Genomic DNA, 121,896 nt, shown 5'->3' on the forward strand with positions numbered 1-121,896 from the left:
GACTCACCTCATGTTTTCTTTCTTCACAGACTTGGTTTGTCGCGGCCACCTGGGGGGTGTCGGCGGGGTCCCTGGGTCCGAACTGCTGTGGCTCCGGACCGTTTGCGCTGTTGAGAGCGCGCCGTGTTTCCACCTCACCAGACCACGGACTTTTTAGTTGTTTAGCACTGCACACACTGTTATGTTTATTAAATTCTGTTATCTTTTGAACCGTGCTCTGCTTATTTTATGCTGGGTCCTTTCAAACGCTGGGTCGGTGCTCCGACCGCGTCCGAAACATAACACATTTATTGATGATGTAATGACAGCCATCTCCCCAGTGCCTTTACCTGACATGCAGCCCCATATCATCAATGAATGTGGAAATTTACATGTTCTCTTCAGGCAGTCATCTTTATAAATCTCATTGGAACGGCACCAAACAAAAGTTCCAGCATCATCACCTTGCCCAATGCAGATTCGAGATTCATCACTGAATATGACTTTCATCCAGTCATCCACAGTCCACGATTGCTTTTCCTTAGCCCATTGTAACCTTGTTTTTTCTGTTTAGGTGTTAATGATGGCTTTCGTTTAGCTTTTCTGTATGTAAATCCCATTTTCTTTAGGCGGTTTCTATTCGTTCCTCATTTGTTTTGTTGTGCATTTTCGATTTTTGCTTTAAGTTTTCTGTCTTGACGCTTTGATGTGTTCTTTGGTCTACCAGTATGTTTGCCTTTAACAACCTTCCCATGTTGTTTTTATTTGGTCCAGAGTTTAGACACAGCTGACTGTGAACAACCAACATCTTTTGCAACACTGCGTGATGATTTACTCTCTTTTAAGAGTTTGATAATCCTCTCCTTTGTTTCAACTGACATCTCATGTTGGAGCCATGATTCATGTCAGTCCACTTGGTGCAACAGCTCTCCAAGGTGTGATCACTCCTTTTTAGATGCAGACTAACGAGCAGATCTGATTTGATGCAGGTGTTAGTTTTGGGGATGAAAATTTACAGGGTGATTCCATAATTTTTTCCTCAGAATTGAGTGATTCCATATTTTTTTCCCTCTGCTTGGTCTAAAAAAGTAACCGTTACTGACTGCCACAATCTTTTTTTCCTGATTTCTTATAGTGTTTCTTAAAGCCAGAAAGTTGCCATTTGAAATGACTTTAGTTTTGTGTCATGTGTGTGATCTGCTTTTTTTCTACAAAATTAAACAACTGAATGAACATCCTTCAAGGCCGGTGATTCCATAATTTTTGCCAGGGGTTGTATTGTACCTGTAAAAAACAAAATTAATAAAACATATTTTGAATACTATTTATTGTGCTATGAAATTGTGTCCCTGAATGTGCATGCAACCCTGTTACCCATACCATTTTTGCCTGGCTGATGAAGGGTTAAAATATTATGTCATATTACAAACAAGAAATGACATCATCCACACGTTTTCAAAATCCATGGGTAGACCAAAGGTGAGTGCCCTCTTGCATCTTTGATATATTTTCAAATTTTTCTGGGTTAACTGAGTGCGTAAAGCTAAACCACTCAACCCTGTTACTTATACGAGGTCTATTAGATAATAAACCGACCCTTTAATTTTTTTTTTAATTATATGGATTTGAATGACGTGCGATTACACCAATCATGCTTGAACCCTCGTGCGCATGCGTGAGTTTTTTCACGCGTGTCGGTGACGTTATTTCCCTGTGGGCAGGCCTTGAGTGAGATGTGGTCCCGCCCTCTCGGCTGAATTCCTTTCTTTCACACGCTGCTCGAGACGGCGCGCGTTGCTTTATCAAAATTTTTTCTGGACTTGTGAGGAATATCCGAGTGGACACTATTCGAGAAATTAAGCTGGTTTTCGGTGAAAAGTTTAACGGCTGATGAGAGATTATGGGGTGTTTCTGTCGGTGTAAGGACTTCCCATGGAACGGGACGTCATGCAGCGCTTCCAGGCGCCGTCGTCGGCCTGTTTCGACCTGAAAACATCCTAATTTAAGGCTTAATTCACCCAGGACGTCGTGAGAGAACAGAGAAGATTCAGAAGAGGCCGGCATGAGGACTTTATGCGGACATTCCACTGTTTAAGGACATTTTTTAATGAAAGACGTGCGCGCAAATCTGTGTGCGCCGCGACAGGAAAAACACCTCCGTGTTGAAAACCATTTGTAAAATTCAGGCGGCTTTTGATGGCTTTCAACAAGTGAGTAACTGAGAAATTGTTTAACAGCTTGAGCATGTTCCAACTTGCCCGTTAAGGTTTCCAACGGAGGTGTTTTTCCTGTTGCAAACCCCCGCGGTCGGGTCCGGCCCAACATGCGACTCTGCCCGCACGTTCTTTCATTACAAAATGTCCGTTAACAATGGAATGTCCGAATAAACTCCTCATGCCGACTTCTGAAAGTTCTCTGTTCTCTGACGACTTACTGGGTCAACAGAGCCTGAAATGTGGAAGTTTTCAACTTGAAACGGCGAGACGCTGACGCCTTGAAGCGCAGATCGCCGTCAGGCACCGTGGGCCGTCCTTACGGCGACACTACCAGACCAAAATCTCTCATCAGCCGTTAAAATTTTTACCGAAAACCAGCTGAATTTATCGAATGGTGTCCACTCAGTTGTGCCTTACAGTTTTGAAAAAATTTTTATCAAACAAAGCAGCAGTCTCTGAGCCATTCCTAAACAATGAAAAAATGAAATATATATATATATATATATATATATATATACACACACTCAACAAAAATATAAACACAACACTTTTGGTTTTGCTCCCATTTTGTATGAGATGAACTCAAAGATCTAAAACTTTTTCCACATGCACAATATCACCATCACGATATCTGTGGCATTGTCCTGTGTGATAAAACTGCACCTTTCAGAGTGGCCTTTTATTGTGGGCAGTCTAAGGCACACCTGTGCACTTGGAGCGCCTTGGGGCAACTGTTTGTTGTGATTTGGCGCTATACAAGAAAAAAGTTGATTGATTGATTGATAATCATGGTGTCTAATCAGCATCTTGGTATGGCACACCTGTGAGGTGGGATGGATTATCTCAGCAAAGGAGAAGTGCTCACTATCACAGATTTAGACTGGTTTGTGAACAATATTTGAGGGAAATGGTGATATTGTGTATGTGGGAAAAGTTTTAGATCTTTGAGTTCATCTCATACAAAATGGGAGCAAAACCAAAAGTGTTGCGTTTATATTTTTGTTGAGTGTATATATATATATACACACACAGCAAATAAACACGTGGTGGAAAAAGTACCGTTCATGGCTGAGCTTGACAAATCATATAATCACATAATTTAGTAGTTTATGACCCATATTTCTTAAATATACAACATAAGATGCTAAAACTGAAGATTTATTTTTAAGACGTGTATATGCCAAAATGTCCTCTAATTATGGAATGTCCCAAAAATGAAGACTCTCTTCAAGTATGCAAAAAGCTTTCAAAGTTTAAGAAAAAAAGGAAATTGAAATACTAACAGCAAAACTCCTCAATTTTGACACATTTATGAAGTAATCTGCAATAAAAATAAATAATGATAATCATACAATATCCACTACATTACGCGGGATTAAGTGAAATATGAGAGCTTAAGTAAGATTACCTGCCTCCCCTCAAGCTGTCTAAACTCAAAATAAATAACTAGTCCTCATATCAAGTACGACCAGGCGGCAGCTACCGCGGAGCCAACCAGCAAATAAACACACAACAACGATTCAAAGAGCAGCGATAAGAAAATCAAGACAGACGTGAGGATAAGGAAAGAGAGAGACAGATGGCAGAGGGAAGGAAATATTCCTCTCAGATGGAGTGATATACGAGAAGGAGACTGAAAAAGAGGAAGGAACACTAACGGACGTAGATGTGTGTCTGTGTGTGTGGGGGGGGGGGGTCCAATGTAAAACTCTCAGTGAACAGTGAATATGTGTAAATGACAAAATGTACATCGGCCTTCTTTTTATAGATTTAATCTGAACTAGCATGTTGCCCTCGAGGATCCATGTTTTTAGAACCTTAGACCTCAAAAAAATTCACTGGAAGAACTCCACCTTTTTATTATCTGTTAATTACTTTTTAATGTTAATATACTGTCTTAATGTTTTTATAAATTGTTTAGGTTCTTGTTATCATATACACACTATTATTATTAATACTATTACTACTACCAGTACTGTTATTATTATTTTATTTTATTATTTGGTTGTTAAGCTCTGACGTAACGCATCACGTAATAAATCTGTTTCCGGGTCCAAAGACCTGTAAGTTTACAATTAAAGTTACGTCTGTATGATCCTTTTAAGGATCTACAGTTTAAGTTTTGTTTGTGTTTACAGTGTGCACAAACCTCCGTCCCGCCATTCTCTGCCTCCGTTAACTGCATTCGTCTGTTTCTAAGGTAAGAACACTTGATAAAACATTTTTTCTTTTACTTTATATATTTTATTATGCACAGTTAAATATACATGTCTGTTTGTTAATAAAAAAATATTATTTATTACAATAAATAGGACGTTAAAGTGCGAACTTCACTTTCCCCCAAACGACATGAACAGGAAGCGTTCGCAGCTCATAGCAACTCCTATTGAAAATAACAGAGTTTTTCGGCTGTAAACATGTTTATTTCTGCTCTAAAGTTGGACATTTTAACATGGAGTCCTATGGGAATGTTTTGGAGACAGCCTGAACGGCCAGCCAAGGAACTGCAATAAGTCCGAAATCCGGGAAGGTGTCAAAATATGCAATCAAAGGTTACTGCTTGCTCCACCTGTGCATCAAGGAGCCTTGACCCTGCCACGGGTTCACTGAGTTTCCTTCCTTGGACACCACTTTTGGAGGGTACTGACCACTACAGCCTGTGACATCCCACAAGAATTGCTGTAAAACTAATCCTCTTCAAACCCCCCCCATGTAAAACTAATCCCCTCCCAATCGGGCTTCAGTTTGTTCACTGAAACAGGTCAAACTCTTGGTTCACTGAGTACAAACACAGTGAACCAGAAATGAAATATCCCCTCACCAAAATCTGTTGTGTGACTTTGAGAATATTGCCAAGTTTTCCTTCCTTCGTTCCTTCCTTTGCTTTCTTTCTCTAGTGTATGTGATCCTTTTCTCCTTTAAACACAGTAAGTGAACAGAGTTTCTGAGTGTAGAACACAGTACAAGTTTTCCTCCAAGAATCCTGGCTTCCTCTCATCTTTCCTTTACTCTTTGCTTCCTTTGCTTCTTTCAGCCCTTCTTGCTTCCTTTCCCTAAAAAACTTTCCTTGGGTGCCTCAACCGCTCATTTCCCACTTCCGATGCAGCTGTGGCTTCTTGTTTTTGAGAGTCTGCACCCTCACAGCCAACGTGCATTCTTAATTAGACTCGTGTAAGAGGCTGGCATCTGCTGTGGCACACACAGGAACGCGTTCCCTTAGTGGACGTCCTGCATGTGTTAACGAGAGTGCTGTGGCTTTAGTAAAGCGTTTGGCTTTGAATCAGGTATTTCCACATACACACAGGAAGCAGCGAGAACAGCTCGATGGTGTCATGACGGCTTGTGTCACTCACGATGGCGGCCACGTTGTTGCTCTCCTCCATGACAGCAGCGGAATACTGGCTGGAAGGAATCGCCGTTGCAGTCAACTCGTCCAGTGTTTGTTCCAATTCCTTTTCAAACCTTCAGATGACACACACACACACACACACACACACACACACACACACACACACACACACACACACACACACACACACACACACACACACACACACAGAAAAACTCAGACAAGGCAAACTCTGTCTCATAAATTTAGCAGCTGGTTTCCAGTTTGTGCAAGATTTTTCTTATAATCGTTATTTATGTAACAATTTTTTTATAAGAAATGTGCAGAAATAGAGAAGGTTGCATAAAATATTTGTAATGGTACAGATTTGTGCAGCATGGGCTGTTTTCACTGTAACACCAGCTGGAGGTGCAAAAACGCTTTAACAATCAAAGTTTGCCAGCAGCTACATGTTAATCTGTCGTGGCTTATTTCTTTGGGGTATCTCCAGTTACTTGGGGGTCACCACATCTGCAAATATGATACAGAGCCGCATTGGGATTTAGCACAGGTTTTATGCCAGTTGACCTTCCTGACAGGTCCTAGTGTTCTCAAATGGTCTCCCACAGGGGTGCCAAAAGGGGAGAATAAGGAGAAGGAATCTCGGGGGCCATGACTGACAGGAGCCCAGAGAGGCCCCTTATACATTTATAATACTAACAAAATAATATGGGGGTGGCCCGGTGAGATTTCTTTTCACGGGGCCCAACATCCCTGGCGGCGCCCCTGGCATCCCAATCAAGTATTACTCAGGACCTACTCCGCTTCACTGCTGACATGTGGCGGCATCAGGTGTGCATAGAGGGGTGAGGCTGTCACACTAGTAAAAGTATAAGCCACATTTGTTTTTAATTCATATATTTTATTTAAACAGAAGAACAAGACAACAAACTAATGGATGAAGAACAACTCCAACCACAAACCAAAAATTACCAAAAAAAAAAAAAAACAACAACAAATGAAAAAACACACACAGAGGACCAATCAACAACTCCAGACAAAAAAAAAAAAAAAAAGAACCAATGGCTCCTCCAACTGTACGAGTGGCAGTCAGACAACGGCACAACCAAGACCCCAGAGCAGGTTCATCCCAATGTCACTCCCTTATTTCACGGGGAGACTTCACCAGGTGAGATTTGCCTCACATTGTTATTCAGAGGCTTCCAGTGGTGACAGAACCAGGGAGCCTCAGAGTGTGTACTTAATATTTTTCCAGTTACAAAAAAAACACAAGATATCATGCAACCAGGCCTTAATTGAAAGCGTCCTTCCATAGGAATTACATGGCAACCTGTCGCCGCTGTCTCTTGTGTCGCACCCAGTGTAAATGCGGCTATACAGCAGTGAATTCTGTGTTGTACTTTAAATTGTATCAAACTACATGTAGCACCTAAGCTCACATTTTTAAACATTAATTACATTAAAGCATTGTTAGCAATCAAGCATCTGATTGCTGTTTTCACCTTTGATGACTGCTTTATTTGTAACAAATGCTTTTACAAACAATTAGTTTTGGAACAAATCAATAAGAGTGAATGGGGAAGCCATACTGAGAGGTCGGGCTAGTGTTCATTTCGTCAAACGAAATGAGAAGAAATATCTTCCTCAACGACCATTTTTTTCATGATGAAAATGAGACAATGACGATGCTACATCAGTGTTCTAAAATGCTGACTAAGACAAAATTAACATGCATTATTGTTGATAAAAAAGACGATACTAAAATGTTTTGCATGAAATAAAAACTGAAATAAAATCTCCTTCCACTTTTTGTCAACAACCCTGTTGGGGAAAGTGTAGTGACACGGACCCACAACAGGGGGCGCAAATGAACGGTCAATAGATGAGCCAAAAGGTAACAATTTAATGTTGTGAATGTGCACAACGATTATACAGACAATCACAGAATCTGATAGCAGTCAATACACCAAGGTTACGTGTGGGCAGGCTCGAGGATAGAAGATGTCTGTCCTGAGAAGAGCCGGAACCACACGATTTCCGCCGCCACCGAACCCGGTGAATACTGGAGCCGCCAAGTCCCGAATTCCCAGGTGATCACCGTCCCCGACTGTCGGATCTGGTACTGCTGGCGAGGAGCACAAACAGTGAGATGTGGGTGTGTGCACACCCAGTAACAAAAACAGTCAGAAGGTGGAAAGTCACCTCCACCTCTAATCACACACTCATGCAGCTCCTGTTAAACCACTTATCTGGTTGGGGTGTGAAGCGAAGCCGTCGCTGATCACACCAAAACGCCAATCCCACAGATAACGCAACACCCACAGGAAAACGGCTGCAAAGAAGTTCAGACTAAAAAGTCAGTGTTAAGTTCAGACACAGCAGAGAATATTACCTTCACAGGTAGATGATATCTCGGCAATGAGGTGGAGATGACGTCCGGGTTTTATGCAGTAGTACGATGAAGTGTAGATGGGTGACAGCTGTCATGAGATAATGAGTGACAGCTGTCACCCCCGGATGTCCGTGGCGGCAGCGCCCTCTCGTGCCTGAAGCCCGCACTTCAGGCAGGGCGCCCTCTGGTGGTGGGGCAGCAGTACCTCCTCTTCTGGCGGCCCACACAACAAACCTCTTTGAAAATGTTTCCAAAATGTGTCGCATTCAACAGAGTTCATGCTGACACAAAATCATCAAGGCTGGACGCAACATATGAGATGTAAAGCTGCACATGTGAGTATGTGAAACGTTCAAAAATTGTTTTTTTGAAATAAAAAAGCATCCAATTGGCTCTCTGAGGCTCAGATTAAAGTTACCGTGTGTTAGTTCACATTTACACTCTGTCTCGCGGTGTTAAAGCGCCCGACTGGCTCTCTGAGGCTCAGATCATGGTTACCGTGTGTTAATTTACATTTACACTCTGTCTCACGGTGTTAAATGTCCAATTGGCTCTCTGAGGCTCAGATTAAAGTTACCATGTGTTAATTTACATTTACACTCTGTCTCACGGTGTTAAATGTCCGATCGGCTCTCTGAGGCTCAGATTATGGTTACCGTGTGTTAATTTACATTTACACTCTGTCTCGCGGTGTTAAAGCGCCCGACTGGCTCTCTGAGGCTCAGATCATGGTTACCGTGTGTTAATTTACATTTACACTCTGTCTCACGGTGTTAAATGTCCAATTGGCTCTCTGAGGCTCAGATTAAAGTTACCATGTGTTAATTTACATTTACACTCTGTCTCACGGTGTTAAATGTCCGATCGGCTCTCTGAGGCTCAGATTATGGTTACCGTGTGTTAATTTACATTTACACTCTGTCTCGCGGTGTTAAAGCGCCCGACTGGCTCTCTGAGGCTCAGATCATGGTTACCGTGTGTTAATTTACATTTACACTCTGTCTCACGGTGTTAAATGTCCAATTGGCTCTCTGAGGCTCAGATTAAAGTTACCGTGTGTTAGTTCACATTTACACTCTGTCTCGCGGTGTTAAAGCGCCCGACTGGCTCTGTGAGGCTCAGATCATGGTTACCGTGTGTTAATTTACATTTACACTCTGTCTCACGGTGTTAAATGTCCAATTGGCTCTCTGAGGCTCAGATTAAAGTTACCATGTGTTAATTTACATTTACACTCTGTCTCACGGTGTTAAATGTCCGATCGGCTCTCTGAGGCTCAGATTATGGTTACCGTGTGTTAATTTACATTTACACTCTGTCTCGCGGTGTTAAAGCGCCCGACTGGCTCTCTGAGGCTCAGATCATGGTTACCGTGTGTTAATTTACATTTACACTCTGTCTCACGGTGTTAAATGTCCAATTGGCTCTCTGAGGCTCAGATTAAAGTTACCATGTGTTAATTTACATTTACACTCTGTCTCACGGTGTTAAATGTCCGATCGGCTCTCTGAGGCTCAGATTATGGTTACCGTGTGTTAATTTACATTTACACTCTGTCTCACGGTGTTAAAGCGTCTGATCGGCTCTTGGAGGTTCAGATTAAAGTTACCGTGTGTTAATTTACATTTACTCTGTCTCGCGGTGTTAAAGCGTCCGATCGGCTCTTGGAGGCTCAGATTACAGTTATAGTCTGTTAATTTACATTTACACTCTGTCTTGCAGTGTTAAAGCTTCTGATCGGTTCTCTGAGGCTCAGATTAAAGTTACAGTGAGTTAATTTACATTTACTCTGTCTCGCAGTGTTAAAGCGTCTGATCGGCTCTTGGAGGTTCAGATTAAAGTTACCATGTGTTAATTTACATTTACACTCTGTCTCACGGTGTTAAATGTCCAATCGGCTCTCTGAGGCTCAGATTATGGTTACCGTGTGTTAATTTACATTTACACTCTGTCTCACGGTGTTAAAGCGTCTGATCGGCTCTTGGAGGCTCAGATTAAAGTTACCGTGTGTTAATTTACATTTACTCTGTCTCGCAGTGTTAAAGCGTCTGATCGGCTCTTGGAGGTTCAGATTAAAGTTACAGTGAGTTAATTTACATTTACTCTGTCTCGCAGTGTTAAAGCGTCTGATCGGCTCTTGGAGGTTCAGATTAAAGTTACAGTGAGTTAATTTACATTTACTCTGTCTCGCGGTGTTAAAGCGTCTGATCGGCTCTTGGAGGCTCAGATTACAGTTACAGTCTGTTAATTTACATTTACACTCTGTCTTGCAGTGTTAAAGCTTCTGATCGGTTCTCTGAGGCTCAGATTAAAGTTACAGTGAGTTAATTTACATTTACTCTGTCTCGCGGTGTTAAAGCGTCTGATTGGCTCTTGGAGGTTCAGATTACAGTTACAGTCTGCTAATTTACATTTACTCTGTCTCGCGGTGTTAAAGCGTCTGATTGGCTCTTGGAGGTTCAGATTACAGTTACAGTCTGCTAATTTACATTTACTCTGTCTCGCGGTGTTAAAGCGTCTGATCGGCTCTTGGAGGTTCAGATTACAGTTCCAGTCTGCTAATTTACATTTACACTCTGTCTCGCGGTGTTAAAGAGTCCGATCGACTCTCTGAGGCTCAGATTAAAGTTACCGTGTGTTAATTTACATTTATATTCTGTCTTGCAGTGTTAAAGCTTCTGATCGGTTCTCTGAGGCTCAGATTAAAGTTACAGTGAGTTAATTTACATTTACTCTGTCTCGCGGTGTTAAAGCGTCTGATCGGCTCTTGGAGGTTCAGATTAAAGTTACAGTGAGTTAATTTACATTTACTCTGTCTCGCGGTGTTAAAGCGTCTGATCGGCTCTTGGAGGTTCAGATTACAGTTACAGTGAGTTAATTTACATTTACTCTGTCTCACGGTGTTAAAGCGTCTGATCGGCTCTTGGAGGTTCAGATTAAAGTTACAGTGAGTTAATTTACATTTACTCTGTCTCGCGGTGTTAAAGCGTCTGATCGGCTCTTGGAGGTTCAGATTAAAGTTACAGTGAGTTAATTTACATTTACTCTGTCTCGCGGTGTTAAAGCGTCTGATCGGCTCTTGGAGGTTCAGATTACAGTTCCAGTCTGCTAATTTACATTTACACTCTGTCTCATGATGTTAAAGCTTCCGATTGGCTCTCCGAGGCTCACATTAAAGTTACCGTGTCTTAATTTACATTTACACTCTGTCTCATGATGTTAAAGCTTCCGATTGGCTCTCCGAGGCTCAGATTCAAGTTACCGTGTCTTAATTTACATTTACACTCTGTCTCATGGTGTTAAAGCTTCTGATTGGCTCTCCGAGGCTCAGATTAAAGTTACCGTGTGTTAACTTACATTTACACTCTGTCTCACGGTGTTAAAGCGTCCGATCGACTCTGAGGCTCAGATTAAAGTTACCGTGTGTTAATTTACATTTACACTCGGCTCCAGCTCAAACTGTGCGACAAAACCACAGGGTGTAAAAGTTCCGAGAGCACGATTTATGTTCTCACACTATATGACCCAGTGCTCTGATGCGATCTGACTGCTCACACTGTACGTTCAAAAACCACACGTGTTTCTGGAAGCAAAAGGTAAACAGAAGCTTTTTTCTTTTTTTTTTCAAACTTTAACTTCAAACTTTATTTACATTTCTTATTATTACATATTTTACATATCTTATTTTTGATGTCTCCCATCGAGAGAAGGGAGACATCAAAGTTAAAAAAAAAACAATACAAGACTTTACATGAGTTGAAGAAAGGGGGAAAAAGAAACAGAAGCTGCTCTCCCAAAGAGATGATAACTGTTTATGCTCTCGCCAGTGTTTGCACATGTGCAGTGCGAGAGGTTGGGGTAAATCAGCTCGTAGACGCTTGTAGCGCTGCTTCAGCAGCGCAATACCCTCCCGAGGACCGACCAGAATATCAAAGAGGTTTGATTTTCATCCGACCATACGACTGCCGATCGGGAGGTGGTCGTGAGAGGTTAAACTCTATGTATACTACACCATGCAGGACGCACGATTAAGCTGAAACTCGGCGCGATCCAAAAAATTCTTGCACGAGTGAAAAACTGGCTCAAAAAGGGCCAAAACTCGCACAGTATAAGCCCAGCTTTAATCCAACGTGCACCAGGAAAAAAAAATAACCTGGAAACGTTTGCTACAGAATCCGGTGTCACAGACTGAACAGTCCCCCCTAAAAATCGATCCGCCCTGCCTTCACTGCGCATGCATCATTAGCCGCATTTCACTGATTATCACCTTGTTTCTGCTTAAAACTGCACTCCAGTCATCCTCTATCTCAGCGACAGATATCTGTAGCTTTTGTACAACAATCATTTCCACATAAATTCAGCATAATTTCATCACAAAAGATGGGGGAAGCAATCAGAGCTGCCGCGGCTACATGAGCTGCTAGCTGATGTGCTCACTGAGCGTCGGTCATTTCAAAGCATCACCGAGTATCGCCTCGTTTCTGCTTAAAACTGACTTTAGAATGATTTAAGAGGTTCTGAAATGATGCATGCGCAGTGGAGGCAGGACAGACCAATTTTTAGGGGGGGACCATTTGGTCTGCAACACTGGATTTCTGGGAATTCCTGGAAAACTTTCATTACTGCATGAAGATTGCTTATATATCGTTGTTCTGTTACAGATTTGCTATTATTTAATCGCAGATAGCAAACAGACAGATTGACTTTTTTTATTTTGATTACAGCTCACCTTGTCAGGGTCTCGAGATCAAACATTTCCTGTCGAGGCAAAAAATGCGTGAAACCAACGATCCGCGGGACACTGGCATCTATGCATGTGATAATCTTATGAAGAACAGGTACCTCAGTGGACTAAGGGGTTGGTCCTGAACTTTGTGGGGACAAACACATGCATGTCTTGACGGGACACTGGGGGAAATTGTGTTTGATGACCTCTGCACTCTGTGTGAATGAGTCAAAGCAAGCGCGTGTCTGAATTCACGTGGTATCAGTCAGCGTGGGACTCCCCCGGCACCAGGCTGTGGGAGGTGAAGGAGGACCTCCTCCAACCCTTCAACAGGATGCCAAAACCCCCCTCAAAACGTTGACCTTTCACCCACAGACAATGCACACGCTACATCTGAATGTGTCTGCTTTTACTAAAACCATCAGCAGCAGGAAGACACCCGGGTCATGTTCTGATGAACTACTGACTACGGCTGCAGCTATAGAGTATTTTTGGAATCGAGTATTCTGTTGATTATTTTATCGATTAATAGAGTAATCGGACAAAACGTACTTTTGTGTTTTTAAAGAATATCAGTAGTGGCAGGGCTCTGCTTAAAAGCAATGACACAATGTCGCTGTGCCATCATGCAGATTTTTAAGTTTAGGATGTTCACTCTCTCTGCCAAACCATGAGCCCAGGCACTCTGTGAAATCTTCAGTCTGCAGACAGGACATTCTATTTTTTTCTGTTATTGCACATTTCATTTGCACATTTTATTAGTGTGATTTATTCTGTGTTTAGTGTATATTATACATGCCGTACAGAGAGAGCGCAGCTCAAACCAAAGTCAAATTCCTTGTTTTCTGTGGATACTTGGCAAATAACACAGCCGTTGAAAAACAGCTGTGGAGTGCAGCGTTTCCACAAAAGCTGCACTGATAAATCAACTGGACAGCCTGTTGATAAAAACTCTGATCAAATCTGAATCAAGGCATTTTGTTTTGAATAGTTAAACATGATCCACTTAAAGCGCGCGTGTGGAGGTGGAGAGCAGCCAGTGGACCAAACTGTGTTTAAAAAATATATACAAACACACTGCTTCACTTTAAATGCACATTAAGTCTGTTTCAGACGATCAATGTGGACCCTATTTCTCTTAAAAGGCTATATTTTACTCAGCATGGAGCTTTGTAAACTTGTAGCGATGCCTGCTACATTGATTAGCTCTTACATTAGTTATGGGCATGCTCTACGGTCTTCTTCTGTTTTTTGTGGGAGCATTACAGCGCCACATACAGGCCTGGCATATGTACTACAGCGTTAAACGAAGCCTCAAGGCAAAGAATTTGCCTCGAACATTTTTTGTAAATGAATTATTTGAGTTACTCGATTAATCATTTCAGCCCTACTACTGACTTCAGTCAAGATGATCCTGATATGGACTTTGGTATTTTTTTAAGTAGTTATTGGCCATTTTAAACATTTCTGACAAAATCTTTAACTCAGAATATATTTGGTTTTTTGTGATGATGTGAACAGGATTTGATACATGAAGAAGCATGTGTCAACTTGATGCATTTTTTATACAGGATTTCTTTTTTTCTCACTGTGAAATTACTTGATACTTTCGAAGCAAAGCATTTGTAATGATCCAAAATGAATTTACTCCCAACACATTCTTTAACAGCTCACCCATATATCCACCATTGATTCTAAATTCTACAAGAATGCCCCCGCTGTCCCCACTGGAAAATCCTGATTTGGTACAAGTGCTTGCTACATTCTGATAGCATTTCAAGGAATTGTATTGTTTCCTGAAATTCCTCCTAAAAATGTGAGAGGAGTTGATTTCAGAACGCAGACATCAACTCATGAAACTATAATACCGCCATCACACATAGCCAGAATCACGCAGAATGGCATCAGAATGATGAATCGGCACACATCCAAAAATTGTCGGGTTTCAGTTCCAAAACGTTCTGACAGCAATCTGAGAGAGTCCACACAGTTGGTCAAAATTGGCTGGCGGCCCCGAGTGTGATACACATGTTCAAAACCCTCCGGGCACCATCAAGATCGGACACCTATCTGACAGAGGTCCATGTGCAATCTGAGCACCATCTGACTGCAATTTACATATTCTGATGGCGGAAAAACAGGATCCGAAAGGATTTGAGGGCATACAAGGGAACCTCGAGATGGATTTGGCACGGCAAAGCCTGCCGGTATTGGTTGGTTGTAATCTTTGGTTGGGACTGGGAGCTGAAATGTGACATCACTTTCCTGCACCGTCTCTTGGAGATTTGTTTTCCAAGTTTTAATTTTGATCATTACTTGGCCGGGGTGGCATGAAAAAAAAAAAAAAAAGAAATGCCCTTTTCTTTTACTTTTACACTGTTTCATAGAATGTGCATACTTGAAGATGAAAATGAAAAAAATCAAATGGGATGATTGAATTTTAATTTTATTTTGTGAGTAAAACAGTGTGCCCATGTTCTGAAAATTAAAAACCATGCTTTTAATAGGGCACCACGGTCTCGTATGAACCCTGCGTGATATCGCGGGATTTGACCACTTATGGGGACAGCCGCTCTAGTGTACTGTTTTGTTTTCGGCTGCAATCACCAAAGCAGTTGTGAAAAGCTCAGATTTTTTTTATTCCCAGTGGAGAAGGGAAGGCGAGACACATGTCCACTTTCCACCGCATCGTCACTTTTTCTTTGTATTTTCACTTTGTTTGCATATAATTTGCCCAAAATCTCAGAGAAAGAGCCATGTTTCTGTGCTCGGAAGTAGAGAAATTACATCATATGCGTCATATTTTAACCCTTTCGTGCCCGCCCTCAAGCAAGACTGCTGTGCCCAATTTTCAAATTTGCTTTTCCCATTTGAATTATGATCACGAGATGGTTCCATACAGGAAAAGAGGGAGACCAAAGAGGAAGTTTGCTGAGGGAGGACATGCAGGTTACTGCTGTGACAGAAGAAGGCACAGATGACAGGGTGAGATGGAGACGGGTGATCCGCCGTGGCAACGGGAGCAGACGAAAGAAGAAGATGGTGAGATTCTACGACTCTGCCCTGTATGGGACCAATGCAAATGACCCATCCAGTTGAAGGACAAAGAAAAGGTGTGGTGGTAAAGAGGAAACAGGAACGTTGTTTTGAGCATTTAGAGGTCTACATGCCGGCACATCCAACAGCCTGTCTGCTTAACAACCCATAATGCATCGGTTTCCTGCTGAGAACCATGGCCTCAGATTTAGAGGTGCTTATCCTCATCCCAGTCACTTCACACTCGGCTGCAAACCGATCCAGTGAGTGTTAGAGGTCACTGGCCAATGAAGCCAACAGGACCACATCATCTGCAAATAGCAGTGATGAGACCCTGAGCCCACCAAACCGGAAACCCTCCTCCCCCCGACTACGCCTCGATATCCTGTCCATGAATATCACAAACAGGATTGGTGACAAGGTGCAGCCCTGGCAGAGGCCAACATTCTTGCTAATTGTGACGGGGGCGTAACAATGTCCAGGTTTGTTAATCAAGGGCCATAACTCTGTCAAATTGTGTCAGTCTTGTACAATATGACAATATGCATAGTATCAACCTATAACAAGGAGTTGTACAAAGTTACAAGAAATTCCCACTAAAAATGTGAGAGGAGTTGATTTCAGAATGCAGGGACCCAAGCATGAAACTGACGGAGTCTAGCTTTGTTAATCAAGGGCCATAACTCTACCTGAACCCTACGCCCTAACCCTAACCACCCTAACCCTAACATCTATTACCAACCAAATCAATGCAGACACAAAAATTTGGGATATAATTTCATCATCCAATCCTCTCACATAAGTTCCACCAACCCTGACCTACATTTTCTGGAACAGAACCGGGTCAACTTGTGAAAACTGCCCTTTGTTGAATACTTACTTGATACCAAATTATCGGAGGGCACCGACTTGACCTACTTTTTCAACCTAGTTGATCTAGTTTTGTACCTTCCAGGTTTGCACCGACTGAGTAGAAGCTACTGGTCCTTCAGGATATGCGCCCCCACCCCATCAAATTTGACCAAATTGTCATTTCTATATTTGGCTCACAATATGCTAAACTGTTATATGTTTTTATTGCAAACTAGTTTGAAATTGTAGTACACATATATTTCTTTCATAAACCACAAAGCTCAAGATAACTCATTAACTATTAACTTTAAAAATTTCACTTTTCCATAATGGAAAAGTGAAATTAATAAGAGTATGGACCCTTGCGGATGTTATTTTTGACGGATATATATATATATATATATATATATATATATATATATATACTTTAATTATAATTTCTTAATACGCGTATCTTTTATACAAATTGACGATGTATATCGGAGAATACATATTTCAAAGTAGAATGCCCATCTAAGGGTAAATGTTAGCTATAGTTTATGCGACTTTTAACCATCTATATATCCCACTTGGTTTTGACAGACGGCATAACGTCTGCAAGGGTCATTTTTAATTTAATTTTTTTGTACTTAAAATTGACTCAAGGGCCTTTTATTTACTTTTAATTTTTCATTTCATGGGTTTTCTATTGACTAACACACAATGCAATTGCCTTGAGGTTGGTTTGAAAAAAATATGACCGGTTGAAAAAGTGAGGTCCAATCGTGTTATAATATGTGATGAAAAAAGTGAATTTTCCGAACTTCTTTTCAATTTTTCTTTATTTTATGAGCAACGAAATACACTAAAATTATGCATACTATATATACATTAGTTACATTAGTGTTAACAATAACAAACATTTCTATTCAACAATCCATATTTAATAAACACATTCATGAAGTACCTCAGGTGTAATATAACGGTTTAGCATATTGTGAGCCACTTCATACTGAGCAATATCTCATAAAAATGTGAAAAAATGCAGGATAGATGTTTGGATTAAGGCAGTCCTTCTAAAACAGTGGGGGGCACCGATGCCTGGGGGACGCATGTGACCGTGGGGAACATGCTTTTTTTCCCTGTACTAGAAAAAAGTGTAATTGCACATTGACTACAGTAGGTGGCAGTGGCACGCTCATTGCCAGAGTGTGCACAGGGAGTATTGAGGACTCATAATAGAACGCAGCTCTATGTAGGGTTTTTTTCACACTATGGTGGGAAACAAGGAAATACCGTTTTTGCTGAGTTTATTTTTTTTTCAGCAAAAACGTGCCGAATATTGCCAGCAATCATCCCGCTTTGTGAATACTGCTTCAGTAAACCAGCGAGCACCGTTAACATCATAGCACCAAAGCAGAGGAGCTGAGCAGCAGTAGACATGGATGACGCAAGTGCTGCAAAAAAAACAAAAATAAAATAAAAATCACAAAAAAATGATCTTAAAAAAATCAGCACAAATTGTTTTATTTTTGTTTTGTCTGTTAAAGTGTTTTATATATTGTGCTCCTGAGTAAGTGTTCTGATCAATTTGAATTTATTATTATTTATTGATTTTATTTAATTTTGTTTTTCAGTATCAAATGGCAGTCGGTCAAAAAATGTTTATAGTTTAAGGATTGTTTTTTTTATTTCAAGCAAAATTATGCAATTTTTTTCAGTTACAGACTAAAAACAATGTTAATAAAGTTATTCTTTGCTGTAAGTTGATCTAAAATTCTTTCTTTTTTGTTTTCTTTAATGGTAATAAGGATACAATATTATGCAGAGATGTACTTATAACAATTTTAAGGACAAATGATACTATTTATAGTCACGTCGGGGAGTGGGGGAGCGCATTTTCTTCTTCCTGGAGGGCAGCGTAACAGAAAATAATTGAGAAGCAACGGTTTAGGGGAAGGATACAAAAAGCTATCTCAGAGATTTCAGATGTCAGTTTCCACTGTGAGGAACATAGTGAGGAAATGGAAAACCACAGGCACAGTACGAGTTAAGGCCCGAAGTGGCAGGCCAAGAAAATCTCAGATAAGCTGAAGTGAAGGATGGTGAGAACAGTTATAGTCAACCCACACACGTACTCCAAAGACCTACAACACGATCTTGCTGCAGATAGTGTCTCTGCGCATCATTCAACTATGCAGCACACTTTGCACAAAGAGATGCTGTATGATGCTGTAATGGAAAGGAAGCCTTTTCTGCGTACACACCACAAACAGAGTCACTTGAGGTATGCTAAAGCACATTTGGACAAGCCAGTTTCATTTTGGAATAAGGTGCTGTGTACTGATGAAACTAAAATTGAGTTATTTGGACATAACAAGAGGCAGTATGCATGGGAGAAAAAGAACACAGCATTCCAAGAAAAACACTTGCTACCTACAGTAAAATTTGGCGGTGTTTCCATCATGCTGTGTGGCTGTGTTGGCTTTTGTGGCCAGTGCAGGTACTGGGAATCTTGTTAAAGTTGAAGGTCACATGGATTCCAGTCAATATCAGAAGATTATTGAAAACAATATTCAAGAATCAGGGACAAAGTGAAGTTGCGTCAGGGCGGGGAATCTTTCAACAGACGACGACCCTAAACACTGCTCAAATCTACTAAGGCATTCATGCAGAGGAACAAGTATAACGTTCTGGAATGGCCATCTCAGTCCCCAGACCTGAATATTATTGAAAATCTGTGGTGTGATTTTAAATGGGCTGTCCGTGCTCGAAAACCAACAAACCTGCGATGTTTTGTGAAGAAGAATGGTCCAAAATACCTTCAGCCAGAATCCAGGACTCTCACTGGAAGCTATAGGAAGCATTTAGAGGCTTGTTATTTCTGCAAAAGGAGGATCTCCTCAATATTGATGTATTTTTTTCTGTTGGGGTGCCCAAATTTATGCACCTGCCTAATTTTGTTTAAAGAATTATTAACTGCTTTTTGTAAATCCATATAACTTCATTTCACTCTCAAGTATCAGTGTGTTTTGTCTGCTATATGATATATTTAACTGAAATTTCTGATCCAGACATCCAGTGACTTATAAAGGAACACTATGAAACTTATCAGGGGTGCCCAAACTTTTGCATATAACTGTAGGCTTTGCAGGATTACGTTAAAAAAAAAAAAAAAAAAAAAAAAAAAAAAAAAAAAGTACTTCATGGATTCTCACCAAATTTGTATCACATATACATATTTGGGCGTGGAAGACTCCATTAAATTTTGGAGGTGATTCGGACCCGTATTCTGGATCAGGATTTCAATTTGTATGCTTCACTTTGTCGGATTTTGAGGATTACGTCAAACTGCTCATGGATTTTCACCAAATTTTCACCACACATTGATGTTAGGCCTTGGAAGACTCCATTAAATTGGGAGGTGATCTGAATTTGGACTATTAATCAATCAATCAATCAATCAATTTTTTATATAGCGTCCAAATCACAACAAACAGTTTGCCCCAAGGCGCTTTATATTGTAAGGGCAAAGCCATACAATAATTATGTAAACCCCAACGGTCAAAAACGACCCCCTGTGAGCAAGCACTTGGCTACAGTGGGAAGGAAAAAACTCCCTTTTAACAGGAAGAAACCTCCAGCAGAACCAGGCTCAGGGAGGGGCATTCTTCTGCTGGGACTGGTTGGGGCTGAGGGAGAGAACCAGGAAAAAGACATGCTGTGGAGGGGAGGCAGAGATCGATCACTAATGATTAAATGCAGAGTGGTGCATACAGAGCAAAAAGAGAAAGAAACAGTGCATCAGGGAACCCCCCAGCAGGTTACGTCTATAGCAGCATAACTAAGGGATGGTTCAGGGTCACCTGATCCAGCCCTAACTATAAGCTTTAGCAAAAAGGAAAGTTTTAAGCCTAATCTTAAAAGTAGAGAGGGTGTCTGTCTCCCTGATCTGAATTGGGAGCTGGTTCCACAGGAGAGGAGCCTGAAAGCTGAAGGCTCTGCCTCCCATTCTACTCTTAAAAACCCTAGGAACTACAAGTAAGCCTGCAGTCTGAGAGCGAAGCGCTCTGTGGGGTGATATGGTACTATGAGGTCCCTAAATAAAGATGGGACCTGATTAGTTCAAACCTATAAGTAAGAAGAAGAATTTAAATTCTATTCTAGATTAACAGGAAGCCAATGAAGAGAGGCCAATAGGGTGAGATATGCTCTCTCTTCTAGTCCCCGTCAGTACTCTAGCTGCAGCATTTGAATTAACTGAAGGCTTTTTAGGGAACTTTTAGGACAACCTGATAATAATGAATTACAATAGTCCAGCCTAGAGGAAATAAATGCATGAATTAGTTTTTCAGCATCACTCTGAGACAAGACCTTTCTGATTTTAGAGATATTGCGTAAATGCAAAAAAGCAGTCCTACATATTTGTTTAATATGCGCTTTGAATGACATATCCTGATCAAAAATGACTCCAAGATTTCTCACAGTATTACTAGAGGTCAGGGTAATGCCATCCAGAGTAAGGATCTGGTTAGACACCATGTTTCTAAGATTTGTGGGGCCAAGTACAATAACTTCAGTTTTATCTGAGTTTAAAAGCAGGAAATTAGAGGTCATCCATGTCTTTATGTCTGTAAGACAATCCTGCAGTTTAGCTAATTGGTGTGTGTCCTCTGGCTTCATGGATAGATAAAGCTGGGTATCATCTGCGTAACAATGAAAATTTAAGCAATACCGTCTAATAATACTGCCTAAGGGAAGCATGTATAAAGTGAATAAAATTGGTCCTAGCACAGAACCTTGTGGAACTCCATAATTAACTTTAGTCTGTGAAGAAGATTCCCCATTTACAAGAACAAATTGTAATCTATTAGACAAATATGATTCAAACCACCGCAGCGCAGTGCCTTTAATACCTATGGCATGCTCTAATCTCTGTAATAAAATTTTATGGTCAACAGTATCAAAAGCAGCACTGAGGTCCAACAGAACAAGCACAGAGACGAGTCCGCTGTCCGAGGCCATAAGAAGATCATTTGTAACCTTCACTAATACTGTTTCTGTACTATGATGAATTCTAAAACCTGACTGAAACTCTTCAAATAGACCATTCCTCTGCAGATGATCAGTTAGCTGTTTTACAACTACCCTTTCAAGAATTTTTGAGAGAAAAGGAAGGTTGGAGATTGGCCTATAATTAGCTAAGATAGCTGGGTCAAGTGATGGCTTTTTAAGTAATGGTTTAATTAGTGCCACCTTAAAAGCCTGTGGTACATAGCCAACTAACAAAGATAGATTGATCATATTTAAGATCGAAGTATTAAATAATGGTAGGGCTTCCTTGAGCAGCCTGGTAGGAATGGGGTCTAATAAACATGTTGATGGTTTGGATGAAGTAACTAATGAAAATAACTCAGACAGAACAATCGGAGAGAAAGAGTCTAACCAAATACCGGCATCACTGAAAGCAGCCAAAGATAACGATACGTCTTTGGGATGGTTATGAGTAATTTTTTCTCTAATAGTTAAAATTTTGTTAGCAAAGAAAGTCATGAAGTCATTACTAGTTAAAGTTAATGGAATACTCAGCTCAATAGAGCTCTGACTCTTTGTCAGCCTGGCTACAGTGCTGAAAAGAAACCTGGGGTTGTTCTTATTTTCTTCAATTAGTGATGAGTAGAAAGATGTCCTAGCTTTACGGAGGGCTCCTTTATAGAGCAACAGACTCTTTTTCCAGGCTAAGTGAAGATCTTCTAAACCAGTGAGACGCCATTTCCTCTCCAACTTACGGGTTATCTGCTTTAAGCTGCGAGTTTGTGAGTTATACCACGGAGTCAGGCACTTCTGATTTAAAGCTCTCTTTTCAGAGGAGCTACAGCAGCCAAAGTTGTCTTCAATGAGGATGTAAAACTATGGACGAGATACTCTATCTCCCTTACAGAGTTTAGGTAGCTACTCTGCACTGTGTTGGTATATGGCATTAGAGAACATAAAGAAGGAATCATATCCTTAAACCTAGTTACAGCGCTTTCTGAAAGACTTCTAGTGTAATGAAACTTATTCCCCACTGCTGGGTAGTCCATCAGAGTAAATGTAAATGTTATTAAGAAATGATCAGACAGAAGGGAGTTTTCAGGGAACACTGTTAAGTCTTCAATTTCCATACCATAAGTCAGAACAAGATCTAAGATATGATTAAAGTGGTGGGTGGACTCATTTACTTTTTGAGCAAAGCCAATAGAGTCTAATAATAGATTAAATGCAGTGTTGAGGCTGTCATTCTCAGCATCTGTGTGGATGTTAAAATCGCCCACTATAATTATCTTATCTGAGCTAAGCACTAAGTCAGACAAAAGGTCTGAAAATTCACAGAGAAACTCACAGTAACGACCAGGTGGACGATAGATAATAACAAATAAAACTGTTTTTTGGGACTTCCAATTTGGATGGACAAGACTAAGAGACAAGCTTTCAAATGAATTAAAGCTCTGTCTGGGTTTTTGATTAATTAATAAGCTGGAATGGAACATTGCTGCTAATCCTCCTCCTCGGCCCGTGCTACGAGCATTCTGACAGTTAGTGTGACTCGGGGGTGTTGACTCTTTTAAACTAACATATTCATCCTGCTGTAACCAGGTTTCTGTTAGGCAGAATAAATCAATATGTTGATCAATTATTATATCATTTACCAACAGGGACTTAGAAGAGAGAGACCTAATGTTTAATAGACCACATTTAACTGTTTAGTCTGTGGTGCAGTTGAAGGTGCTATATTATTTTTTCTTTTTGAATTTTTATGCTTAAATAGATTTTTGCTGGTTGTTGGTGGTCTGGGAGCAGGCACCGTCTCTACGGGGATGGGGTAATGAGGGGATGGCAGGGGGAGAGAAGCTGCAGAGAGGTGTGTAAGACTACAACTCTGCTTCCTGGTCCCAACCCTGGATAGTCACGGTTTGGAGGATTTAAGAAAGTTGGCCAGATTTCTAGAAATGAGAGCTGCTCCATCCAAAGTGGGATGGATGCCGTCTATCCTAACAAGACCAGGTTTTCCCCAGAAGCTTTGGCCAATTATCTATGAAGCCCACCTCATTTTTTGGACACCACTCAGACAGCCAGCAATTCAAGGAGAACAGGCGGCTAAACATGTCACTCCCGGTCCGATTGGGGAGGGGCCCAGAGAAAACTACAGAGTCCGACATTGTTTTTGCAAAGTTACACACCGATTTAATGTTAATTTTAGTGACCTCCGATTGGCGTAACTGGGTGTCATTACTGCCGACGTGAATTACAATCTTACCAAATTTACGCTTAGCCTTAGCCAGCAGTTTCAAATTTCCTTCAATGTCGCCTGCTCTGGCCCCCGGAAGACAATTGACTATGGTTGCTGGTGTCGCTAACTTCACATTTCTCAAAATAGAGTCGCCAATAACCCAGAGTTTGATCCTCGGCGGGTGTGTCGTCGAGTGGGGAAAAACGGTTAGAAATGTGAACGGGTTGGCGGTGTACACGGGGCTTCTGTTTAGGACTACGCTTCCTCCTCACAGTCACCCAGTTAGCCTGCTTGGGATCTGCCAGGGGGGAACTAACGGCGGCTAAGCTACCTTGGTCCGCACCGACTACAGGGGCCTGGCTAGCTGTAGAATTTTCCACGGTGCGGAGCCGAGTCTCCAATTCGCCCAGCCTGGCCTCCAAAGCTACGAATAAGCTACACTTATTACAAGTACCATTACTGCTAAAGGAGGCCGAGGAATAACTAAACATTTCACACCCAGAGCAGAAAAGTGTGGGAGAGACAGGAGAAGCCACCATGCTAAACCGGCTAAGAGCTAGTAGCTACGCTAACCTAGCGGATTCCTAAAAACACGCAAAGTGAATAATTTAGAGGTGATTCAGCAGAAGGAGTGCTCCAGTTAAGGCACGCAAAGACTACACTGGGAAACAAATTGTAATCTAGATAACTAGATCAATCTAACTGCGCAGATTAAACAGCTAACAGATACAGAAAAACACCCGCTGTGCTCCGGAACAGGAAGTGATAAGGATTACATCAAAACTACTTCATGGATACAACATCACTATGTAAAAAAAAAAGATCAGGAAGACACTATTTTGTTTCAGCTTGTGAATTAAATATCACATTGCAACATCTTGATCAGTCAGACTATTCTGGATCAGTATACAATTATTGCATTGTGTGTGGAATCCGGATCCAGGTAAAGTCCGGGTCACGATGTAAATCACATATCTGTTATTTTGAGTCCTTGTCAACCCTTGGCGGACGTCAGCAATCTCAGATTACGCTTGTGTTAATGCATGTGTTTTCTTGGAATTGATATATTTTTAATTACTTTTTGAAAGGTTTGGTACATGTCACTCATATATCATTGTTTTCGGAACACAGGAGCACAATGCACATTTTTTTTAATGCGTGTACATTCAAGTGTTTCAGTTGTTAGAAGCAGTGCGATGAAGGAGGGGACCAAAGAAATAAGAACAATAAGGAATGATGGAAGGCAGTGAGTGAGGGGCCGCAAAAAGGGGACATAAAGGCTGGGGGGGTGCCGGGGGGGGGGGGGGGGGGGGCATCAAAGTCGTGAGTGGTGAGTAGAGATTAGGGACCACATTGCAAGAGGGGATTTTTCACTCCTCAAAAGGGTGTGTGTCTATGTGTGTGTGTGTGTGTGTGTGTTGGGGGGGATCGGCTCTTCTGGGGGCTACATTCTTTGTCTGTCAGGTACTTTATGGCCTCTTGTCCCTCGGCCCTGTCCCTGCAGCCTACACACTGTATACTTTGTTGGTCATTGTATAAGACTAAAGTCTTCTGGCATGCAGGATGATGTATCACACACTCAGCAGACATCAACTCACTCTATCAACGGCAACATGAAAACCACAAACAAAACTGATTTAGTGTTTAAAGACAAGCTAACAATGCCACAGTGTAAAGCTGTCGACAAAATAACAAACACCACCCCAACGGAATCTACTGTATCTATAGTTGTGCTTCTTTCTATAGTCTGTGTAATCAATCAGTTCAGCGTGCAGGTTGGACCGGAGCACTTACTGTCCTACACATCACCACATCCATAAAAGCACAGAACCACCCTGAGTCCTGGATACACTCAAAAAACTCACTCATTGGATTGGATTTCTATCTAATAAATATACAACGAAATTAAATTAAGTTACCTTGCATGGATTTGCTTTATTCGAGTTGGGGCTACATATCCTCCTGACTACCAAGATATATATATATATATATATATACATACGAGGTCTGTCCAAAAAGTATCGGACCTTTTTATTTTTTGCAAAAACCATATGGATTTGAATCACGTGTGATTGCATCAGCCAAGCTTGAACCTTCGTGCGCATGCGTGAGTTTTTTCACGCCTGTCAGTTGCGTCATTCGCCTGTGAGCAGGCTTTGTGTGAGCAGTGGTCCACCCCTCTCGTCAGATTTTTATTGCGAATAAATGTCTGAACGATTTGCTGCATCAAATTTTTCCAGAAACTGTGAGAGACCTCCAGGTGGACACCATGTGGAAAATTCTGTTGGCTTTCAGCGACGATTTTATGGGGATTACACAGATTAAGGAGTGATCCAGTCGGTTTAAAGACCGCCCACAGCGTCTGAGAGCGCGGCGCACTCCGAGCGCCGATCGACAGGCTGAAACCCCACTGAAACAACCAGATCATTTCCAACTTGAAGGCTTTGTTGATCTGGGACGTCGTCCTAACTTTCACAAAAAGGCAGGAGATGTGGACATCAGCACTTTTTCGGCACATTCCACTGTTACAGGAGTTTTTTCATGGAAAGAGAAGCAGAGGATTGCACCACGGTGCCGCTCATGGCGCGGGACAAAACCACCTCCGTGTTGGTCTCACAGGACGGCTTTCAGGTGGATTTCAGACAGCTTCCGGTTGCTTTTCAGTCGTGTGAGTATCCGAGAAATTGTGCATGAGCTGGACATGCCCCAACATATCCTGTGAGGCTTCATCACGGAGCCGCATGACGCAAAGCAACACCGTGATGAAGCCTCACAGGACATGTTGGGGCATGTCCAGCTCATGCACATTTCTCGGATACTCACACGACAATTATAACGGCAATTATCAGCCGGGGAGTGTCTATATTGCGCTCAGTGGTGGGCACAGCTAACCAAAAAGTTAGCTTTGATAACTGTTAATCCGCTAACTGAAAAGTTAACTTTACAACGCTAAAACCACAAATCACTTAAAAAAATTTAACGGATGTTACAGATAAAAGCTAACCGATGACTTTCAGCCATCACAACCGAAATGGTGTTTTATTACAAAGCAATAAAGAAAAAGCATGAACAGGTTTAGGAGCAGTGCGTGTGAGATGTTTATCCAAATCCCTGTTGATGGCACAGCAGCATTAACACTTGACACAGAGATTACACTCCAGAAAACACTGTGCACTAATTAACCACGTGCAGAAGGAAAATCAGTGATGACTGAGCCCATTTTAACCACATTCTGTGTTGGCTGGCAGTCTGAGAGAAGAATGTTGGCAAATGTAAGTGGCACTTCATCTGTCAATCTTATTAAAAACACAGATGCTATTATCCAAGAATAACAATAAGATGTTCCAGATGCAGTCTGACATTCTGTGAAGCTGATGGGACATTAAGAATAGATGGACTTATTTAGGGTCCATCCCGGTTCAAGGTATTCTTAAAACACCAATATAAGATGTCCAGTACACGTCAACACATTGTCGATATATCAGCGCTGGATGTGGCAAGCTGTTAATCTGCTGTTTTTGCAGCAGCTCAGAGCGATTTATGTTGAAAAAACAGTGTGCGCCGACTCGGTGTCTCCAAGTGTGGATGCAACGCGGCAAAAAAAAGAAAAACACAGCAGCACCCCTAGGGGTGAGACTTAGTAACATATTCATGATTTGTTCTTTCAAATACGTACAAAGTCTATGCCCGTCTTCTCGCCGTCTTTCAGTACAGTACGGACGTAGCAGCTAAATCAACAGCACGCTTGCGGTGAGTTTTCAAAACATTGTCGCTCTGCTCTTTCAAATACGCTCAGTCTGTTACTCATAAATTCTCCTGATTATTCTTCATCCACAGGCAGGGGCGTAGCCAGAGGGGTGAAAGGACTGAATGCTTCCCCCTTACAGGAAAGGTCCATTTTTGAAGATATTTAAGAGATTTCTAAATATACTACAACATAATAATAATAAGTAAGCTGCCCATGAGGGCAAGAGACACTGTAAGTTTTTTGTTTGTTTGTTTTTTGTCTGTCAGCCCATCAACCAGCCCAAATTTTGTAAATCACTCAACAAAAATATAAACGCAACACTTTGGTTTTGCTCCCATTTTGTATGAGATGAACTCAAAGATCTAAAACTTTTTCCACATACACAATATCACCATTTCTCTCAAATATTGTTCACAAACCAGACTAAATCTGTGATAGTGAGCACTTCTCCTTTGCTGAGATAATCCATCCCACCTCACAGGTGTGCCATATCAAGATGCTGATTAGACACCATGAGTAGTGCACAGGTGTGCCTTAGACTGCCCACAATAAAAGGCCACTCTGAAAGGTGCAGTTTTATCACACAGCACAATGCCACAGATGTCGCAAGATTTGAGGGAGCGTGCAATTGGCATGCTGACAGCAGGAATGTCAACCAGAGCTGTTGCTCGTGTATTGAATGTTCATTTCGCTACCATAAGCCGTCTCCAAAGGCGTTTCAGAGAATTTGGCAGTACATCCAACCAGCCTCACAACCGCAGACCACGTGTAACTACACCAGCCCAGGACCTCCACATCCAGCATGTTCACCTCCAAGATCATCTTAGACCATCCACTCGGACAGCTGCTGGAACAATCGGTTTGCATAACCAAAGAATTTCTGCACAAACTGTCAGAAACTGTCTCAGGGAAGCTCATCTGCATGCTCGTCATCCTCATCGGGGTCTCGACCTGACTCCAGTTCGTCGTTGTAACCGATTTGAGTGGGCAAATGCTCACATTTGCTGCCGTTTGGCACGTTGGAGAGGTGTTCTCTTCACGGATGATGCGAAGGAGATGTGTTGCACTGCATGAGGCAAATGGTGGTCACACAGATACTGACTGGTATCCCCTCCCAATAAAACAAAACTGCACCTTTCAGAGTGGCCTTTATTGTGGGCAGTCTAAGGCACACCTGTGCACTAATCATGGTGTCTAATCAGCATCTTGATATGGCACACCTGTGAGGTGGGATGGATTATCTCAGCAAAGGAGAAGTGCTCAATATCACAGATTTAGACTGGTTTGTGCACAGTATTTGAGGGAAATGGTGATATTGTGTATGTGGAAAAAGTTTTAGATCGTTGGTTAATCTCATACAAAATGGGAGCAAAACCAAAGTGTTGCGTTATATTTTTGTTGAGTATATGATGACATTTAACTTCTAAGGTTAAGAGGTTTAAGAGCATACAGTGAGGAAAATAAGTATTTGAACACCCTGTGATTTTGCAAGTGCTCCCACTTAGAAATCATGGAGGGGTCTGAAATTTTCATCTTAGGTGCATGTCCACTGTGAGAGACATAATCTAAAAAAAATAAAAAAATAAAAAAAATCCGGAAATCACAATGTATGATTTTTTTTTATAATTTATTTGTATGTTACTGCTGCAAATAAGTATTTGAACACCTACCAACCAGCAAGAATTCTGGCTCACACAGACCTGTTAATTTTTCTTTAAGAAGCCCTCTTATTCTGCACTCTTTACCTGTATTAACTGCACCTGTTTGAACTTGTTACCTGTATAAAAGACACCTGTTCACACACTCAATCAATCACACTCCAACCTGTCCACCACAGCCAGGACAGGATTTCTCCTGACAAGCACAACTTACAGTTGTGAATAATAATAATAGATATATTTTTAACAACTTAGTCAGTATTACTCTGCACCTTATTTTTACTACAATTCTACAGTAAGTGAAACTTATGAGCCATATAAAAATATGTTTACCTTAACTTTTCTGCATAGCTAATTTTAATTAGTTATGCAGAAACGTTAGTTATGCAGTTATGTAAACTTTTTTGAGTGATGCCTACGTGAGGGCATAACTAGGACTGCATGGGTTCTAGCTTTCAAATCAGGCTAGTTAGAATTAGGGAAAACCATAAATATGAAAATGATTAAGGGTTAGTAATCTTTTCAAACAGACAGGTAGGTTTGGAACTCAATTTGGGGTGCAGGCAAAGAAAAGAATAAAATGTGCAAAAGAAAACATGAATAGAACACACATAGCAGTATAAATAAAGTACCAAATAGCTGGGCCACATTACAATTTATGCATGTATTTAAATAAAATTTATAGAAGCAGTATTAAGCACATAAATGTATCTATATCATGATATAAAACAGAGTATCAGAGGTTCAATGATAGGTATCGTATCAGATTTTGAGAATCTATATAGACCCCTAGGTACAATTACCATAGAAAGATAGAAGAAAAAGATGTAGACTTTATTAGATGGTGATGCAAGGCACCTGGTCATCATAGCTGGTGGTGATAATGTGTGATAACTATACCTGCATAAGGGAGTGCTGCAGCTACAGCTGCAGGCATGCTGTCGAGTGTCATGGTGATATGACCTTTGCACCACTGTCTGTGGATACATGTGATCACACATCTCCTTTTGCACTTCCATGAAACTTAAAGCTGTATGTGCTTAAGTTGCAATACCTGTGTCAGCCACAGAGGAAGCATAATTATGGGAGTTGCACATACAGTTGTACGCAAAAGTTTGGGCACCCCTGATAATTTTCATGATTTTCCTTTATAAATCATTGGTTGTCTGGATCAGAAATTTCAGTTAAATATATCATATAGCAGATGAACACACTATTTGAGAAGTGAAATGAAGTTTCTAGTATTTACAGAAAGTGTGCAATAATTATTGAAACAAAATTGGGAAGGTGCATAAATTTGGGCACCCTTGTCATTTTATTGATTTGAATAATTTAGCACTGATTATTGGAACACAAAATGGGTTTGGTAAGCTCATTGACCCTTGACCTCCTTACACAAGTGAATCCAATCATGAGGAAGGGTATTTAAGGTGACCATTTGCAAATGTTTCTCCTCTTTGCATCGCTTCTGAGTGGCAACATGGGAGCCGCTAAACAACTCTCAAATGACCTGAAAACCAATATTATTCAACATCATGGTTTAGGGGAAGGATACAAAAAGCATTATCTCAGAGATTTCAGCTGTCAGTTTCCACTGTGAGGAACATGGTGAGGAAATGGAAGACCACAGGCACAGTACCAGTTAAGGCCCGAAGTGGCAGTCCAAGAAAAATCTCAGATAAGCTGAAGTAAAGGATGGTGAGAACAATCATAGTCAACCCACAGACCTGCTCCAAAGACCTACAACATGATCTTGTTGCATATAGTATCTATCTATAGTATCTAGTATATGCATATAGTATATGAAAGGCTCATTAAAAGTCTTCTAACGCGTCTTTCATTGGATTCAGGTTGTTGGAGCAGGGACATAACTAAGAGTGTCAGTAAGGTGGCTCTCGAGGACTGAACTTGGCCACCCCTGATGTAGATGAACAAGTCCAATGCTCTGGAATTGCCATCTCAGTCCCCAGACCTGAATATTATTGAAACTCTGTGGTGTGATTTTAAGCAGGCTGTCCATGCTCAGAAACCAACAAACCTGAGATGTTTTGTAAAGAAGAGTGGTCAAAAATACCTTCAACCAGAATCCAGACCCTCATTAGAAGCAATATGAAGCGTTTAGAGGCTGTTATTTCTGCAAAAAGAGGATCTACTAAATATTGATGTATATTTACTGTTGGGGTGCCCAAATTTATGCACCTGCCTAATTTTGTTTAAAGAATTATTGCACACTTTCTGTAAATCCTACAAACTTCATTTCACTTCTCAAATATCACTGTTTGTGTGCTATATGATATATTTAACTGAAATTGCTGATCCAAACAACCAATGATTTATAAAGGAAAATCATGAAAATTATCAGGAGTGCCCAAATTTTTACAAACAACTGTATATATCTGCCAGGAACAACAACAAATACAAATCAAATAAAGTTGCCAAAAAAATCTTTGCCTGCAATTATGTACCAGTGTGGCCCCTTAAATGACATATATGACAAAAGATCTAGTGGAAGCTTGTGAACAAGACAAAATTAGAGCTGAAACGATTGGTCGAGTAACTCGAATAATTTGATGACCAAAATGATCGAGGCAAATTCTGTGCCTCAAAGCTTTGTTTAATGTTGTAGTACACATGCCAGGCCTGTGTGTGGCGCTATAACATCCGCAGAAAAAAAAACAGAACAAGACTAGAGCATGCACATAAGCTGTGTAAGCGCTAATCAATTTAGCACAAAAGCTACATCCTTCCAATGCGACATACAGAGTAAAATAAAGCCTTTTAGGAGAAAGAGGGTCCACACTGATCACTGAAATAGCTTACTGTACATTTAAAGCGAAGCAGTGTGTTCTGTTTTTACAAAAACACTGTTTCGTCCGCTGGCTGCTCTCTGCTCTACGTGGGGAATGACTATTAGCGCGGCGGCCGGCTGCCATCTCTCTCTGCCCGGTGTGAGCGGCTCAGCACTCCGCTCACACCGGGGGAGTCACAGCTCCGTCTCCGGCCACACAGACAAACAGTCTCTGATAGAAGATCCTGTCTTTCTTCTGTGTTTGGCACAGACTCGCACTGAGTGTTTCACTTTTTAATTTTCGCCTTTGTGGGCAACACACAACGCTTCACAAACACAGTTCTTAAATAAAATAATAATATAAAAAAACTGACTATATTCAAGGCGTGTTCAACCTCCAGGTGAAATGCATCTGCTGAATCGCAGAGAAAGAGGGATAAAAAAAAAAAAAAAAAATCACACAGTGACCCAGTCCACCAACCTTAAAAAAAAAACATGGTTAAATTTTACGAGTTGGGAAAACAAAAAACAAAGCCACATCCCATCACCATTTCAACAAAATGTCAAGACTTTGGCCGAGCTCCTGACACCAGGAAAGAGCCAAAACTTGTAAAGATGTGAAAAAATAAATAATTACCCAGGAAAACAGAAAGGGATCACACAATATGACCATCTGTGTGATGGCGTAGCAACATTGTGCCATTGCTTAGGAAGAGCCCTGGACGGTTGATGTTGTTTAAAAACGCCAAAGTAGTTTTTATCCAATTAGGCCTACTCAATTAATCGCCAGAATAATCAATAGAAAACATGAGTTCTAAAATAATCGATAGCTGCAGCCCTAGACAAAATATTAAGATATTAAGCTGTCAAAAACACACAAATGGTCCTGATGTGAGGCTTTGTGTCCACACTGCATTTGGAACACATGTAATTATCAGAGTTTGATTTAGAGTCCCCATTTCATGACATTTGACTCCATCAAATCCATTTATATTTTATAGAAAATTTATATTCAAAATGTAAAATAAAGCTTCAGCATCATAAAAATCACTTCTGTTTAATTTGCTAAACAGTAACTGAACTTGAACTTATTTATTTTGTCACACAAACTTGACAATAACAAAAACTGATACACAAGACAATTCCACAGTGACATGTGTGACCAAAAAGGGGGTGAGCAGAAGCAAAGCTGAATTCCTTTGTTTCACACGCTGCTCGAGACAGCGTGTGTTGCTTTATCAAAATTTTTTCTGGACCTGTGAGGAATATCCGAGTGGACACTATTCGAGAAATTAAGCTGGTTGTCGGTGAAAAGTTTAAAATCTGATGAGAGATTATGGGGTGTTTCTGTCGGTGTAAGGACTTCCCACGGAGGCAGACGTCGTGCAGCGCTTCCAGGCGCCGTCGTCAGCCTGTTTCAACCTGGAAAACATCCTAATTTAAGGCTTAATTCACCCAGGACGTCATGAGAGAACAGAGAAGATTCAGAAGAGGCCGGCATGAGGACTTTATGCGGACATTCCACTGTTAAGGACATTTTTTAATGAAAAGACGTGCGCGCAAATTCGCAGAGTCCTTTCCATGACGACTCGGCAAATCTGTGTGCGCCGCGACAGGAGAAACACCTCCGTGTTGAAAACCATTTGTAAAATTCAGGTGGCTTTTGATGGCTTTCAACAAGTGAGTAACTGAGAAATTGTTTAACAGCTTGGGCATGTTCCAACTTGCCCGTTAAGATTTCCAACGGAGGTGTTTTTCCTGTCGTGCCCGCACGTTCTTTCATTACAAAATGTCCGTTAACAATGGAATGTCCGAATAAACTCCTCATGCCGACTTCTTCTGAAAGTTCTCTGTTCTCTGACGACTTACTGCGTCAACAGAGCCTGAAATGTGGAAGTTTTCAACTTGAAACGGCGAGACGCTGCCGCCTCGAAGCGCAGATCGCCGTCAGGCACCGTGGGCCGTCCTTACGGTGACACTACCAGACCAAAATCTCTCATCAGCCGTTAAAATTTTTACCGAAAACCAGCTGAATTTATCGAACGGTGTCCACTCAGTTGTGCCTTACAGTTTTGAAAAAATATTGATCAAACAAAGCAGCAGTCTCTGAGCCATTCCTAAACAATGAAAAAAATCGACGAGCGGGTGGACGACTCCTCACTCAAAGACTGCCCACAGGCGAATGACGTAACCGACAGGCGTGAAAAAACTCTCGCATGCCCACGAGGGTTCAAGCATGTCTGATGTAATCACACGTGATTCAAATCCATATGGTTTTTGAAAAAAATAATAAGGTCGGATACTTTTCTAATAGACCTCGTATATACACATTACCAACCCCCAGAGTAAGCACACAGGTGAGTGGTAAGGAAAAACTCCCTGTGATGTACTGAGGAAGAAACCTCAAGCAGACCAGACTCTTAAGGGGTGACCCTCTGCTTGGGCCATGCTAATTAATTAGAGAGCTAGCCAATTGCCAAGGCAAACCCAAACAAAGGCTAGTTGGGCCACATGTGGCCTGCGGGCCGCACATTCGGCAGCGCTGCACACGCTCTTAAGCAACCACAGAAAAACAGAAGGAAGAAGCATTTGCCGCAGTACATACATGTTTGTGGTTTACAGCTTTATCACTGTGAAACAATCACAAAATAATGTTCTGTTTGCCTGATGAACAGTTTTGTTTAAGTTAGGACATCATATTCTCTGACTGCTATGCTTTCTGTCATCACTTTTTCTCTCGCTCTGACTGAAACATACTTTCTCCAGCCTCAACAAAAATTAATAAATACATGTCACACTCCCGTGATGAAGCTGATCTCCAGGTGGTGCTCTTGGCGTGACGACTGTGCTCTAAACAGAATCCCTACCGGCGGACTTTGTGGACTTCATTCTGCATCCCCAGGATACTATGTGTATGTAAAATCTGCTTCCTTTCTCCATTCATTGTGTTTTTCTATAGAGGGACGGTGATAAACGAAACCCTGATTATCACATTTGAGTTGGATTATATTTCATGCAGGTGTGGACATAGATGTCTCTCCTCTGGGATAACTATGGCTAATGTGGCGAGCACGACTGTATTTGGATACTGTATTTCTGTATTTCTATACAAATGGCGCAGCTGCAGGTGAAGTCGACACCACTAATCACACCAGGGCAACGAAGCTACGTTGGACCTGCGGGATCACTTCCTATGATTTTGTTTTAAATGTTTAGATTATACGATGAGCAATATATGGACAGGAACTGACAAAGAATACGGCTGTGAGGAAATACAGCGTGAATTAAATCCTGATCAAATCTGTGCATAAACATGTAATAAAACTGTTATTTTGTCAGGACAGTGATGTTGCCATGTGGAAATATTTTCTTTTTTTTTTGTTATTCAGAACTAACTTCACTACAGATGTGGGAGCTAAGCAGAGCAAAGAACATTGTTTAACTTCAACCCCAATTCCAGTGAAGTTGGGACATTGTGTAAAATGTAAATAAAAACAGAATACAATGATTTGTAAATCCTCTTCAACCTATATTCAATTGAATACACCACAAAGACAAGATATTTAATGTTCAAACTGATAAACTTTATTGTTTTTGTGCAAATATTTGCTGGACTGCAGGCAGGCCAGTCTAGTACCCGCACTTTTACTATGAAGCCACGCTGTTGTAACACGTGCAGAATGTGTCTTGGCATTGTCTTGCTGAAATAAGCAGGGACGTCCCTGAAAAAGACGTTGCTTGGATGGCAGCATGTGTTGCTCCAAAACCTGGATGTACCTTTCAGCATTGATGGTGCCATCACAGATGTGTAAGTTGTCCCATGCCACGGGCACTAACACACCCCCATACCATCACAGATGCTGGCTTTTGAACTTTGCGCTGGTAACAATCTGGATGGTCTTTTTCCTCTTTTGTCCAGAGGACACGACGTCCATGATTTCCAAAAGCAATTTGAAATGTGGACTCATCAGACCACAGCACACTTTTCCACTTTGCTTCTGTCCATTTCTAATGAGTTCGGGCCCAGAGAAGGCGGTAGTGTTTCTGGATGTTGTTGATGTATGACCTTTGCTTTGCATGGTAGAGTTTAACTTGCACTTGTAGATGTAGCGACAAACTATGTTAACTGATAATGGTTTTCTGAAGTGTTCCTGAGCCCACGCGGTAAGATCCTTTACACAATGATGTTGGTTTTTAATGCAGTGCTGCATGAGGGATCGAAGGGCATTCAGTGTTGGTTTCGGCCTTGCCGCTTACGTGTAGAAAGTTCTCCAGATTCTCCAAATCTTCTGATTATATTATGGACTGTAGATGATGGAATCCACAAATTCCTTGCAATTGAACATTGAGAAACATTGTTCTTAAACTGCTGGACTATTTTTTTTTCACACAGTTGTTCACAAAGTGGTGATCCTCGCCCCATCTTTGCTTGTGAACAGCTGAGCCATTTGGGGATGTTCCTTTTATATCCAATCATGACGCTCTTGGCGTCATGATTGGATATAAACAGGAACATGGATATAACAGGCATCCATTTCAAAATGAGCAAATGTTTGCACAAAAACAAAAAAGTCTATCAGTTTGAACATTAAATATCTTGTCTTTGTGGTGTATTCAATTGAATATAGGTTGGAGAGGATTTGCAAATCATTGTATTCTGTTTTTATTTACATTTTACACAACGTCCAAACTTCATTGGAATTGGGATTGTAATTACAGCATACCCCCCGACCCCACCCCAAATAAAATGATAATCAGAAATGACACCATCCAGTGGTGAGCCAAGCAGCTCTCCACCTCCTGTCTGATGTAAGAAAAAAACACATTTGCTTGGTGTGACATTTGACCACGTCCACCATATGCTCATCCATCCAGTCCAAAGTCTGAAACCTAAACCCTCGAACCACCAGATGGAAACGCACCTGGTGAAAACTTTGACAAAAGTGTTTCAACTGTGCTGCAGATGAAATAAGAGACCTTAAAGAATTGACACAGCCAAGAAGAACATGTGGCAAAAGAAGCAAACCCGTCTCTAGACTAAGGGCCTGAAGGATGAACAGATGAAATTCTGAGATATTGATAAAGTCTTTGTTCTACAACATCTTTGTGGTCACTGACACAAAAGAACACACACACACAAATGCAGACACAAATTCAAGGCCCTGCTTCGAAATGATGCCCCCCACCCACCATCATGAAAATAAAATAATTCTGGGGCCGCCACTGCACTATCAAGATACACTGTAACGAGTCTACAATCAACACAAATGAATTACTGCAAACCACCGACTGAACATGAGGTTTATGTGAATATTAAACTGCAGATAGATTAACTGATGTTTGGTAAAGTTAAAGTAATTCAACTTCAGACGGGAAAGAAAAGAAACAATTTGCCCTTAAACTACTTTTGCGCACAAATCTGTGGTTTGAATCGGTTTGCAGCCTGCAGCTCCTGCACATGTTCTACTGACCTGCAAACCTGCAAAACCAAAAAAAAAAAAATCTAAATACCCCAAAACCCTCCATGAAAAAATGAAACAAAGCGTATAATGGCAAAGCTACGTGCGTCAAAACCGCGCGTCACGCGACGTGAAACCGTGAAACATGTGCAAAGTGCGCAAAGTGCAGCGCGCCAGGTCGGTGCAAAACTTACATAACCATCCACGCTCCGTGCACTTATCCACGGCAAGAGGAACAGATCGGAGGAACGAAAAGAACCCAAAAAGTTCAAAACCGCCTGCGCTGGATTTGAACACAGGAGCAGAAAGGACTCAGGGTGGAAGCATGCTGCCGCAAAGTCTGAGAGAGAGAGAGAGAGAGAGAGAGAGAGAGAGAGAGAGAGAGAGAGAGAGAGAGAGAGAGAGAGTGTCAGGGTTTTCCCAGGTGAAAGTATCAACTCGCCTTTTGTGTCTCCTGAGTTTGAGGTTACAAAAGTAAAACCAAGAAGCGGAAGTCATTTTTTGCACCTCTCTAAGAAAACAGGCAGCAGGTTTGGAGGAGTAACAGGCACATCAGCAGGGCCAGTGGCGGCTCCACAGATTTTTTTTTTCCACTTTTTTTGCCCCTTTGTTTGTTTGTTTGTGAACAGCTTGGAACCCACAATTTTTCATATATAACTGATTCAGTTTTCAAAGTCATAGGTCAACAGTCAAATTCTGGAAAAATCTATCCTTTAACATTGAATGAATTTTAAAAAATTCATAACTGTCAAAAAAAAGATCAAATTTCTTTCATATTTGAGAGCATTATGTAGGATGGTACCCTTTATCAACTGACAAAGTTTGATCCGGATCTGATCCAGAGTACAGATTTTGTGGCCATTGAAATCCCCATTTAATGTATATTTTACATTATATCTTGACCACATGTGCCCCAATCATGCTCATATTCGAAACTGAGGTGCAGACTGGCACTCACTATCACCTGATAAAGATTGATCCAGATCTGATCCAGATTGTGGATTTTGTGGACATTTGATTTTAATATTGAAAAGCCCATTTGGTGTATATTTTGCATTATACCTCAATCAGAAGTGTCTCCATCACTCTCATTTTTCTGTTGAGGATTTACCTACACCACCAAAATTGGATGAAGGTTCCAATTTTATGCCTGTTTTTCTATCTTCCAGTTATCAGTCAGAAACCTATAGTGCCAAAAAGCAACTGTAAATTGGGCATAGCAGATATAACAGTGTTCTGTGAAAATGATCTGAAAATTCAGAAACCAAAAAATTTGAAAAAATAAGCAACCCGTACTCTCGACATTTGATCACATCTAATTCATCTTATGAAAAGCCACATCTAACTGGACTGTGACCTTAAACATTTTTTCCAAGGTAAACATTTGTGGAATCAGAGGTGGGACGAAGTCACCAGCAAGTCACTCTCAAGTCATGAATCGACAAGTCTCAAGTGAAGTCCCAAGTGAAGTCTCAAGCCATAATGACCACCAGTTGTTTGCAAGCTGACTTGAGACTTGACTTGAGACTTGGGACTTGAGACTTGTCGATTCATGACTTGAGAGTGACTTCATCCCACCTCTGTGTGGAACTGGAAACTAGCAGTGGAGATTTGCGCTCTATGAGTGTGGTGCTCTAGTTATTATTATTTTATTTCTGGGAGTAGAACACCTGACTTTGGCACTATAAAGGCCTTTTTATGCTTCTAGTACTCCATAACTCTGTGGTCACACAGTTGGTTGGTGTTGCAATGCAATTCACAGCCAAATTCACTGCCAGAACAGTAGGGGGCATAACGTTTTTCATGAAGACTGACCTACTATCCCATGACATCTATGATCCTGAAAGTTGTTGATTGTCAAACTGGAAAAGTGACATTCAGGAAATGAAGTAGTTAGCGGACCAATCACAACCCGTATGGTCTCTGTTGTCCCAACATCTAGTAAAGATTAATTTATGTTACTCTGAGCATTCTGCCAGGCAGTTTTCTTCTGAGCCCCTCTCCGCAGCCTGATGTGCACCTCCCAAAAATTGTAACTATACGTCGAAACAAGGGAGACCACATGGAGACTGCACGGGCTGTGATTGGTCTGCTATCTAGTAATTTTCAGAATCTTACTTTTCTGGTTTTACAATCAATGACTTTCACGACCACATGGGATAGTAGGCCAGGCTTCACAAAAAAACAGCATGACCCCTACTGTTTTGGCAGTGAATTGCACTGTGACACTCACCAGTGCCTTAACCCTGATGGACAACGTCAAAAGGTTCATGACCACGTCAAAGCAATTACATGACCACAGAGTTATGGTGTAGCAAAAGCATAAAAAGCCCTATACAGTTTTTGGAAGGTGCAGGTCAGGCTAGAGAGGGGGGCTCAGAGGTGGTTTGTGATGACGCACAGGGCCCCGCATGGCTACAGGGCTTTACTCAGTGCACCTTGGCTGGTTTGCCAAAGCAGCTCTCGTCTGGCCACATTCAGCGCCAAGTCTTCCCAGAACAGCACACCGGAATACAAAAGTTACCTAAGTCATCGGCCTCAGTTGTCTCAGTGAGTGATGTTCCTCCAGCTTTGTTTGCCTGTTGTTTCCATCACTGATAGAGAGAGCGTGTCTTCTGGCCTTAATGGTCTTGGCCCCACCATTAGTGAGCACCACTCCATGAGCCTTACAGACAAACAGTTCCTCAGGCCCATTCTGGGTTGGAGGACCACCACCTTCTCCTTGTCTAGGGAAATAGATGCCTTGGGCTTATTGAGACTGGTCGCTCAGATACTCAACAGGTCCAGGCTGATGATGAACAGGTCTGGAATGTTAGTGAGCCAGAACTCAGCTATCATCTTCTTGCTCCTCACCTGGATGCTGGGTGTCAGATGGTGACCAGACTGCTGAGGGTGGACCAATACGGGCAGACATGTTGCTAACCCCCCCACACACACCCCACCCCTCACTTTTGTTCCGTACTGTTTACTCCCCAATTAATATGGGTGAGTCCAAGTTGACTGACTACCTGGTTTGTGAGATCACACTCAGTCTCTTTGCATAGACAACACACAATAGACACAGTTAACAACTGCAGCTGTTGTTTGAAAATCACATAGCTGAGGTAGCGGCTTGCTCTGCCTTGTCTTGTGTTTTTGAGTCCTCCCACTTGCTCCCCTCAGGACGCGAACTCACGACTTCTGACAGCATGAATTTTGGAAAAATTTACAGCCAAAACAATAATTTTTCAGAATGATACAGCAAACAACAAAAGACACAGTCAGCACTATATTTCTTAACTTTTAATCATGGAGTGATTAGCTTAGTAGGTAAGGAGCTGGACTGCCAATATGTAGACGTGGGTTTGAATCCTGCTTATGCTACGTCCTTATGCTATGTCCTTCAGCAATAAACTGAATCTGTATTGTTTCACTCCACTCAGCTGTAAAAATGGGTATTGTCCTTGGCTGGTGAATGTTTCTGTGTAGGCTCTCAGTTGTCCAGGTGGTTTCCATAGTAGAGAAGCTTGAATCTTCGACTGGACTGGGTTGCTTGACGTGAGGACGTTTCGCTTCAAATCACAGAAGCTTCCTCAGCTAAAATTCTTGCTCTGGTAGTCTGACTTCTGTCTTGACTCTTGTAGAGAAGAATAAACCAGAAGCCAACAAAAGCTGGAGTTTTTAACCTAACCAGACCCCTCCTACCGAGAGGCCGACTGCTATAGGCTAGTGACTAAACAATAGCTCTAATTAGCACCTATTATGCGCTAGTTAGCACTCTCCTAATGATGGGATGGAAGCCTCCCCTGATGGCTCCCTTGACGACTCTCCTGATGACGTGAATGACTCATTACCATGAACAAAAGACTGAAACTGCAAATAGCTCTTTATCATTTATTTCAGAAAAACACCACATTTTTACTTGCCAGCTTCACAAATATGAAGTCTTGCTGCTGTAAATTTAATATATTTTGTGATTTGGCGTGTTGGTTGGACAAAACAACAAAATTAGTGGCATATACTTGGGCTGTTGGAAAGTGTAATGAGCATTATACATACAAAACTAATAATGAATTAGAATTCAATTAAAATAACGATGATAGTTAAAGTAAAAAGTAACATGAAACAGATAATTACAAAGTTTTTATTTTTCATTATTTTCTATGATGTGTTATTTATAACATACTCATATATACATACACAAATGTTTTATGTACTATATGTAATAATTATTACAGGCCTTACATTAGATAGATAGGTTATTAAACTGACAATATTTATTTTTTATTTTATTGACGTACAGATTATTTTCATAATAAAGCTAATTTTTCTTAGCATAGATGGCTCAGTGCGCGTGCCTATTAGAAAAGCCGGAAGTGGTGACCCGGAAGTGAAATGCTCAAACGATCTGTGAAACGGTGCAAAAATATACAAAATGATGCAGCTTCATTTCACCAAAGATGTTCTTCCCGATTCTGTCAGCTCGGATTTCCAGAATCTGAATAAATTCAGCGAACAGGTAAATCATTTTTACTTAGTAACATGAAGGATTTAGCCGTTTATAGAAGATTAAACGCGATGATTTTGACACTTTTAGTTTTACATGGTTCACACACTCTGTACATCATCCGTGTGTGGCTAAATGTAATTAACAGCTGAACAGTAATACTTTTCATCGAACCTGTACGTTTTCCTTTTGTTTACAGTTATTTAGTTTATAAAAAGTGGCACTTTGGTGCTTTAGGTGATTTACTTTCAATACAAAAGAAACGTTTCAGCTGATTTACTTACTACTGCTAATAATAAAAGTACTGTATAATTATTGGACATCAGAACCTCACAAGTTAAAACCATTGCAAATGAAATAAAAATATAAATAAAAACAAATTTGCTTTCTAACACCTCAAACACACAAGTCTACACCAGCTAATGAATAAAGTGGGAAATATGATAAAATGTTTGATTTAATTTAGAAACTAAAACGATTATTAACAATTGTATAAACTTTATTATTTTAATATGCATATGTCGCGGACATGAATGCGTGAATCTTGTCATCATCTCACCATGTCATTTAGGTTCTTCAGACTTTATTTTAGTAAATGCTTCAGGGGAGCATTAGCATGGCAAAAACCTTTCAGCTTTCAGAACCCCCGCCTTTTTAAGCATTTTTCTTTATTTGCCTCTCACATACTTGGAAAAGCTCCTCGCCATCTAACCATGTCCTTTAGGGCCTTCAGACTTTTTTCAGTAAAATGGTTTTTGGGAGTCCATCTGCTCAAAGTGATTAATATCACTTTGAGCAGATGGACTCAGTTAATCAGTGAAATCACCTTGTGGAATCAGTGGCTGCAAAGAAAACCTGCACCCTCTTGCCCCTTTTTGGAACAAGTTGCCCACCCCTGGTCTAAATTAAAGGATGATCCAATCATATATTAAATTACACCACATTATTTGCCTGACCATAAAGATTTCAAAAAAGGTATAGTTTGGACAATCTGTGACTGAATGTTGTGGAGTTATGAGGTAAAAGCAGCAAGAATGGTGACAAAGGTGAGTTTCAGTTTGTTCAGGGGTCAAAAGTTAAAGTTGCTCCATTAATTTTGCTCCAGCTGTATTTGTGCTGAATTTGATGCTTGTATCAACATTTGAAGGATTGTTTCAGTTATCTGCTGCACTAATAAGCCAACAACAATAAACCACCTGAATTAACGGAGAAATTCTGCTTTTAACAACCTGGACCTCATTTCTGGCATAAAATACAGTTGTTTACTCACCAATATAAGTTTGGTGTGATTAGAAGGCCATAGTTCAAATGACTTATTCAGTTCAAATCTGGAGCAAACATTTTTCTTCTTCTTCTTCTAAGGTGGATTAGACCTTTTTGTGGTACACAGCACAAACTACTGGACAGGAGGAACCTAACAGTCAATGTGACTCACTGATTTGAAAATGCAGGTCTTTCAACCAGATGTATGGTTCTGTGACATGTCAGTCATCTGTGGCCAATCAGATTTCAGGAAAGTCCAGTGAAACCCCAGCCTTTGCTCTAGCTCCACCCATGCCAGGAAGTGTTTACTGTTTCACTGTGACTGATAAATTGGCACTTCCTGTTTGAGTGTGAGCTTGCCACTTTGTTCCCGCAAGATTCCATGGGATATCGTCTGTCAATCCAGGAAGTGTTTGACATTTGAACATTTCCTGTATTACTGTGGATTTGAAAATTGGCACTTCCGGACCATGAGTGAGGTTCGCGCCACTTTGCTCATATATTTTGATTATTTGTTAATCTATTGATTTTTTTTTTTTTTAAATGTTTACTTAACACATTTTTAATTTAGGATATAAAATAGCCAAAAGTCAGTAATTATATCTGCAGAGTCTGTAGTTTTCAATCTTGTATAATCTTGTATAAGATCCTCTAGAATTTAATGCCTTAAAACCAGTGTAGTTCAAGGGTTTGCCCAGCATCCAGATGTACTCTTTGGAATGTTTTATAATAGCTGTTTGGGAGAAAAATGGCAATATATAACTATCAGCAGCAAACCTAACCATCTTTTGAATACTGAGCCCAAGCACAACATTTAATGATGATGCGTTCCAGAGCTAGAGCCCACAAATACCACTTTTGGGAAGTCAGGTCTGGGAGAATAACCTGGTGGCACATGTTGCTATATCCTCCACACCACAGAAATCTGTATACAGAAATACTGCTTTATAGTGCAACTCTGGGTGTTACCATGTTGGCACTGCTCCGCCTAAGTCTTGACCAACCCATAAATGGGTAAAGAGGTGGAGCTTGGGCCCTGCATGACCTAGGCAGTATGAATGAAGCCCAAAACCCCATCTCGAAGTTTCTTAACAAGATAAAGCTAACGGGCTAACCTTGGTTTTCCTATTTTTGGTGGCTGGGTGCTTGTTTCCATGATGGGTAGCTTGGGTGCAGGCATGAAAAATTATGACCTGCTTAGTGCCTCAGTAACTCTGAAGTAACAGTGGAGAAAATGTCACCAAACTATCAATACTTGCTAACAGTGCTGATGTACAAATTAAATAACACGAAAATTTCACTAAACGGAAATATTGTAGCACATACTTATTTGGTTAATTATCGTAATTAATGGCACAATAAACTATCATTACAGCTATTTGTAATACAAACAAAAAAATACAAATTTGGTCCTCAACAGCTTGAAGCCACTGCTAGCAGGGCTCTGGACATGGCTCATTGAATACACTAGCAATCCCAACTCCCTAATTATTCATAATTTTATGGTGTAAAATACAGTGCATCCAGAAATTATTCACAGCACTTCACTTTTTCCACATTATGTTACAGCCAGTGATAATCGGTGAATCACTGTAGACGCTCCGAAATGACGCATGTGCAGTGAAGGCAGGGGGGGCAGTTTTTAGAGGGGACCATTCGGTTGGCAACACCAGACTCCATCGCAGTTTGTGAAAGGTAATGGAAATGCGGGACTGTCTTGCAAAAAATGGGACATCTGATCACCCCTAGTCAGTGCACAGTCATTTTTAGATCTCCAGAGATGTTCAATCGGATTCAGGTCTAGACTCTGGCTGGGCCACTCAAGGACATTCAAGTTGTCCTGAAGCCACTCCTTTGATATCTTGACTGTGTTCTTAGGGTCATTGTCCTGCAGAAAGATGAACCGTCGCCCCAGTATGAGGTCAAGAGTACTCTGGAGCAGGTTTTCATCCAGGATGTCTCTGTACATTTCTGCGTTCATCTTTCCCTCAATCTTGACTAGACTCCCAGTTCCTGCTGCTGAAAAACATCCCCATAGCATGATGCTGCCACCACCATGCTTCACTATGGGGACTGGTGCTGAACTGGTGCCTGGTTTCCTTAAAAATTGACACCTGGCGTTCTCACCATCGACTTCAGTCTTTGTGTCATCAGACCAGAGAATTTTGTTTCTCATGGTCTGAGAGTCCTTCAGGTGCCTTTTGGCAAGCTTCAGGTGGGCTGCCGTGTGCCTTTTTTACTAAGGAGTGGCTTCTGTCTGGCCACTTTACCATACAGGCCAAATTGGTGGATTGCTGCAGAGATGTTGTCCTTCTGGAAGGTTCTGCTCTCTCCACAGAGGAATGCTGGAGCTCTGACAGAGTGACCAACAGGTTCTTGGTCACCTCCCTGACTAAGGTCCTCCTCTCCTGATCGCTCAGTTTAGATGGCCGGCCAGCTCTAGGAAGAGTCTTTGTGGATCCAGACGTCTTCCATTTATGGATAATGGAGGTGAATATGCTCACCAGGTCCTTCAAAGTAGCAGAAATGTTTCTGTACCCTTCCCCGGATTTGTGCCTTGAGACAATCCTGTCTCGGAGATTTACAGACAATTCCTTTGAATACTTATGTGCATGTGATTTCTTGTTTTTTTTTTTTTTTTTTTATATATATGTAATTTAGCAAAAATCTTAAAGTTTTTTCACATTGTCATTACGGGCTATTGTGTGTAGAATTGTAAGGGGAAAAAAGAATTTCATCAAGGAGTTATAAAATAAAAATCAACCCCATACAGTTCTCATGAAGGTGGAAGGTAGCTATGGAGACCAAAACCATTTTTTCACCACGTTTTAATGTGTTCATTTCTGTTTTTCTTTTTAACATGGGCTTCTATGGGAAGTAACTCCCTTTTGGAGCTAACCTTGAGTAGCCAATTCAAGCAACTAAGATTTTTAGATTTTCACCTGATTTTGGGGGGGGGGGGTTAATAACTTATGAAAATAAACTAGTAATGTGAATGTTTCACAGCAGGTACAAACACAGCCACTTTTGCAAACATATGTAGAGCTATTTTTAATCAGTGTTGTTGAAGCTCATACAAACGATTGATTAGGGTCTGAAAACTCAATACTCTGATATTAATTGATACAAAAAATGTGTTGGATTAGATACTCATTTGCAACAGTATCATTACCAACAGTGACATCTTCACCTCCTCCACTGGTAATAAAAATGAAAGTTGGCCGAAAGAGGAAAAGAAAAAAGTCTGAGTTGCGTTGGATATGATGTATTGCACTGCTTGTCGCTTGGTATGAAGCCGTGACTTTCTGCTAACATCTTCATATTAATGCTGTGTTCAAGGCAACTCAGAAATCACAAGTTGGAAACTTCCAAAAACTGGGTTCACTTGATGAACTTGAAAAACATTAAGGACGCACGCCGTATCATATTTGAGCTTTATTGTTTTTTACAAGGAAAACATGAATTGGGAGATTTTGTTCTGTATTTTTGCTTTGCACGATGTCAGACAACTTAATACGGTTGTGATTGAAGTTATTGCTTGTGTTGTTGTTATCCCCCAGGGCTCCAAAAACATAAAAACACATTGATGTGGGCTCACCAGTGAGTCCGTGTACCCCTGAGGGTTAAAACATAAATGCCTCCCCTGTGGTACTGAAAATGGTATCAAGTACTTTCCTGAGTAGAGAATTTGAAAATGTAGTATTGCAGCAACCCTAGAAATGATTGACATTTTTCTGTTGTCATATGATACAAAGTGTCATGTCACACAGCCCTTGGTGATGCTAAAGTTTTGAAAATTATGTGCGTTCCTGAAAAATGCTTGGATTTTTCAGTCATGGCCTTGTCCTCACACCTACACTCCCATCCCCCTTTTTTGTTGTCGGCTTCTGATCATAGCTTTCTTGTTCATAATTCAGATTTAATTGTTTTGTTTATGACAAAACAGACACACATTTTTATATATATATATATATATAATTATTATTATTTTTTTTCCCCCCCACTTTCAAACCTGGTTAAATCCAGATTTTCATTGACTTGGAGCTGGCAACTCTATTTTGATGTAGTGGACATCTTTGAACTGTGATAATTCTGTTTATAGCATTTTACAACCACTTTTAAGGCAGCTCGCTATACAACTAGTTACACAAATGCTAAAACCAAGTTTTTTTTCTGTTTAGCCAGAAAGTTGGACCAGTTAAAAACCATTTTACCATTGGTTTAGATTTGCTGAAATCCCATTCAAATAAGTTACTATCGGGTGTAAAGATGTTTGTATCATGTCTTTATACCAGTCTGTTCAACATTTTTCTTTCTTTCTTTTCTTTTTCTTTTCCAGCAGTTTTTGTGCCTCATTGAAATTCTGTTCCAGTTTCTGCTGGAACCTAAAGAGGTTTGTACACAGAGCACATCATTCCACAGAATTTAGATGTTAATGGGACTTTGGACTTTGATAACTGAAGCAGTGCAAATCATTGCCTCTCCTATTGTGTGCATGTGCAAATTTGTGTGTGTGTGTGCATGCAGGCGGAGAGGTTCGTGCAGCAGCTCAGCGAGTTTGCAGGGAAAAATGGGATGAGTGGTGGTCCTCTGAAGAACCTAATGAAAAGTATTCTCTTAGTGCCACAAGGTGGATTTTACAGACACATACATCCAAACACATCGTCCTGTTTTTAGGGTTAATCATTTACTTTATCAAATGTCAGAATACAGTCAGAACAGTGTTTATCACATTTTCTCAGAGCCCAAATAAATGTTTCTACTGACATGTTTGACCAAATAAAAGTCAAAGTTGAAAGACACACTTGATTTGTGACAACCAAAGACAATTTATCTAAATGGTAAAGATCTACTGTACTTTACATGATCCCATATTCCCAAACATTTCCCACATCCAAAGAAGGGAACCAGTGTCCTCACCAGAACTACAGGACTATAAACCTGACCAGTCACCCCAGTTTCACTTCCCTTTTGTGAAATTATTTGGTGGAAAATTCAATAATCGAGATCTTGCTAAAGCTTATACTTAGTAGATTGTATAAACTTCTTGGTGAAGCACACTTTGGGTTTGGACCAGGCCTAGGGGCAATCCAGATGATTTTTTTTAACCTTTTGAGAAATTTTACCTGCTTGCATTTGTGCGAGTGTGTGATGACATTTGTTTTGGTGCCCTTCTGGTCCAGGTGCTGCTTTTGTGGTTGAAAGTATCCTACACTTTAAGGGCCTTTCACACCAGGGAGCGGTGACCTGTGAATGGTAAATGGACTGCATTTCCATCTGCATCAGACGCTCAGGCGCTTTACAATCATGCCTCACATTCACCCCGATGTCAGGGTGCCATACAAGATGCTCACTACACACCGGGAGCAATAGGGGATTAAAGGCCTTGCCCAAGGGCCCTTAGTGATTTTCCAGTCAGGTGGGGATTTGAACCCATGATCTTCTGGACTCAAGCCCAACACCTTAACCACTAGACCATCACCTCCCCTGACCTGTGCTGTCTAGACATCTAACCAGAGGAAGGCTAAATTTCTAAATGTCTTGAGAAACATAGCTGCATGGTGTTCTTATGTTTTGCATCTATTTAATAGCATTTTTATGTTTTATTTTAAATTTATATTGGAATAGGATGAGAAAAGAAAGTTCAGATGAAAATATATTTGTCAAATATCAAGTTTCAAGTCACTGCCAATCTTTAGGGTGCATTCACACTCTGACAGTTCTGCTATTTGCCAACGGAAAGTGAAAATTAGATTAACGTCGACCAGTGCAGAGGTCCGCCAGACTCTGCAGGCACTACATTGACAGTTGGGCAATGCTAATGTCTGTTGTGGTCCTGGAGAAAATTTCAACATGCTTAAACTCGGCAAGAGTTGAGCTCTACTGCCACTATGTCACCCTCACTAGTACACTGTTACTGCTCTACTGCTCTGTTTACCTCCGCTGGCCTCCACTGGCCAACCTCTGAGACATTAGTGGACACACTATCTCCTCTGGATCCCTGGAACATGAAGAAATATGAAGAACTGTAAAGGAATATAAAGACATGAAGGAATATGTAGAACTTGTCTTGGCAAAGCACCAGTAGCAAGTGCTAAACTTGCAGATATTGAGTTTATATAGGCTACTTCATTTGACATCTCAACTGTTCAGTTGGTGATCAGCTACACTAGTGCTCCCTGGAGTGTGCTAATAATGCACCTGAGTTGAGCTCCATCCTATAATGAGTCAACCGACCATCGTCAAATGGTGAGCTCCTCCAGTACTACATCGCCCTGCGTTGGAAACAGGAAATTTGGACCCCTGGAGCAAGCCTTCTCCGGGATTTCACAGATTTTTGGGAAAATGCTACGCTGGCCAGTGTCAGCCATTTCATGCCATATGCGCCTTTACATCACTGCAGAACTATGTCATACAAATTGGACAGCTGTTTATCAACATGCAGGGTCCTTGATTCATACCATGTTGCACCCCCAAAAAAACAGTGGAAAAGTTAGTCTGGAGTACTGGTTTGGGAGATTCTCTGTTATCAAACCTCCGTAGAGCTTCAGGAAATGTCTCATATTCTATAATATCAACAGTAACTTGCCAGTACACCACAAGATGCAGTTTAATTGCATTCGTCAGATGTTTGCTTTTTCAGTATTCGTCATAAACTGTGCAGCCCTGCTGTTTACACATGACACATACAGCATCCCTCTGTGTGTGTGTGTGTTTAGTGTGTAATTTTCCACTGTATCCAAATTGATGCATGTGAATGTTTAAATGATTAACTTTGAGGGGAAATACAGGAATGTTTCTGTGCTAATGATGGTGATTTGTTTTCTCGACAGGAGCCTTGAAGAAGAATCTGACACCTGAGCAGCTCAAAGATGACCTCGTAATACTGGGTAACAAATCATCACTGAGCCAGTCATTACCTCAGCTTCTTTTAAAACAGGTGTTCAGTGTAGCTCTGGAACATTCTGGATCAGTTTGTCTAATCACTGCCACTTTAGAAACCTGCTGGTACCATCGTTACTCATTTTAACAGTGATTTCTTAAATCCTCAGGATTGAATGAGGACAAGGCAGCTCATTTTGCACAACAGGTACATTTCCTTACATTTCTTAATACCTGTTTTGATTTAAATGTCTGTTAGGAAATGTTAAGTGGGCCCTATTAGTTAAAGTCATTAAAATCAATGCCCTGCACACACACAAGCACACATTAGTAGCTGCAGAGATGCTGTGCATTGGTAGGAGTTTTCATTTCAGCATGTTTTAATGTGCAAGAACCAAAGGATCGAACCCACAACCGTCATCAACAACATCTTTAATTAAAATCCAGTTAAGTATTTTAATTGTTGCAGATGGTGAAATCACTACTCCAAAATGTAGGAAGTCAATTTTGTAGTTATAAATAAAATTTAGAAAATCATCCTTGCACGTTTAAATCAGAGGGAGACCAGATGAACACGTTGTTGCAGACCACACACTAGTTTTAAAATTATTTAATGCTAAGTGTTTTATGATGAATGTTCGATGTGTTTTTCACATCTTGGGGCTTCTGCAGTTTATGTAAGTCGATTTTCCGTTTTACACGGTTCCACAGGAGGCTCCTCTCCTGTGGAACCAGCTCCCAATTCAGATCAGGGAGACAGACGCCCTCTCTACTTTTAAGATTAGGCTTAAAACTTTCCTTTTTGCTAAAGCTTATAGTTAGGGCTGGATCAGGTAACCCTGAACCACCCTGAACCTTTGTTATGCTGCTATAGACTTAGACTGCTGGGGGGTTCCCTTGATGCACTGTTTCTTTCTCTTTTTGCTCTGTATGCACCACTCTGCATTTAATCATTAGTGATTGATCTCTGCTCCCCTCCACAGCATGTCTTTTTCCTGGTTCTCTCCCTCAGCCCCAACCAGTCCCAGCAGAAGACTGCCCCTCCCTGAGCCTGGTTCTGCTGGAGGTTTCTTCCTGTTAAGAGGGAGTTTTTCCTTCCCACTGTCGCCAAGTGCTTGCTCACAGGGGGTTGTTTTGACCGTTGGGGTTTTTCCGTAATTATTGTATGGCTTTGCCTTACAATATAAAGCGCCTTGGGGCAACTGTTTGTTGTGATTTGGCGCTATATAAATAAAATTGATTTGATTTGAAATTGATTTATCCTTGAAAATTCATCAGCTTCTGTCTGTAAAACAAATATTCATTTCCCCAAATAAAAGGAGAAGCATGACTTTTTTTTTTAAACCTGGGGTCCATATTTAGATTGTTGTGGGTTGAACTTTTTACTCGAATTTCAAATGTTAGAATTGGTCCAGTATTTACCAGTCGTATTGTTAAAACATCATAGGCTAAACGGCTAAATATAGCTACCATATTTTCTGTTGTATAACTCGTGATTTTATACTAGTTTGGGAGGTCCTGCTACTTTGAGTCTAATGTGACTTATACACCCCCCCAAAATGTACACATTTGTTATTAATATTCTTATTTATAATGGCTATTTATATATGGCTTTCACAGAAATCAAAGCAGTGAACAAAATAAACTCAAATAATAAAATAATGACAATAAAAAGTATTCTGTAACAATACACCCAAATTAAAGAGCTGATAATAAAGAAAAAAGCAACTTATACTCCAGTGTGACATGTTTTTTTTTTACTCTTCAAGGGGCTTTTTTGAACAAGTGCATACTTTGGTAAATGTGGTATGTATCGGAAGGGTACAGTGCAAACAGAACACACTGCAGTAAAATGCTTCTCCTGGTCACTAAATAGGCTAAAATATCATTTGACGTGTTGGGAAGTGTGTGTTGTTTCCCTGTGGAGGTACACATGTCCATAATTACCTCAGTATATTGAAAGCAAAGATTTAAAGTGTCCATAAGAAGATAGCTCCTTACCTGTACATCATTTAATTTAATTACATTTTTTTTAAATGAGCAGTTATTTTGGGCAATTTTAAACATTAAGAATTTCAAAACCAAAGATGTTTTTATGACATCACCAGGTCATAAAAATGTGTACATGTTTCCCAAAGTGTGGGCCGCATCCACCCACACTTTGGGAAACATGTACACATTTATCAGAGTTTACATTGTAGAACATTGTTTAAAAGTCTCTAAATGCGTTAATGTTAAGGCACCTTGACACTTGCCCGGATTTAACCCCCGCACTGCAGCACAATTCATCGTCCCAGTGCAGTCTGCTGTATTCTGCTGGATGCTGCCATTTGTGCCGCTGAATGCTTTGTTATATAAAATAATTATTTTGTAGCGGATTAATCATTTTGCTCTCAGAACTTGGCTAATGAAACCACCTCGAATCGCACTGTAATTATAGAGGAATTTTCTACAGCTGCTGCTTGTCTTGTGGGCTTCATGACGTGCAGAATGCATTTGGAATCATCTCAAAGGTAATTATTTGTAATATTTATATTGTAACGGTTTGGTAAAACTGTTTCATTTTCATTCATTCCTTATGAATATATGTAAAATTATGTTTATGATAGCTTTAACATCTCGTCATAATTTTTCAGTTGAGCTGCGCTGACTCATTGACTTGCAGTGACACACAGTGTTTTTGAATTGTTTGCGCAATGTTCACATGTAGTTCACAAAATTAATGCGTGCAAGAAATTTTGAACATTTTAGAATTTTGTTTGCGCACTTGCACGCAGCCGCGCACTGTTTACGAGTTTATAATGAGTTTACTCTCTGGCACGGCAGATTGCGTGCCAGTGCACTGATCAAATTTGTGCAAGTGTCAAGGCATCTAAACACATGGCCTCAGATCAGGAGCCTTATGTTTTTGTCACTGTATTTTGCAGTGGGCGGTGCACTGTGTGGCTCTGTCCAGACGCGCTGTCAGACAGACACTGATGGTCAACCAGCTGCTTGACTTGGAGTGGAAGTTTGGAGGTAAGACCAGTCAGAGCTGAGGAAGAAGTCATTGTTGGCCTTTAGCTAAATTCTGAAAGAACATGCAACTGTTTTACCAAGCCATGACAATGTAAACATGCCAAATAATTACCTTTTTAGATGGCTCCAAGTGCTTTCTCCAGCTTGTTCAGCACGTGCATGCGCGAACAGCTCCGGCTGGAGCAGTACTCTGTGATTCAGATTTGAGCCGTTTTCAGCAGCCAACTTGCAGAGAAAATGATTAATCCACTATGAAATAATTATTTTGTATACGCAGCATCCAGCGCACAGCGCGTGGCAGCCAGTGGAATAAAACACGGCGTCCAGCTGGGAACACAGTGGGTGGGATCATCACGACGATGTGCGTGCAAGTGCGCGGATCAAGCATGCAAGTGTCAGGGCACCTTTAGTGGTTAGCACTGATGCCTCACAGCAAGAAGATTGTGGGATCACTTCCTGGCCTTTCTGTGTGGAGTTTGCATGTTCTCCCCGTGTCTGTGTGGGTTTCTTCCGGGCACTCCGGTTTACTCCCACTATCAAAAACATGCATATTTAGGGTCTGCTCCTTTCTTTGCCCCTGACCAAGGCAGAGTTTCTACATCTGGAGTTGGTCTCCGGGCGCCGGACTGTGGCTGCCCACTGCCCCTAGTGGTTGGATTGTGTCTAACTGTAATTGTAATGGTTAAATGCAGAGGACAAATATTGTTGTATAAACGTACAATGACATTAAAGACTCTATTATATATTACAACTTTAACAGAGTTTGTGAGCATCGTTGAAGGTCTACAGTTCACAATTTTAAGGTGCCCTGATGCTTGCACGACTTTGAGCCGCGTACTTGCATGCACATTGTTGTGACAATCCCACCCGCTGTGTTCCCAGCTGGATGCTGCACTTTGTTCCATTGGCTGCCGCACATTGTGCGCTGGACGCTCTGTATATAAAACAATTATTTTGTAGCAGATTAATCATTTTCTCTCCAAGTTGGCTGTTGAAAACACCTCTAATCGCTTCCGGAATCACAGAGGACCGCTCCAGCTGCTGCTTTCTCCCACGCGCTTCATGAGGTGGAGAATGTATTTGGAGCCGTCTAAAAAGGTAATTATTTGTCATGTTTATATTGTAATGGCTTGGTAAAACAGTTGTGTGTGTGCAGCTGTGAAAGTATGTTTATGATAGATTTAACATCATCTGCTTATAATCATTCAAATGAGCTGCACTCTGATGCAGTGCAATGACGTAATCACTCGCACTCACATGCAGTGTTTTTGACTTTTTTGCGTAATGTTCACATGAAGTTCACGCAATTAATACGTGATGGAGATTTTGAACATTTCAAAATTTTCTTTGCACACGTGCACGAAGCCACGCACAGTTTACAACAATTTACAATGAGTTTGAGATGAGTTTGCTCTTGTGCACGGATCAAAGTTGTGCAAGTGTAAGGTGGCCTTTAGGCTTCAGCATTTTCTGCTCCCAAACTCCTACCATCATTTGTGTTTCTTTTAACCTTCCTGCTTTTCTGATGAGTGTGTTTACACACTGAACGTAATGACGTCCAGAGGCCGGCAGAGAATTGAAATGCTAACGCTCAGCACTTTTTGAAGCAGTCAGTGGGCAGGAGAGTCGTTAGTGTCGTCTTCAGCTATTGTTCATCACATCTTCATATTAAAGCCCACAGTGCTTCAGGCTCTAATGAGGGCGCCTCCTTCTGGAGTGTGTTATTGGCATGCTAAACCTCAGTCGGGTTCTGGCTCTTTGTCTCTGTGTCCAGCTGTGTGTTTGTCATGAAGAAAATCACATGACTGCTGAATGTAGCTGAGCCCCCCCACCCCTCCTGTAACACTTCTGACATATTAAAAATATCAAATCTGAATACCTGCAGATTAATATAATTGCTGTTTTTTCTTTGATTCTCTTCCTTCATACCACAACTCATAAAAGAAGAAAGAAAGCATATATTGTACAAGAATAATAATCATGATTGTAAATTGTGTTGCACTCCTGACGATTTTGGCCTTTTTAAAAAAAAAAAAAAAAAAAAACCTTTTAAAGCATCAAGATAAAATGCTGTCATTTACCATAATTCTGGACCTCTTTATTGGACATTATCTGAAAAGGTTACCTTCTCCTTATCTAAACAAATGCGTAAAATATGAAGGGAATAATTAAATGAGGTGTTTAAAAAAAAATGACACTTGTCTAATTTGACACATAGGATCTTTTTTCTTATTAAAAATCAACAGCAAATACTTTTGGAAATTCATAAATATAGGCTCCAAAGTAAAAACCTGATGCAACAAAGTCAGTAAAGTCCATATACTGTTTAAGAAAATACGTCTAAATCATCACTTTTACAGCCATTTAATACTTTATACTTTTAATACTGTTTCGTACTAAGTAACTTGGAACTGTTCTTGGATCCATCCCTTGACTTGTCTAAAAAAAAAAAAAACCCTCTTGTATGGTTTATTTGAACTTATTTTATGTATATACGTATTTGTGTCCACAGTGACCGTTGGCTCAAGTGAAATTCAGAAAGTGGGCAACATCTTTCTGCAGGTATGATGGCTGTTGTTCTTGTAAATTATGCTTTTTCCTCAATTCTTTGTGTCCTGTGGATGATCAGACTGATGCATTATGGGTTGTTAAGCAGACAGGCTCTTGGATGTGCCGGCATGCAGACCTCTAAATTTTCAAAACACGTTCTTGTTTCCTCTTTACCACCACACCTTTTCCTTGTCCTTCTACTGGACGCATCATTTTTATTGTCCCATCCAGGGCAGTCGTAGAATCTCACCATCTTCTTCTTTTGTCTGCTCCCGTTGCCACGGCGGATCGCCCGTCTCCATCTCACCCTGTCATCTGTGCCTTCTGTCATACCAGTAACCTGCATGTCCTCCCTCAGTAAACTTCTTCTTTGGTCTCCCTCTTTTCCTGTATGGAAGCATCTCGTGATCATAATTCAAATGGGAAAAGCAAATTTGAAAATTGGGCACAGCAGTCTCATTTGAGGGCGGGCACGAAAGGGTTAAAATATGACGCATATGACATAATTTCTCTACTTCCGGGGACAGAAACACGGCTCTTTCTGAGATTTTGGGCAAATTACACATAAACAAAGTGAAAATACAAAGAAAAAGTGACGATGCAGCAGGAAAGTGGACATGTGTTGCGGTTTGTTTATGACCCGGAGCTCAAACGTGTCGATGCGGTTGTGCAGGTGAGAGAACGTAGCTAATCTGGTTAGCTGTGTAGGCTAACACTTACCGACACAACGTCTCCCATTTGCCTCGTCTTCCCCTCTCCACTGGGAACCGAAAAAATCTGAACTTTTCGCAATTGCTTCGGTGATTGCAGCCAAAAACAAAACAGTACACCAGAGCGGCTGTCCCCATAAGTGGTCAAATCCCACTATATCATGCAGGGTTCAAATGAGACTGCGGTGCCTTATTAAAAGCATTAGCAGAAAGGGTTTTTAATTTTCAGAACATGGGCACACTGTTTGACTCACAAAATAAAATTAAAGTTCAAACATCCCATTTGATTTTTCATCTTCAAGTATGCACATTCTATGAAACAATGTAAAAGAAAAGGGAATTTTTTTTTTTTTGTTTTCATATCACCCCGGCCAAGTAATGATCAAAATTAAAACTCGGAAAACAAATCGCAAAGAGGACGGCGCAGGAAAGTGATGTCACATTTCAGCTCCCAGTCCGAACCAAAGACTGACAACTGGCTGGTCCCCACCTCCTCTGAGTCAGAGGGAAAAGAAGGCGAGCACACACTCACATATATCCTCTGGAAACCTGTGCCTCTAACGCCAGTGGAAATGGCATAATACCTGTATATTTGGGCTCTTCAAATAAATTTCAAATATACAATATTTGCGGTGATTAAAAATGGGTGATATATATATAAAGAAATTTGACAGGAAAGTTCAATACGTTACATTTGGTATTTAAATTAGTATACATATTCAAACTAGTATACAAAATTCAACCATATGTACATGTGAATAATTTCTATGTGAAGTGAACTAGAAATAATTCCAATATGCATTATGTACCATATGCTTGTAAGAAATGGACAGAAACTGAAATAATTCATGTTGGTGCAAGATGATTTTTGTTAGCTGCTGGTGAAGTGTGGGCCCAGTTACCTTCTCATTGAAGTGTTTTGCGAGATGGTGCATGCGTATTTTGATAGAACATGATGCAATACACTTAATGAGAATGAACACCTGCAGGGTTCTCGCCAGAGCAGTTGAGCATCGGGGGCCCCTGTGCTGTGAATTAACCAGCTTAGGGGGCTTTTGCCAGCGTGTTCTGAATCAGCTTCAGCATATGGCAGATGTCTAGGAGGACATGCACACGTTGGTTAGATTCTGCAGGCTGGGGGAAGCTAGGATCCAATTTTGGTACATCCACTGTTGCTCCCAGCTCTTCCATCATTTTGAGATGACATGACGGACCATCGCATGTCAGTGAAATGCAGGCGACACCAATAATCATAAAGCCGTGTCAGGCACTGCTGGACAAGGTTGGCCTCTTCTTAACCTGACATACCATTAACAAGAAAATATCTAACCGGTACCTTGCAATTACTCTGCAAGGGCACTGCCATCAGAACCAGTGCATCAAGCGCATGTGGTGTTGTATCATCCTCAGTACTAACACAGATGTCTACATACCCGTGGAACTTGGTGCCATCCCACTCAATATGTTGTGTGGGCCGCTGAAGAGGAGGTACTGCTGGCCCACCACCACCAGAGGGCGCCCTGCCTGGAGTGCGGGCTCCAGGCACCAGAGGGCGCTGCCGCCGACGAAGGCTGCCAGGGTGACAGCTGTCACCCATTACTGGACACAGCTGACTGCACTCAGGACGGAGGTATATCAGCAGGACAGCGTCTCCACCTCAGTGCCGAGATATCGCCTTGAGCCTAAGGTAATCTTCTCTGCAGCTTCTTTAAGTATAATCCTATAATACTTGTTAAACCTTTCAGGACAGCTGACTACCGAAAGCCGAGTGATCGGATAAGTACTCACCTTCCTGCTTATTGTGACAAGAGGTGGAGGCGGCTTGCCCCTCTCATCTACTGGGTGCGGTCGCATCCCAACCTGTGTGTTTGTGTTCTTTCCCGCCAGCAGTACCGGATCCGACGAGCGAAGGCAGTGGCCACCTGGGAATTCGGGACTTGGCGGTTCCAGTACTTCTGGGTTTCGGTGGCAGAGGAAATCTGGGTGGTTCCGGTTCGACTAGGACGGACGTCTCCTACCTTCGGGCCTGCCCACAAGACACCAGCAGATTTCGGCTTACACCTCCAAATTGTGAATTATTGTATCAGTTGTGCTAATTTCACAACAGTAAAACTTGTTCTTACCTTTTTCCATTGTCCGTTCATTGCGCCCCCTGTTGTGGGTCCGTGTACCTACACTTTCACAACACAATATGTTTTTTAATGGCCACCTCATCCATCATGAGGACACAGACAACTTCACCTCTTTTTTTTTTTTTTTTTTTTTCCTTGGCTTGTTCTGCTTTCAGCTTCTGAGCTGAAAATGACTCTTCTGTGAATCCTGGTTCTCCATTCACTCCACTTTTTGATGACTGATGGATGGAGTAGAGCAAAGTCGAAGCACTACACTGAACAAAACTATAAATGCATTTTTTTTTACTCCCATTTTTCATGAGCTGAACTCAAAGATCTAAAACATTTTCTATACGAGGTCTGTTAGAAAAGTATCAGACCTTTTTATTTTTTCAAAAACCTGGTGGATTTGAATCACGTGTGATTGCATGAGCCAACCTTGAACCTTTGTGCACATGCGTGTCGACTGCGTCATTTGCTGGTTAGCAGCCTTTGTGTGAGGATGGGTGGAGTCTCTCTGCGTTTTTTCTTTGCAAGGAAATGGCCGAACAACTGGAGCAGCGCTACTGCATCAAATTTTGCCAGAAACTGGGCGACAGCCAGGTGGAAACCATTCGGAAGATTCAGACGGCTTTCGGTGGCTTTTCAGTCGTGTGACTATCCGAGAAATTGTGGACGAGGTGGGCATGTCACAACATGTCCTGTGAGGCTTCAACACGAAAGTGCTTTTGCTGCGCCATCAGCTTTGTGCCGATGAATTTCGCTGCAACTCTTTTCATGGCAAAATCTGTCACAGTGGAATGTGCCGAAAAAGTGTTGATGTCCACCTCTTCCACAATTTCTCGGATAGTCACACGATGGTCCCGCATCACCACAGCGTTCACTTTGGAAATGATCTGGTCGTTTCAGCATGTTGATGGCCGACCGGAGCGCGGCTCGCTCTCCACCGTTGTGCGGCCGTCTTTAAATCAGTTGTACTGCTCCTTAATCTGTGTGATGCCCAGAGGATCGTCACTGAAAGCTGTCTGAATAATCCGAATGGTTTCCACCTGACTGTCGCCCAGTTTCTGGCAAAATTTGATGCAGTTGTGCTGCTCCAGTCGTTCCGCCATTTCCTTGCAAAGAAAAAAATGACAAGAGATTACACACGTCCTCACACAAAGGCTGCTTGCAAGCAAATTACGTAATCGACAGGCGTGAAAAAATTCACGCATGCGCATGAAGGTTCAAGGTTTGCTCATGCAAGCACACATGATTCAAATCCATCAGGTTTCTGAAAAAAAATAAAAAGGTCCGATACTTTTCTAACAGACCTCGTATATACAGTAGTGTTCAGAATAATAGTAGTGCTATGTGACTAAAAAGATTAATCCAGGTTTTGAGTATATTTCTTATTGTTACATGGGAAACAAGGTACCAGTAGATTCAGTAGATTCTCACAAATCCAACAAGACCAAGCATTCATGATATGGACACTCTTAAGGCTATGAAATTGGGCTATTAGTAAAAAAAAAAAAAAAAAGTAGAAAAGGGGGTGTTCACAATAATAGTAGTGTAGTATTCAGTCAGTGAGTTCATCAGTTTTGTGGAACAAACAGGTGTGAATCAGGTGTCCCCTATTTAAGGATGAAGTCAGCACCTGTTGAACATGCTTTTCTCTTTGAAAGCCTGAGGAAAATGGGACGTTCAAGACATTGTTCAGAAGAACAGCGTAGTTTGATTAAAAAGTTGATTGGAGAGGGGAAATCTTATATGCAGGTGCAAAAAATTATAGGCTGTTCATCTACAATGATCTCCAATGCTTTTAAAATGGACAAAAAAAAACCAGAGATGCGTGGAAGAAAACGGAAAACAACCATCAAAATAGATAGAAGAATAACCAGAATGGCAAAGGCTCACCCATTGATCAGCTGCAGGATGATCAAAGACAGTCTGGAGTTACCTGTAAGTGCTGTGACAGTTAGAAGACGCCTGTGTGAAGCTAATTTATTTTCAAGAATCCCTTGCAAAGTCCCTCTCTTAAATAAAAGACGTGCAGAAGTTACAATTTGCCAAAGAACACATCAACTGGCCTAAAGAGAAATGGAGGAATATTTTGTGGACTGATGAGAGTAAAATTGTTCTTTTTGGGTCCAAGGGCCACAGACAGTTTGTGAGACGACCCCCAAACTCTGAATTCAAGCTACAGTTCACAGTGAAGACAGTGAAGCATGGTGGTGCAAGCATCATGATATGGGCATGTTTCTCCTACTATGGTGTTGGGCCTATATATCGCATACCAGGTATCATGGATCAAGTTTGGATATGTCAAAATACTTGAAGAGGTCATGTTGTCTTATGCTGAAGAGGACATGCCCTTGAAATGGGTGTTTCAACAAGAGAATGACCCCAAGCACTAGCACTAGTAAACCAGCAAAATCTTGTTTCCAAACCAACAAAATTAATGCCGTGCAGATATGAAGAAATCATGAACAACTGTGGTTATACAACTAAATACTAGTTTAGTGATTCACAGGATTGCTAAAAAAGCAGTTTGAACATAATAGTTATTGTGAACACCCCCTTTTCTACTTCTTCTTTTTTTTTTTTTTTTACTAATAGCCCAATTTCATAGCCTTAAGAGTGTGCATATCATGAATGCTTGGTCTTGTTGGATTTGTGAGAATCTACTGAATCTACTGGTACCTTGTTTCCTATGTAACAATAAGAAATATACTCAAAACCTGGATTAATCTTTTTAGTCACATAGCACTACTATTATTCTGAACACTACGGTATATTGCTGTGCACAGTCGAGATGACAAACTACTACTACTACACCTATACGCTGGAATAAGGGATAGAACTCTTCGAAATATTGCTAATTACTTTCCATTTCAATCATACTTACAGGTGAAATGTTCGTCGACAGTCTTTGAACTGGCGATTTATGCAGTTTATAGCTGTGTATGCGGGCATTTGACGGCAAAACCACAACAAATAAAATTGCGTACACCAGGGAGTTTTCTGAGTAGAATAGATCGTTCGAGGAGTGGTACATGTGAGAATATAGCACCTCAAAAATATTAACCAATGAGATATCCAGATGTTTTTACATACAGATCAGTAGTAGTGATGTCACACACAGGAAGTGGGGACATTTTTAAAAAAATGGTATTTATTTATTTTCTTCTGCTTTAATTTTGCATGACAGTGAGGGGAAAAAAACCTTATCACTTGGGCTAAAATCTTTATGAATAGAATTATAAACAGTGCAAAATAAACATGCACAAAAATGAGGACAGAAGCAAATAGGAGGAGGAAAGCAGCCAGTGTTATAGAGGCTATGCACTGACATCATCAACCATGCCCTAAGATGGTATACCATCATGCTGGATGGGAAATGACTGAAAGAAATCAATTTTTTTTTACAGCAGCCGCATGTTCCAAAATGCCACAACCTAAGAGCAAAATCCATTTTTTGTGATGACGTCAGCGAAGGATTAGGTATATGATGAACGTTGTGTGGACTGGCCTTCAGGACCTGTATTTTTTTGCGGATGTTTTCAGAGCTGCTGGCATGTGAATACAGGTGAGCTTGCGTATGCGTTAATTCACATTTCGGCTTAACTTGTGGTAGATTTGTGGACCCCGAAAATTTAGGCTACTGTATAAAAGTCAGTATTTTTGTCAAATTTGACTATTTTTGGAGGGGCGGATGCAAGAATAAATTCCGGCACAGTCCGAACTGAATCAGATCATTCTTTCATTGTTGTAGTGTCCATGTCGTCTCCAGCAAATTCTATGAAGATTTTCAAGCAGGCAAGTAAGTTCTGGTTGTTAAAGCAAGCAAATTTTCAGTTGCCAAGTGGCCATCGTGTCCGGCCGCAGGAATGATCTCAAGTGGAAGGTCATATCCAGATCCATAAAGAATAAACTCCGAATGGTCTCAAGTTGTCCTCACTGACAAAGCTCTCATCGCAACAGCCCAAGGAGGAAGAACAGCCCGAGCCCACTGCAGATGAAGAAGTCTGACGTCACTTTCCTGCGCCATCCTCTGTTTTTAATTTTAAATTTTGATCATTACTTGGTAGGGCTGGCTTGAAAATGACAAAGCAATGTCCTTGTTGTTTTTGTTTTAGTTGTGTTGTAGAATGTGCGCACTAAAAGATGAAATGCACATTAGATGAGTTTTAATTTTATTTATGAGTCATATAATGTGCCCATAGCCCTGTGACAGACTGGCGTCCTGTCATCGGTGTACCCCGCCTCGCGCTCTATGACTGCTGTGATAGGCTCCAGCCCCCGCCACCCTTAATTGGACTACGTATTAGGAGATGAGTGAGTGAGTGATAATGTGCCCATATTCTGAAAATTTAAAAGGACTTTCTATTAATGCTTTTTAAATTTCCAATTTTCTTCATCTGGGCTACCACTGTTGCACTGTTCTTTTGGGAGTCGACGGGCAAATGCCCATATGGACTGACACTCTGTTGTTGAACTTGACTCTGGAAACGTGAAACATTACCTCTCTGGTGAGGAAGGAGCCTGAGCTTGTGCGGGAGGTTGAGTGATACCAACTAGAAATAGTTGGACTCACCTCCACGCACAGCATGGGCTCTGGAACCATAATCCTGGAGACGGGCTGGACGGGCTGGATTCTTTTTACGGAGTTGTCCAGGGTGAGAGGCAATGAGTAGGTGTGGGGATACTCACAGGTCCCTGGCTAGTGCTGTTATTTTGGCTTTTTCCCCAGTGAGCGAGAGGGCTGTCTCTGTACGACTTCATATTGCAGAAAAGAATCTGACTGTTGTTTGTACATATGCACCAAACAACAGTTCAGAATATCCAGCCTTATTAGAGACTCTGAGAGGGATCCTGGAAAAGGTTCCTGCTGGAGACTCCTTAGTTCTACTTGGGGACTTCAGTGCTCAAGTGGGTGTGACTGAGGCCAGCAGGAGTCGCTGTGCAGTCAGTAGGCCTCACTCCCCTGATAGTTAAAGGATTCTTTGGCCACTTAGGCCAGAGCCCGGGTTTTTGGAGACGGATCAGAGCATCTGCCTTCCATGCCGGAGTTCGCGTCCCGAGGGGAGCGAGTGGGAGGAGTCGAAATCATAACACAACGCAGAGCAAAACCACTACATGGGCAACAATGGAAAAACCTGGAGGGGAATGATTGGGAGGAATGGCCCCCCGATCTGAACCCGAGTGGTGTTTTGTTGGACTTTTGTGCTGTGCATGGATTGTCCGTAATAAACACTGTGTTTGAGCACAAGGGTGTTCAAAAGTACACATGGTACCAGAACACCCCAGGTCAAAGGTCGATCGATTTTGTGTCATCAGACCTGCAACCATGTGTCTTGGACACTCGTGTGAAGAGAGGGGTGGAGCTGTCACCTGATCACCACCTGGTGATGAGTAGTCTCAGATGGCGGGGTAAGCCACCAAACCAACCTGGAAGACCTAAACGTGTTGTGAGGGTTTTCTGAGAACGTTTGATGGAAGAGCCTGTTCCGATGGCTTTCAACTCGCACCTCTGAAGAAACTTCTCTCAGATCCCGAGGGAGGTGGCGGACATGGAAACAGAGTGGTTCATTAATCTATTACTGAGGCGGCTGCTTTGAGCTGTGGCCACAAGGTTGTCGGTACTTGCCATGGCGACAACCCGAGAACCCGCTGGTGGACTCCAGCAGTAAGAGAAGCCATCAGACTGAAGAACGAGGCCTTTCATGTTTGGTTGGCACAGAGGTCTCCGAAATCAATGTTGCACAAGCCAGGAAGTAGGGGGCAGTACCTGTAGATTGGCAAACTGGGGTGGTGGTCCCCATCTTTAAAAAAGGGGACTGGAGAGTGTGCTCCAGCCTCAGTGGTGCCTGAGGTAAAAACTATGGCATGGGAGGAGTTTTTGAGAGGCCATGGAAAATGGGTTTCAGTTTCAAAGCAGTTCTGGTAAACTGTCAGGTGCCTCAGGAAAGGGAGGCAGTTCTTAACCCAGGCTGTGTTCAGCAGCAGAGAGGAGAGCTGCTAAACTGGACTGAGGATATTGTCAGACAGTGGAAAGGACAATTTGAGGATCTCTTCAACCCTACTGACATACCCTCAGTCAAGGAGGCATGGATGGAAAAATCGGACGGCTCTGGTACCATCACCCTAGTGGAAGTCACAGAGGTAGTAAAAAAAACTCTTCTCTGGCAAGTTGCAGGGGGTGGATGAGATTCATCCCGAGTTGCTGAAGACTCTGGATGATGTTGGGCTGTCATGGCTGGCACGCTTATGCAATGTTGCATAAGCCAGGAAGTAGGGGACAGTACCTCTAGATTGGCAAACTGGGATGGTGGTCCCCATCTATAAAAAAGGGGACCAGAGGGTGTGCTCCAATTATAGAGGAATCACACTTCTTAGCCTCCCTGGGAAAGTTTATTCCAGGATCCTAGAGAGGAGACTTAAGGTGCCCTGACACTTGGACGACTTTGATCCACGCACTTGCACGCACATCGTCGTGACAATCCCACTTGCTGTGTTCCCAACTGGACGCCCTGCTTTGTTCCACTGGATGCCACGCGTTGTGCGCTGGATGCTGCGTATATAAAATTATTATTTCGTAGTGCTGTAATCATTTTCTGTCAGAGTTGGCTGTGCAAAAGGCTCTAATCGCTTCTGGAATCACAGAGGACCGCTCCACCAACAGCAGCTTTTTTCCTCTCTCTCGTGCTCTGAATGAGAAGAACACATTTTGAACCATCTAAACACCATCTTATTTGTCATGTTTATATTGTAATAGCTTGGTAAAACAGTTGCATGTTCATTTTTTATTGTGAGCAGCTGTAAAGCTATGTTTATGATAGATTTAAGATCTCATTATAATCATTCAGACAAGCTGCGCTGTGATGCAGTGTGCTGACACAGACACTCACATGCAGTGTTTTTAATTGTTTGCGTGCTGTTCATGTAATTAATGTGTGATGGAGCTTTTGAACATTTCAAAATTTTCTTTGCACACTTGCTCGAAGCTGTGCAGAGTTTACGAGTTTGAGACAAGTTTACTCTCCTGCACGGCAGAGTGCATGAAAGTGCATGGATCAAAGTCGTGAAAGTGTCAGGGGGCCTTTAGACCGTTCATTGAACCTCTGATTCAGAAGGAGCAACGCGGGGTCACTTTATTGTTGATTTTGATTTGCAGAGCATTGAGCTGAACCGACAGGCACACAGCTGAGAATATTAGCCAAGTTTATGAAGATGTACTTGAGAATTTTAAAATTCAGAACAAGGTCTCTTTCGTTGTAACTGACAATGCTTCAAATATGATAAAGGCATTCACACCGTTTCCACAAATTCATGTTGAGTGAAGAAGATGAGGAGGATGACACCACTGATCTAGAAGTGGTCAATATAGAGGAGGAAATTGCATACCTTCCCCCAGAAAGAACATGCTGCTTTGCCCATAGCCTACAACTATTGGTCCATGATACTGTGGAGGAGCTTGATTACCCCCCCCCCCCCCCCAGCTAAAGTTCAGAAACTTGTATCTTTTTGTCATGTATCCACACATGCTACAGATGTCCTAGAGGGAATGTGTAATCTTCAGCCTGCTAATATCACCCAATGGAATAGCCAACTCAGGATGTTGTGATCAGTCCTTTCAGTTCCCAGCGATGTCCTTGCTGAGCTCAACTGTCCTACCCAGCTGTCTGTATATGAATTCAAAATCATCCAGGAGCTTTGTGAAGTGTTAGAACCTTGTGAGGAAGCTACAGATGGCTGGCTGGCAGACAGAGTAATCAGTGATATCAAGATCAATCAATCAATTTTATTTATATAGCGCCAAATCACAACAAACAGTTGCCCCAAGGCACTTTATATTGTAAGGCAAGGCCATACAATAATTACGTAAAAACCCAAACGGTCAAAACGACCCCCTGTGAGCAAGCACTTGGTGACAGTGGGAAGGAAAAACTCCCTTTTAACAAGAAGAAACCTCCAGCAGAACCAGGCTCAGGGAGGGGCAGTCTTCTGCTGGGACTGGTTGGGGCTGAGGGAGAGAACCAGGAAAAAGACATGCTGTGGAGGGGAGCAGAGATCAATCACTAATGATTAAATGCAGAGTGGTGCATACAGAGCAAAAAGAGAAAGAAACAGTGCATCATGGGAACCCCCCAGCAGTCTACATCTATAGCAGCATAACTAAGGGATGGTTCAGGGTCACCTGATCCAGCCCTAACTATAAGCTTTAGCAAAAAGTAAAGTTTTAAGCCTAATCTTAAAAGTAGAGAGGGTGTCTGTCTCCCTGATCTGAATTGGGAGCTGGTTCCACAGGAGAGGGGCCCGAAAGCTGAAGGCTCTGCCTCCCATTCTACTCTTACAAACCCTAGGAACTACAAGTAAGCCTGCAGTCTGAGAGCGCAGCGCTCTATTGGGGTGATATGGTACTATGAGGTCCCTAAGATAAGATGGGACCTGATTATTCAAAACCTTATAAGTAAGAAGAAGAATTTTAAATTCTATTCTAGAATTAACAGGAAGCCAATGAAGAGAGGCCAATATGGGTGAGATATGCTCTCTCCTTCTAGTCCCCGTTAGTACCCTAGCTGCAGCATTTTGAATTAACTGAAGGCTTTTCAGGGAACTTTTAGGACAACCTGATAATAATGAATTACAATAATCCAGCCTAGAGGAAATAAATGCATGAATTAGTTTTTCAGCATCACTCTGAGACAAGACCTTTCTAATTTTAGAGATATTGCGTAAATGCAAAAAAGCAGTCCTACATATTTGTTTAATATGCACTTTGAATGACATATCCTGATCAAAAATGACTCCAAGATTTCTCACAGTATTACTAGAGGTCAGGGTAATGCCATCCAGAGTAAGGATCTGGTTAGACACCATGTTTCTAAGATTTGTGGGGCCAAGTACAATAACTTCAGTTTTATCTGAGTTTAAAAGCAGGAAATTAGAGGTCATCCATGTCTTTATGTCTTTAAGACAATCCTGCAGTTTAGCTAATTGGTGTGTGTCCTCTGGCTTCATGGATAGATAAAGCTGGGTATCAGCTGCGTAACAATGAAAATTTAAGCAATGCCGTCTAATAATACTGCCTAAGGGAAGCATGTATAAAGTGAATAAAATTGGTCCTAGCACAGAACCTTGTGGAACTCCATAATTAACCTTTGTCTGTGAAGAAGATTCCCCATTTACATGAACAAATTGTAATCTATTAGATAAATATGATTCAAACCACCGCAGCGCAGTGTCTTTAATACCTTTGGCATGCTCTAATCTCTGTAATAAAATTTTATGGTCAACAGTATCAAAAGCAGCACTGAGGTCTAACAGAACAAGCACAGAGATGAGTCCACTGTCTGAGGCCATAAGATCATTTGTAACCTTCACTAATGCTGTTTCTGTACTATGATGAATTCTAAAACCTGACTGAAACTCTTAAAATAGACCATTCCTCTGCAGATGATCAGTTAGCTGTTTTACAACTACCCTTTCAAGAATTTTTGAGAGAAAAGGAAGGTTGGAGATTGGCCTATAATTAGCTAAGATAGCTGGGTCAAGTGATGGCTTTTTAAGTAATGGTTTAATTACTGCCACCTTAAAAGCCTGTGGTACATAGCCAACTAATAAAGATAGATTGATCATATTTAAGATCGAAGCATTAAATAATGGTAGGGCTTCCTTGAGCAGCCTGGTAGGAATGGGGTCTAATAGACATGTTGATGGCTTGGATGAAGTAACTAATGAAAATAACTCAGACAGAACAATCAGAGAGAAAGAGTCTAACCAAATACCGGCATCACTGAAAGCAGCCAAAGATAACGATACGTCTTTGGGATGGTTATGAGTAATTTTTTCTCTAATAGTTAAAATTTTATTAGCAAAGAAAGTCATGAAGTCATTACTAGTTAAAGTTAAAGGAATACTCGGCTCAATAGAGCTCTGACTCTTTGTCAGCCTGGCTACAGTGCTGAAAAGAAACCTGGGGTTGTTCTTATTTTCTTCAATTAGTGATGAGTAGTAAGATGTCCTAGCTTTACGGAGGGCTTTTTTATAGAGCAACAGACTCTTTTTCCAGGCTAAGTGAAGATCTTCTAAATTAGTGAGATGCCATTTCCTCTCCAACTTACGGGTTATCTGCTTTAAGCTGCGAGTTTGTGAGTTATACCACGGAGTCAGGCACTTCTGATTTAAAGCTCTCTTTTTCAGAGGAGCTACAGCATCCAAAGTTGTCTTCAATGAGGATGTAAAACTATTGACGAGATACTCTATCTCACTTACAGAGTTTAGGTAGCTACTCTGCACTGTGTTGGTATATGGCATTAGAGAACATAAAGAAGGAATCATATCCTTAAACCTGGTTACAGCGCTTTCTGAAAGACTTCTAGTGTAATGAAACTTATTCCCCACTGCTGGGTAGTCCATCAGAGTAAATGTAAATGTTTTTAAGAAATGATCAGACAGAAGGGAGTTTTCAGGGAATACTGTTAAGTCTTCAATTTCCATACCATAAGTCAGAACAAGATTTAAGATATGATTAAAGTGGTGGGTGGACTCATTTACATTTTGAGCAAAGCCAATTGAGTCTAATAATAGATTAAATGCAGTGTTGAGGCTGTCATTCTCAGCATCTGTGTGGATGTTAAAATCGCCCACTATAATTATCTTATCTGAGCTAAGCACTAAGTCAGACAAAAGGTCTGAAAATTCACAGAGAAACTCACAGTAACGACCAGGTGGACGATAGATAATAACAAATAAAACTGGTTTTTGGGACTTCCAATTTGGATGGACAAGACTAAGAGTCAAGCTTTCAAATGAATTAAAGCTCTGTCTGGGTTTTTGATTAATTAATAAGATGGAATGGAAGATTGCTGCTAATCCTCCGCCACGGCCCGTGCTACGAGCGTTCTGGCAGTTAGTGTGACTCGGGGGTGTTGACTCATTTAAACTAACATATTCATCCTGCTGTAACCAGGTTTCTGTAAGGCAGAATAAATCAATATGTTGATCAATTATTATATCATTTACTAACAGGGACTTAGAAGAGAGAGACCTAATGTTTAATAGACCACATTTAACTGTTTTAGTCTGTGGTGCAGTTGAAGGTGCTATATTATTTTTTCTTTTTGAATTTTTATGCTTAAATAGATTTTTTCTGGTTATTGGTGGTCTGGGAGCAGGCACCGTCTCTACGGGGATGGGGTAATGAGGGGATGGCAGGGGGAGAGAAGCTGCAGAGAGGTGTGTAAGACTACAACTCTGCTTCCTGGTCCCAACCCTGGATAGTCACGGTTTGGAGGATTTAAGAAAATTGGCCAGATTTCTAGAAATGAGAGCTGCTCCATCCAAAGTGGGATGGATGCCGTCTCTCCTAACAATACCAGGTTTTCCCCAGAAGCTTTGCCAATTATCTATGCAGCCCACCTCATTTTTTGGACACCACTCAGACAGCCAGCAATTCAAGGAGAACATGCGGCTAAACATGTCACTCCCGGTCCGATTGGGGAGGGGCCCAGAGAAAACTACAGAGTCCGACATTGTTTTTGCAAAGTTACACACCGATTCAATGTTGATTTTAGTGACCTCCGATTGGCGTAACCGGGTGTCATTACTGCCGACGTGAATTACAATCTTACCAAATTTACGCTTAGCCTTAGCCAGCAGTTTCAAATTTCCTTCAATGTCACCTGCTCTGGCCCCCGGAAGACAATTGACTATGGTTGCTGGTGTCGCCAACTTCACATTTCTCAAAACAGAGTCGCCAATAACCAGAGTTTGATCCTCGGCGGGTGTGTCGCCGAGTGGGGGAAAAACCGTTAGAAATGTGAACGGGTTGGCGGTGTACACGGGGCTTCTGTTTAGAACTACGCTTCCTCCTCACAGTCACCCAGTCGGCCTGCTTTCCCGGCTGCTCGGGATCTGCCAGAGGGAAACTAACGGCGGCTGAGCTACCTTGGTCCGCACCGACTACAGGGGCCTGGCTAGCTGTAGAATTTTCCACGGTGCGGAGCCGAGTCTCCAATTTGCCCAGCCTGGCCTCCAAAGCTACGAATAAGCTACACTTATTACAAGTACCATTACTGCTAAAGGAGGCCGAGGAATAACTAAACATTTCACACCCAGAGCAGAAAAGTGCAGGAGAGACAGGAGAACTGCCATGCTAAACCGGCTAAGAGCTAGTAGCTGCGCTAAGCTAGTGGATTCCTAAAAACACACAAAGTGAATAATGTGTAAATAATTAATTTAGAGGTGATTCAGCAGAGGGAGTGCTTTAGTTAAGGCACGTGAAGATTACACTGTGAAACAAATCGTTATCTAGGTAACTAGATCAATCTAACTGCGCAGATTAAACAGCTAACAGATACAGAAAAACACCGCTGTGCTCCGGAACAGGAAGTGATACAATACCGCAGTGAGAGCCAACCACCAGTAGAGGCAAGCAAGCAAGATCTATGATTCCCTTGTGTCAGAGGCTTATGACATACAATTACAGCTGTCACGATGACGAGGAACAAAAAGTTTGTGTCCACGTTACAAACCTGACTTGACAAATGTCTTCAAATATTTGAGGACATGGAGTGCTTCCAGTTGGCTGCCATGCTTGATCCCAGATTCAAACTGGACTGTTGTATTGATGAAGAGCACATCCTAATTAAAATCTCCTTTCTGCAAGAATCAAATCCACGCTCGTGTTCGTGCGCATGAACACAGTACGAGTCGCGTACGCTGTCGCCTTCAATAATTTTTTCATAGATTCAGTCAAATCTATAGCCCAAGGGTTTTCCCCTAATGTCACACAGAGCTCTCCAGTTGTAACCGTGGAGCCAGCTTTCACTTTTAAGTGTGTCTCAGAAACTCAGGTGTCACAAATTATCTCTACCCTAAAATCTTCAAGAACAAAAGATAGTTTTGGTATGTATGCTCTAATGCTAAAAGACTTGGCTGCATTTTTAATTAACCCAATTGCAACCATTATTAATCAATCATTTGCACAGGCTCTGTTTCCTAAAATATGGAAGTCTGCTGCTGTAATTCCAGTGTTCAAATCTGGTGATAAGTTTTCAGTTCAAAATTATTGTCCAATTAATATTTTGTCTACGGTGTCAAAGGTCTTGGAGAACATTGTAGCTGAACAAATGACTCAACACCTCAACGATTTAATTTTTCTCCTGGGGCGTTAAAATGGGTTGAGTCGTATCTGTCAAGTAGGTCACAATCTGTAAGAATTGGTAATTATCACTCACCTTCTCTCTGTCTTAATACAGGAGTGCCCCAGGGCTCAATTTTAGGGCCACTATTATTTTCATTATATATAAATAATCTCCTGTTGGTCTGCCCAAATTTGTTCACTCAAATGTATGCTGATGATTCTGTTCTTTATGTACATGGAAATAATGTACAGCAGGTCTGTGACAAATTAATACAGTCCATGGCTGATGTCACAACATGGCTTGAGGAAAATTGTTTACAACTTCATGTATCAAAAACTGTTACAATGTTTTTTACATGATCTAAAAGTCTAGTCACTGAACCAAATGTCTATGTGGCAGGGGAAAGGATCAAAGTGGTGTCTGAATATAAATATTTAAGGGTCTGGCTCGATGACACATTCACATTTAAAACACAGGTTAAAAAAGTGTGTCACAAAGTTAAATTTAGCCTCTCTAATTTTCGTTATATACGGCCTCAACTATCTGTACAGGCAGCTAAAGTTTTTATGCATGCAATGATTTTATCACATATTGAATACTGCCTGACTACATGGTCCAATGCAAATGTAACAGCGCTCAAGCCACTAGAGACCCTTTATAAACAAACTATCAAAGTATTGGATAGGAAGCCTCAGCGCTATTCATTAATGTACATTGTCCCTGTCAAATAAACAAATAAATAAATATCAGCATTTCATGCAAGTCTGCCTCTCTCTCTCTCTCACACTCACACATGCCACATGTGTTGAGGGGGGAGCCGACACTCTGGCACACCATGTGTGTTGCTAGGTTACGCCACACTCATTTAGCACTTAGACACTTTTCACAGACAGCTCAAATGTGGTCACCTGCTGTCTACTATCATGCCGGGAGCGTGAATAGCCAGGCCTTTTATAAGTCCTCAGTGAGCCGTGTTAGATGATTGTGTGTAGCATTTGGAATTTGGCCGACACCTGTCGCGAGAGGGATCGAATGGGCACTCGCTGTCTTTCTGCCACTTGTGTGTGCAAATGGTTGTTGCGACAGCTGTATGAAGCAGCTCTGATTTTGCACAAGTGGCATGTAATTCCTCCTTCGTGCGCCAGTCGGCTTCAATCGTGTTATCTGTGAAGGGGCCCTAAGGTGTGCCTGAGGATGAGGATGAGGATCCTTTGGTGTTTTGGAAAGAAAACCAGAGCAGTTTTTCAAACCTTCCTGAATTTGCCTGGCCATACCTGCATCCTCTGCAGCTGCTGAGTGGATCTTTAGTGTTGCAGGAAAGATATTCCAACCAGAAAGATGTCTCAGTGATAAAACCTTTGAGGAACCTATGACAGTTAGGTGCAACAATGTTACCCTATCTGTAATAAATGATTATGGCATTTTCTACAATTTTTTTTGTTTGTTTGTAATTTACTCATTTTAAAATAAAAATAATATTACACAATGTTCAAATTGGAGGGAATTTGTAAATTCTTCCTGTTACTTGGCTATAAGGAATTTCTCTGAATTGCAGTGAATTTAATTACAGTTCCTGTAATTCCAATTCAACATCCTGTGGGGTAGAGCCAGTTCAGTTCAAATGAATTGAATTGAAATTCCAGATATGGAATTTTTTATAAGCCTGCTGTACATACCATATGGATAAATTAGACTCTGATCCACTTCATATTACAGTATCCTGGTGATAATCATCGGCCCGATCTTAGTACGTGTGATAGAATTTACTTCTAACATTATAGAAGTTTCTCTGCGGATGAATGATTGGATGATTATAAAACATTATAGTTTGCTTTACCTTTGCCTAGCCACTTGTTGTTGTCCTCAGGCTGTCCCACAGAGTGCAGACGGGTTAGGTGCTAAGTAGTATGAAGGTACAAAGGTCCTTCTCTTTGGTCATGCTCTTCATGTTCAAGAGCATGGTCTTTCAGTTTGAGGGCATGATTTATTAAATTTCACCTGTTCTCTTCCTCATTCAGATTTCTTTCTTCTTCTTGTTTTACAGTGGTCGTTATAAATCTTAATGGTGTATTACAATCACATTCTCCGGAGTGTGGCTCAGACAATACCTCATTCAGATCATGATACAAGCACATGTCACGTGTAGACTGCCATCTTGTGGCTATAGATGATAGTGCAGTATTTTTTGACAAGGAAGTTGCTTTGACATATGTTACAGAACCACCCAGTCAACTTAAAAAAGCAATATGTTTGGAAATATGTTAAATTCCATCACACTTTTTATTGTTAAAATCCCAATAAATTTTTTTGATGTAAGTAATTTTCAGTGTTGGGGGGGGTCACCGAACCTAATTGACCTGTTGTCCTAACTGATATAAGACAAACAGGTTTAACACACATCTGTGCACAGACAGACACAGCTTGTGAAAGAAGCATGCCTTCAATCACATTTCTTCAACACACCCATCCCACTTACGCACAATATATGTTGTTCAGTTTTAATGACGGCAAACTTTGTCCTCTTTCAGCTAAAACTGGTGATCAGAAAGGGGAATGCCACAGAAAATGTCTACATGGGTGAGTGATTCAGTGCTGTTACTAACACGAGTACTCAAAACATTTTCTGTCTTCACATTGTGTTCCATTCAGCACAAAATGCAGCTAAGTGCAACTCAGTAAAGGAAGAACAGAGTATGAATTTAGCCTAACTGGATCTCAGCATCTGTTAGTAGAGATGTTCCAGACCAAATGTCCTTCTAATGAAAAGGGGGCTTTGGTGTCACAAGAATGTTTTCAGGAGCTCTTATCATGAGGAACCATTTTGGTTACTGTACTATTTGATACCTGACTACAGGGTGTTTTCTCTCCAAAGTTGGAGGAACTACTGGATTTTAATTTTAAAGACTGTGCAACAGGCCAGGCCTGGTTAAGAACCCACCTCCATATGTCTGCCAAGCTTGGTCCAACTAAGATTACCAGACCTTGACCTCAGTCAATTTGAAATTTGCCAAAATTAACCTTTTAAGGGGAATTCTGGGGACAACTGTCATCCACATACCAAGTGTGGTGGAGTGGACAAAAACAAACAAACAGAAACGTATATGATCTTAACTCCAGCAGTTGACTTTTGGCAAATTTGACCTTTCTTGAATGTTTAAGAAACCCACCTATGTACGAGTATGTTTACCAATTTTGGTAAAAACAACACCACCAAAAAAACAAGTATATGTATATGTGTATATATGTATATGTGTATATATATATATATATGTATATGTATATATATATATAGTAGTGCTATGTGACTAAAAAGATTAATCCAGGTTTTGAGTATATTTCTTATTGTTACATGGGAAACAAGGTACCAGTAGATTCAGTAGATTCTCACAAATCCAACAAGACCAAGCATTCATGATATGCACACTCTTAAGGCTATGAAATTGGGCTATTATTTAAAAAAAAGTAGAAAAGGGGGTGTTCACAATAATAGTAGTGTGGCATTCAGTCAGTGAGTTCGTCAATTTTGTGGAACAAACAGGTGTGAATCAGGTGTCCCCTATGTAAGGATGAAGCCAGCACCTGCTGAACATGCTTTTCTCTTTGAAAGCCTGTGGAAAATGGGACGTTCAAGTCATTGTGAGAGGGGAAAACATATAAGCAAGTGCAAAAAATTATAGGTTGTTCATCTACAATGATCTCTAATGCTTTAAAATGAACAAAAAAAAAACAGACACGCTTGGGGAAAAAAAGGAAAAGAGAATAGAAAAAGAAAATAGAAAACAACCATCAAAATGGATAGAAGAATAACCAGAATGACAAAGGTCACCCATTGATCATTAACAGGATGATCAAAGACAGTCTGGAGTTACCTGTAAGTGCTGTGACAGTTAGAAGATGCCTGTGTGAAGCTAATTTATTTTCAAGAATCCCCCGCAAAGTCCCTCTGTTAAATAAAATACATGTGCAGAAGAGGTTACAATTTGCCAAAGTACACATCAACTGGCCTAAAGAGAAATGGAGCAATATTTTGTGGACTGATGAGAGTAAAATTGTTCTTTTTGGGTCCAAGGGCCACAGACAGTTTGTGAGACGACCCCCAAACTCTGAATTCAAGCCACAGTTCACAGTGAAGACAGTGAAGCATGGTGGTGCAAGCATCATGGACCAGGAGGCAGAGCTGTGGTCTTACACACCTCTCTGCAGCTTCTCTCCCCCTGCCATCCCCTCATTACCCCATCCCCGTAGAGACGGTGCCTGCTCCCAGACTACCAATAACCAGCAAAAATCTATTTAAGCATAAAAATTCAAAAAGAAAAAATAATATAGCACCTTCAATTGCACCACAGACTAAAACAGTTAAATGTGGTCTATTAAACATTAGGTCTCTCTCTTCTAAGTCCCTGTTAGTAAATGATATAATAATTGATCAACGTATTGATTTATTCTGCCTAACAGAAACCTGGTTACAGCAGGATGAATGTGTTAGTTTAAATGAGTCAACACCCCCGAGTCACACTAACTGTCAGAATGCTCGTAGCACGGGCCGTGGCGGAGGATTAGCAGCAATCTTCCATTTCAGCTTATTAATTAATCAAAAACCTAGACAGAGCTTTAATTCATTTGAAAGCTTGTCTCTTAGTCTTGTCCATCCAAATTGGAAGTCCCAAAAAACAGTTTTATTTATTATCTATCGTCCACCTGGTTGTTACTGTGAGTTTCTCTGTGAATTTTCAGACCTTTTGTCTGACTTAGTGCTTAGTTCAGATAAGATAATTATAGTGGGCGATTTTAATATCCACACAGATGCTGAGAATGACAGCCTCAACACTGCATTTAATCTATTATTGGACTCTATCGGCTTTGCTCAAAAAGTAAATGAGTCCACCCACCACTTTAATCATATCTTAGATCTTGTTCTGACTTATGGTATGGAAATAGAAGACTTAACAGTATTCCCTGAAAACTCCCTTCTGTCTGATCATTTTTTAATAACATTTACATTTACCCTGATGGACTACCCTGCAGTGGGGAATAAGTTTCATTACACTAGAAGTCTTTCAGAAAGCGCTGTAACTAGGTTTAAGGATATGATTCCTTCGTTATGTTCTCTAATGTCATATACCAGCACAGAGCAGAGTAGCTACCTAAACTCTGTAAGGGAGTTAGAGTATCTCGTCAATAGTTTTACATCCTCTTTGAAGACAACTTTGGATGCTGTAGCTCCTCTGAAAAAGAGAGCTTTAAATCAGAAGTGTCTGACTCCGTGGTATAACTCACAAACTCGTAGCTTAAAGCAGATAACCCGTAAGTTGGAGAGGAAATGGCGTCTCACTAATTTAGAAGATCTTCACTTAGCCTGGAAAAAGAGTTTGTTGCTCTATAAAAAAGCCCTCCGTAAAGCTAGGACATCTTTCTACTCATCACTAATTGAAGAAAATAAGAATAACCTCAGGTATCTTTTCAGCACTGTAGCTAGGCTGACAAAGAGTCAGAGCTCTATTGAGCTGAGTATTCCATTAACTTTAACTAGTAATGACTTCATGACTTTCTTTGCTAACAAAATTTTGACTATTAGAGAAAAAATTACTCATAACCATCCCAAAGATGTATCGTTATCTTTGGCTGCTTTCAGTGATGCCGGTATTTGGTTAGACTCTTTCTCTCCGGTTGTTCTGTCTGAGTTATTTTCATTGGTTGCTTCGTCCAAACCATCGGCATGTTTATTGGACCCCATTCCTGCCAGGCTGCTCAAGGAAGTCCTACCATTATTTAATGCTTCAATCTTAAATATGATCAATCTATCTTTGTTAGTTGGTTATGTACCACAGGCCTTTAAGGTGGCAGTAATTAAACCATTACTTAAAAAGCCATCACTTGACCCAGCTATCTTAGCTAATTATAGGCCAATTTCCAACCTTCCTTTTCTCTCAAAGATTCTTGAGAGGGTAGTTGTAAAACAGCTAACTGATCACCTGCAGAGGAATGGTCTATTTGAAGAGTTTCAGTCAGGTTTTAGAATTCATCATAGTACAGAAACAGCATTAGTGAAGGTTACAAATGATCTTCTTATGGCTTCGGACAGTGGACTTATCTCTGTGCTTGTTCTGTTGGACCTCAGTGCTGCTTTTGATACTGTTGACCATAAAATTTTATTACAGAGATTAGAGCATGTCATTGGTATTAAAGGCACTGCGCTGCGGTGGTTTGAATCATATTTGTCTAATAGATTACAGTTTGTTCATGTAAATGGGGAATCTTCTTCACAGACTAAAGTTAATTATGGAGTTCCACAAGGTTCTGTGCTAGGACCAATTTTATTCACTTTATACATGCTTCCCTTAGGCAGTATTATTAGACGGTAGTGCTTAAATTTTCATTGTTACGCAGATGATACCCAGCTTTATCTATCCATGAAGCCAGAGGATACACACCAATTAGCTAAACTGCAGGATTGTCTTATAGACATAAAGACATGGATGACCTCTAATTTCCTGCTTTTAAACTCAGATAAAACTGAAGTTATTGTACTTGGCCCCACAAATCTTAGAAGCATGGTGTCTAACCAGATCGTTACTCTGGATGGCATTTCCCTGATCTCTAGTAATACTGTGAGAAATCTTGGAGTCATTTTTGATCAGGATATGTCATTCAAAGCGCATATTAAACAAATATGTAGGACTGCCTTTTTGCATTTACGCAATATCTCTAAAATCAGAAAGGTCTTGTCTCAGAGTGATGCTGAAAAACTAATTCATGCATTTATTTCCTCTAGGCTGGACTATTGTAATTCATTATTATCAGGTTGTCCTAAAAGTTCCCTAAAAAGCCTTCAGTTGGTTCAGAATGCTGCAGCTAGAGTACTGACGGGGACTAGCAGGAGAGAGCATATCTCACCCGTGTTGGCCTCTCTTCATTGGCTTCCTGTTAATTCTAGAATAGAATTTAAAATTCTTCTTCTTACTTATAAGGTTTTGAATAATCAGGTCCCATCTTATCTTAGGGACCTCGTAGTACCATATTACCCCATTAGAGCGCTTCGTTCTCAGACTGCGGGCTTACTTGTAGTTCCTAGGGTTTGTAAGAGTAGAATGGGAGGCAGAGCCTTCAGCTTTCAGGCTCCTCTCCTGTGGAACCAGCTCCCAATTCAGATCAGGGAGACAGATACCCTCTCTACTTTTAAGATTAGGCTTAAAACTTTCCTTTTCGCTAAGGCTTATAGTTAGGGCTGGATCGGGTGACCCTGGACCATCCCTTGGTTATGCTGCTTTAGACGTAGATTGTGGGGGGGTTCCCATGATGCACTGTTTCTTTCTCTTTTTGCTCCGTATGCATCACTCTGCATTTAATCATTAGTGATCGATCTCTGCCCCCCTTCACGGCATGTCTTTTTCCTGTTTTTTTCCCTCAGCCCCAACCAGTCTCAGCAGAAGACTGCCCCTCCCTGAGCCTGGTTCTGCTGGAGGTTTCTTCCTGTTAAAAGGGAGTTTTTCCTTCCCACTGTTGCCAAGTGCTTGCTCACAGGGGGTCGTTTTGACCGTTGGGGTTTTTCATAATTATTGTATGGCCTTGCCTTACAATATGGAGCGCCTTGGGGCAACTGTTTATTGTGATTTGGCGCTATATAAGAAAAAAGTTGATTGATTGATTGATCATGATATGGGCATGTTTCTCCTACTATGGTGTTGGGCCTATATATCGCATACCAGGTATACTTGAAGAGGTCATGTTGCCTTATGCTGAAGAGGACATGCCCTTGAAATGGGTGTTTCAACAACACAATGACCCCAAGCACACTAGTAAATGAGCAAAATCTTGGTTCCAAACCAACAAAATTAATGCCTCGCAGATGTGAAGAAATCATGAAAAACTGTGGTTATACAACTAAATACTAGTTTAGTGATTCACAGGATTGCTAAAAAAGCAGTTTGAACCCCAAATACACAGCCAGGGCAACTAAGGAGGGACTCTGTAAGAATCATTTTAAGGTCCTGGAGTGGCTGAGCCAGTCTCCAGACCTGAACTCAATAGAAAATCTTTGGAGGGAGCTGAAACATCTGGAGAAGATCTGTGTGGAGGAGTGGACCAAAATCCCTGCTGCAGTGAGCAAACTTGGTCAAGAACTACAGGAAAGGTCTGACCTCTGTAATCGCAAACAAATGTTTTATACCAAATATTAAGGTCTGTTTTTCTATTGTATCATATACTTATTTCAGGCAATAAAATGCAAATTAATTATTTAAAAAAAAAATCATTCAATGTCACTCACTCACTCATCTACAACCACTTATCTTGGATCGGGTCGTGGGTCACACAATGTGATTTTCTGTTTTTTTTTTTTTTTTTTTGAAAGGTTCTGTTTCTCACAGTTGAAGTGTACCTATGATTAAAAATGACCTCTCCATTCTTTGTAGGTGGGAAAACTTGCAAAATCGACAGTGGATCAAATACTTATTTGCCTCACTGTGTGTGTGTGTATATAATATGGACCTTTGACTCCAGTGGCATTGACCTTTATGAAAATAGTCTTAAACAGCAGTTATGGGGTTGACTTTAACCTGAGTACAGTTTGGTGGAAGTCGGCCAAAGAATGTGTGAGAAAGAACAAAGAAATGTTTCACAAATTGTAGTCAATTTATAATTTATTCGTCAATTTTTTTATATCGCACCACATACGTTGCCCCAAGGCACTTCACGTGGGCAAGGTCTAACCTCACCATCCCCCCTGAGCAACCACGTTGGCTACAGTGGTAAGGAAAAACTCCTTCTGGTGTTTTTTGAGGAAGAAACCTCAAGCAGACCAGACTTAGAGTGGTGACCCACTGCTTTGGCCATCCTAACAAATAACAGATTGAACAAGAAGAGTACACACAAATACTCATCAAATATCACCCATGCAAAACCAAAATAAGTTCACAGTCTCGTAAAAGTGGACTTTTAGATTCTTTCAAGGGTCCCAGCCCGTGTCTGTTTCCATGTTTCTGGACCATCAGCCTTGGGGTCCAGTAGGCAGCGTGGTACTTGGGCCTCAGTAGCAGCAGCGAGAGAGAGAGAGAAGAATTGTCAGAATTGATTTAGCGTAAAGCACTTGTTCCCAGCAGCCACCCAACAGAGTAGTTTGTTGTTTAATTGAGCTTCGATTATTAGTGAAGACTCGAATGGTCACAGTAGACCAGTCAACTGTTGGCTTAGGTTCGTAGTTTTCCTGGCTGGCGTCTGGTGGCACGACAGTATGCGTCTTTCTTCATTGTTAGCTTTTTGTGATGACATTACAAACCCAGTTTAAACCATGAGTTTAATCTGTGAACAAGTTGAAGAGCGAGCAGCGGCTGAAGCACGGAGGCGGTTTGCCACGGTGTGAAACGTAGCAGTACACCTGACATTTCTTTGGGAACTTGTTTGTCAGGTTCTGCTTTATCTGCTAACAGTTTCCTGTTTTCTTCCCTCATGTCTGACAGAGTTGACGCTCCCTCAGTTTTACAGCTTCCTGCATGAGATGGAGCGAGCCAAAGCCAGCATGGAGTGTTTCAGCTGAGCACAAGCTCAAACTTCACACATTCTGCTGTGTGGAGGTGCTTCAGAAAACACACGTTTCCATCAACACTTTAAAAGCTTGACATTCTTGTCTTAAATGCAGCTTTCACTGGATTTATGAGATCTTGGACTTTAAAATGACACAGAACATTAAACATTTACACATTTTATTGGATCTGTCAGAAAAGAGTAGGAGGCTGGAGATCAGGCTTGTTTCTCAGTGTCAAATGATTTTTTAAATTTTTTTTTTTTTTTATGTTTCGGTGTGGTGGTGTGGAAGACCCGGAATAGTGGAGTCATGTGACGAACCCAAACAGGACGAGACATGTTGTGTACCGTGATCTTTAAAGGTAGAACAATGAGGAAACAAAGCAGTGGAATCTCATGGAATGCTAAAAGACAAAAAAAAAGAACCTTCATCAGACACCCGGGATGTCTCAGTTCTGTGTCGTACTCGCCGCCACCTCAGCAGTACACCAGAGTTCCTGCTCCATCACAGACACCAGCATCAGCACTAAACTCATCACTAAATCAAATGTTGTCAAAGTGATGGACAGATGAATTAAATTCACTGCAGTCACATTTGGACATTAAGGCAGCAGCACCCAGAACCACACAGTGAGACCAGCTTGTGCACAGTAGGCCATTCTTTGAAATGCATCACATTGACAACTTTGTAATTGTTGGAAATGTTTATTTGTATCAGCAGTTTAATCTTTGTTTGATTAAATAAAAAACTGTCTGTGGATTGTATAAGCATTCTGTGTCCTTGGTCTTTTTTTTTCACGGTCAGAAATATAGACTTTAAAATTTCTTCAAAAATTTATACAAATGAACAAATTTTCTATATTCAGATTAATTAGCATCCTAATGATTTTTGTCATTATACATCTGTGATGAAATTACTGAAGGCTTCGCTCAACATGTGGAAAAACTGAATAAGTTCAAAAACAACCAACAGAATCCATCAGAAACAAAAACAAAAAAGTCAGAGAGCAGTAACCATAAATATACTACATAATATGGCATATACACACAAATAATGCAAAGTGGGTTCAGTCCCTGAGGGTGGGGTGTAGGTTAAGTCTCTTAATGGGGCATGTGAGTGTTGTGAAAAAAGAGATGCTTTTATAAAGTGAAATCCAAAATGAGCGTGAGAACCAGAGTCTACCATCCACAAATCTCAGATTTTTAGAAAAATGGTTTCAAATTTCCTGCTTTTTGTAAAATCAGGTGTTTGCCAGATTGTTTTAACATTTATACTTAAAAGTAACCTAGATTGATGTTAAATATATACAGTGGCTAAAACAAGTCTTCAACACTTCACCATTTTTTTTCAGTATCTATATATTTAAAGGTGCTATTGACATGAAATTTTCACCAGATGTCTGTAACAACCCACGCAGTCCACATACAAAGAAATCAAACCATAGATGTCTAGAAATTAAGTTATGTGTAATAATATGAAATGACACAGGAAAAAGTGTGGAACACCTGAAGAAAGGGAAGTATAAAAAAGCATGAAAGCCAAGACATCAGCTGAAATCTATCAGTAATTAGAAAGCAGTCCTGCCCCCGTCAGCACAAATTAATCAAAGCAGCTTGTGACAAATGAAATTCAAAAAAGACTAAATCTCTGAATTTTAAAGCATATAAAATAAAACAAGGAAATCAGCAACTTCCACTCCCCTTGTGTGGTTAGTAGAGTCTGCTTCCTCCTGTTCTGAGTTCCACATGGAAATAACAGTGAGCGAGTGATGTAATCGTATCATAACAGTTCTGGCACAAAAGCACTCTGTCTGGGACATGCACTTGATTCTCACCCACTCAGACACTGACATAAAATGTGCACAGCACAGTTATTTGCGCCATTTGATGTTTTTACCGTGAATCATTTTATCAGCCAGTTTTCCTTGGGGAAGTTGTGATGAACACATGAACATGTCCAATTACAAACAGTACGGGGTTGTGTGGTAAATCTGTCTGGAGGAAGCGGTTCTCAAAAACTGAATGTGCCAGAAGGAGACTATTGAAGGAACTCTGAAGGTGTTACAGGCTTCTGTGGTTGTGACTGAAGAAACTGCATAGTGCAACGTCTGTCTGCGGCTGACGTGGGGCAGAAGAATTTTGTTTCGCTCGTCCGGCTTCATGGTAACTCATGAAAGAAAACTGGCTATAAAAGTGCTTATTTACTGTAAATTCATCAAAGGATGCCAATAACTGTCATGTGCATTTTATGTCTATCTTATTGTGTCTGTGTGGGTTTCCTCCCACACTAAAATAAAAAAAAAAACATGCTTATTTAGGGTTTCTCTTCCCCTGTCTAAAGCAGCATCTATACATCCGGATTTTGTCTCCGGGCGCCGGACTGTGGCTGCTCACTGCTGCTAGTGGTTGGATTGTGTCGTACTGTAATTAGGAGGGTTAAATCCAGAGAACAAATATCATTGTAGGCTTTATTATTATTATTATTAAATTCTACTCACAACACCCCATAATGACAACATGAAAAAAGCTTATCTGAGATGTTTGTTAATTTATTAAAAATAAGAAGCTAAGAAATCACATGTACATAAGTTTGCTCAGTACTTTGTTGATGCACCTTTGGCAGCAATTGCAGCCTCACGTCTTCTTGAATATGATGTCACAAGCTTGGTGCTCCTTATCTTTGGGCAGTTTGGTCCATTCCTCTTTGCAGCACCTCTCAAGCTCCATCAGGTTGGATGGTGAGCGTCAGTGCACAGCCATTTTCAGATCTCTCCACAGATGTTCAATCAGATTCAAGTCTTGGGCTCTGGCTGGACCACTCGTGGACATTCACAGAGTTGTCCTGAAGCCACTCTTTTGATATCTTGGCTGTGTGCTTAGAGTTACTGCCCTGCTGAAAAGAGAACCGTCACCCCAGTCTGAGGTCAAGAGCGCTCTGGAGCAGGTTTTCATCCAGGATGTCTCTGTACATGTGCTGCAATCATCTTTCCCTCAATCCTGACTAGTCTCCCAGTTCCTGCTGCTGAAAAACATCCCCACAGCATGATGCTGCCACCACCATGCTTCACTGTAGGGATGGTGCCTGGTTTCCTCCAAACATGATGCCTGGCATTCACACCAAAGAATTCAGTCTTTGATTCATCAGACCAAAAATGTTGTTTCTCATGGTCTGAGAGTCCTTCAGGTGCCTTTAGACAAACTCCAGGCAGGCTGCCATCTGCCTTTTACTAAGGAGTGGCTTCTGTCTGGCCACTCTAACATACAGACCTGATTGGTGGATTGCTGCAGAGATGGTTGTCCTTCTCAAAGGTTCTCCTCTTTCCACATAGGAATGCTGGAGCTCTGACAGAGTGACCATCGGGTTCTTGGTCACCTCCCTGACTAAGGTCTTTCTGCCCCATTCACTCAGTTTAGACGGGTGACCAGCTGTAGGAAGAGTCCTGGTGGATCTAAACTTCTTCCATTTTATGAATGATGGAGTTCACTGTGCTGATTGGGACATTCAAAGCAGTAGAAATGTTTCTGTGCCCCTCCCCAGATTTTTGCCTCGAGACAATCCTGTCTCAGAGGTCTAAAGACAATTCCTTTGACTTCATGCTTGGTTTGTGCTCTGACTGTCAACTGTGTGACCTTATATGTAGACAGGTGTGTGTCTTTCCAAATCATGTCCAATCAACTGAATTCACCCCAAGTGGACTTCAATTAAACTGTCAAAACATCTCAAGGATGATCAGTGGAAACAGGAAGCACCTGAGCTCAATTTTAAGTTTCATGTCAAAGACTGTGAATACTTATGTACGTGTGATTTCTTAGGCGTTTTGTTTGTTTGTTTTTTAATAAATTTGCAAAAATCTAAGAAAAAATATTTTTTTTACATTGTCATTATGGGGTGTTGTGAGTAGAATTTTGAGGAAAAAAATGTATTTTATGCATTTTGGAATAAGGCTGTAACATAACAAAATGTGAAAAAAGTGAAGCACTGAACACTTTCTTTGTGGCGTTATGAAGTTTTTAAAGGTCCAGACTGGAAATTCCCTGTGAGTCTTTAACTGATCATTTCTCTTTTTCTGTCTTTCAATGAAACGTCATTTGGGGGAAATTCTGTAAAATATGGTGACAGTTAGTCTCACTCACACCGTTTTTTTTTTTTTTTTGCATGAGTAATTATCTGATGAATTGTTGCGGAAACAGAAGAATAAAGATCACAGACGTATTTGCATCTACTGTCAACTTATACTGCTTGAAAGAACGTAAGGTATTTGTCCTAAAATGTTCAGGGATAACACAAAACTTCAATTAGCTGTAATTTAAAATGAAATGAACTTTATCAGGATGAGTGCCATGTTAGTAAATGTTAAGCTTGAGGCGGAATTATGAAAACTATTCTTTTTTAATATATTCTAGTAATTAACCTCGCAGTTAGAGTAATGGTTCCTCCAGGGTGTCCTTCAGGATGTACTGTATCTGTGGCTGATGGCAAAGCGAGTCTACCTGGACGGCCAACTTCTAAACATCTATAGAAAGTTCATATCTGCCTAATTTATCGTGACATGTTTGTCCTTCAGGGTAAACTGAACAGGCACATTTCACTAACAAATCCTGAAAAGGTTCTTTCTTCTTTACTGCGTGAAAAACTGTCTGAGTAGAACAAAATTAAATAATCCATTAATCCCATGTCATAAATCCTAACATTTTAAATCCATTTTTGTCACGGCCACTGCTGCTCATTATTAAGTATAACCAACAATCTGACATTTACAAATGCTGTGAGGCAACAGTGCTAACCACTAAGCCGCTGTGCTGCCCAATAAATAATGAAAATAATCCTGGTCATCTTCCTAGGGAGGACTTCCAGGCACATCCAACTGGGAGGAGGCCCCGGGGAAGACCCAGGACATGCTTGAGGAATTATATTATATGAAGCCCTCTGGATCCCTGGGTAGAGTTAAAGGACTCGGTTGAGGATAGGGAAGCGTGGGATGAGCTGCTTAGTCTGCTACACAGATAAGTGGCAGAAAATGAAATGGGGAGGAAAAAAAAAATCAATATTATGACCAGTGGTTGCGTTTAAATTGCCCACACACAGGGAGAAGGGGTGTGGTGTATATCAGGCCATGGACACACCCACATTTCACCTGGTCAAGTGAGACAGATAGCTACTTTGGGGCCAGGGGGATTATTGACTGGTTGTCTGCCTGGATCTTTGTAATCCAGGACCCATTGCTGTAGGTTGGTGGACGTGGCAACTAGCAGCAGCAACACCTACAGCAGCAACACACACTCCCAGACCCGAAACCTGTGCAACTCTGAGATCTGCACAGAAAAAAAAAAAAAAAAAAAAAACGGTCGTAGAGAGATGTTGCACACTTGGACCAAATCAACGGGACTTTTCAAGCATGCATTGGTTAAAACAACAACACTTTACTGGTCATCACACTGGCTGCCATGTTTTGGTTCTCTGAAGGACCCCTCCAGCCCTCTTAGCTGCCCTTAAGGTGCCTGTGTCCTGACATCCATTGTGCCTAGAAAAAATACATCAAAGCACTGCTGCCAAAGTGCACAAAGCAGACAATAAGCAACAGTAAATATTCCATCATAACAAATGAGAATGAGGGGTGCCCTTATTTACGTGACTGTGGGTCCCACAGAGACAGACTTTAATTTCTACATAATGCAGAAATGATGTCGGTAACCTCTTAAAAAATAAACAGACCTTTGCCACTGTGGCTGAAATAACCTGAACTCCCCTTTGAGGCATTAATGGTGGGTCATGTGTATGGGGGGGGGGGGGAGTTAACAAATGTTAATAAAACTGGCTTCCTGGGCAGTACTTTGGAATTATTTATTCAGATACAAAAACCTCATTAAGTATATGACACAAATCTCAGTTTCAAAATAAAAAACAGGGGAATCACCTGCTGGAGTGATTTCTGGAATGTCTTTGGACACCACTGCTCTAAGTCACCAAACCCAAAATCAGATGACTCTATCCCTTGGTTTCTCTATCTTGTATCTCTGTTTTATATCTTTTATTGCTAAAAACTGAATTTAGGTAAATCGTATCTTACTTTCAACTGCCCCCAGGCCCCATTGTGGATCCTGTCACGAGCCACATACATTTTACACCAGATGACCTTCCTGATGCAACCCCAGAAGAAAAACGCGTGCAACTCCAGGGCCCGGTTTCATAAAGCAATCTAATTTTTCAGTCTAACAAACTTACCTAGTCGATTACGGTTAGTCATCCAACATTATCTGTGTAATCACCCTTTCACATCGATGGCTAAACTTGTAGATTGGCCATCTTATGTGAGTTGACAGTTGTCATGGGCATAACAGACTCACATGTGCCATTTTTTCATTAACAGCTTTATTAACATTTACACACTCATACAGACTACTGAATGACATGCTTAGCACTTAGCCTAGCAGTTTCACGCTTCATTTTTTCTTCTATTTTTTTCTGTCCAGCCTTTTTGTCCACACAACGCTGCTCAGTGTAATTGTGATGCCCGGTGGCTCGTGTGAGTACTGTCACAAACACAGCATGACAGTCTTCTGCTACAACCATGACCAAAAGTGGAGGAAGCTCTCTTTTTGACAAATTCTGAATTTTTGAGGATTACATGTGGTGTGCCCCAGGGTTCAGTCCTTGGGCCGTTACTGTTTCTGTTCTATATTAATGATATAGGTTTGGTTTCCAGGTCTGTGAGCTGTATTTTGTTTGTTGATGATATGACTGTGTTTGGTAGTGGGGACATGATGGAGAGGGAACTACAAATATTTAAATACTGGTTTGATTCAAATAAATTATTGCTTCATTTGGGTAAAACAAAATGTATTATATTCGGAAATAAGCCCAGGAACTTAAGTAGAAACTTATTATTGAATGATGCTGAAATTGAAATAGTAACCAACACCAAGTTTCTTGGAGTTTTTAATCGATGATAAATTAAGTTGGAAAACTCATATAAATTATGTTAAATCCAAAATGTCAAAAGTTATCACGATTCTGTATAAAGCACAATATTTCCTCTCCCAGCATTCGGTGGTTATGCTGTATCATTCCTTGCTTGTCCCATACAGGACCTACTGCATTGAGGTTTGGGGAAACACATATAAAACAAAATACAAACTCAATATTTCTGTTACAAAAGAAAGTTATAGATTTACAAGTAAAAAACCATATTGTGAGCCAACAAACCCACTGTTTGCTTGTTTACACATTTTGAAATTTTGGGACTTGGTTGATTATATTATGATACAGACCATGTATAAAGTTAACAATAAACTCTGACCTCAACATGTCCAGGAACTGTTTAAAATGACGAAGTCCTGTTATCACCTGAGTGGAACATTAGTATTTGACAGCTTAAAGATTCAAACTACTGTAAAAAGTGACTGCATCGCCGTCAAAGGTGTTAAAATCTGGACTAACTGTTCTGATAGTATTAAATTATCCGGTACTTTGGCACACTGGACCAGCTCTACACGCTCCATCTGGTGCTCGAGGGTTCATGGGAGTTCACCCAACCAATCCACATGTGTTTTGTGGATCTAGAGAAGGCGTTCGACCGTGTCCCTTGGGGCACCCTGTGGGGGATGCTCCGGGAGTACGGGGTCCGGGGTCCTTTGCTAAGGGCCATCTGGTCCCTGTACGACCGCAGCAGGAGCTTGGTTCGCATTGCCGGTAGTAAGTCAAACCTGTTTCCAGTGCACTTTGGCCTCTGCCAGGGCTGCCCTTTGTCACCGGTTCTGTTCATTATTTTTATGGACAGAATTTCTAGGCGCAGCCAGGGTGTAGAGGGGGTCTGGTTTGGGAAGCACAGAATCTCGTCTCTGCTGTTTGCGGACGATGTGGTTCTGTTGGCTTCATCAAATCAGGACCTTCAGCGTGCACTGGGGCGGTTTGCAGCCGAGTGTGAAGCGTCCGGGATGAAAATCAGCACCTCCAAATTCGAGGCCATGGTTCTCGACTGGAAAAAGGTGCTTTGCCCTCTTCAGGTCGGTGGAGTGTCCTTGCCTCAAGTGAAGGAGTTTAAATATCTCGGGGTCTTGTTCACGAGTGAGGGATGGATGGAGCGTGAGATCGATAGACGGATCGGTGCAGCATCTGCAGTGATGCAGTCGCTGTATCGGACCGTCGTGGTGAAGAGAGAGCTGAGTAGGGGGGCAAAGCTCTCGATTTACCGATCGATCTATGTTCCGATCCTCACCTGTGGTCATGAGATTTGGCTCATGACCGAAAGAAGGAGGTCACGAGTACAAGCGGCAGAGATGAGTTTCCTCCGCAGGGTGGCTGCGCGCTCCCTTAGAGATAGGGTGAGGAGCTCGGTCACTCGGGAGGAGCTCGGAGTTGAGCCGCTGCTCCTCCACGTCGAAAGGAGTCAGTTGAGGTGGTTCGGGCATCTTTTCCGGATGCCCTCTGGACGCCTCACTGGAGAGGTGTTCCGGGCACGTCCCATTGGGAAGAGGCCCCGGGGAAGACCCAGGACACGCTGGAGGGACTACATCTCTCGGCTGGCTTAGGAACGCCTTGGGGTTCCCCCGGAGGAGCTGGGGGAGGTGTGTGTGGATCGGGAGGTCTGGGCGGCTTTGCTTGAGCTGCTGCCCCTGCGACCCGACTCCGGATAAAGAGGAAGAAAATGGATGGATGGATGGATGGACGGTACTTTGGCTGGCTTGAAAAGACTTTATAAAAACAATATAATTCCTTATTATTGTACGATAAATTAGGTTAGCTGACTGTTACTGTTCTTCTGTTTTATCTGTGCATTATACTGCTGTTTGTTCTGCTGTGTACAGATATTTTAATTAACTGATTAATCTATATTGCCTCTGCTGGTCTTTCTTGTCTTTTTTCTTTTCTTTTTTTTTTTTTGGTATTTGTTGTTATGAGTGTACATATGTGTATATAGCAACTGGTGTAGGGGTGGGTGCTTTTAAGCTTTTGCTTCAGCCTACACCCTTTCAGCCTCACCAAACTGGGAAATTGTTTGAGTTTTTGTTTTTTTTTTTGTTTTGTTTTGTTTATGAGAGATTCTTTTGTTAAGTGTGTGTGTGCGTGTGTGTGTGTGTGCGTGTGTGTGTGTGTGTGCGCGCCCCGAAATGAAAATTCATTCTTTTGAAGGAATACGAGCGACGTAGGGGTGCTCTTGAGTGTTCCATCAAGTGTTGGTATGTGATAGCCGCCATTTTTTGAGGTAAGACTGAAGTTTTGTAGACTAAAATAAGATTAGCCTACTCTGTACCAGGCTAAAAACTTTAGTCAGATAACGCAAAACTTTAGCCGACTAAGTGCTTTGTGGAATGGAATGGAATGAGATTTATTATCATTGTCATTACAAATGCAGCAATAACGAGATTACGTTTACACTCCAATTACCTCAAAATACAGCAATTAATCCACAATAATTACTTGTTTACCATAATAATGGCACACATCAAAATTAAAGACAACACATATACATTTGACATTGTTTATGTGCTCTAAATTTGAAGTAGTCCGTCATCCGAATTGAGGCAAAGTGGGTGAAGGCTGCAGCAAACGTGAGTCGCGCCACCGTCAGCTTGGGGGGAACGGGGACCTGCCGCAGCTAAAACCGCGCAGCCCCCGGAGGGGAGAAGGAGTGGCTTGAGCAGTAGCTGGGATGGGGTGTGTGATGGGGGCAGGAAGGGACGTAGGGGGTGAAGTGGAGCATGCTTCAGTCTTTGTCCATGTGTGAGTCTGTCCTTGTACTGGAGAGATGAGGAGGCAGCCAATATTCCCCAAGGCCGTAGAGATTCTTCTGGAGGAAAACAATGGGGCATTTTGTCTTCCAAAGGCTGATAAGCCTGCCATGTTTGTGGTTGAGCAGTGAAAAACACAGTTTCAGCTTCACATGAACAAACCAGATCCCAAATTATGAAAATTCACCAGCCTCTGAAATCTTCACCTTCTCCTGCAAGGTGCGCATTTGCTCCGAGATGTTATGTTAATTTGCATCAGAATTCAAGGGTTAATGCAGTGTGAGAATGCATCCCCTTGCCCAACTCATTAATCATGACGGACAAGCGAGGGGTCATGGTTCTGGCAGCAGCCGTCTTGCCAATTTTCCGGTAGGTCAGGGCAGCACATAAGCCAATAAGTACCAGCCCTCCTACTGTGAAACCAAATATGAACAAATCCTCGACGTCCTCCACAGAAAATGGCATAAAGCATGCGACACGCCACATCTCCCAGGCGTTGGGAACATAGCCCGTAGGGTAAGTTCCATCCAGGCACGCAGGGTCCCCCAGCCCTGAGCTTTTTGTAGTAAAAATGGTGTCAATAGCGTTCAGAGACCAGCTGATCAATTCCATGGTTAATCCAATATAGTTTGAAGAATTCACAGCCTGGTGAAGTTGGGACTTTGAAGGTTGAAGTAGAGATAGAGGAGAGAGGGGGAGATGTGACCGCCCTCGCCGGAGTCCTGAGCCAGAATTGTGCAACGACTAACGTCAAAAAATTAGTCAACTAAATGAGTTTATTCGACTAAACAAGATTAGACTTCTATATGAAACCGAGCCCTGATGTTCCTACATGACCTCTGAACCAGTGAGCAATCGGGACGTAGCATGCTAAACCTCTACAAGCTGACGCAGGAGCCATGCACAGACCAGCGTGGATGAACGAGGCAAATTAAAACTTTCATGTTTTTAAAAAAGTAAATAATTTGGTTCAATCATAGCATTAGCAAATTTAAAAACAAACATGCAGGAAATGTATAATTTTTTTTTTAATAAGTCATGTTATTATATATTGTAAAACTGAGTTTTGAGTGATGCTTGTCTCATTCAGACACCTTCAAATCACTTTTCACTTCTTCAAATTGGGCGTTAAGCACAAACATTCATAAGGTTTGACTTTGATCCTTCATTGATTGTCTGTCACCATTTTCTTGTAACTTTCAGCCACAATTTCAAAGCTGGATTTTGTGTAAGAATCATTTTGAAGTTGGGCTTTTTACAGCTGTTTGCCACAGTGTTTGGAGGCAGATGGATTCAGTCTGGGATCTCAGGACGTGCATCAGCTGGTCCTCTGGTTAGAACCTGCAGCCAAAACTCTTACTCCTTCTGGCTTTTACGCAACTCAGTGACCTGTAGGTTGTGCCTGAGGTGAGATGTCCAGAAAGCGAGTTTCCAGGGTGCAAAGGGTCAAAGATAGTTCCACTGGTATCCTTGTCCTGGAGGTGTAGATCTTAGATTAGAGGGGAGGGAAGCACCAACACTTTGGTACAGAGGTTTCAAACCTGCTTGCAAGAAGTTAACGACCCCATAATTCATTCTAAAAAAAATTATGACATCTAGGCTTCTGGGTGGTATGTTTAACCCGTGACAGAAACTCCAAAAACCACTTTCTTGCGTAAATGTAGTTTATGTTTGGTTGTGAGCAATACGTAAGGAGCTCAGGAGGTCATGGGGTATATTTATGACCTGTCACTGATGGGCAGAATAACTGCAATGATCCCTTCTGGAAAGAAAGTTTCTTCTTTTTTTGTAGGACTTTTTACTGTATTACAGTGGGGCATGTTAACCCCAAAAACGCGAAACAGCTGCAAATCGGTAACAGGGCAGATATTTGTAAAATGCCACGACAATTGTGCCTTTTATGGTAAAAGCACCAAATTTTTCACAGATATTGTTTAATATATTATAAATTTTGACATCACATCAAGCTGAAATGTTTTAATTTTTCAACACTGTTGTTTGTCAGGAGGAATTTGTCCTTCTAGTAAACTTTCGTATCTTAAACTTGAGAACTGTAAAACTAAAAAATACTGTGAGGTCAAAGGTCTGCGTGCCAAATCTCATTAATTTATGACATTTATAATTTTTTTTTTTTTTTTTTTTACTGAATTTTGAGTTTCAAGTAGGAAATATACTAGAAGCCATGAAATGCTCACATTGCCCACTAGATGGCGACAAAAGCTGATCATATTTACGGAAAGTCTCGACTCTTTATTTGTTTGAGAAGTTCATTTTGGCAAAAAGAAGATGAGATGACAGCCATAAATCAACTTTAACTTGTGTCCCTGACCTTATGGACAACTCACTTGTTTTAAATCATATAATTATGGTTTGAATGGATTCAGCATGTAAGAAAGCAGAAAACGACACTTCATTTGTGTTTGTATGACGCCACGGCTGAAAGCTATGTGAAAAAACAGTGTTTAATGTTAAAGTGCCAAATTTTGTACATTGCTTGATATACTGTATAATAAAACAATTTTTATATCATGCCATGCTCAGTTTTATCCTTGCAGATAATAAATAGTAAAATCCAAGGTGGCTGCCATGCCTTTCCAGAATATCTTCAAAATGCTCTGTCTTTATTACTCTATGTCGCCTATCTACCCCTCTGTTATTCATCGGGAAAAACTCTGCACTAAATACCTGAAATGTGAAGCTGTGGAGAACTGCTGGAATTACGTAAGGTGTTTGAGCGTCGTGAATCACCTGTTTTGTGCTTTTCTGGAGAAAGTTCAGATAAATATGTTGATTTTTTTTTTTTTTTTTGGTCCTTTTTCTTTGATTGTGCGTTGGCTCAGTGGAAGTGCAGAACCTCATGTGATGTGGTGAAACCACTCCTTCAGCACTCGGTTGGTCAGTTTCCCTCTCAGGAAGTCCCCTTTCTCCTGTTCACCTTCACACTTTTTCTCTTTCTCTTCTGCTTCCCCCTTTTCTTCCTCTTGCCTCCGGTCACGCTCTCTTCATTTCTCCTCCGTCATCTCTTCACTGTTTCATGTTGCTGCATGTGCTCGTCCCTAAATGAAAGGCGTGGAACTCTCTGACGTGTCTCAGTGATTCTGTTCATGATTTTTGATTTGACTGAATAAACCGTTGGACGCTCATATGAAGTCGCTTTATTGGCATTATTTAAGTTGGGGGTTTTTTTATTGGCTTTTGTTAAAATAATTGTCCTTGTTTGGTTTTCAGGCCACTTTCTGTGTTCAAAATCATCTCGCTTCCTCTGACACCAATCCACAAAGGGTTGACCCAGGACATTGTGGATTGGTGTCAGCGGAACTGCCGCCAGATCAATGCGGGGAAAATCAAAGAGCTGGTGGTGGATTTCCACCGACACCGGTGAAGATCCAGGGAACAGATATTGAGATAGTGAACTCTTACATGTACCTGGGTGTTGACCTAAACAATAAACTGGACTGGTCAAATAAAACAACTGTACTTTATGCGAAAGGCCAGAGCAGACTCTACCTGCTGAGGCGACTCAGGTGCTTTGGACTGCAGGGGGCGCTCCTGAGGACCTTCTTTGACTCTGTAGTGGCATCAGCCATTTTCTACGGAGTGGTCTGCTGGAGAAGCAGTATCCCAAGTGCTGAGAGGAGGAGACTTGACAAAGTGATTAGGAAGGTCAGTTATGTACAGAGACGTCCCCTGGAGTTGGGAGAGAGGAGGATGATGGCTGAGCTGTCATAATAACTTGCAGTAGTAATTTATACACTCAAGTACATCACTTGAACACTTGTGCAATATTACAAATCATTTTTTTCTTGCTTGTAAATAGTGTATTCTACAGTATATATTGTTATTCTGCACAGAACTTGACTTACATGTATTTTTGGTATTTATTGTCTTTTACCTTATATTTGCATACGGTGCACAGCTGTTCTGTGACTGTCCCTTTGCTGCTGCAGCCTCATAAGTTTCCCCATCATGGGACTAATAAAGTGTTATCTTATCAAAATATTATCAGTTATCAAGTTGTTCACCAATGAATATGGCTTTTTACACCCTTCAGAAAACCATACACCCTGAGGCCGAAGACAACTTGATAACGATTTTATCATATACAGTGGTCCCTCGTTTATCGTGAGAGTTACGTTCTAAAAATAACCCGCCTTCGGCCTCAGGGTGTTGTGGCTGGTGTGCCTGGCTGGCTTTTGTTTGTCTTCTGTTTCTGTCTTTTGGTTTTCCTTTCAGGTGGTGCGCGTTTAGGACTGAGTGGCTGTGTGGCTGAGTCATCAGGACCTCACCCTGATCACCTGAGGCTGATCATGTGCAGCTCGTCAGGACTCACAGCTGTGGTGCATCTACACGGATTGGAGCATGGTGGCATTTAAGTCTGGAGTACACAGTGTGTATTTGCCAGAGACTCGACCTTGTGACCAGACGGGTGAGATCGTCGTCTTGAGAGCCATCTCATCATCAGTGGATGCAGAGAACGTCCAGGTTTGATGCATGGTCTGTGAAAGAGGAGGGGGTGAGGTCTCACGCTCGTCAGCACACTTCCTGAGGTACGTTAGGTTTTGTGACTAACATTTATACAGTCAGTAAATGTGGTGTCTCTCACACCTTATTATATTGAGCTGTTATGTTAGTCGTTTAATCAGCTTCCACTGCAGTTGAGTTTGTGAACAGGGTGTTCCATGCCTGCAGGGTGGGAAGCTGATTAGTAATTAAGCCAGGAAGTGTTTGCTGTTTGTACACCTTTGAGCGGTCTCTCTGTGTGTGGAGTGTGGACTCACATGATGATTTCTTCTTTCACAGACTCGGTTTGTCGCGGCCACCTGGGGGGTGTCGGCGGGGTCCTTGGGTCCGAACTGGTTCTGGATCTGGACCGTTAGTGCTGCTGGGAGCGCACCGCTTTTCCACCATGCCAGACCGCGCACTTATTTGTTATATCTTTATCACATCACTGTTATGTAATTAAATTCAGTTATCCTTTGTACCGTGCTCTGCTTATTTCATACTGGGTCCTTCAAACGCTGGTCGGTCCTCCGCCTGCGTCCAACACATAACAGTAGTCTCTGGCCAAACATCACGGACCCAGCGGTAGCAGAGACGGTAACGCGCCGGGAAGGCGGCAGCAGTCGTTCAGAAGTTATCCGGATCAGTTGCGGGTGCTCTCCGCCCGGATGGTGCGTGTTTGAGAACCCATTACTGAATACTGATTTGAGCTCTCTTGCAGCCGTGTTCCTGTGTTTGTGCCTTATCCGAGGGTCGTGGTGGAGTGTGACTGGCGACGGCTTCGCGTCACGCTCCGACCGGATAAGAAGTTTAAACGGGAGCTGCAAGAGAGTGTTTGTAATGGGTGAACGCGCACGGCGGAGCTCTGTGGCACGGGTCACTGAGCTTCCTGTGTTACAGTTGTAGCCCAGTTTCCCCGGGTGAAGATAACTACTGCGTCTGTTGTCAGCTCCGGCGTAATTTAGTTGAATCACATTTTTGGTTGTGTGTTACACACAGCTGCGCACAGAAAAGCAGCTTGAGTTTGTTTTCTCTGTTACCAAAGGGGGTTTTTATTTTCAGCACTTTGGCTCCCTCTGTTGGTGACTGAGTCACATTACCGTTAAGCTCTTAAGTTGGAACAGGTGTGTTCCATTTGTTTGAGCTTAACGGTATGAGTCACTGATTAGTTTTGTGTTGGTTCATTTTTTTGTGGGTGTTTGAGTTGGTTTTTGTGTGGGATTTTTTACACCATTAGTGTCTGGGCTCGTGACCCTGCAGTCTGTCTGGAGCATAAAAAACAGGACCCAAGTAACTGTATGTTAGTCTGTTAGTCTTTTTTTATTTCTTTTAGTTTCACCTCCCAGGGTTTGATGGGACGGTCCCCTGGGGGGTGATGGGTGGTAATTGGGTTGTTTTTTCTTTTTTCTTTTTTTTTTTTGTTTTGCCCTCTCTTCTCTGACTCCAGCCGTGTGAGCCGTACGTGTCGGCGTTGCTGGAGTGGTGCAGTTTGGTTATGCTGGGCGTTTCCCAGGTAACCTCTGCACCTGGGAGGGGGGGGGGGGGTTTGGGGTGTTGTTTTTTTTTTGTTTGTTGATTCCCTGTTCCACCTTCAGCGCGCCTTTGAGCTGTCTGCCATCGGCGTGGCTGAGGTTTGGGGCAGTGGGATATACCCGCAGCTGGTGGCTGGTTTGGAAGTCAGAGGGGTGGCGCCGTTTTGTGCCGTCTGCCTTAACCGCTGTTCCACTCCTCTTGGTTGACTTCTGGGGTATAGTCATGGTTGGTGACACTGGACGTGCTTCCAGTTTCCACTGCGCCGAGGGGGTGGGGTTGGGGTTGTTTTGTTTGTATGTCTTCTTTTTCCTTTTGTTTTTCCCCCCAGTTTCCGCCCTCAGGGCGTGACTGTGGTGTCCTCTGGGGGGGAAAGGGCTGTGGGTCCATCTAGCCATAGACGGCCGGGGCTGGGTCCGTTGGTCATGAGGGGAGGCGTCTCCTGGGGTTGATGGAATGGTCCTCTGGGAGGCGCTGGGAGTCCCCGTGGGTGACCTTGGATCCCAGAGGGACCTCGGCTGTGGTTATTACTCCTGGAGCTGGCGGGATGTCCTCTGGGGGGTGTTGGTCCCTACATGTCGTCGGGGGGGGTGTTAGCGTTTTTATTTGCAAGCTTAAGTTTGGGTTGTTTTTCTTTTCTCCTCTTCCCGGGGTTTGATGGGACGGTCCTCTGGGGAGGGGGGAGTGGTTTGGTTGTTTGTGTTTGTCTTTTTTGTTTTATGACTAATCAGACTGTGAACATGGTTGGACAAAGGCTGACTGCACAGGTTCAAGAACTCCTGGCCACACCTGTGCTAATTGACTGACAGAAACAAAGGCAAAGATGCAGCCAGAGGAGAAGACATCAACCGTTCTGTTAAATGAAGATTCTGTTGGAAGATGAATGCAGATACGGTTTCCAGCCATGGTCCCTGGAGGGGGGTGTTTCTCCTGGGCCAGGTTTGTGTGGTCGCCGGGAGGCTTCCCGTGAGGGTGGGGTGCTGTTGTGGCTGGCGTGCCTGGCTGGCTTTTGTTTGTCTTCTGTTTCTGTCTTTTGGTTTTCCTTTCAGGTGGCGCGCGTTTAGGACTGAGTGGCTGTGTGGCTGAGTAATCAGGACCTCACCCTGATCACCTGAGGCTGATCATGTGCAGCTCGTCAGGACTCACAGCTGTGGTGCATCTACATGGATTGGAGCATGGTGGCATTTAAGTCTGGAGTACACAGTGTGTATTTGCCAGAGACTCGACCTTGTGACCAGACGGGTGAGATCGTCGTCTCGAGAGCCATCTCATCATCAGTGGATGCAGAGAACGTCCAGGTTTGATGCATGGTCTGTGAAAGAGGAGGGGGTGAGGTCTCACGCTCGTCAGCACACTTCCTGAGGTACGTTAGGTTTTGTGACTAACATTTATACAGTCAGTAAATGTGGTGTCCCTCACACCTTATTATATTGAGCTGTTATGTTAGTCGTTTAATCAGCTTCCACTGCAGTTGAGTTTGTGAACAGGGTGTTCCATGCCTGCAGGGTGGGAAGCTGATTAGTAATTAAGCCAGGAAGTGTTTGCTGTTTGTACACCTTTGAGCGGTCTCTCTGTGTGTGGAGTGTGGACTCACATGATGATTTCTTCTTTCACAGACTCGGTTTGTCGCGGCCACCTGGGGGGTGTCGGCGAGGTCCTTGGGTCCGAACTGGTTCTGGCTCTGGACCGTTAGTACTGCTAGGAGCGCACCGCTTTTCCACCACGCCAGACCGCGCACTTATTTGTTATATCTTTATCACATCACTGTTATGTAATTAAATTCAGTTATCCTTTGTACCGTGCTCTGCTTATTTCATACTGGGTCCTTCAAACGCTGGTCGGTCCTCCGCCTGCGTCCGACACATAACACAGGGTGTATGGTTTTCTGAAGGGTGTAAAAAGTCATATTCATTGGTGAACAACTTGATAACGGTTATATCATATACAGTGGTCCCTCGTTTATCACGGGAGTTACATTCTAAAAATAACCCACGATAGGCGAAATCCGCAAAGTAGTCAGCGTTATTTTTTACAATTATTATAGATGTTTTAAGGCTGTAAAACCCCTCACTACACACTTTATACACTTTTCTCAAACAGGCATTAACATTTTCTCACTTTTCTCTCCTGTGTAAACACTCAAAGTTCAAACCTTAGTAGAAAAAAAAATAGAATGTTTTCCTATAAATAATTATGATGGCTTTTAGAACTAACAAATTTAATTTTAACGATCAACCTCCGAGGTTGGACATGTAAGAAATTATTAATAGTGACTCACCAGTATTTCACAGTTCCTCTGACCGTGCCTCTTCGTCGTGGCGCCGCTCCGCTGTCTGGATTGGCTGATTACTCGGGTGGTATGAAAAATATTACCCATCCGTGTTTCATCCAGGCGCATTGGCGTATCATTTATAGGTATATGATAATTAATTATATTTCTTATGGTTAATTGAATATCTAGTTAATCTATAAAATCAGAAAATCACAATTTCTCACACTAGGTACAAAGAAAACCTGTTTGAACCCGATTTAATCAGGTTTATTATCAGCTCACAATTGTTATAGTCTATTTTTGGACATAAATAAAGCATTAAGATCACTTGTCCTTTTATAAAAGTAAAAAGTAAGTCCCTTCGGCTGCTGCCTTGTTTGCACTTGGGGTCACCACAGCAAATCCAAGGTGGATCTGCATGTTGAATTGGCACAAGTTTTACGCCGGATGCCCTTCCTGACGCAACTCCACATTACATGGAGCAATGTGGCAGGGGTGGGATTTGAACCCGGAACCTTCTGAACTGAAACCAAGCGCATTAACCACTTGGCCACCACCCCTGCTCGGCCACCACCCCTGCTCACTTGTCCTTTTATAGAATAGTTTAATTTAACCATTTTTTAAACAATTAAATTACATTTTTACCTGAGGCCAAGATATGGCCATCGGGTATTGCGAAGACTTTGCATCTGTCCCTCCGTCTGTCTGTGCTCAGCATAAGTCCAGTCCTATTACTGCCAGGGTCTTCAAATTCATAGGGAACATTCTTGGGACAGAGACCTTGGACAAGTTCAAGATGGCTAACCGTGACCTATTTTAATAGGTCAAAAGGTCATTCCTGTTTTTATGCTCATAAGGCCAAGGGTATTTTAGCATTGTGTTATTTTTACTTTTTAATCTCAAGCGTTTGTTCAAAAAGTATTAGTACCCCTCAGGCTTTTATATGTATTTTTTTACAACACCAAATCAAAATAAAAGCAATTGACAGTCATAAAAAATTTTTGCTATATTATTATTATGTCGTAAAGTATAATGTTTAATGCCAGTTAAAGTCAATATCTAAAACACAATTGAAATTCAATAAAGATATGAAAGAATGGACAGGGTACATGTACAGCGCCTTGCAAACGTTTTACACATTTGAATGTATTTATGCAATTTAAAACACAAATGTTATTGAGGTTTCTTTATATTAAAATTTCCAAAATTATCTTCCTTAAATTCAAACTGTTTCATGGTCTGCCTCTCTGTCCTGTTTTTAACCCTGTTTGTCGCCGTGTGTGTCTTGGTGGCTTCCCTCAGTAGTCTTTTTTGTGTGGTCACTCAGTTTTGATGACTTCACACATATTTTCCATATGTGCCATACTGTTTGTATTATTTATTAATTGATGTAAATCAGTTATTAAGTATTATTATTAATATGTCCAAGACATATTCAGTGACTTGGAAACGTTCATGAATCCATCCCCTGAATTGTCTAAAGAAAACTGGCAATGAAACGGATGCTTTACTTTTGTTATACTAAAGGGCGCATTACTTATGCAACCCATTGTCTCGGCTTTGATATTTGTTATTAAATTTATATCATGTTTTAGAGATTTGCTTTTGAGTTTAAGGAGGATCATTTCAGAAATTTTAATATAGTAAAGCCTGAATTACTTTTTGTGTTCAAAATGGCGTAAAGACTTCAAAATGTGTAAAAGCCCAAGGGAATGAATACTTTTGCAAGGCACACACTCCTTCACATAAATTATCACTTTTAAAGCCAGCTGACTGTAGACAAGATGTGCCTGATTTGTAGTTTTAGCACATCAACCACATTTGCCTTGACAATTAAAAAAGTAATATTTGCGTAAAGCTGAAGCTGTATCAGGAATTTGGTCTGCAGAGAAATCCACATTAACTTCCAATGTAGCCACAATAATTAGACATTCTTTTACTTTTGTCCAAAGCGTCCTTTGTGTGTTTTGTGCTTCTCCTACCGAAAAGGTTTTCAATGTAAGAAGTTGGTGTTGCAAGAGCTTATTGTTGGACCTACAGAAGGAAGAGGAAGTTCGTAGAAACTGTAACTCACAGCTGTCAAACTATAGGAGTGTTGGTGTCAGAGTGTGAACAATGAGCTGTTAATTTGTGTGAGTGGAGCAGCGCTCAGATGGTCAGTGCTCAGTTAAACATTTGGCAAACATTCAGTTGAATTTCTGTTGTCATTTTGGATCACTGATTACAGTCTTTAGTTCAGCTTCTGCAGCAGCATGGAAGGTATTTATCAAACCTAAAGCAAAGACATGCTCTGCACGTGCACATCATAAATATGTTTTTGTGCTGTTGTGAAAGTAAAGTAACACGTTACAATCCCCTTTGATTTGTGAGAATTCCTTTTTTGAAAAATAGCTCTGGAAGGAATGATTGAGACTCACCGCATTACTGGTTACCTACTACTCAGATTTGATCAACAAAAACAAGCATAACTCAAAGTTCTTGTTCGACACAGTGGCAACACCTATTCAGCCACCTGTAAGTCGCTCTCCTTTTACAGCACAAGATGGCTTGGATTAGGTTAAACATATCCCAGCATGTCTTAACCCAGCCACTACACCCTGCTATTGAGGTGGGTGTCATTACTGAGGTATTACCTAGATTTAAAGAATTTGATAGTATCTCACTCAGCGTTCTGATGAAACTCGTAATGTCTACAAAAAGCACAAGCTGCTTGTTTGATCCTATACCAACAAAACTGTTTAAGGACCTGTGGCCCACTCTTGAGCCGACTGTGCTCAAGACTGTGCTCGTGGACTATCTTACTAATAATAATCTCTTTGAGCCACTGCAGCCTGCTTTTAGAAAATATCATTCCACAGAGACAGCTCTCACTAAAGTGATGAATGATCTTCAGTTTCAATTTCAATTTAGTTTCATTTATATAGCACCAAATCACAACAAAGTTGCCTCAAGACGTTTTACACAAGTAAGGTCTAACCTTACTAACCCCCAGAGCAAACACACAGGTGACAGTGGTAAGGAAAAACTCCCTCTGATGATTTGAGGAAAAAACTTCAAGCAGACCAGACTCAAAGGGGTGACCCTCTGCTTGGGCCATGTTACAGACAATTCACAGAACAAAAATGCAGGAAATGTTGCCAGTGTGCAGGACAAGAGGGTACAGAAACAGAAAACAGACACCACACCCATCTCTGGATGGAGCTGCACCTTAAACAGAGAGAGAGAGAGAAACAGAATCAGGCATCAGAAAGACAACAAATACAGTATAATTTGTCAGCATTAAGCAACAAAAAAAAAACAAAGGAAAAGGTGATCGCCGGCCACTAGCCCTAAGCGTCACTAAAAGACCCGGAATTTAGATAAAGTTGAGGCTGTGGCATGCATTGTTTCCTAATAAAATTAATTTATAAGAGTAAAATGCATAGTAAGATACTATGGCAGTATGCTAGCCATACGAAATGGAAAATAAGTGCGTCTGAAGTCTGGACCTGAAGGTCTGTACAGAATCTGACTGTTTTATTGATGCACGGAGATCATTCCACAGAACAGGGGCACGATAAGAGAAAGCTCTTTCACCCTAGAGACACAGAATAATCCTGCACCTTGAGAACACAAAGCCCGGGCCGATACGTAGGGTTTAATTAGGTCAGCTAAAGTAGGGAGGTGCCAGTCCGTGAACAATTTTATAGGTCAGTAGCAGAACCTTAAAATCTGATCTCACAGGGACAGAAAGCCAGTGTGGGTGTACTGTGGTTGAAATTTCTGCTTCGTGTCAAAGGTCTGGCAGCAGCATTTTGAACCAACTGGAGACCACTAATGTTGGACTGCACTAAACCAGAAAACAGAACATCGCAGTAGTCCAATCTAGAAGACACAAACGCATGAATCAGGGTCTCAGCATCAGCCATAGACAAGATGGGACAAATTTTTGCTATATTTCACAAGTGGAGGGAAGCAGTCCTCGTACAAGCCCAATTCCAATGAAGTTGGGACGTTGTGTGAAATGTAAATAAAAACAATACAATGACTTGCAAAACGTCTTCAACCTATATTCAATTGAATACACCACAAAGACAAGATATTTAATGTTCAAACTGATAGACTTTTTTGTTTTTGTGCAAATATTTGCTCATTTTGAAATGGATACCTGTAACGTTTCAAAAAAGCTGGGAAAGACTGGGAAACTTGATGAATGCTCAAAGAACACCTGTTTGTAACATTCCACAGGTGAACAGGTTAATTGGAAACAGGTGTGGGTATAAAAGGAACATCCCCAAAAGTCTCAGCCATTCACAAGCAAAGCTGGGGCGAGGATCACCACATCCAGAAACGCTGCTGCCTTCTCTGGGCCCGAGCTCATTTGAAATGGACAGACGCAAAGTGGAAAAGTGTGCTGTGGTCTGATGAGTCCACACTTCAAATTGTTTTTGGAAATCATGGACGTTGTGTCCTCCGGACAAAAGAGGAAAAACACCATCCAGACTGCTACCAACGCAAAGTTCAAAAGCCAGCATCTGTGATGGTATGGGGGTGTGTTAGTGCCCATGACATGGACAACTTACACATCTGTGATGGCACCATCAATGCTGAAAGGTACATCCAGGTTTTGGAGCAACACATGCTGCCATCCAAGCAACGTCTTTTTCAGGGACGTCCCTGCTTATTTTCAGCAAGACAATGTCAAGCCACATTCTGCACATGTTACAACAGCGTGGCTTCGTAGTAAAAGTGCGGGTACTAGACTGGCCTGCCTGCAGTCCAGACCTGTTGCCCATTGAAAATGTATGGCACATTATGGTTTTGGCGACCCCGTTTTCTGTTCGGGGTCACCACAGCGGATACAACGAGATCCGCAATGATATTTGGCACAGGTTTTACGCCGGATGCCCTTCCTGATGCAACTCCAGTGTTACCTGGAGAAACACACACAGCCGCTGGTGTTCCAAAGAGGTCTCCCATCCAAGTACTAACCAGGTCCCGCACTGCTTAGCTTCTGAGATCTGATGGGATCAGGCTGACACAGAGCAGATCGGCTGCTAAAATGTGTGGCGCATTATGAAGCGCAAAATGACAACGGAGACCCCGGACTGTTGAACAACTGAAGTCATACATCAAGCAAGAATGGGATGGAATTCCACCTACAAAGCTTCAACAATTAGTGTCCTCAGTTCCCAAACGATTATTGAGTGTTGTTAGAAGGAAAGGTGATGTAACACAGTGGTAAACACACCACTGTCCCAGCTTTTTTGAAACATGTTGCAGGCATCCATTTCAAAATGAGCAAATATTTGCACAAAAACAATAAAGTTTATCAGTTTGAACATTAAATATCTTGTCTTTGTGGTGTATTCAATTGAATATAGGTTGAAGAGGATTTGCAAATCATTGTATTCTGTTTTTATTTACATTTTACACAATGTCCCAACTTCAATGGAATAGGGGTTGTAATATTTCTAATGTGGGGGTCAAAGGACAACAGAGGATCAAAAATTATTCCAAGGTTCCTCACTTTGTCAATGTGATATATGACACATGGACCTAGGTTGGACCAAGAACCATCATTTCAGTCTTATCAGAATTTAAGAGTAGGAAGTTGCTAGACATCCAGGTTCTCACTGATGCAAGGTAATCTTCTAAGGATTTTATGTGGATGAGATTACCAGCAGTTAACGGCATGTATAACTGAGTATCATCAGCATAGCAGTGAAAGATAATCCCAAAACGCCGCAATATGTGCCCAAGGGCTGCTATATGAAGGGAGAAAAGCAGGTGACCTAAGACGGACCCCTCTGGATCCCTAAATTGCATGTCACTCGGGTTAGAGGTAGTGTTACTGTATAAAACACAGGAAGAACGATTGGTCAGGTATGACGTCAACCATGCAACAGTCCAGTAATCCCAAAATGATTCTCCAGCCTATCAAATAGAATATTATGCTCCACGGTATCAAACCCAGCACTGAGATCTAACAGCATCAGAACTGTAGTGGTGTCTCAATCCATTGTAAGCAGAAGATCATTCACCACTTTAGTGAGAGCCATCTCTGTGGAATGATATTTTCTAAAAGCAGACTGCAGTGACTCAAAAAGATTATTCTCAGTAAGGTGGTCCATGAGCTGCTGTGAAACCACTTTTTCCAGAATTTTAGTGCAAAATGATAGATTTGATATCGGCCTATACTTTTTCAATACACTTGGGTCAAGATTAGAGTTCTTAAGTCATGGTTTAATCACTGCAGATTTGAAACATTTATGAACAGATCCAGACGTTAATGAGAGATTAATTTCCAGCACAGTCAGCCCAAGAGTGGGCCACAGGTCCTTAAACAGTTTTGTTGGTATAGGATCAAATAAGCAGCTTGTGCTTTTTGTAGATGTTACAAGTTCTGTCAGCACGCCTAGTGAGATACTATCAAATTCTGCAAATCTAGGTAATACCTCAGTAATGGCACCCACCTCAAAAGCAGGATGCAGTGGCTGGGTTAAGGCATGCTGGGATATGTTTAACCTAATGTCTTCTATTTTCTTCTTGAAGTAATCCAAGATATCTTGTGCTGTAAAAGGAGAGCGACTTACAGGTGGTTGTCCATGAATAAGTGTTGCCACTGTGTTGAACAAGAACTTTGACTTATGCTTGTTTTTGTTGATCAAATTAGAGTAATAGGTCGCTTTGTAGCCAATAGTGCATGCTTGTAGTCTAATATAGCATCACGCCACACAAGGTGGAATACTTCTCATTTTGAACTACGCCATTTCTGTTGTAGACCTCTAGCCTTATGCTTAAGGTCACGCAAGCAATCATTGAACCAAGGTGACTGTGTTTTGGGGGAGCATGGTTTTAATAAAGGTGGTGCAATCATGTTGAGTGTATTTTTGAGCGCTGAGTTTAAACTATCAATAAACATGAAAGCTAAGATATCAGGCAGTCTAGCTTCGAGTTCAGTTGTAGTTAAGGAGTTGATGCATCACTGCAGTGATTAATAAGGTTGCTGTTCCACTAAACATGGCAATGACACTAAACCTAACAAGTGAGTGATCAGAGACCACAGATGCCAGAGGCATGATGTCAATATTCGTGACAGTAGTACCATGTGCGAGAATGAAACCCAGGGTATTTCCACTATTGTGCGTTGAGTCCTGAATGCATTGCTGAAATCCTAATGCATCCACAATTTCCATAAACGATTTGCAGAGGGGATCAGAAGGCTTATTTATATGAATGTTAAAGTCACCAATGATCAGAATATTATCTGTACTAGTTGACAAGTTAGAGATGAACGCACTAAATTTATCTAAGAATTCTGAATATGGGCCAGGGGGCCTATGTACAGTGACAAAGTAATACGGCTGATTTTTATTCTTCTGACCATGGCAATACATAGCATCGTGGGCAGAGCTGAGAATCAGATGCTCAAACGAGTTATATTTGTGACCCCCTACAGCTAATAAGCTGAACCTACATTTATAAATAAGAGTAATACCCCCGCCTTGCTTTGCATCATGAGGGACGTGACTAAATGTGTACGCCGGTGGGCATGCCTCCTTTAAGGGGAGAACAGCTGTCGGTTTAAGCCAGGTTTCACATAACCCAATCATATCTAAGTGATGATCCATAATTTGATCATTAATCAATATTGATTTTAAGGACAGTGATCTTATGTTAATGAGACCCAGACTAAGTGTTGTGTGGGCCGCCAGAAGAGGAGGTACTGCTGGCCCACCACCAGAGGGCGCCCTGTCTGAAGTGCGGGCTTCAGGCACTGGAGGGCGCTGCCACCTTCCAAGAGCGGCCGGTTTGACAGCTGTCACTCATCGGCTATGACAGCTGTCACCAATCATCTGCGCCTCACCCCGCATAAAAGCAGGACGACACCTCCACCACGTCGCCGAGATATCGTTCTTCCAAGGAGGTAACACTCTCAGCCTGAGAATTCCTAAACGTTGTTTGTGGATACATTGTTTGCAGCTGTTTTCCTGAAGGACCGGCGTATGCTGCGACTGCTTCGCTCTACATTCCACCAGATAAGTAATTAGACAGGAGCTGCACGAGCGTGTGATTAGAGGTGGAGATGGAATAACCACCATCCTTGTTACGGGGTGCACACACACCCACACCTGACTGTGTTTGCTCTTCGCCAGCAGTACCAGATCCGACACGCGGAGACGGTGGCCACCTGGGGAACTCGGGACCTGGCGGCTCCAGTATCCTCCTGGTTCGGTGGCGGAGGAAATCGTGTGGTTCCGGTTCTTCTCCAGACGGACGTCTCCTATCGTCGAGCCTGCCCACACGACACCTTTATTAATTGACCTTGTATTCATTCTATAATCTGCTGTATGTAGTTGTGGCATTCACAACAGTAAAGTGTTCAAATTTAACTTCTCCTATTGTCCGTTCATTTGCGCCCCCTGTTGTCCGTGTCACTACACTTTCACAACACTAAGGACCTCAGTGAGGTTGACAGTTGGACTGTTTGGATTTAGGGGTGGTACAAATCCATCAGACGAGTCATAAGAACGGCAGAAAAGATCATTGGTCTCCTTCTGCCCTCATTGGATGATGTTTGTAGAACTCGCTGCCTCCGCCGAGCAAGCAGTATTCTGCAGGACGGAACACACCCCTCACACCACCTTTTTTCTTTGCTTCCATCCGGGAGGCGTTATCGGGCCTTTAAAGCCCACACCACAAGGCTGAAAACAGCTTCTTTCCTAGAGCTGTTACAGAAATGAACAGACACGCCCAAGCTCCAGCTGGAACAATTGCATTATTCTAATTAGAACAAGGGCAGACATGTGCAGTATTTGTTTTTAACTATTTATCATTTTTAGGTATATTTATTACTGTTTTTAAGCTATTTAAGGGTTTTTATTAAGCTGGGTATTTTTAATGTTAATTGGTGTTTTAAAGTGCAATATGGGACATGTGCAGCATGGGATAAGTGCAATATGGGACAATGACAATGTGGGATCAGTGCAATACGAGTTATGTTTGTCTCCGAGCTTGCCCCCCCCAAGAATTTTTAATATTTATTGAGTGTGTGGGTGAGTTGTGTGTTAGGGTGGTCATTGTTTTTGAGGATGCACACAAGCAAATTTCGTTGTACTGATTGCTGTGCTATGACAATAAAGGTGATTCTAATTCTGATTCTGAGTAGCATATATAAGATGCCTGGAAGTAGGTTTAGGTTTGAGACATTCAATGCGGGTTTTAGGCAGCAGACACAAAATGCTTGATATTGCTGGAACAGCCAATGGGCCACCTTCAGTTTCAATGTCATCCAATGTAGTAATGGGTATTAAGTTTGCATAGCATAGATTTTTATGGACTTTTATAGATTTCTATAATTTTTATGGACACATTTATGGAAACAGGCCACAGCCTCAACTTGTTGAAATTCCCTCCCTGGCAGATAAACTGCACTATCACCATAGTGGATTTTCTGCACTAATTTCCCCGCTAAGATAATGGATTCGGATACTTGTTACTATAATATAAACATAGAAGAAACTTGATTGGGCAGGTGAAAGCCGGAGCGCAGCACCTTCCACCCCTGTACCATCAAGTGCTGTGTTTGACATAAAACAAGTTTAAAAGACAAAAAAAATGTAAAAGATGACCGTTTGAATCTGCACCCCCACTGAGGAAGAGGAAAACTGTGGAGGCGGAAACCATCTGTGCTTTGGACTCCAAACGTGCACACACTGATGGACATGGACACACACACACACACACACAGATTGGCTCGCGCTGCAGTCCAGCGCACGACCAGACTTTGAAACTTCAGTACTATGGCAAGCCAGCAGTGCCACAAATACGCCACTTTCAACTGGCATTTGTGTGTTTAATTTAATTTATTTTATTTGAAGCGTTGTGTAAAAAAGTGGTGCTGAGTTTTTGATTCAAAAGCGCAAAGAGCGCCGGCTTTGGTTGCTTTGCAGTGGTTGGTGGTGATGGTTGCATTGTTTTTGTTTTTTTACTTTTCCTTAAATTTGGCTCAACTGTGTAGCTATAAATGACTGTTCTGTTTCACAAGAGCCTGACTGTTGTGTTTAACAGAAAAGTGCATGTGGCTCTTCCAGGAAAAAGATGGCACGGCAACTTTATTTACAGCTATTTCCATCCACCTGTTGCTCACTCATCCCGTCACCAACACCAACTGCTCTGCCAGAGGCGGATCCAGCCTTTTATAGGGGCTGAAACCCCCTCCTGGTTTCTCCAGACACCACACTGACTTTCTTTTCATGTAGCTGTTTCACTCTCCACTCGTTTTGGATTTTACTTTTACTTAAAGTACATTTTATACGATAAATTTACTTTTGATACTTAAGTTCAGCAAATGTCAGATATTTTAAAACTTTATGTAAGTAAAGCCTCGTTGAGTGGTACATTCCATCTTTCACCTCATGAAATATTTGTTCCATTGAAAGAATGTAAAAACATTCATTATTTGTTTTATATAACGCCTAAACTAAATTCGTCATTTGATATTATATTAATTTGTAAACAACAGATAAGGGACTTACATTTTGGTGCATCACTGGTGCTTTGACATCAACAATCCAATATAAACTTTAAATAGGAGTCCAGAATTGTTCTCAGTCAACTTGGAAAAACAGTTAGATAGTTCAAAAATACTTCTGACGAGCTAAAAATTGCATCAGAAATTTGTCCAGCTTTTCACCCTAACAGCTCTTCATGCCTCCAGATGGCTTACGGTGTAGTGGATTTGTTTTGTGTGTGTGTTTGTTAGAAGAATTAGCACAGTCAGTTATCTCATTCAAATCATCGTCTGTCAGCAAAACAAACTCTTCCATGTTTAGGTAAACGCCGCCCCCACTAGTTTGTGCATGCGCTGGGTTTGCAGCGTGCAATGGGACCAAATTTGCACGGTAAATGGAACCAATAATCCATGTCACGTGACATACAAAGCACCAATCAAACAACAAGGATCCACTTAACTGTTATATAAACATCAACAGTCTTGTTACTATAAGCACTTTGTGTGATGCACTGTTACAACTGCATCAACCAAAATAGCAGGTTCAGTGTGAAACCCCCATGCAGTCAGCGCACCCTCAACCAAACACTGCGCTAGTTATAGCGCTTTTGTGTGTTTGTGTGGACTCTCCATCGTCAGTTATCACAAATTTTGACTCTTTATCTGGTTGTCTCAATGCGAATGAAGATGTGCTAAACCGTGGCTGCCACACCCATCTATTTCCACTCCATCTGTGGCAGTGGCGGCGCCAGAAAAGTTTTGTTGGGGGGGCTGAGGGGGAGCTGGGGTAAAAGTTGGAGAGGCTCCACAAAATGTCGTTGAAATGAACAATATATAGTAAATTGCTTTATAAATACCAAGGTATATGTTTTAGTCACCCATGCTCCTCTAAAATGTGGTATCAATGCACACACACATCACTTAGAATGATTGCCGAACAACAATATACAGCTTCTGTATATTCTGTGTTAGTGCACAGCTGTGGCCGACGTGCTTGATGAATTCCTGCACAAAAAGTAGTTCCCAGATAATTGTGATATATTCCTGTGAGATAATAAGTATATCTCATCTAAATCAATTCTAAAATTTACCAGTAATAAAATTATAAAGATACGTAAGTGAAGTTTTAAGAGTGGCCGTAATAAATATTTCAGAAACCTAAATTTTTGGAGTATGCAGTTAAATTTGTCTCATTAATACTTGCGAAAGCACAGAGGGTGATTTACAAATATCCTTTGATTTATACACGTGCTTTGTGATCCACAAACACAAATTTCTGATTTGTAACGTGTGTGGGTTTTTACAAATAAATGTTTATTTGCAAAACTGAAAATTCTGTTTGTGAAGGGTGATTCAGCATTGGTGGATCACCGAACACACACATTCATCACTTTGCTCAGTTACACAATATTGAGACATTCTCAGTGCAAAACTGCAGTTGAGATCCACAAATATGTCAGTCACTATTCACATTCTTGGCAGAATTATTGGGGGGGCTGAGGGGGGGGGGGCTTGGCTATTGAGGGGGCACTGCCACTGATCTGTGGAGACATATATACACGCACACACACACATAGACACACACACTAGGCTGTAATTTCCCCCCTTTTGAGGTATCTGTCTAATCCCCTCCCAGTTTGGTTGCTGAGTTCTTGTTACTTGGATACCAGTTACTACGGTTGCTTGGGCTGATGGGGTTACCTTGGCAACCATACCATCCCATTGTGTGGATGCAGACACAGTGGGCCAGTCCCAAGTATACACACATTCTTGTTCCTTTTTGTGCAGATTTGTGAGGACTCTGATATGATACGTTCTCAAGGCCCAAATCCAAAACTTCCAGATGTCAGATTTGCAGACTCATCAGAGGGATTCTGCCTCGTGCTGTTATTAATGACTGTTGCTAAGTGGAACCTCACTATCAAGGTCCATTCCAGACCCCAAGCATGAGGGCAGCGGTAGAGTTAACTCGAGGTGTCCGGGTTTAAAAGCACCTTTTCCTCTTCTGCACGCCCCAGTTGGGTGAAATTGTCTGTTCTCACAGAAGCGATCGTGTTACTTAGGACAGACGTTCTTCACAGGTTTGTCATCATTGTGATACACTTTTCATTATTTTTGCCTCGTCTATGGGCGTTTAATAATTTCTGATTAAATTATAGTCATACCGATGCCACAACACCCGGCCAATCCAAACAGGAGGGTTTTATGTATGTATGTATGTATGTATATATGTGTGTGTGTGTGTGTGTGTGTGCGTGCGTGCGCGCTAATGAAATAAAAATGTTTTGGATTTGACTCATCATTCTATTTTCACCATCAAGGTAAGAACTCGATATAAGAGACAACAATCTCTCAGTTGACGCTTCTCATCTCAAATGCTGCCATCCTATTAGTTTGCAAAAATTCAGTACTTTAACATTTCCCATAATGCCTCTGCATTTCCCAGAATGCACCGTGGTGCCAGCAGAGTTCCGGAGTCTCACAGCGCATGTAAACATTGGCTAGCGATGATGTGGGCGGGGTTGATCCAGCGAGTTCACGGGTGATTGTGATGATGTCATGTTCTTCCAAGTTGAGAGGGTTATGTAGAGGAGGTGGTGCACCTGTGATGGACCTCTGCCATGCCCCAATGTTGTCTTTTTGTCCATACTTCGCGAGGTTTGTTTACACTGTGCCCTGAACCGGAACTCTGCTGAAACTGACCTCTCGTGTGAGTCGTGGACCACAAGATAGCACGAGATTCATAATTGCGAAACAGCAAAAGTCCTAATTCATGTGGAATAAACCTCAAACGGTCATAGTCCACATTTCTGGTCTTCTATTCTGGACTCTCGCTGTTTCTGTCTCTCATGTCTTCTGATGTCTCCTCTGTGTTTAGTCCGTGTTCACTGGTTTCCAGGTTCACATGGTTCTTCTGTGTTGTTGTCATCAGATTGTCGAGCTTCATGCCTGCGTTTGCTTCTTACTGACTCACTGTCCCTGAGTTTAGCCGGCCTGTTTCAGATTTGGTAGCCTGGTCTGACTGTTCATCTGCCTGTTTTGGTGGATAACTCTTCTGCTGCTCCCCTCAAGGACACAGTTGACTCACGACTGATTTTCTGTGTATTTGACCTCTGTTTATACAAACCCAGAATAAATTATTTAAATAAAGAAATAAAGAAAAAAAGACAGTTCTTCTCATCTGCTGTTCCTGGACAATTGTGTGGTACAAAATGATCCTGTTGTGTGTACTCACAAATCTAGCCACTATTAACTGTAATAAATCTACTTTTACAGTAGTGTTCAGAATAATAGTAGTGCTATGTGACTAAAAAGATTAATCCAGGTTTTGAGTATATTTCCTATTGTTACATGGGAAACAAGGTACCAGTAGATTCAGTAGATTCTCACAAATCCAACAAGACCAAGCATTCATGATATGCACACTCTTAAGGCTATGAAATTGTAGCAAAGTAGAAAAGGGGGTGTTCACAATAATAGTAGCATCTGCTGTTGACGCTACAAACTCAAAACTATTATGTTCAAACTGCTTTTTTAGCAATGCTAGTATTTAGTTGTATAACCACAGTTTTTCATGATTTCTTCACATCTGCGAGGCATTAATTTGGTCGGTTTGGAACCAAGATTTTGCTCGGTTACTAGTGTGCTTGGGGTCATTGTCTTGTTGAAACACCCATTTCAAGGGCATGTCCTCTTCAGCATAAGGCAGGGGTGGCCAAGTTCGGTCCTCGAGAGCCACATTCCTGACACTCTTAGTTGTCTCCCTGCTCCAACACACCTGGATCCAATGAAAGGCTCATTAAAAGTCTGCTAACGAGTCTTTCATTGGATTCAGGTGTGTTTGAGCAGGGAGACAACTAAGAGTGTCAGGAATGTGGCTCTCGAAGACCGAACTTGGCCACCCCTGGCATAAGGCAACATGACCTCTTCAAGTATTTTGACGTATCCAAACTGATCCATGATACCTGGTATGCGATATATAGGCCCAACACCATAGTAGGAGAAACATGCCCATATCATGATGCTTGCACCACCATGCTTCACTGTCTTCACTGTGAACTGTGGCTTGATTTCAGAGTTTGGGGGTTGTCTCACAAACTGTCTGCAGCCCTTGGACCCAAAAAGAACAATTTTACTCTCATCAGTCCACAAAATATTCCTCCATTTCTCTTTAGGCCAGTTGATGTGTTTGGCAAATTGTAACCTCTTCTGCACGTCTTTTATTTAACAGAGGGACTTTGCGGGGGATTCTTGCAAATAAATTAGCTTCACACAGGCGTCTTCTAACTGTCACAGCACTTACAGGTAACTCCAGACTGTCTTTGATCATCCTGGAGCTGATCAATGGGTGAGCCTTTGCCATTCTGGTTATTCTTCTATCCATTTTGATGGTTGTTTTCCGTTTTCTTCCACGCGTCTGGTTTTTTGTCCATTTTAAATAAAGCATTGTAGCTCATTGTAGATGAACAGCCTATAATTTTTTTGCACCTGCGTATAAGTTTTCCCCTCTCCAATCAACTTTTTAATCAAACTACGCTGTTCTTCTGAACAATGTCTTGAACGTCCCATTTTCCTCAGGCTTTCAAAGAGAAAAGCATGTTCAACAGGTGCTGGCTTCATCCTTAAATAGGGGACACCTGATTCACACCTGTTTGTTCCACAAAACTGACGAACTCACTGACTGAATGCCACACTACTATTATTGTGAACACCCCCTTTTCTATTTTTTTTTACTAACAGCCCAATTTCATAGCCTTAAGAGTGTGCATATCATGAATGCTTGGTCTTGTTGGATTTGTGAGAATCTACTGAATCTACTGGTACCTTGTTTCCCATGTAACAATAAGAAATATACTCAAAACCTGGATTAATCTTTTTAGTCACATAGCACTACTATTATTCTGAACACTACTGTATGTGACCTTCATTGTTGTTCTCTGTGTTGGGGTCATCTGTCAAGCCATTACACAAACTTGTTCTCATAAAAACAGACATACAAGTACACAAACATTTGAAAAACTCCATGTGGGTGATTCTTTAACTACGGGTACTATTGGCCTTGTAAATGTAATTTCCACCACACCATTGCCTGACAATATAAAGCGCCTTGGAGCAACTGTTTGTTGTGATTTGGCGCTATATACATGTGCTCTGATGTCACTGTTTATCTCCATAGAAACTACCCAAACAATCTTTCATACGAACTGTTTAAAGGGACATTACAGTGTTGTGGTGGAAATTACGGCAATAGTGTGGGACAACTACATTTTGTTTAAAAAAAATCACAACAGTTGTATGACATTGAATACCCAAATTATGTTTTGATTATTTTACTGATATTTTATTCAGAGATATTTTAAAACATTAGAAAAAACGTTTCTTTACCATTCATTTTTATCATTGAAGATCAAAAGTCTGGGTGTGGGACAAGCACAAAACGGCAATATTTGCCTTCCAATGATGCTGAAAAAAGGTGAAAAAGTCATTTTGTTCTTCATTAGTAAAAAAAATTCAGTTAATTGGGTCACACAGTGATCAGAGGCCAACAAAAACAAATCCTGCTGTGATTCTGCATGTGTCCCCACATATTACTGTGTGTGTGTGTGTGTGTGTGTGTGTGTGTGTGTGTGTGTGTGTGTGTGTGTGTGTGTGTGTGCGCGCGCGCGCACATGATGCTGTTAATGAATTCACCAACAACCCTCTCACACAAACACTGACACCCCACATGCTGTTTTCTACAAACTCGGAATGAATTATCACCAAAAAATGGTTTATTTTCATGAGTGCACACACACACACACACACACACACTGAAGACAAGCTGTTTTTATTCTTGATTGTTTTAGTTGTGAGAGAAGCTGAAAAAACACAATGAATAATTTACACTCTTAATGATGCACGAAATTACACAACACCAAAGTGTCACCGAATCCATCAGCCACTAGAGGGCGCCGCTGGTCAACCAAAGACAAGTCAACTTGTCTGCGTAGTCGAAAATAAAACATGTGAAAGAGGGTAGAAAATATGTTTTACTTCATTCTACTCCCTTTGAGTAATGTACGGATTTTCAAAGATGAATGTGCGCAATGTATAAATGTTTTTAACTTGCTCAAATAAAGTATTCATCATCATCATCATCATCAACTTAAACACAGGGCACCTTTATAAATGACTCAAAAACACACAAAAAGATAATAGATTACATAAATAATTAATAACCACGTTATTGGATTAATAATGAAATTACACAGTTACCACAGGAGCAAGTAATCAAATATAACAACTGCTGCAGTGGGACAGTTCATATACTGTATATAGTTTTAGTTTAAAAAAAAAGAAGGTTAAATTTGTGATTTTTATTTAACTGAAATGAGCTGGTAATTAATCACTCAAAATATTTCCATTTTATACTCTGATTTTCTTACAATAATATTTGTTGTGAGACCTGTTTGGTAGAATGTCAGAAACAAGCAAGCAAAAGCACACACACACACACACACACACACACACACACACACACACACACACACACACACACACACACACACACACACACACACACACACACACACACACACACACACACACACACACACACACACACACACAAATAAGTATGGATTTCATAATGACCTCCGCCAGCAATGTTGGTGGAGGTCATGTTTCCACCCCTGTTTGTTTGTTTGTTTGTTTGTTTGTGAACAGCCTGGAGCCCACATTTTTTCAAATGTCATTATGAAGTTTTTGCTGCAGATTCATATCCTGATAGGCAAGAAATTATTACATTTTCAAGGTCATAGGTCAAAGGGCAACATTAGGAAGAATCATGGAAATGGTAAAAATTCCTATCTTTGACATTCAAAGAATTTTCAAAAATTCATAACTGTCAAAAAAGGTCAAATTTCTTTCATATATGTAGGATGGTGTCCTTTCTCGCCTGACAAAGTTTGATCCAGATTTGATCCGGATTGTGGATTTTGTGGACATTTGAATTTAATATTGAAAAGCCCATTTGATGTACATTTTGCATTATATCTCAATCAAAAGTTCCTCAGTCACTCTCATTTGTGACTGAGAGGTGCAAACTGGCACTCTGAATGAACAGACTTAATTTAATCCACATCTGATCAGTATTGTGGATTTAGGAGATATATGATTTTAACATTGAAAAGCCCTTTTGATCTATATTTTTTGTATTATATTTTTGCTTATGAAAAGTCACTTCTAACAGGTCTTTGGCCTTGAAAATTTCTTTCAAGGTAAAAATTTGTGGAATTGGAAACTAGTGTTGGCGGAGGTTTGCACTCTACGAGCGCGCTGCTCTATTTAGTCATGAAGCATACGGATATTAGGGAATATTAGAAATACTTAACTATTAATAATTATTTTCAAAAATGTTTTCATTCATCTACAAGGTAACGTGGAGTTAGAAGCATAAAGCCAAATTTCAATTCAGGCTATACTGACCAGAAATACAAAATATTGCCTCTGACAACCGTCAGAGTGGGTGGAACTTATGTTGTCACTCCTGTCTGTCTGTTGACCCGTTTGTCAGTTCAACTGAAGGCAGGATGTCTCAAATAGTTTCGGTCAGAGTTCAACAACATTTTCCTGTAAAGGTCACGGGGTCAGGGCAGAACTGGTTTAAATTGTGATCCAGATCTTCCTCTAAAATGACCTTTTTAGTGGTTTCTTTATGTTCTTTAACATTGATCAAATACAACCCCAAACTAGAAACAAATAAAGTGGGGATGAGGGCAATTTAGGATCTGTAATGATGCGAAAAAATGAAATATTGATGTGATTTCAAACAGGTGATTGTCATCATGATTTAGTGCAGAAGCAGAATCCATGAAAGCAAAAGAGGCAAAGAGGAGCAAAGATGGGCAAAAAATCCTCAGACTGCCAACAAATAACTAAGAAAACTAGAAGCACTCGGAGAACGCAAACCTCCGCCAAGGCCATAGGGTCACTGACGTCACATGGATTACCCTTTGGCAAAGAGACTTATTCCATGTGGTTTCATGCATCTACCATTAAGTTTCAGATTAAGTGGTTAACCCTCTGGGGTCTGAGGGCATTTTTTGGAAAGTTCACTCGCCTGGCATAAATGTTTTATTTTTGCTGTTAACAGCTCTCCCTACATCCTACAATCAAGTTTTATGTCTCTTTTTTCAGGACAACCTGAACTTTCAAAATATATATGCTATAGTTGTGTTTTATAAGTGTAATAAAGGTTTACAATCAGAAATAAGAAAGGAAAAAGTAAAGCGGGAAAAATAATTTTCCACACACATTTATTCAAAACACACAGCAAACTATAATAAACTAGTAACACGTCACTCCTAAAAACAATCTTTGGTGTGTCAGGTGAATCTGCCCTACAACTGGATTTTGGAAAACCATGTGACGGTGAACCAATTCCGATTGGACACTCACGTTGCTCATGTCATCACACAGCTTCTATGAGGAGTACAAAGATGGTGGATGGTGGCTCGAAAGTCCGCGGAGTTAACTTTTCAGCCAAAAAAAAAGTAAGTTTCTAGCTTATATCATTAAAAAGTTCTTTATAATTTAGTAAAGCTTGGTCTCAGCCGTCGTATACGATGGCATCGGCCGCAGAGGGTTAAACCCTTAGATCTTCAGCAAATGTATTTTATAAAGAGAAACTGCATGAACTACACAAGTTTTTTTATTTTCTAATAACAAGTTTATTCAGTGAGGAGAAACAAATGCTAAATTATTGTTTTGTCGTAACTTAATTTTTGTTCAGCCTTTGTGACCTGTCTTCATGAAGTTATAGATGCAAAAATGTTGAAATTGGCCCTATCCTCCAATGATAAAGAATCCTTAAAAGCATTACTGGATCCAGATCGTGTTCCAGATCATTACCAAAATTTAATGACTTCTAAGTTAGGTCAAGATACACCCCTGGTAAAAATTTCATTGAAATCTGTTGAGGATTTTTTAGTAATCCTGTTAACAAACCAACCAACCAACCAACCGACTAACCAACCAACAAACAAATGGACGCAACCGAAAACATAACCTCCTTGGCGGAGGTAATTACTCAAATAGAAAGAATGTTCCTCAAAGACAGACTGACAGAGATTTGCATATTTCTCCCTCCACAGTGAATCATATTAAATGGTTCAAGGAAGCTGGAAGGGAGCCAACCGATACTCAACACCCCTGATCTTCGAATCCAAGAATGGACGTATGTTAGCAAATTAAAAGGAACGTGACCAGAAAACCCCCAAAATATCTTGGGTTCATCCTGTCTACAGTGAAATCAAAGTCAAAGTAAATGTAAATGAAAGAATCTGTTTTGTTTTTCTTTGCATTTTCTGTATCGTCTCAAACTTTTTCTGATTTTGAGTTGGAGGTTTTTCTTTTCTTTATGCAGTGTTGCCCAAGTAACTTTGAAAAGTTACTTTATTAGTTACTTTTTAGTTGCTTTATACAGTTACTTTATACAGTTACTTCATTAGCAGCTTTATGCAGTTACTTTAATAGAAGCTGCTGACAACTAGCAACTAATAAGTAATGTCACTAATAAGAGAACTCGTAATTTAACTTGGTTATTTTTAAGATTGAGTAATCAGCAAAGTAACTAATTGTTACTTTTCTGAGTACTCAGTCTTAAAAATAACCAAGTTAGATTATGAGTTATTCATTAGTTACTTTCAACAGCTGCTGACAAGTTGTCCACAGCTGCTAATGAAGTAACTGTATAAAGTAACTGTAAAATATAACTGTATAAAGTAACTAATAAAGTAACTTTTCAACGTTACTTTGGCAACACTGTCTTTATGTCTGGGAGTAGAGTTCTGCCCTCTTCTGGAGGCTGGTGGATGGATTATTTTCCACCAGCAGAGGTAGGGAAAAATGGAACAAAGGAAAACAAAGGACTGCAGCCAAAAATAGCTTTGTGGGATCAAGGCCAAATTTTTAATCTAAAATCTTTGAGATTACAACAAAGCAGTTGGACAATTTTGGACATGACCAAAACAAGTGCAATGTAAACTCGAAGAAGTTAACAGAACTCAAAAATATTGAGGTAATCAATTGGCACAAAATTTTTGAGTTCATAAACGTAAAAATCAATTGTTCCCAGAACTTAAAAGTTTTGATTACATGCTACCTCATGATTACAATAAAATTAAAGTGTTGATTAAGTAAAAGTAAGTCCCTTCAGCTGCTCCCTTGTTTTCACTCAGGGTCACCACACAGTGAAAAAAGAACCAACTTAATCATTTGTTTGAATTGGTAACACCTGGCTGAATTAAGTTGGTTCAACTATTGCCTTTGTTCAGTGCAGCAGATCCAAGGCGGAGCTTGCATGTTGAATTGGCATTAGTTTAGCATCAGATGCCCTTCCTGATGCAACTCCACATTACATGGAGAAATGAGGCAGGGGTGGGGTTTTAACCAGGAACCTTCTGCTCTGAAACCAAACATGCTAAACACTTGGCCTGACCACCCCTGTTAAAGTGTTTTTTTTTTAAGTCAACTCAAATATTGTCGTATATAATTACTTAATTCTTTTGAGTTCTGCTTAAGTAATGCTTTGAAGTTGTGCTTACTTAATATACAATTAGTTCAAGTCAATCAAAAATTCTGAGTGTAAATTACTCAAAAAGCAAGATCATATTACATATTACAGCTCCTTTCTCTGCTCCTGACCAAGGCAGAGCCTCTACATCTGGGTTAGTCCCTGGGTGTTTGACTCTGGCTGACAGTGCTCCTAGTGGTTGGATTGTGTCCAGCTGTAATTAGGATGGGTTAAATGCAGGGGACAGATTTTGTTGTGTGTATGTATGTGTGTACAGTGACAGTAGAGGCTCTTCGTCTTCATTGGCTTCTACCCCTTGTCCAGTCCTGTTCGTGATTTTCATAGACAGGATTTCAAGGGAGCCCTGTGATAGACTGGCGTCCTATCAGTGAGGTTCAAGATGATAGCATGCAGTATATTGTATACTCAACAAAAATATAAACGCAACACTTTTGGTTTTGCTCCCATTTTGTATGAGATTAACTCAACGATCTAAAACTTTTTCCACATACACAATATCACCATTTCCCTCAAATATTGTTCACAAACCAGTCTAAATCTGTGATAGTGAGCACTTCTCCTTTGCTGAGATAATCCATCCCACCTCACAGGTGTGCCATATCAAGATGCTGATTAGACACCATGATTAGTGCACAGGTGTGCCTTAGACTGTCCACAATAAAAGGCCACTCTGAAAGGTGCAGTTTTGTTTTATTGGGGGGGATACCAGTCAGTATCTGGTGTGACCACCATTTGCCTCATGCAGTGCAACACATCTCCTTCGCATCATCCGTGAAGAGAACACCTCTCCAACATGCCAAACGGCAGCGAATGTGAGCATTTGCCCACTCAAATCGGTTACGACGACGAACTGGAGTCAGGTCGAGACCCCGATGAGGACGACGAGCATGCAGATGAGCTTTCCTGAGACAGTTTATGACAGTTTGTGCAGAAATTCTTTGGTTATGCAAACCGATTGTTCCAGCAGCTGTCCGAGTGGCTGGTCTCAGACGATCTTGGAGGTGAACATGCTGGATGTGGAGGTCCTGGGCTGGTGTGGTTACACGTGGTCTGCGGTTGTGAGGCTGGTTGGATGTACTGCCAAATTCTCTGAAACGCCTTTGGAGACAGCTTATGGTAGAGAAATGAACATTCAATACACGAGCAACAGCTCTGGTTGACATTCCTGCTGTCAGCATGCCAATTGCACGCTCCCTCAAATCTTGCGATATCTGTGGCATTGTGCTGTGTGATAAAACTGCACCTTTCAGAGTGGCCTTTTATTGTGGGCAGTCTAAGGCACACCTGTGCACTAATCATGGTGTCTAATCAGCATCTTGATATGGCACACCTGTGAGGTGGGATGGATTATCTCAGCAAAGGAGAAGTGCTCACTATCACAGATTTAGACTGGTTTGTGAACAATATTTGAGAGAAATGGTGATATTGTATATGTGGAAAAAGTTTTAGATCTTTGAGTTCATCTCATACAAAATGGGAGCAAAACCAAAAGTGTTGCGTTTATATTTTTGTTGAGTGTATTTGAGTTATCATGTTAATAACCTGTAGGGCGTGGACTCATTGATTCACTCACTTCATTTCACAGGGCACATGTCTCAGCTATCAGACTAACATTTTGCGCGTTAAGTGCCTCACTTTCACTTCCAGATTAGTGGCGTTTATACTGAGCA

At 41.3% G+C, this 121,896-nt stretch overlaps 2 protein-coding genes and 2 long non-coding RNA genes across 5 annotated transcripts in view; 2 read left to right on the forward strand and 2 right to left on the reverse strand.

Moving 5' to 3' along the window:
* Window positions 1-37,847, reverse strand: part of LOC117511779 (DNA (cytosine-5)-methyltransferase 3B-like) — a 175,809-nt gene extending 137,962 nt beyond the window's left edge. Inside the window, 2 exon segments of the mRNA XM_034171678.1 lie at window positions 5,549-5,657; window positions 37,647-37,847. Coding sequence (XP_034027569.1) covers window positions 5,549-5,657; window positions 37,647-37,654 — 117 coding nt within the window. The 5' untranslated portion in view covers window positions 37,655-37,847.
* A 3,962-nt stretch (window positions 37,848-41,809) lies between these two features.
* Window positions 41,810-81,531, forward strand: commd7 (COMM domain containing 7). 2 transcript variants are annotated; one of them, XM_034171679.1, is made up of 9 exons: window positions 41,810-41,950; window positions 47,541-47,594; window positions 47,729-47,831; window positions 50,035-50,091; window positions 50,254-50,291; window positions 53,011-53,101; window positions 55,614-55,663; window positions 74,134-74,182; window positions 81,061-81,531. In XM_034171679.1, exons 1-9 carry the CDS (start codon window positions 41,867-41,869, stop codon window positions 81,135-81,137), a joined length of 603 nt encoding a protein of 200 aa, XP_034027570.1. In that variant the 5' UTR covers window positions 41,810-41,866; the 3' UTR covers window positions 81,138-81,531. The 2 variants fall into 2 exon arrangements, with proteins under 2 accessions (XP_034027570.1, XP_034027571.1); XM_034171680.1 differs by lacking the exon at window positions 55,614-55,663.
* A 5,595-nt stretch (window positions 81,532-87,126) lies between these two features.
* Window positions 87,127-106,827, reverse strand: LOC117511784. Its single transcript, XR_004561080.1, has 4 exons — window positions 106,664-106,827; window positions 101,747-101,752; window positions 87,903-87,915; window positions 87,127-87,137 (listed from the first exon to the last, which is right to left on the reverse strand). It is a non-coding gene; the product is annotated as an uncharacterized LOC117511784 (long non-coding RNA).
* On the forward strand, window positions 94,635-101,451 carry LOC117511785. Its single transcript, XR_004561081.1, has 3 exons — window positions 94,635-94,736; window positions 101,209-101,211; window positions 101,439-101,451. It is a non-coding gene; the product is annotated as an uncharacterized LOC117511785 (long non-coding RNA).
* Window positions 106,828-121,896: the final 15,069 nt, after the last annotated feature.

This window comes from Thalassophryne amazonica, chromosome 6 (genome assembly GCF_902500255.1).
Source record: "Thalassophryne amazonica chromosome 6, fThaAma1.1, whole genome shotgun sequence".
NCBI lineage: Eukaryota > Metazoa > Chordata > Actinopteri > Batrachoidiformes > Batrachoididae > Thalassophryne > Thalassophryne amazonica.

Bases quoted from the DNA above. Each gene is read 5' to 3' on its own strand.
- commd7 (XM_034171679.1), top strand. From the start codon at position 41,867: ATGATGCAGCTTCATTTCACCAAAGATGTTCTTCCCGATTCTGTCAGC. The intron at 47,595-47,728 runs GTTTGTACACAG...GTGTGCATGCAG, and splicing joins TTCTGCTGGAACCTAAAGAG to GCGGAGAGGTTCGTGCAGCA. The intron at 55,664-74,133 runs GTATGATGGCTG...GTCCTCTTTCAG, and splicing joins TGGGCAACATCTTTCTGCAG to CTAAAACTGGTGATCAGAAA.